Source organism: Pyricularia grisea, assembly GCF_004355905.1.
Source record: "Pyricularia grisea strain NI907 chromosome Unknown Pyricularia_grisea_NI907_Scaffold_8, whole genome shotgun sequence".
NCBI classification, from domain to species: Eukaryota; Fungi; Ascomycota; class Sordariomycetes; order Magnaporthales; family Pyriculariaceae; genus Pyricularia; species Pyricularia grisea.
Window position 1 is genome coordinate 1,405,670 of NW_022156721.1, and position 129,711 is coordinate 1,535,380.

Sequence of the window (129,711 nt, forward strand, 5' to 3'; positions counted from 1 at the left end):
TATTTGTTCGCCGTTAATAATTAGCGACGGGAACCGGAAACGTAATCCGGTTTTTAGCCAATTTATTATATTTTACAAATTTTTATCGTCGCGTAATTGGTTAATCCGGTATTTCCAATATTCCCGTTTTGCGGTCCGTACCTTTTTCGTATAAATTTTTTTTCGGTAAAGGCGTTTATTTTATTTATAACGTTCCGTTTAACCCGTTAAAATTCGGCCTAAAACCGTTAGTAATTTTCGGTTTATTAGAAAACCGAATTGCCCTTTTTTCCCGCCGGCGTATTTATAATTTACGTTATTTACTTTTATAAAATTGTAAATTTAATTATTTACGCGTTTAATACGTAATTATCGGCCGCGGATCCCGGGTCCGGTATATTTTATATATTAAAAACAAATAATTCCGCGAATTTTAATAACCGGTCGTTTTTAATTAAAACGTTAACCGTTTCCGGGCGGGGAACGCCGCGCGCCCGTAACGTAATATAAAAAAATTTATAATCGGAACTTATATAAAAACTGCTATTAATTATAATTACCGTATTGGGAAAATTGGAAAAAACTATATTTAATAAACCCCCGTCGCGGTAGGTGGGTACGCCGATATTTCCTGTAAAATATATATTTTGGATTTGCGCCCATACCGTTAGTTAATCTTTTCCGCGTGCGTTTATACGGCCTGGTTAATATATAATAGCCGTTACGTTAAAATCGCCGCCTATTACCGTAGGTCCATTTGGTACGGTATTATATATTATTTCCAACGCGGCTTTAATACCCGGAATTTTATATACGTTAATAAACAATATTCCGTTAATTTCGAACCAAAATACGTTCCGCGTATTTTGGTTTTACGGTAACCGTCGTTATACGGCCCCTAGGATTATCCCTTTTTTAACGTAAATAAATACCCGGGGCCGGAATCCAATTATAATTTCGTAAATATTCGCGTACCATTTGTCTATTGGCGTAAAAATATTATAACCCGGGTACGTTTATATAATTATTTTTAACCCGTATTATAATTTTTAAACGTTAATTAGGTCCATTTTTTTTTGGTGGTATAATTTTAACAGGTTTAAATGTATACCTATTTTTTTACCTACGTTAGCCCAAATTACGTCGAAACGTTCCCGTTATATATTACCGAACGAATATTTCGTTATATTAATCGATAGATTATTTTTAAATTTATTATATTAGCGGGGCAAAATTCGGTAGCCGTTACGTTTTTTTCCATTTCGGTTATTTAAACGATTTTGTCGTATACGCGTTTTTATTTAATTTGTAAAAAATTACGGATATCCGCCTTTACCGCCTCGTATAACCGCGTTTTTTTATTTAAAATATTCGATTGGAAATTCGAAATTTGCGAATATTGCGATAAGGTATTTAAAACCGGGATTGCAAATATTAGTTTTCGGCGGGCCGCTTTAGCCCGGTCGTTAATAATCGCGGTACGGTTAGTACGTCCAATTTTACGGATCCCTTTTAATTTACGTTATAAAGGTCGTTTAAATTTTTTTTTTACTATTAAAAGTCGGGTAAAGTAATTTTTATATCCGGATGGAAAATGGCCGTAATAGTTAACGTATTTGGGGGCTATTTTGCACGGCTTTTCCTTTATCGCATGTTTTATTTTATTATATATGCCGTAACGCGTTTACCGTACGTAGCGACGTATTTCGCAATATTTTTAGTAATTATCGTAGTAATGTGTAATTTTGCGTGATTTTTTAATTTTCCGCGCACGTTTCGATATTCTAAAAAGTTGAAAAAGCTTTACGGGTTAAAGGAAAAATATTATTTACGTACTTTTAACCGTATACGGATTATATTTATATTTGGAAATATACCAATTAATTGGCTATTGGTTTATTATTACGGTAATTTTTTTTTGGATTATATTATATACGTTCTTTTTTCCGTTCAAACAATTAAACGTTCGGGATATTTTAAAAACGGCGTATATATATTAAATTGTCGGGATAGTAATTTTTCGCGCGTCCAATACGTTTATAATGGCTTTAACCGCGTTGGGGTTAAAGAATTTTTACCGTATTTCCTTAAAAACTACCGTAATATCCCAATCCGTAAAAATACGTTTGGCGTTTGGAATTTTATTATATAATACCGAAACCAATTCGGCCAATTTAATAATTACCGCGTATAATTTTTTCGTTATTATCCGTAATTTATTATTTACGCGGATTAAAATACGGTTAGACGGTTATTTTATCAAACGTTTTAAGGTTTGAAAACGGTTCCGGCCCGATTGGAAAAAAATTGCGGAATTATTAAATATATTACCGGATATTGTACGTATCGGGTACGAACGCGTAACCGGAATTAATATTCGCGTTAGGGCCGCCGTTGGTAACGTGGCGGCTCGTTCGGCCTATATAACCAATTTATTAATAGGCGTACCTTTATTTTTAAAAACCGACGACATTATACCCGTTTTTATAATTAAAATATTACGCCTTTCGTTAAAATTAGTCGGCGAACGCGACGGGAAATGCGAACGTTTTTTTTTAAGGAAAGTACAATTAAAAAACCAACCGTTAATTATATCGTTAAATTCGAAAATAATTTTCTTAAACGCGACGTTTTCCGGGGCCTGTAAATTTTCGAATTTAGCTGTAAAAACCTTTTCGAACCAATTACCGATTTTTTCCACGTTTTCCAATTTTTATTACAATATTTTAATAATTAAAACCGAAAAATTGGAATACCTTCCGCGGCCGGCCGGTTTAGGCGTATTAACGGTACGCGTATCGAAAAATACGTAATCCAATTCGGCCTGGCCCGGCGGTAAAACCTGCGGCGTATTTTGCGGGCGCGCGCGGCGGTTTAAAACCTTTGGTAAGGCTATGATAACCGGCGTCCGGAAGGCGAAAATTCTTCAATTATTAAATTTATTGGTATATTTGGGTATAAATTGCTAATAAAGGTGGGTTTAACTTATAAATGGTGGAGGATGCTTGGTATATTCATATATGGTTATTTAATCGGGTACGATTAATATGGTATAAATATATTTGCGTATACGGGGTCGTAAATTTCCAGGGAATTATAATTATATCTTATTAACCGAATTATTTTTGGAATAATCTTTTCGTTAGCTCCCCATTATTACAGCCTACGTAAAAAATATTATCGCGATCGTTACCGGGTAATTACAATACGTTATTCGAATGGTTTTACCCGAAAATAAATTTCGTAATAATATGTTTGCCATTTGTTTCTAATAGATGGAAAACGCCGGTAATAACGTTTTAATAGAGTTTAATAAATTGAAAAAAAACGAATAGCGCCAGCCGACTACGTATAACTATTATTATATTAATAACATTTAAAAATCCCGTTATGGCTTTTTACGTAAGGCCGTAAAAAATGCTATTAAAAAGATAATAAATTCGGATTATTATAGAAAATTTTATATTAGTAATATCCTTATGGATATTAAAAAATTTTTTAAGGCAATAAAACGTAAAATTAACGTTAATAAAACGATTAGGTATATATTAAAGCCATAGTAAGGTTGGAAATTTATTATAAGGTATATTTTATACGACGTTATTATAAAATGCAAATATTAAAATTTTTTAATAATAAGTAACTATAAAAATTTTCGTGGATAATATTTGTCGGCAGGTCGTCGAACGTTATATTATTGCGCCTTTTTCCGAAATTTTTAGTCCAGTAATTGTTTCCCGATTTACGGACGACGAGTTTTTTCAAATCGGATCCGAATCGGAAAAATAAAACCGCAAACGGGAAAAACTTAGGGCTAGGGTAAAAAAACTAAGGAACAGCCTTAAAAATTTCCAACGACGTTAACGGGTATCTTTTTTCGGGATTATAAGGAGCCATTTTTCGTTATTTTTCTTAATTAAATCTTTATTTAATTATATGTTGGTTTTAAACGCGGATTTTTACGGATTTAGCGATATTTTAATTTTAGTCGATATATTGGAAAAATTAACAAATGGTGGGGCATAAAAGGTTATACGCTTTTTTAATTTGATTAAATTTAAAAATATAATAATAAAAATCCGGTAGGTAAAAAATGGGTATATTTTGTAGATTCGTTACAAATCTCGGCCCCAAAAAGGCAGGTTATATATTAGTAATCCACAAAATATATGTTAATTTCGGTGTAAAAACTGTATTTTTATTAAATATATTGGGTTGGGCCTAAGTGTTTTGCATTTGGTTTAAATTAGAGCAGAGTGTTGAATAAAACGGGTATTTTGCCCATTTATATATCCATTATATGTGCCTAAGCAGTTATTTTAATATATAAATTAAACGATATACCGCGTCGATTATAATAAGCTCCGGCATAAAGTACCCGCCGTTCCAATACCCGGTTGGCATATATATCGGGACCTTTTTTTTTTTTTTTTTTTTTTTTTTTTTTTTTTGGGAATTAAAATATATATAGTATTAATCTATAGCCTTTACAAATATCCAACTATAATTTATGTAACGACCTTTTTAACGCTTATTATTCGATTAATATTGGGCATAGTTTCAATATTTGGAAGTTTTTGGGCTGGTATACACCCCTGTTTTAACAATTTTACAATATATTACGGTATATAGCATTTGTAATTTAATATATAATATGCGAAGTTTAAATATATACGGAATTTTTTAAAAAAGAATTTTATAGCAAACGGGATATTTTAAACCAATCGTTAATTTAATCTGCTTTATAGGGTATTATAATATCTATATATATTTTTAAATTATATTTTCCAATTTCTATTAATGTAAATTTAAGTAAAGGCCTCAAAACGGGCTTTTACCATTGCGTTAAACTTTACCTATTATACCGGTATTTAAAATGTTTTTTCCGAAAAGGCGCAGGCCCTATTTTCGCAAATTACTAATATTAGTTTATTTATATTATATTTATATTATATAATATAATATTTTTAAACAAATTATTGTTTTTCGCATTTAAATTTCGGATTGGTGCTAATATTTAGATTCCTGGAACGATAAAAAAAAAATAATGTTAATATTATTTTTTGGCCCAGGTTTGGAATTTTTATTGCATATTTTATATTTATAATCGTAACGTACCCGCCCGTTTACGATATTAAATAAAGTATGGCGTTAGCCGCGTTTAAAAGGGAGAATTAAATAATTTCGGTATTGTAATACGTTTCGATTTTAATATTTTTAAAACGCCAATTACGTTTTAGGAAAGTTTAATCGCGTTCCCGTTTTCGGCTAGCCTAAAAATTATATCGGCGATATAAAAGTTCGTTTTAATTTTCGGTAACGAAAGGCGTAAAGTAAATTCGGCGATTATTTTTTAAAATTATATTTAAGGCGAAACTTTTACGGAACCGTTTATAAATAACGCGTTATATAACGTCGATAATATAATTAATATTTTGGAATTTGCCGACTTTTTGGGTATTTTAGGCAACGTTACGTCGGCGTTACGTAGCGATACGCTAGCCAAATTTACTAATAAATTGAAATTATTATAGGGTAATTACAATGCCTAACGGACGTTAATATTTTAAAAAAATAGCGATATTATAATTTACGCCGTTAAAATTTACCTAAATATGGTAAAAAAATTGGAGGCAGACCCGTTATTCGGTTTTACAACGCAATACGTATTTTAAAGTTTATCGGCGGAATAGTTTAAATAAGCCGTAATAAGCGGCGGTAACGTATTCAGATTCGAAAATCGTAACGAAAACTTTATTTTATTTTTCGGTATAATTATATATAAAAACGCAAAATTTATAAAATTAATTAACGTTAAAATAATTATTTGGGTAAATAATATTAAAAAGTTTTCGGTCGAAAATGGAACCGACGACGAATATTTTTTTTTTAATTACGCCAACTTTTGGGCAATTATAAAAAAAAAATTTTGCGTTTATGGAGAAGGTTGCGGGTAAATATAACCCGAACGGAATATTTTAATAAAACGTGCCCGGTAAATTTAAATTATTAAATGTTCGAATAATTATATATTTAAAAGTGGACGGACGATAATATGGTTTATTTTTTTTATTTTTTTCTATTATAAATAATACCGAACGGCTGGTAGCGTAATAATAAAAATTATATATATTATTATATTTTAAACCTATATAATATTTTACTTTCCAATTAAAATATTATATACTATTAGCAAAAAGGATAGGCTATTTTACCTATATAAATTTGTTTAAATCGAGTCGATTACGGCGTTTTTTTTCTGTTAAGTTTTAAGGGATTGCAAATATGTAAACGAATATAGGTAATATTTTATTTTAAAGCCGACGCTTTATTAGTATGTTTTTTAATATGTATTATAAAATTTTCCAAATTAGGTTATAATTTTATAGGTTTTATCCGAAAATATAAATGTTACGACCAAATAATTGGGCCAGTATTAGTAAGGTTAGGCGGGGTTACACCCCTTTTAACGATATTCGATTAAAAAAAATACCGACCGGTAGGATTAAAATTACGTAAAAAACCAAATACGTAATATTACGTAATCGTTAAGGAAGTAATTTTAATAATCCCGAAAAGATTACGATAAATTAAAAAAGTGATTTTTGCGATTTGTTGGAAATTAGGAAAAATTATATTAAAAGCCCAGGATATATAAAATACGTTTATTATTATATAGATAAATTCGATTTTAGGATTATTTAGCAGTAATTAAATTTTAATTAATTTTAATATTTATTTAAAAACGATTATAATTTTACCCCCAGTTATTAAAAACCCCAATTGCCTAATTAAACGTTTAATTGCTTTAACCCACTATATTTTACTATAAAAATAGGTTACCCCGATAATTTAATTGTAATAATAAAATCGAAATACATTTTACAACTAAAAACAATAAAATCTTTATCGTGGATCCTGCGAAAAATTAATTAATATTCGTTTTTATATTTTTTTTTTTTATGTTTAGGTATTTATTTATTTTTCGTAACGTTTTATATATTCCGGCCTGGTATTTATATATTTACAGCTTGGAAAATTGCAAATATTTATTTGCGAAAATTTTTATATTCCTATTAATTACGTTTTAAATTTCTAACCTGTATACCGTTTAACGTAGCTTTTTTTTTTATCGATTGTAACCGAAAACCTTGGGCGAAATTATCGGTAAAATTAAAACGTAGGTAACCATATAAACGGGAAAAGGATAAAATCTTTCGAAAAAAGGAATAACGCTATTTTAAAATTTAGCGGATATTATTAATGGTAATTATATAATTTAATTATAATATTTATGGTTTGCCGATATAAAAGGGGTAAATATCGAAATATCCGGTAAATGGAAAAAAAAATGTACCGGATTTGGATAATTTTTTCCGTAATATTAACCGCTAAAACATCCTCCGTTATTATGGGAGGGGCTATATACGTATTACTAAGTAATACCCGAAAATATATAGTAAAGGGTAATGGGCTAAAGCATATAAAAACAGTATTAAATAATGGGTGGAGGTTGTGGTAATATATTTATAAGTATACCGTGGATATTATAGTAAATAAAGGATAAGGATAATAATAACGGTAATAAATATGGTTTAAATGTGGCCGAAATACGAAATAATGCTGGAATTTTTAAAAAGTTTACGATATTTAAATAACGGCTATTTATATTATTTCCGTGCTTATATTTTATATTTGGGAAATAAAAATCCATATTTATAATGGTAATTGCTTTTTTCCGTTAAAAAAATTAAAGTAAAAAAAAATAAATTATATGGAAAACCAAATATAAAAATAATGTGTTTATTACCGGGAAACGATTAAGATGATAATAAAAGATAAAGAGGTTGGAATCCGAATAAAAGGAAAAAAAACGAATATATTTATATTCGATATAAATGTTAGGGGTAACGGCGGGTTAAAAAATAGGAAAAAAGGTTAACATTAGCGGACAATTTATTTAATCGTTTAACATACCCCGAATTTAATATAACCTTATTTCTATACGCGTTAAATTTATATAGGATTATTTAACAAGTGAAAATACCCCTAAAAAACTGCGTAATATCTTTTTATTAAGCTAAAAAATTAAATGGATATAAAAAAGGGGAAAATTCCGGTTATTACCGAAAAATAGTATTTTCCTACTGGCCCTTTTGCCGAATTATAACGCCTGTTTCGAATTTGAAATATAAAGCTGCTCCGTTTATTTAATAACCGAAGGGAAATATAATTAGTAATTTAAAGTTATATAAAAATAGGCGGGATAATATTATTTTTAAACAAACGCCGTATATATTACGCCGTTTTTATTTGGGTATATTATTAATATTAAAGCAATTCCCTAAACCCCAAATACGATTTTACCAATAACGCAAATAAAAATAATTTAATATTTGGTAAATTTATTTCGTATTTTAAAAAATAATTTTTTACATTTGTAAAATTATTGGTGGTATATTATACCACCCTAGTTATAAAGGGATAACTTTGAAAAAAATATATTAATTCCTTATTTTTGGTTGTATATTCCGTTTTATTTATCGCTGCAAATTCTTAATTCGGGGACGCCGAAAATTAGCAGTAGATATATATTTTATAAATAAAATCCTTATTAATAAAGGGAACGAAGCAAATAAATTCGCAGCCTATTCGGCCGATTGGGTAATATAAAATAAGGAAATAGATTTAAAAAATGCAAAACCATTTTAAATTAAATCCCAAATATATATTATAAAAATCGCCCCTAAAAAAATAATAATAATTTCTATTAAATTTAAAAATATATTTATTATTGGGTATATTAGCGGAAAAAAAACCTTTTTAACGTAATAATACGATTAAAACTAACCTTTTTATATTCCTATTTTTTAAAATACGGACCCGTATTAAAGCAAATCCAGCCATTTGCGTTACAACGTTCCAAATATTTAATTAATTTACAATAGTAATATTTCGGGTTTAATAATTTAATAAAGCCCCGGTTTTAGGAAATACGATTGTAAAAATATTATCGTTTTATTATACCTTTTATAATATATAACGAAAATGCAATCGGAATATTTTTTATATAGTAACGTAATCCGTTTTAAATAGCATTTTATAATAAACCCCCATTTGGAACTTTTAATTTTAGTAAATAACGTAGTTCGATTAATGGCGAAATTCCGATTGTATCCGACCCGCTGGCCTTAACGTTATATTGGGAAAAAACCCCGGATTTCTTACCGCTATTTTTAAAATATAAAAATAAATGGGTATTTATTATAAGTGGTATGGCCCAAATTTGGGAATAAATTAAAATATTAGGTTTCGGAAAGGTTTTAATATTTTCGGAATTAAAAAAAAATTGGCAAACTTTTACGTTTAGCAAATATTAACGAATATTTATAACGCCGTTAGTATACTAAGGTTTTTTACCGAATAATTATATCCTATTACGGCAATTTTCGTCTTTAACGCGCCTAAAAATTGGGTTTTCGATTTGTATATTTTTTTGGCTTTATTTTCCCCAGGGGATAGTAAATTAGGCTTTAATATAACCATTTGTAGCAATATTTAAAATTTTAGCTATCGGTATAACGGTAATCCCAAATTATATTGTAAAAATAACCCCGAATTTAAACGTCCAGCGCCAAATAGTACCATTTTGGTAAAAGGGGCATTTTTATATGTATTTAAAGCTGTTTGGAAAAATAAAATAATCCGAATGGGTTTTAACCTGGGGTAAAATTAAATAATATATAAAACCGGAATAGGCCGGTAAAAGTAATTTAATTTGTTTAAAATATATTACAATTCCAAATTTTATTATTTGTTTACATTTGAATTGGTGTTAAATTTATAATATATTGGTACGTAAATTTTAAAAGGATAAATTGGGGTATTATTCCGGTATTTAACTGGGTTAAAATCTTTTCCAAAAAATATAATTATTTTAGGGTATTTAACTGTATAATTCGCCCGACAAATATTTCATATAAAAAATTTAATAAATTTTTATTAACCAAATTCGGGCCAGCGAGGTTTAATTATAAAGTAAATTGGGGTTTTACGATATAGGTAGCCTATATAAAAGGAAAAAGTTTTTGGTCGTTATATTACGCTTTTCTGGTTTTTAAAGGTATTAAAACGCAAGGTATTTACGCGTAATGTTTTGGGTTAAAAAAGTATGGCCGCCGTCGCTAATTAAATACGCCATAAAATTGCAAATATTAATAATAGCCATATTCCGGGCCCTGGGTATCCGGAAAATCGCCAGGAGTTAATATACGCAATTTAAAAAAAACGTTAATACGGGACGCAGTTTGAACATACCTAACGAAAAGCTATAATTTTTAACTGTTTTAGCGAAATAGGGTATGCTATTTTCGTAAATTCCAGAAATTGCAATCCTTTAAACGGAATTTTTATATCCAATATTTTAGCCAGGTTTTATTTTAGTATAGGATAAATTGGGCTATTTTAATACGTAATTAATTGTTTTTTAGCAGGGCTCGTACCCAATAATTTTGCACAGTTTAAATATAGTATTCGTATAACCGTTAGCGTTAAAATATATTTTTAAATTTTTATTTATTATATTTTATATATAAAATTTATTATAAGGGTGTATGTAATAATTGCGTATATATTATATATATTTGAAAAGTAAAAATATAGTAAAGTTCGATTAATGTAATTTAATAATTACCCAATTTTTTACTAGAAACCAAATTTAGCGCAAATTTTTGTAATTTTTTGATAAATAGCAAAACGTATTAAACTGTCGGTATAATTTATTCGCGGTTAAAACCAATACCGGATAATATTTTATAAATAATAGTAATTAGTTCGCCATTGGTTTTTAAACTTTTAAACCTAAATACAATTTATAAAATTATACGGTTCCAAATAATTGGATTGTATAGTTTCCCTTTTTTTATAATTTTTTGGTAGGAACCAATTAATAATAGTTTTTTTTTTTTCGAACCGGCTTTTATTTGGGCGATATTTTAATAGCGACCGGAAATATTCCGTTGGAAGTAAAATGTTTGCCTGGAAAAATACGAGGTAATTTAATATTATTGGCTGCAAATTTTAATGCGTTTAAATTGTTTCGGGCGTGGTACGATTACGGTAGTTTTAGGTAAAATATAGCCGGATATATATTTTTTAAATACCGCGTCGGTATTTATAACCGGACGTTTAGGGCGATTTGGCTACGTTTTATAATATATTGGATTTTTTGGTTTTTTTAACCTACGAAACGGGAAAAACGGGCTCGTTACCGCCTTTAAAGTTATAATATATTGTTTTTTTATTTATTTTTTTTGTATTCCAAATTATTTATTACGTACGCCTAAAGGAAATTTAATCCGATTTTATCCACCCGATTATTTCGTTATTTCGTTAAAATATCCGTTTTAATTGTTTTATAATTATTTTTTCAATCGCCCGGCGCCAAATTAATATTTATAATTTACCCAATTCCGATTTGTTTTTTAAATATAAGTACCGCCTTTTTTAAAATATTTATATTATACGTTATTTTATGGAAACCGAAATTCTTGGGTAGCCCTTTATCGATTATATTAATACGAGGTAAATTTGCCATACCGATATATATTATTTTATCGCATTAATCGTAGCAAATTAATTACGGGTATTACCTTTTTTTTTCGACCAGGCGTCGTCCAAAATTTAGCCCGTAAAAATACCGCCAATTTATAAAATAATATAGTTAAATATTTAAAAAGTTGGGTGGATTTTTTAAAAAGTAATTGTTTTTATAGACGTTGCGTTCGGTTATATAAATAATGCGATATTTAGCAGGTAATTAACGCGTTACGTTAATTATCGCGTCCTATCCCTTTAATTACGCGATCGGTTACGATACTTTTAATTGTTAAATCGGTTATTTTTGCGGTCGTTATTTCGGCGATTTTTGGACCGAGATTTGGAGCGTTTACGGTAATTTAAAATAACCTTTAGCTTATTATTTCCGTTATCCGTTTTAGCGTTGGATTTATAACGATTTTTATAATCGCGAATTCTAGGTCGAGGAAAAGTATTAAAATGTTGGCTTTATTCGGATTTCGGTTTGTTATTTTTCGTTGGTAATATTTAATATATTAAAATTCCTTTATAAATTTATAACCGTGCCAATTTTAATAAATTTGTTTGGGAATTTTTATTTTTTAGATTGTTTTTGATTGGTAATCCTAAACGAAGTTTACCCTAACCTTTTTTTACCTTTATATAATATACGGTATACCGTATATTTAAACATTGGGCCGATTTAAAAATTAAATTTACCAACCCAGGATTTAAATGGTTTGCGCTACTAATTTAATTTAAATTATGGTTAAAATGGTATTTTGTAACCAGGTCCGTAATTTAATTTGCGTTTCCGTAATAATGTTTACGTAGGCAAATTTAGGGCCCGATATAGGTTACCTATATAACGAATTTCGTTCGATTTATTACAAATACCCGTTTATTTAATTTTATTTATTGCAAATATCCGTTATTAATAACCGATATGGATAAAAGATTCGGGAAATTCCGTAAATAGTTCGAAAAAACCAAACGCCGAACCGAAAACGCCGAAAAACGCGTCCGAAAAAAGCAGCGCCGACGCGAAAGGGCGGAAAAAACCGCTAGGATATTGTAACCGCTAATAATTAAACCTTATTTTAACGTATATTATTCGTTTAATTTTATTATACAAATTTTAACCGACCGTTTTTTAATTGTTTAAAACGATACGACTAATTTTACCGCCCATATTTACCCATTACGAATTTTTAAATAGGATAAATTTGCAATAAAATAAAAGGAAATATAGAATTTGTTTTCCGATCCTTTTTTTACCTCCCGTTTTATATTTCCATTTCGATATTAAATAAATTACGTTCGTTTTTTAATAAACCCGATTAATAACGAATATGGATTACGGTATTTTAAACGTAATACCGTTAAAAATATAATCCAAAAATTGGTCGATGTAATGTCCGAAAACGAATTATTATAATAACGTTTCGGCTTATATAAAACCGTAACGTTCGAAAATTATACGAATTTCGGCGCGGCGGACGAAAACCTATCCGAATTCTTCGATTAAATGGCCGTTTTTAGGCCTAATATCGTAGGTACGACACCTGTAACGGCCAAAATCCGGAAACCGCGTCGTACCGCGAAAAATAAAAGAAAAGGTAATCGAACGGACCAATTTTATATATATAAAATAACGAATGGAACGAATGTTCCGATAATAGTAATCGAATATAAAACGCCGTACAAATTAAATTAAAACGAAATAATTACAGGTTTAATATCCGCAATTAAACCGAAACGAAACGTAATTGGCCAAAATTGCGAAAATTTCGTGTTCGCGTTAAAAATGTTTACCGCCGCCGTAATTACGCAATTTTCTTCCTATATAATTGGTAAAGGTATAAAATACGGGTACGTTTATATAAAATAAATTTTCGTTTTTTTCCATATTCCGGATAATCCCGCGACGGTTTTTTACTATATTTACGTCCCGAATTCGGATATTTTCGACGATAACGAAAATAAATTTTACCGTATAACCGTCGCGTAAATATTTGTTTTCGTCCTATAAATTATTCGTATTACGCCGCCTTTATAATTATAATACGACGCGGCGGTTTCGTTTAAAATATAAATTGTCGAATACGAAAATATATTGGCTAAAATACCGTTTTTTATCCGTAAGGATAAAAAACGGGCTTTTTTTTATATACCCCGCCGTTAGTAAGGCTTTAAACGTTCGCCGATCCGTATTCGCGCGTTTTACCGGTAATTAGCTATTTAGCCTTTATTTAACGAAAATAAAAAGGATAATTTTATATATTTCCCAATTCCGAAACGATTTTCCAATTTTTATAGGAATGGTACGCCAGGCTTTGGTAAACGTAACGAAAATGGTAGGGAATTACGGGCGGGTAAATTATAAAAAATACAAAATAGGTTTTATTATAGCTATAAATATCTTTTTAGGTTAAAATATAGTAAACCTATTAATAAAACTTATCCGAACGCCAATAGCTACAAGTAAAAATATATTAATAAGGCAAAATTTTTAAATTTATTTTGAATATAGTTAATTAAAAACCGTGGGTTTAAGGTAAATTGTACGTTTTTATATTTATTAGGGTTTGTTAGTTTACTATTTAAAATCCGGTTATCGTTATATGGCTATATATTTATAACCAAAGGTGTGGAAATGTCGAATTTTAAATTTCTACAATATAAAAAAAAAATTTATAACCGTTTGAGCGAAATTTAAGGGAAGTACGTTCCGGTATATTCCGGATTAATATCTTTGGTTTTCCCGTAATATTGCGACGGCGGCGTATATAAATATTTTTTATTTTTTAATTAGGTTGGTAAATTTTTATCGAATAATAATGGCTTTATCGATAAATTTGTCGGTATTATTTCGATTTCCAAAATAATTACCGTAATATACCGTTTTGGCGTTTTTTACGGCGATGCTAAGGCGCGTAATATTTTAATAAATGGTTAACGCCTTATAATTATTAATTTTAAAAAAGCGATTATTTTGGACCGTGCGCCGCTGGGTTCGATTTTTACCAACGCCAAATTTAAAAGGAAATATGGGCCATTTTAAAAAAAGGGAAACGACGCGTTCGCAAAAAAGTTTACCGTTATACAAAATATTTTCCGAAAGCGTTAATAATAAATATTAATAATATATATATTGGGCAAATAAATTAAAAAGTCCGAAATATTAAAAAATTAATTAACGTTGGCGATTAAATACAAATTAGTAAAATAAACCAAATATTCGTCCAAATTATGGCCAAATTCGAATCCGTCGTATTAATACAAACATTATATTTAAACATTTTAATAAATACGAATCGCCAATTTTCGAATTTATTATCCCGCGCGATTAAGGCGTTTAAAATATATTTTTGTTTTTAATACTAATATATTAGGCCAATATAAAAATTTGCAAATATATTTATTATTTTAATTATTTGGTTACGTAAAAATGTATTTGGTATCGTTTATTCCGGTTAGGGTTGTAAATTCCATTTTGGTAATGTTTTTTAAAAATTTAATTACGTTATATATCCATTTATTAGGACGAATGTATATATTAAATGATGCAAAAATAATATTATATAAAGATATTAATATTTAAATTTTCGTTATAAAAGAGTCGGGAATTAAGGATGGGGTTAAAATCGCATATTATTTCCGAAAAAGCAGCCTATTTTAATGTTGGCGTTTGACCGGGATTTGTAAATCGTAAATTGCTTTAACCTGAAAAAGCAAATAAGGTATTATAATTCGATAAAACGTAAAAAATGTTTAATAATATATAGCCGTCCGGGAAAATTTACGGATAAATAAATAATATCGTCCATTAATATATATAACCCTTTTATTGGTTAAATATAATTGAAAAACGGTTGGGCCTTATTATTTGGTTTGTTTTATAACGAATAAAAATGTTAAATCCTTTTTACCGTATTTACGTAACCGTTATATGGCGATCTTTTTTTAATAATCCAAATTTGGGCCTGGCCAAAAGTTTATATATAATCGAATATAGGTTTACGTTTCGTAGGATTTTATTTTTTTACTATCGAAAAATTATTTAATAAAACCATAAATAATAATTCGTTACGATAATACGAACGGACCAGTACGTTATTAAATTGGATTAGTTAATTAAAATATTTAGGGGTTATCGGCTAGGGCAAATATATATACAATTAAAAACTAGTATCGATTGGCATTTTATGGGGTAAATACGGAAAATCGATATATGTTAACCAACGATTTACCTTTTATCCGCGTCGCGTAAAATATAGCAATTTGGTTTGTTTTCTTTCCTTTTTTCGGAATAAAATCTTCGTCGATAAATACCAATAAACTAGTTTTTTTACTATATTAACCTTGGCCGTAATATTTACATATTTATACGTAATTTAGTAAAAAACCTTTTATTTTTTAGCCAATTCCGTTTCCGATACGTTTTGTATTTAATTTAAAATACGTATTAATATATATATTTTTACATTTTATCGCGGTACCGTATATATATACCGCCGTATATTAATTTTAATTATTCGTTTTTGCGGTTTATTGGCGCCATTTCCACGCAGTTTGGTACGTATAAAATTCCAAAATTAATTTACCAAAAAACCGTAATTAATTATTTAATTTATTTTAACGTTTGTTAATTATTTATAAATTTTTTACTTTTATTTTGTATTCCCGAACCCGTACGCTATTTAACGTTTTGGCCTTTTCCTATAACCTTTCGCATTTTGGTCGACCCTTCCATTTTACCAAATATTTAACGTTTCCAGCCCATTTTTTTTTATCAAATAATCGTATTCCTATATGGTTTTTTTCAAAATTCGATTCGAAGTTTTTAATAAGATTTTCGCTAATATTATTTCGTAATTCTTACGTATTATTTTTATGTGGAAACCCCTTCCATTTAATAAAGTAATAAGGTTTTTTTTTTAAACCCTATTTCGCGAAAAGTTTTTCGGCTTTCCATATATTATTATTTGTATTAAACGCAGCTGGTTTACCTTCCAATAAATTCGGAAAATATTTAATATTGACCAATATATTTTGTAACGCAGATTCTGTTAAATTGGCATTATTTTTATTCGGGGGGCTACCGTCCTTTAAAAAATTACATTTTAATATTACGTGGGGTAATTTAATAAACGTAAAGTTTATTAATTTTATAAATTTATTTTTAAAATTTGGAATATAAGATGGGTTAAATTATAATACCCCGGGAAAATTTAAATCCAGGAATAAAATATGTCGCAATAAATTATCGGGATTTTTGGTAATGTAAAAATTTTTTAGGGAATTGGGATCCGTCGATAAGGTCGAATATTGTTCGTTTTGGCTGGACGAAATCGATTTACCGGTATTAGCGGTAAACGACGAAATAAACGTAAATAGCGCCCTATTAAATTATATTAAAATTAAAACGTTTAAAATTGTAAATATATAGGTTAATAAATATAGTAACAGTTATTTATTCGGATATTAACGTCGTAATAATTGTCGGATTGGGATTTAATATTGTTTTTTATTTTTTGGTAAAGCGGATCGATCCAAATCGGTTATGGTTGTTTTTTTTGGAATTTAAAATACGTTTTTTTGGTAACGTATTTTCGACGTTGTAAATATTTTGGAAATAATACCAAAAGTTTTCCTTTAAATCCATTGGAGTAAAATAGTTTGGATATGGGTATTTAAAATTGTTAAAATAAAGCCCAATTATTATATAATTAATAACGTATTTCGAAATATATAATCGCCAAATTTTTAAATTTATATATATTTTTATCCGTTCGTTCGTAAAAAAATCTGTCCGGCCTAAATAAACCGGATAATATCCAATATACGTATAAGCGTGACGGAGAATAACGGGATTATATCGAAATGGTCTATCCCCGTTATTAATATATTTTTGGTAATAGTATTCCCATTTTTGTTTATTTGTAACCTAATAGTTATATAGGAAATAAAATTTGGCGAATTTATTATCGGTTTTAAAACGTTTTTTAAAATATCGATATATATATAGTTATTTTTACGAAACGTAAAGGTTAAAAACCAATATAGGATATTAATAACGTATTTTATAGTAATTAACGTATATTATTGGAATATTATATTTTACAATTACCTTTTAATTATTTTATTGCAAAATTCTACGGGGTATATGCCGTTTTTAGGTTTTAGTTAAGATTAGTATGCGACCTGCCAATCCCTTGTGCGAAAAGTAATAAGATCTTTTAGCGTTAAAATACCTGTTAAATTTCGAAACGTTTTTTTTTAAGCCAAAATACGGAATAGCCGGTGGCGTTTAAATATTATATATATTATACGAAAAAGGTAGTCCCGGTACCAATTATTTTACTAATTAATTGTATATTGCCGGTATTTTTAAAGTTTTTATTTTACGAATTTTCGACGATTTTCGTACGCCTTTTTGCGAACGGCTATATATTATTCGTATTCCTTTTTTTTAAAAAAAACCGCCGTCGATAAAAGTGTTAAACGTAAAAATATATTTTTTTAATCGAATATATTCTTTATTTTATTTTAATTGGTCGATTTCCCGTACCGGAAATTATAAAACCAGGTTATTATCCCATTTTATCGTTGCCGATCGGAAATCTTTAGTAAAATCACGCCTAATATCCATTTCCAAATAGTTTACCACGTTATTTACTATATTTATTATACCCAAATAATGTTTTTAAAAAACTAATAAATTTTTATAATCCGTAAAAAATTGGAATTATTCGACCGATTGACTATTATCCCTTATAGTAAAATTAATATATTGTGGAAATAATAAAACGTTATTTTTTTACCGTTGGTTTTAATAAAGGTTTTTTTTCGTACGTTATAAAGGCCGTTAATACCATTTACGAATTTTGCGCGTTTTACCCAATTTAAAATATATTATAATACGCTATTTGAATTTTTCGTATTATATTTAAAACCAATTTTCGTTTATATGGGAAAAATTGGATGGTTTTTCAAATTATCCGCGAAAAATAGAATTCGGTAATTTCGGCCCTTTTAAGGTATAATTTGCAAAATTTTTTGCAATAAAGGATTTTCTTTTATAATTTTAGAAAAAATAATATTTGTTAGCTAAAAAAGTATTAGTTGTAAATATAAAGGCGGCGGGCCGGAATTTAACGATATTCTTTCGGGCATAATATATTTTGGTTTAAGTAAAAATAAGTAATTGTATTACGGGTATTTAATAACGGATCGATTTATTACCTATCGTTTTTTTTTTTACAAATTGCCTTTCGTACCTTTAATTTAAATTTAGCCTTTCCGTTTTTCCAGCCAATTAATAAAACGAAATCCTATTTTAAAGTTAGTTTTAATTAAATAATATGGGATTAAAAAAATATTTTACCTTGTATTTTGCTTTATATAATTTTATTACCCTAGTAGAATTAAAGTAATGTGTGTTTAATAAATTGGCGTCGTTTACCCGATACCCCTTATATACGTAGTTATGGAAGTTTTCGAATTATAAAAATTATTACAATTTTACAAAATTTTTTATCGTAAGGAACGTTTGTTTTTTACGTAGGTTTTTTAAACCAAATTCGTTTATTAGTTTATTTTAAATATACTGTTTACAAATATTAGCATTTTATTTATATTAGCAAATCTTTTTTTAATATTTTGAAAAAGGAACGATATATTTGATAAAAGATTAAAAAAATATTTATATATGCCATTAAATGTTTTATTTTTGGTGGTATACGTATTTTATAATATCGTTTCCACATATTGTAAAAATGGCGCGTAAAATATTTTAAACTATTAATTGTTGGTAGCCTATAAATTTTGTCAAATTTACCCTTTTTCCCCAAGGCCAATATTTTGACGAAATGCTTTATAATTCGCATATTTTTGGGGTTCGAAGGTCCTTTTAATTGTATATAATTAAAATAAAAATTTTATTTAGTTTTAGGTATTTTGGTATAATTAAATGGTTTATTTATTAAAATTATATAATAAACGCGTCGTTATAATATTTTTTAATTTTATTACGAAATTTTCTGCGTAATTAATTGGTATTGATTTGCGAAAGATTAGTTGGAAGCCCGTTTGTTAAAATACGTTTTATTACGACCTTCCCGTATATTTTCTGTTTTTTAGTGCCTATAATAATAAATTGCTATAATTTTAATTTTTAAAAAAGGGTGGATAATTTTGCTACTATTTGTGGAAAACAACGTTAAAAAATATAATGGTAATAATAAAAATAATTGGTAAAACGAAAAAGATTTTGGTAAAATTACCAAAAAATTGGAAAATTAAGGTACGAAGGCTCGCAATATTTAAAAATTTCGTATTAAAACCATTAATAAAAAAAAAAATCTGACAAATATAAAAAGGTAAGTAAGCGGTTATATATAATTTATAAACCAGGGGAAATTATACCTGGTTACTTTGTGGGTTAATATTGTAAAAAAAACATCCTTTAAAATATTTTGGGTCTATATTTGCTAAGGATAATGGGTATTTGGCTATATGTATAATCGTAAATTTTACGCTATAGGAACGAGGATTGTATTGTTTTTAAATATTTTTATTATTTTTACGTAGCAAAATATCGGGTATTTTTAACAATCCAATATATATCCGTTAAAAAACTTAACAAAATTAAAAATATAATATATTACCAATTAATTATACCTATATTTTTTTTTTTGTATTGTGGTTTGTGACCGGAAATGGCCTATTTTACTAGTTTTATCCTGTTTCGGATCGGGCTTGGATATTGGTTAAAATTACCTCGGTTTGGTATGGTATATCCGTTTCGGTTTTTAGGTAAATTTACGTAAAGAAATTTATTGTAACCAGGCAATATATAAAGCGTTTTAAAATAAATTTTAACCATACGTAGCATTTTGTTAGCTATTTTTTGCGTTATTTTCCGTTAAAATATTGGATTCTTTAACCAAGAATTTATTTTTAACCAAAAGAATTTCCGAAAAAATTTTATCAAAAAAAAAAAAAATGTTAATAGACCAGAAATAAAATATTTTAATTTTGGATTTGTTTTGGAATATTTTACTATTTTTAAAAACTATTATTAATCGATATTTTTTTAAAAAATTAGTTTGGAAATATAATAAAAACAAATATTCGTCCTAATTTTGGAAGGTTAAAATTAGGGATTAACGTACTGCTTAATTATAAAAGCTGCTAAATTATTAAAAAAGGAATATTAATTGAATTACAATTAAATGAAAGTAAATAACGCCTAAGCAGCCTGAATAGCGATTAAGCAACGATTAAATATATTAAATAACGCCTAAATAGCCTAAACAGCGATTAAATAGCGATTAAATAGCGATTAAATATATTAAATAACGTTTAAATAGCCTAAACAGCCCCTGAATAAGGCGAGCCACAATTAAGTAAGGATAAATATAGCCTGAACGCGGGTAAATTTTGCCTAAACAGCCTGAATAAAAGCGGGGCAAATCACGTGGTAGATGCCAGGGTTGCAATGGTCCAAATTCGGCGCAAATAACAAATAATATTTATAAAGCGCTTTTTCTGGTAAATTAACTGTTTTAAGTATTTCCACCCTCGCTTTTATTTATGCGCATTGGACCTGCCGGATAGTTACAAAGCTTCGTTTGGATCGGGAAACCTGCCTTTTGGTGGGCCGTAACGGAGGCCATGCGTGCGCGTAAGTAAGGCTATTCCAACATTGGCAACTTTTCTTTTTGGGTACGCGAATAGCTGACCTTAATATGTCGATAGTGCAAAGCTAATGTTATTTAATAAAAGTCTGAGGAGGTTGAGGTAGCTTTTAGGTTTTAGAGTTAAAGATCACTTGTAGGACTAAATTAAACCGTAGAATGGCAGATAACCGTCTGCTAGCGGATAGTAGAAATTTTATTAATTATACATTCGATTCGTTAATTTTGTAATTGTTGTTATAATTGTATATTTAATCCTAAAATTGGTATACGTGTTTAATTTTGTAATTGTGCATCTTCGATCCCGATTACCGGAAATGCGCGGTAAAACCACGTAATTAATTTTGGCCACGCAGGGCTGGATGGAACCGTTTATTTGGATCACTTATTGCACGTATAAAAAAATACGACAATAGCGGGAATCGAATTTATATATTTTGTGCGTATATGTATTTTATTTATTTATTTGTTTATTTATCTATTTATTTTATTCGTAATATATAATAAACCAAATAAAATCGGTTCCAATTAATATATTGTTACGATTAAAATATTGGGTAATCTGTTTTTATGGTAAAATATAATGGGTTAAAGCAATTAAGCGTTTGGATTGGGTAATTGGGATTTTTAATAACTGGGGTGAAATTATAATCGATTTTTGGGTAGGTAGTAAATTGATTGCTGCTAAATAATCTTAAACTAAATTTTATTTATATGGTAATAAACGTGCCTTATATAGTTAATGTTTTAAACGTGATTTTTTTTAATTTGTTTGATTTGTAATTTTTAATCGAGGTTTTACAAATTACCCTAAATTATATTTTGGTAATTACGTAATGTTACGTAATTAGGTCCTTATATAATCCTATTTCCTGCCGGTCGCTGTTTTTTTAATTTATTATCGTTAAAAGGGGTGTAACCCCGCCTGGCCTCCCTGGTACCGGCCCAACTATTTGGTCGTAATATATACCCCCGTAATTTATTTTTATTTATTTTATAAAACGAATTAGCTCGTATATACGTTATTATGTATTTATTTATTTATTTATTTATTTAGCGGTTCAGGTATTAATTTTGTTAAAAAATTAGCTATATTTAATTTTGTGGGTATATATTTTAATTCCATTTGCTTATTATTTACCGCTTTACGGTTAAAATGGTATATAATATCGATATATTTGGACCTTTTACAAAATTCCAGGTTTTCGGCTAATTTTATAGTCGACGTATTATTTACCAATATAATGGGTATTTATATATTAAACCCTAAATTTATATTATTATTTATATAAGTGGGCATATTATTTAAATAAATAGTTTTTTTTACGGCGTCCCGCAAAGCTATATATTTAGTTTTAATCGACGATAACGCCATTATTTTTTGTAGTTAAAATGCCCAGTTTATAATATTATTATTATTTATATTTGTTAATAGGCTTTTCGTTATATTAATTAATTAATGAAACGTTATTATACGAATATAAAAATAAAAATTGTATGTCTTTTATAAAACTGTTTGAAGGTAAGCTTTTAAATGTCCGTCCGTTTTATACCCGCAATTAGGCGGGTGAGTTAAATGTAGTTGGCCTGTGCGGTATTATACGTAAACTATTAATCGATTGTTAAATTAATTGCGATTCCTTTTATTACAATACCGGCAATCTTTTTTTTACGCGGTTAATAATTTCCAATTTAATTGTTATAATAATTTTTAAAACGCAAAACAACGGAAACAACCATGCAATTTACAATAAATTTTTTAAAAACGGTTTTGGTATTAATTCGTTGGGCCTTTATTTTCCGAAACCGGTTATGGATTTTTATTATCGTGGCTATTAATTTAAAAGGCTTTTTTTTTAAAAATAGTAGCTTTAAATAATTTCGTTTAACGTTTATATTGTTTATTTAATTTATTATTTGGTTATAGCGACTATAAATTTATATGTATATAACGCTTTATATAAAGGTTATATAAAATAAATTAGGATATATTTATATATTTTGCGTTTAATATTAATATTAACTTATTAATAATAAATATTTAACACGTATAATTAATATATATATATATATATAAATATAATGCGTATAATTAATATAAAAATAAATATAATGCGTATAAATAATTTACGAATAAGTAAAGTAATAACGTGTTAAAAATAAATATATTTACAATATATAAAAGGCGACGCAATCCGCCGAAGTAAAGAAAAAAAGTTATTACAATTTTTTATAACAAAAAAAATGTATTATTGTATAACCACGTTTATTACGTTATTTATTATCCTGTTAACAAATTTTACTTTTAAAATTCCTTCTTTTTAATATTATAACTTTTGTAGGTTATAAACCCGGTTGAGCCTGTTAAATTTTAAAAGGAAATAAAATTTATATTTTTTACCACTTTTGGTTTTATATATTATGTTACGTTATTATAAACAATTAACCTTTTATAACGGAATTAAATAAACGATTTTCGACTTTTTTAATTCGCAAGTTAAAAATTTTAAACATTACGCAATTTCAATTGTTTTACAACTACGATTATTTTACAATAAAAATTTTTACAATTATAACGAATTATTTAAAAAATTTCGGAAAATAACGATACCAAATTATATATCCAGTACTTTAATGGAGTAAAAAATTATATTATGCGGATTATACGCATTAAAGCCGAATTAGTCGAAAAAGGTTATTTCAAAACTATAAAAAATAATTTTATATTTAATTTTAATCCAAAATTAAATGAAAAAGCCTTTTCGTTTATATAATTATATTATAAAAACGGACTATTTTTATATATCCGTTATTGTAAAACGGCCAAAAAAACGTGGACCAAATTAAAAAACATTTATAACCCGACGGGGTTTATAAATAATTCTTTAATAGCCCAAAATTCTTTTAATATTTACGTTAAAAATTATATTTTTGTAGAAGAATTTTTAAATAAAATAAAAGAATTAATCGATATATTATAAGCCCAAAAATGGCTATATTTAATAAATTAGCTATGGCGTTTATATTAAACGTATTGGGAACGGATTACAAATTCGTTATACAAAATATTATATAATCGTTACGAAATAACAAAAATTTTTATATATTTAAAACGCTTATGGCTAGTTTAATAAACTATGCCCGGGGAAAAAAAGGTTGAAAAACTAAATAAAATCTTATATACGGATAAAAAACTGTTAAAACGGTGTATAAATTGCATAAAAACTGGTTATATGGAAAATAATTATTATTGTAGATACCCAGAAAAAGCACCAGAAAATTGGAGTAAAAAAAGTCCTTTAAATAAGGATAAAATTATAAAATCCAATAAAAATAATAACGGTTTAAATAAAAATTTAAAATTAATTGTAATGATTCGTTGATAATTAAAAAAAAACTATTAGGCTTTTTTGAAAATAATACCTTTAAAAAACAAATTACTATAACAACTAATGTAAAGGTAAATAAAACAACCCCTAATATTATTTTAATAACAAATGCTAATAAGATAAAAAATAACGTTTTAACGTTTCCACTAAATTTTGTACTAAATAGTAAAGCTATTAAATATATAACGTTTAATAAAAATATATTAATAAATATTGTTAAAATAAATAAATACGCAAATTAGGGAAATGCAAATAAAATAAAAATCGAATTAAAAGGGGATATTTATTGCACAATCGAAGAAAATAATAAACGCACGTTAATTTAAAAACGTACATCATATACCTAGTTTGGGTGTTAACTTATTATCTGTTAAATTATTAAATTTAACAATTATATATGAATAAACCTCCGTAATTTTAACAAATAAAAATAACCAGTTCATAATTGAATGTCATATTAAAAATAATTTATATACGGTAAAATTAAACGTATATAATTATATTAATATTTTATTAACGGATATAAATATTAATAATAACCCGTTATATATATGGCACTGAAAGTTGGGCCACATAAGTTTTATACCGTTATATAAATTATTATAAACGGAAAAAGTATTAATCGTAAAAAACAAAAAGAACAATTTTAAAATTATATTTGTAAGATTTGTTTAAAAGCCAAAAATAATCGAAAAATAAACAAACAAATAATAAATTTCACTAATTTCGATATATTCGAAAGAATTTATAATAACATTGGTAGATTAACTATATTTATTGTTTATAATAGTAATAATAAATATTATATTATTTTTTTGGATAAAAGATTCAAATATTTACAAATAAGTCTGATAAAAACAAAAAGCAAAGTTCTACAAGCTTTTATTAATTATTAAAATATAATCGAAAGCCAAACCGGTAATAAAATTAAAAGAGTTTTTACCGATAATAGTGGAAATTTTATTAATAATAAATTTGAAATATTGTTAAATGAATATGGGGTAATATACGATACCGTGTCCTTTTATACAAGAAAGCCAAACGGCTTAATCGAAAGGATTAATTTTAAATTATTAAATAAAATAAGGTTATTACTATATAACGTAAATATATTTTATTATTTATGGGTAAAAGCGTTATTAGCGGTTGTTTTTATATATAATCGAATACCGCATTTAGGGCTAAATTTTAAAGCCCGTACGAAATTTCTATAAAACAAATACTGTTAATAACCTATATTAAAATATGGGGATTAAAAGTTTATTATAATAAAAACCAATACAAAACCAAATTATAAAACCGTTCCGATTTAGGTATATTAATTGGATATACGGATTATCCCAACATATATAAAATTTGGGATTTTAATTAAAAAAAAGCGTTTTTAACAAAAGACGTTAAAGTTTTAGAAAATAATTTTATAAATATTATATAAAACGAACATCCTAACAATTACGGAGAATTCGTATTTAAAAATAATAATGTTAATAACAATAATAACGATAATAATAATAGGAATATAATTATTAATATTCCCATATATATACCAAAAAATGTAAAAAAATATAAAAATTATACGGAGAATTCCGTTATTTTTACAATAAAAAACCCATCTTTTATTAATATATATAATTTTAACCAAAATCTGGATAATAATAATATAATATTATTTACAAATAATAATAATATGCCGGATACGTTTTACCAAACGTTATAAATATCGGAAGCCGAATAATAGTTATACGTTTGTAAAAATAAAAATTACAGTTTTATAAACCAAAACGTTTTTCAAATAACGGATGTACCGGAAAGTAAAACAACTATTAAAAGACGTTGGGTATTTAATAAATAATAATTTTATTGATAGGTTTATTACCGATAATAATAATAAATATCGATATAAAGCCCGTTGGGTAGTCCAAGGTTTCCGCCATATTTTTGGCGTAAATTATTTGGAAATATCTTTTTCCATTTATCGAACAAAAATATATAGGTTTATATTAATAATAGCCTTATTTAAAGGCTATATAATAACCTAATTAAACGTTAAAATAGCATTTTTATACGCTAATATCGACGCCGATATATATATATAAAATTATTATTCGGGTTATATACGGATAAATAATATTAAAACAAAGTGGGAAAATTAAATAAAGCCCTCGTTTATAATATAAGTTTTTAACAAATATAATAAATAAACTGGGATTTACCCCTTTACCCTACGATAAGGGTATATTTGTAAATAAACAAATAAAAAAGTAATTATTTTGAAATAATTATTATATGCCACGTTGACAATACGTTAATAATAATAAAAAACAAAATAATTGCAAATTCGTTAATAAACGAATTATTAAAAGAAATTAAAACTAAACTTTGAGGTGAAATTTCCACCTTTTTAAACCACGAAACGAATATTAATAATAATAATAATAACGAAATATATATAACCCAAAAGGATTTTATAAAGGAAATCCTTACAAAATATAATATAAAAAATATAATAAAACCTTATAATATACCCGGAATTCCCGGTATTAAAATAAAAAAATATAACGAGATATTATTATAAAATAATATAACGTTTTACCAATAGCAAATTAAATCGTTATTATATTTAGTATTAAAAACAAGGCCGGATATAACGTATAACGTGTATTTTTATTTACGTTTTATGGCAAATCCTGGCACAAACCATTTTAATACCTTTAATAAAATATAGGGCTATTTGTTAAATAAACTTAATAAAGGTTTAAAATATAAAATAAACCCTTTAAATAATAATTTTATAATAAAGTAATATTGCGATTCCGGTTGGGTTAGCGATTTATAAAATCAAAAATCCATTTCGGTTTATATATTTTCGTTAAACCAAATTAATAACAATAAAAATAATAATATGAAAAACGATTTATTATATAATAATATTATAAATTGGAATTTATAATTATAAAAAATAATCGTTTTAAACCCCTGCGAAATTAAATATATAGCTTTAAAAAAGACCGTAAAAAAGGCTATTTATTTAAATAGCTTTTTTAACTATTTAAAAAATAATTTAATTATAAAATTAGCGAATAAATTAAAACTTTACAAAAAATTAAACATATTAATATAGCCTACCATTTTATTAGAAAATGTGAGGATTAGGCCCCTAAACTTACCCTTAGAATTACGATTCGGCTTTACGCCGAGCCAAGGATCGGATAAAAGGTCCACTAACCCCGGATTTAAACGCGTTTTTCTAACGCGCCGTTAATTGTAATTTTTTTTTTCTTTTTAGTTTAAAATTTTCGTCGATAACGCTTAATATATTAAGGTTTTCCAATATATATTTGGCCGTAATACGTCTTTCCGTTTTATACCTTTAATCGAACGGGTAAATTACGTATAATTGGCCTATACGGTATTATACGTAAATTATTATTCGATTAATAAATTAACCGCAATTTTTTTTATTTTAATATTTGGTTTATTGCCTTTTTTTTTTTCCAAATAATATTTTCGTTAATAGGTATTAATAAATTAATTTCCGTATTATAATAACCCGGGCCGTAATATTTACCTTTTTTTTTAACGTTTTACGTCCATCCGTGTAATTATTCCTAATTTGCTAATTTTATTAAAAAAAATCGTTTTTATTTATAAAATATAATATAGTTAATCGGCGTATAATAATTACGAATAATAAATGGATTTTATTTCCCAATTTTAACATTTTTTATTTTTTTTTCGCTAAATTTTTCTATGGTTTTTTAATATGGTTTATATATATAATTGGGTATATATTTTGGATAATAATAAAGTATATATTTACCAACGTTTTTATCCGTATGGCAAAATATATAATATTTAGTACATTTATTTGAAATATTTGTTTTATAATTTATATAATATTCGAAATATTTGCCTAAAAAATGTTTTTTGCAATTTTTATATCGTTTTAAACCAAATAAACCGCGTGTTTTAAGATAATTCGGTTTATTAACCTTTGTAGGATTCGGTAATTTTAAAATTAAAAGGCGATACCCGTTTTTCGGAAAAACTTTGGCCTGAAACGAACCTATTACCGCATTAATTCCGGTATATTTTTAAAAAATATCCGTATTTTTGGACATTCGTTAAAAAAGTCCCAAATAGGAAAACGCAGGGTAATACGTAGGGTATTCGATAGTTTTGGAAAATTTTTAACGGCCAACGTATTAGGTATACTGGGGTTGTTTAAATTAGCTTTAATTACAATATTAGCGGTAATTTGAAAATTAATTTTAACGCTTTTAATACCGGTATTATCGGTTATATCGCTTGTAAAGGGGGAAATCAGTATAGCGACCGCGGAGGGAATACTAAGGGTTATTAAAATAAACGTTTTAAAAAGATTCGAAAACCGTATTTTGGAAATATTTAAATTATAAGGTAAATAGTAAAAAAAAGTTTTAAACGTGCCAATAACAAAGTTTGAAAATAATATTTTGCAAATTTCGAACCTTTTATAAACGTATAATTTTATTTTAAAAGCTTTAAAATAAAATAAAGGAAATAGTATTGGAAGTTTTAATTAAAAATTATTTACCAAAACTTTTTTCCTAAATATTATAAATTACATTTAAATTTTGGATATAATTAATAAAAACTATTTAATCCCGTTAAATAAAGTAAAACCGAATTTGGTATATAATTTATACCCTGAATTATTTTTAATTCGGGTTATTATAAATAATTCGTTAATGTTCGAAATTTACGTTTTTTTAGCGTATGGTGCGAAAATAATCCTAAAAAGACGAGGCGATAATATAGGGCCAATTATATTTGAAAATTTAAAGTTAAATGTAAAAGAAAAAAGGCCCGTAATATTAACCGCGTCGGTATGTTTAAACGAATAAACGATACGAATATAACGCCTTATTATATAAAGGTTCGATACGGTTAATAGTCGTTTAGGTATTCCAATTCGTAATAAGATTTGGCTGTATTTTTCCGTATATAATATAGCCTATTATATATTTTACAAATCGGCCATCCCGAAATTAAATTATATTATTTTTTTCGAGTTATTTTTAGTTGGTAACGTTATATATTTATTTGTTTTAAATATAATGCATTAATTTATTACCGTTTATATTATATTCCCATTTTATTTATTGTTTTTTTTTCTATAAATTAAAGCTAAAATATTATTATTAATTATAAATCGTTTTAGCGATAATATTTTGTAGGGAAGCGAGTCGTAATTGTTAAAATTATTATTGGGTAAAATGTTTTTATTATAAATAACCTAACATTTATTTATTATATTTTTTTATTATATAAACAAATATAAAAAACTGTTAAATAGTAGTAATAATAATAATAGTAATAATATTAGTTAACGCCGGGTTCGGCCCGGTTTACTAGCCGGCCGTTAATAATTTCCGAAAGGTATTTCGGCGCGCGTTTTATTTTTTTTATTTATATAAAAGACGATAAAAAAGGCAAAGGCGGATTATATTTAACCGGGTTCGGGCCCGGTCCTACTTAGGGGGTTAATTTATTCACGCGATCCCGTATTTAAAATATACGGAAAGTTCGTTTAACGGTTTATACCGTAAAAAATAAATAAAAAGGTAATAAATTTATTCCTCGTTTAAATTCGAATTATTTACGATCGGTATTTTTAAACGTAAAATACGTTTATGGCGCGCGGGGCGTTAGCGGGCCGTTTTGGGGTATACGTTAAAATAATTGGTAATTATCGAAAACGTTTAAAAGTTTTTTAATTGCCCGAAATTTATTTGGAAAAATTTCCGGTTTTAAACGGGATTGGGCGGCCCGACCGGCCGGTTATAATAATAATAATAATAATAATATTATTTAACGCCGGGTTCGGCCCGGTTTATTAACCGGCCGTTAATAACCTTTCGAAAAATATTTTGGCGCGCGTTTTATTTTTTTTATTTATATAAAAGAAAAATAAAAAAGGTAAAAATAAATTATACCTAACCGGGTTCAGGCCCGGTTTTATTTAAGGGGGTTAATTTATTAACGCGACCCCGTATTTAAAATACGCGGAAGGTTCGTTTATCGGTTTATACCGTAAAATATAGGTAAAAAAATAATAAATTTATTTTTCGTTTAAATTTAAATCGTTTACGATCGGTATTTTTAGGCGTAAAATACGTTCGTAGCGCGCGGAACGTTAGCGGGCCGTTCTGGGGCGGGCGTTAAAATAATTGGTAATTATCGAAAACGTTTTAAAATTTTTCGGTTACCCGAAATTTATTTAAAAAAATTTGCGGCGTTAACCGCGGTTTGGCGGCCCGACCGGCCGGTTATTATTAAATTACGGCCAATTTTTCTATACCGCCCGCGAAAAACGGTAATATACCGGGTATTTAAAGGAAATCCGTTTCCAATACCAGGTATACGAAATATTTATATTCTAATAATTAAAACGGTTATAATAAATTTTAAAATTGCCGTAACCGGTTTTTATAACCAAATAATAGCCCAATAGGGGTTTTAGCAAACGTAATTTTTCGGGCTCCTTTTTCGGTATATATTAAAATTTTTATTTCCTATATACGGGGGACCGTTTATAAAGTTTTTTACGTTATTAATTTTTTTTATATTCGAAAAAATGGTTTTAAAAACCGTACCGGTACCGTTATACGTAATTTATTAAACCTTCGGGTTTAGGTCCGGCGGTCCGGCGAAACCGGTTTTAGCCAATTCGTTAGCCCGGTCGTTTCCCGGAATTCTTTAATACCTAAAATATTAACGGACCCGAATTTCGGTATTTTATTTTCGAAATAAATCGATAAAATTATAAAATTTTAAAAAGATTTATTGGGATAAACGCGGCGTATCGCCTTTAAAACCCCAAATAACCGAAATATTATCCATATTAATCCAAATTTAGGCGTTTGGTTGGATTTTAACTACCGCCTATAGCCTTTTTAAGGCGCCAATCGCTTCGGCGTCGAAAACGTGGTTTTCCGGCGTAATAAATGCGGAATTTGCGGTAAATTCCAAACCCGCCCTAAAAACGGCCTATCCGTACTTTATTTGGACGCAATTATTTTCGTATTTTTCCAAATTATCCGTATCTATTATAATATCGTTAAATAATATTATATCCAACCATTTAATAAAACGGCGGGCCGTTTTTTTTTTAAAATTTTTCCGGTAGGGTTAATACAAGAATCCGGGGCATTGTAAACTACGCGTAATTTTAATTTCCGGATCCGCGGGAAAAATTATACGGCCGTTTATAAAATCGTAGCCGAATAACCCGAATTGCGGGTACGAGGTATTTTACGTAAACGGCTAATAAGGGGGTACCTTTTATCCGCGAATTTTAATCGGACGCCGTATTTTAGGCGGGTATAGGTTAACGCGATACGGGCCGAAAATAATTTTACGTTTTTAAAAATAATGGACGAAAAGGTGGTTTTATACGCCGGGAAAATTACCCGTGCCGTTAAAATTAGCGGTTTATTTAATATTTTAAAAAATCCTTTTTATTTATATATTGGGTTATATTATATTTTGGTTACGTAAATAACCGATAAATTTACGTATGCTACCGTTATTTTGCAAAATATAACCGTAAACGGTCCGTATTTTATTATCCCAAAGTTTTTAAAGTAAATAACGACCGTTATTATTTTGGTAATTTTTTCGGTTACGTAGCGGCGTTCGTTTAGCCGTCGGTTAAATTAAAAACCAAATTAACGTATATTCGGGTAACGTTTGGTCCCGGAAACGTTTTATCCGCGTTAACCGCCCGGTAATTGGACCGGGGTAACCGTTTTACTATTAATCCGGATTTCCGGATTGCGACCGTATTTTTTTTTAATAATATAAATTATTTTTATTTTTTCCGTTGTAAAATGGATTTTCTTTTCCGCCGTAATTTTGTATATATTCCGGAATTTATTTTCCAATTAACGTACGTTTTTTTCTAACGAAGGTAACGATTTTTATATAAGTACGTCGTTTACGTATATTAACCGCCATTTCGTACCGTTTTTAACGAAATACGCCAAATATAATATATATAAAATCGGGGAAAGGGGAAACCCTTGCGGGGTGCCGTATTTAAACCGTTTAAAACCCGTGGTCGTACCTTCCAACCGGATTTGGGCCTGGCGGCCGTTTAAAAAATTAATTACGAACCTAAAAAGCATTTTATTAAATCCGAAATTCCGTATTTTCCGTATTAATCGTTTATAAAAAAGGGCGTTAAAAACGCTTTGGATATTATATGTAATAAGGGTAATTTCCTCCCCGCGAATTAAAATCTGTTCGATATTATAAACGAAGGTATAAACCAAATCCGTCGCCGATCGTTTGGGTAAAATACCGCCGTAAATATAATTAAAAAGCCCGTTATTATATATGGCCTAAGCTATCCGGCGTATAACGAGTTTTTCGAAGCTTTTTCCGATAAAAAAAAAAGGGTTATAGGCCGTTAAGATCTAACGTTATTCCGGTTTTTTTTCCCCGTTTTCGGTAATATTGCGATTTCGGCCTTTTTTTAAAACGTTGGGAAATATCCAAATTTTAGGTAACGTTGGTAAAGCCTACGTACCGGTTCGGCCAATAAAACTTATCCGGTTTTAAATAGCCGGACGGTTATTCCGTCGATACCCGGGGATATATTCGTAACCTTAATATAGGAGCGTTCCGTTTTTTCCATATTAATTTGGATGTTTTAAAGGATTTTAACCTCGTCCGCCGACCAAATTTTTAAAGGGTTTTTTTACAGGTTATTTTCCGCCGAAAATCGGCCAAATATTTTCCGTTATAATATTTCCGTTTTTATTAAAAATTCGTTTATTTATTCGCCGTTAATAATTAACGGCGGGGACCGGAAACGTGGTCCGGTTTTTAACCAATTTATTATATTTTACAAATTTTTATCGTCGCGTAATTGGTTAATCCGGTATTTTTAATATTTCCATTTTACGGCCCGTATTTTTTTCGTATAAATTTTTTCCTCGGTAAAAACGTTTATTTTATTTATAACGTTCCGTTTAACCCGTTAAAATTTGGCCTAAAGCCGTTAATAGTTTTCGGTTTATTAAAAAACCGAATTGCCCTTTTTTCCCGCCGGCGTATTTACAATTTACGTTATTTGTTTTTATAAAATTGTAAATTTAATTATTTACGCGTTTAATACGTAATTATCGGCCGCGGATCCCGGGTCCGGTATATTTTATATACCAAAAACAAATAATTCCGCGAATTTTGGTAACCGGTTATTTTTAATTAAAACGTTAACCGTTTCCGGGCGGGGGACGCCGCGCGTCCGTAACGTAATATAAAGAAATTCGTGGTCGAAACCTATATAAAAACTGCTATTAATTACAATTACCGTATTAGGAAAATTGGAAAAAACTATATTTAGTAAATCCCCGTCACGGTAGGTGGGTACGCCGATATTTTTTGTAAAATATATGCCCTGGGTTTGCGTTTATACCGTTAATTAATCCCTTCCGCGTACGGTTATACGGCCTAGTTAATATATAATAGCTATTACGTTAAAATTACCGTTTATTACCGTAGGTTTATTTGGTATAATATTATATACCATTTCCAACGCGGTTTTAATACCCGGAATTTTATATACGTTAATAAATAATATTCCGTTAATTTCGAACCAAAATATATCCCGTATATTTTGGCCCTGCGGTAACCGTCGTTATACGGCCTTTAAAATTGCCCTTTTTTTAACGTAAATAAATACCCGGGACCGGAACCCAATTATAATTTCGTAAATATTCGCGTACCATTCGTCTATTAATGTAAAAATATTATAACCCGGGTACGTTTATATAGTCGTTTTTAACCCGTATTATGGCTTTTGGACGTTAACCAGGTCCATTTTTTTTTGATGGTATAATTTTAACAGGCTTAAATATATACCCATTTTTTTGCCTACGTTAGTTTAAATTACGTCGAAACGTTTCCGTTATATATTACCGAACGAATATTTCGTTATATTAATCGATAGGTTATTTCCAAATTTATTATATTAGCGGGGTAAGGTTCGGCAGCCGTTACGTTTTCCTCCATTTTAATTGTTTAAACGATTTTATCGTATACGCGTTCTTATTTAGCCTATAGGAAATTACGGATATCCGCCCCTGCCGCTTCGTATAACCGCGTTTTTTTATTTAAAATATTCGATCGAAAATTCGAGGTTTATAAATATTACGATAAGGTATTTAAAACCGGGATTGCAGGTATTAGTTTTCGGCGGACCGCCTTAGCCCGGTCGTTAATAATTACGGTACGGTTAATACGTCCGATTTTACGAATTCCTTTTAATTTACGCTGTAAAGGTCGTTTAAATTTCCTATTTATTACCAAAAATCGGGTAAGGTAATTTTTATATCCGGATAAGAAATAGCCATGGTAATTAACGTATTTGGGGGCTATTTTGTACGGTTTTTTTTTTATCGTATATTTTATTTTACTATATATACCGTAACGCGTTTGCCGTACGTAACGACGTATTTTGCAATATTTTTAACAATTATCGTAATAATATGTAATTTTACGTAATTTTTTAATTTTCCGCGTACGTTTCGATATTCCAAAAAGCTAAAGAAATTTTACGGGTTAAAAAAAAAATACTATTTACGTACCTTTAACCGTATACGGGTTATATTTATATTTGGAAATATACCAATTAATTGGCTATTGGCCTATTATTACGGTAATTTCCTTTTAAATTATATTATATACGTCCTTTTTTCCGTCCAAATAATTAAACGTTCGGGGCATTTTAAAAACGGCGTATATATACCAAATTGTCGGAATAATAACTTTTCGCGCGTCCAATATATTTATAATAACCTTAACCGCGTTAGGGTTAAAAAATTTTTACCGTATTTCTTTAAAGGTTACCGTAATACCCCAACCCGTAGGGGTATATTTGGCGTTTGGAATTTTATTATATAATACCGAAACCAATTTGGCCAATTTGGTGGTTACCGCGTATAATTTTTTCGTTATTATCCGTAATTTATTATTTACGCGAATTAAAATACGGTTGGACGGTTATTTTATTAAACGTTTTAAAGTTTGGGAACGGTTCCGGCCCGATTGGAAAAAAATTGCGGAATTATTAAATATATTACCGGACGTCGTACGTATCGGGTATAAACGCGTAACCGGAATTGATATTCGCGTTAGGGCCGCCGTTAGTAGCGTAACGGTTCGTTCGGCCCATATAACCGATTTGTTAATAGGCGTATTTTTATTTTTAAAAGCCGATAACGCCGTACCCGTTTTTATAATTAAAATATTGCGTTTTTCGTTAAAATTGGTCGGTAAACGCGACGGGGAACGCGAACGTTTTTTTTTAAGGAAGGTACGATTAAGGAACCAGCCGTTAATTATATTATTAAATTCGAAAATAATTTTCCTAAACGCGGTATTTTCCGGGGCCTGTAAATTTTCGAATTTAATTATAAAAACCTTTTCGAACCAATTACCGATTATTTCCACGTTTTTCAATTTTTATTATAATATTTTAATAACCAGGGCCGGGAAATTGGAATATTTTCCGCGGCCGGCCGGTTTAGGCGTATTAGCGGTACGCGTATCGAAAAATACGTATTCCAATTCGGCCTGGCCCGGCGGCAAAATTTGCGGCGTATTTTGCGGGCGTACGCGGCGGTTTAAAACCTTTGGTAAGGTTATAATAACCGGCGCCCGGAAGGCGAAAATTTTTTAATTGTTAAATTTATTAGTGTATTTGGGTATAAATCGCTAATAAAGGTAGGTCTAACCTATAAATGGTAAAGGATGCTTAAACCCACGTAGAAAGTATTATCGCGATTGTTACCGGGTGGCTATAATACGCCACTCGAATAATTCTACCCGAGGATAAATTTTATAATAATATATTTACCATTTATTTTCAATGGATAAAAGACGCCGGTAATAACGTTTTAATAAAGTTTAATAAACTGAAAAAAAACGAATAGCGTTAACCGATTACGTATAATTATTATTATATTAATAACATTTAAAAATCCCGTTATGGCTTTTTACGTAAAATTATGGAAAATATTATTAAAAAGATAGCAAATTCGGATTATTATGGAAAATTTTATATTAGTAATATCCCTATAAATATTAAAAAGTTTTTTAAAATAATAAAACGTAAAATTAACGTCGATAAAATAATTAGGCATATATTAAAATTATAATAAAGTTGGAAACTTATTATAAAATATATTTTATACGACGTTATTATAAAATGCAAATATTAAAGTTTTTTGATAATAGGTAGCCATAAAAATTTTCGTGGATAATATCTATCGGCAGGTCGTCGAACGTTATATTATTACGCCTTTTCCCGAAATTTTTAATCCAATAATTATTTCCCGATTTACGGACGACGAGCTTTTTCAAATCGGATCCGAATCGGAAAAACAAAACCGCAAACGGGAAAAATTTAAGGCCAGGGTAAAAAAACTAAAAAGCAACCTTAAAAATCTCCAACGATATTAACGGATATTTTTTTTCGGGGTTATAAAAAGCTATTTTTCGCTATTTTCCTTAATTAAATTTTTATCCAATTATATATTGGTTTTAAACGCGGATTTTTACGGATTTAGCGATATTTTAATTTTAATCGATATATTGGAAAAATTAACAAATAGTAAGGTATAAAAGATTATACGTTTTTTTAATTTAATTAAATTTAAAAATATAATAATAAAAATCCGGCAGGTAAAAAATAGGTACACTTTGTGGATTCGTTGCAAATCTCGGCCCCAAAAAGGCAAATTACATATTGGTAATTTACAAAACATATATTAATTTCGGTGTAAAAACTGCATTTTTATTAAATATACTGGGTTGGGCCTAAATATTTTGCATTTGGTCCAAACTAAAATAAAATATTAAATAAAACGGGTATTTTGCCTATTTATATATCCATTATATATGTTTAAACAGCTATTTTAATATATAAATTAAACGATATGCCGCGTCGATTATAATAAGCTCCGGCACAAAGTACCCGCCGCTCCAATACCCGGTTGGCATATATATCGGGACCTTTTTTTTTTTTTTTTTTAACGGAATTAAAATATACATAATATTAATCTATAATCCCTACAAATATCCAACTTTAATCTATTTAACGACCCCTTTAACGCTTATTATTCGATTAATATTGGGTATAATCTTAATATTTGGAGGCTTTTGGGCTGGTATATACCCCTATTTTAACAGTTTTACAATATATTGCGGTATATAATATTTGTAATTTAATGTATAATATACGAAATTTAAATACATGCGAATTCCCTTAAAAAAGGATTTTATAACAAACGGGATATTTTAAACCTATCGTTAATTTAACCTGCTTTATGGGGTATTATAATATATATATATATTTTTAAATTATATTTTCCAATTTCTATTAATATAAATTTAGGTAAAGGTTTAAAAACGGGCCTTTACTATTACGCCAGGCTTTACCCATCGTACCGGTATTTAAAATATTTTTTCCGAAAAAGCGCAGGCCCTATTTTCGCAAATTACCAATATTAGTTTATTTATATTATATTTATATTATATAATATAATATTTTTAAACAAATTATTATTTTTCGTATTTAAATTTCGGATTGGTATTGACATTTAAATTCCTGGAACGATAAAAAAAAAACAAAATTAATATTATTTTTTGGCCTAAATTTGGAATTTTTATTGTATATTTTGCATTTATAATTGTAACGTACCCGCCCGTTTATAATATTAAATAAAATATAACGTTAACCGCGTTTTAAAAGGCGAATTAAATAATTTCGGTATTATAACACGTTTCGATTTTAATATTTTTAAAACGCCAACCACGTTTTGGGGAAATTTAATCGCGTTCCCGTTTTCGGTTAACCCAAAAATTATATTGGTAATGCAAAAATTCGTTTTAATTTTCGGTAATAAAAGGCGTAAAGCAAATTCGGCGATTATTTTTTAAAATTATATCCAAAACGAAATTTTTACGGAACCGTTTATAGATAACGCGTTATATAACGTCGATAATATAGTTAATATTTTGGAATTTGCCGATTTTTTGGGTATTTTAAATAACGTTACGTCGGCGTTACATACCGATACGCTAACCGAATTTATTAATAAATTGGAATTGCTATAGGGTAATTACAACGTCTGGCGGACGTTAATATTTTAAAAAAATGGCGATATTATAGCCTACGCCGTTGAAATTTACCTAAATATAATAAAAAAATTAAAAATAAACCCGTTATTCGGTTTTATAGCGTAATACGTATTTTAAAATTTATCGGCGGAGCAGTTTAAATAGGCCGTAATAAGCGGCGGTAACGTATTCGGGTTCGAAAATCGTAACGAAAACCTTATTTTATTTTTCGGCATGGTTATATATAAAAACGTAAAATTTGTAAAACTAATTAACGCTAAAATAATTATTTGGGTAAATAATACAAAAAGGTTTTCGGTCGAAAATAAAACCGACGACGAATATTTTTTTTTTAATTACGCCGACCTTTGGGCAATTATAAAAAAAAAACTTTACATTTATAAAAAAAGTTACGGGCAAATACGACCCGAACGGAATATTTTAATAAAACGTACCCGGTAAATTTAAATTATTAAATATTCGAATAATTGCATATTTAAAAATGGACGGACGATAATATGGCTTATTTCCTTTATTTTTTTTTATTATAAATAATACCGAACGGCTGGTAGCGTAATAGCAAAAATTGTATATATTATTACATTTTAAACCTATACGATACTTTACTTTCCAATTAAAATATTATATATTATTAGCAAAAAGGATAGGTTATTCCATCTGTATAAATTTGTTTAAATCGAATCGATTACGGCGTTTTTTTTTGCTGAGCCTTAAAGGATCGCAAATATACAAACGAACGTAAATAATATTTTATTTTAAAACCGACGCTTTATTAGTATATTTTTTAACATATATAATAAAATTTTCCAAATTAGGTTGTAAGTTTATAGGCTTTATCCGAAAATATAAATATTACGATTAGATAATCGGGCCAATATTAATAAGGCCAGGCGGGGTTATACCTTTCCTAACGATATTCGATTAAAAGAAATACCGACCGGTAGGATTAAAATTACGTAAAGAACCAAACACGTGATACCACGTAATCGCCAAGGAAATAATTTTAATAATCCCGAAAAAATTACGATAAATTAAAAAGGTAATTTTTGCAATTTGTTGAAAATTAGGAAAAATTATATTAAAAGCCCAGAATATATAAGATACGTCCATTATTATGTAAATAAATTCGATTTTAGGATTGTTTAGTAACAATTAAATTTTAGTTAATTTTAATATTTACTTAAAAACGATTATAATTTTACCCCCAGTTATTAAGAACCCCAATTGCCCAGTTAAACGTTTAATTGTTTTAACCCATTGTATTTTATTATAAAAATAGGTTACCCCGATAATTTAATTGTAATAATAAGATTAAGGTATATTTTGCAATTGAAAACGATAAAATTTTTATCGTAGATTTTGCGAAAAATTAATTAGTATTCGTTTTTGTGTTTTTTTTTTTTATGTTTAGGTATTTATTTATTTTTCGTAACGTTTTATATATTCCGGCCTGGTATATATATATTTATAGCCTGGAAAATTGCAAATATTTATTTACGGGAATTTTTATATCCCTATTAATTACGCTTTAAATTTTTAACCCGTATGCCGTTTAACGTAATTTTTTTCTTTTATCGATTATAACCGAAAGCTTTGGGCGAAATTGTCGGTAAAATTAAAACCTAAACAGCTATATAAACGGGAAAAGGATAAAATCTTTCGAAAAAAGGAATAACGTTATTTTAAAATTTAACGGATATTATTAATAATAGTTATATAATTCGATTATAATATTTATAATTTGCCGATATAAAAGGGGTAAATATCGAAATATCCGGTAAATAAAAAGAAAAATATACCGGACCTGGATAATTTTTTCCGTAATATTAACCGTTAAAATATCCCCCGTTATTATGGGAAAAGCTATATACGTATTACTAAATAATACCCGAAAATATATGGCAAAGGGTAATGGGCTAGGGTATATAAAAATAATATTAAATAATGGGTCGAAATTATAATAATATATTTATAAATATGCCGTAAATATTGCAATAAATAAAAAATAAAGATAATAATAACGGTAATAAATATAGTTTAAATATGGCCGAAATACGAAATAATGTTGGAATTTTTAAAAGGTTTACGATATTTAAATAACGGCTATTTATATTATTTCCGTATTTATATTTTATATTTAGAAGGTAAAAATCCATATTTATAATAATAATTGTTTTTTTCCGTTAAAAACATTAAAATAAAAAAAAACAAGTTATGTAAAAAACCAAATATAAAAATAATGTATTTATTGCCGGGAAACGATTAAAATAATAATAAAAAATAAAGAAATTAGAATCCGAATAAAGGGAGGAAAAACGAGTATATTTATATTCGATATAAATATTAGGGGTAACGGCGGGCTGAAAAACAGGAGAAAAAGTTAACATTAGCGGACAATTTATTTAATCGTTTAACATACCCCGAATTTAATATAGCCTTATTTTTATACGCGTTAAATCCATATAGGATTATTTAATAAATGGAAATACCTTTAAAAGATTACGTGGCTTCCCTTTGTTAAATTAAAGGATTAAATGGATATAAAAAAGGGGAAAATTCCGGTTATTACCGAAAGGTAGTGTTTTTTTACTGGCCTTTTTGCCGAATTATAATGCCTATTTCGAATTTCAAATATAAAGTTGTTCCGTTTATTTAATAACCGAAGGGAAATATAATCAGTAATTTAAAATTATATAAAAATAAACGGGATAATATTATTTTTAGGCAAACGCCGTATGTATTACGCCGTTTTTATTTGGGTATATTATTAATATTACAGTAATTTTTTAAGCTCCAAATGCGATTTTACCAATAACGCAAATAAAAATAATTTAATATTTGGTAAATTTGTTTCGTATTTTAAAAAATAATTTTTTACATTTGTAAAACTATTGGTAGCATGTTATACCACCCTAATTATAAAGGGATAGTTTCGAAAAAAATATATTAATTCCTTATTTTTGGTTATATATTCCGTTTTATTTATCGTTGTAAGTTTTTAGTTCGGGGACGCCGAAAATTAGCAGTAAATATATATCCTATAAACAAAATTTTTGCTAATAAAAGGAGCGAAACAATTAAATTCGCAGCCTATTCGGCCAATTGGGTAATATAAAATAAGGAAATAAATTTAAAAAATGCAAAACCATTTTAGGTTAAATTCCAAATATATATTACAAAAATCGCCCTTAAAAAAGTAATAATAATTTCCATTAAATTTAAAAATATATTTATTATTGGGTATATTAGCGGAAAAAAAACCTTTTTAACGTAATAATACGATTAAAACTAACCTTTTTATATTCCTATTTTTTAAAATACGGACCCGTATTAAAGCAAATCCAGCCATTTGCGTTACAACGTTCCAAATATTTAATTAATTTACAATAGTAATATTTCGGGTTTAATAATTTAATAAAGCCCCGGTTTTAGGAAATACGATTGTAAAAATATTATCGTTTTATTATACCTTTTATAATATATAACGAAAATGCAATCGGAATATTTTTTATATAGTAACGTAATCCGTTTTAAATAGCATTTTATAATAAACCCCCATTTGGAACTTTTAATTTTAGTAAATAACGTAGTTCGATTAATGGCGAAATTCCGATTGTATCCGACCCGCTGGCCTTAACGTTATATTGGGAAAAAACCCCGGATTTCTTACCGCTATTTTTAAAATATAAAAATAAATGGGTATTTATTATAAGTGGTATGGCCCAAATTTGGGAATAAATTAAAATATTAGGTTTCGGAAAGGTTTTAATATTTTCGGAATTAAAAAAAAATTGGCAAACTTTTACGTTTAGCAAATATTAACGAATATTTATAACGCCGTTAGTATACTAAGGTTTTTTACCGAATAATTATATCCTATTACGGCAATTTTCGTCTTTAACGCGCCTAAAAATTGGGTTTTCGATTTGTATATTTTTTTGGCTTTATTTTCCCCAGGGGATAGTAAATTAGGCTTTAATATAACCATTTGTAGCAATATTTAAAATTTTAGCTATCGGTATAACGGTAATCCCAAACTATATTGTAAAAGCAACCCCGAATTTAAACGTTTAACGTTAAATAATATTATTCTGGCAAAAGGGGCATTTTTATATGCATTTAAAATTATTTGGAAAGATAAAATAATCCGAATGGGTTTTAACCTGGGGTAAAATTAAATAATATACAAAACCGGAATAGGCCGGTAAAGGTAATTTAATTTGTTTAAAATATATTACAATTCCAAATTTTATTATTTATTTACATTTAAATTAGTACTAAATTTATAATATATTGGTATGTAAATTTTAAAAGGATAAATTGGGGTATTATTCCGGTATTTAATTGGGTTGGAATCCTTTTTAAAAAGTGTAATTATTTTGGGGTATCCAGCTATATAATTCGCCCGATAGATATTCTATACAAAAGGTTTAATAAACTTTTATTAACCAAATTCGGACCAGCGAGGCTTAATTGTAAAATAAATTGGGGCTTTACGATATAAATAACCTATACAAAGGGAAAAAATCCCTGGTCGTTATATTACGTTTTTTTAATTTTTAAGGGCATTAAAACGCAAAATATTTACGCGTAACCTTTTGGGTTAAAAAAATATAGCCGCCGTCGCTAATTAAATACGCTATAAGGCTGCAAATATTAATAATAACCATATTCCGGGCCCTGGGTATCCGGAAAATCGCCAGAAATTAATATACGTAATTTAAAAAAAACGTTAATACGGGACGCAATTTGGACATACCTAACGAAAAACTATAATTTTTAACTATTTTAGCGAAATAGGATATATTATTTTCGTAAGTTCCAGGAGTTGTAGTCACTTAAACGGAATTTTTATATCCAATGTTTTAACCAGGCTTTATTTTGGTATAAAATAAATTGGGCCATTTTAATACGTAATTAATTATTTTTCAACAGGGTTTATGCCCAATAATTTTGTATAATTTAAATACAGTATTCGTATAACCGTTAACGTTAAAATATATTTTTAAATTTTTATTTATTGTGTTTTGTATATAGAATTTATTGTAAAGGTGTATATAATAATTGCGTATATATTATATATATTTAAAAAATAAAAATGTAACAAAATTCGATTAATATAATTTAATAATTACCCAATTTTTTATTAAAAACCAAATTTAACGCAAATTTTTGCAATTTTTTAATAAATAGCAAAACGTATTAAACTGTCGGTATAGTTTATTTGCGGTTAAAACCAATACCGGATAGCATTTTACAAATAATAATAATTAATTCGCCATTGGTTTTTAAACTTCCAGGCCTAAACGCAATTTATAAAATTATACGGTCCCAAATAATTGGATTGTATAATTTCCCTTTTTTTATAATTTTTTGGTAGAAGCCAATTAATAATAGTTTTTTTTTTCGAACCGGCTTTTATTTGGGCGATATTTTAACAGCGACCGGAAATATTCCGTTGGAAATAAAATATTTGCCTGGAAACATACGAAGTAATTTAATATTATTAGCTATAAATTTTAATACGCCTAAATTGCCCCGCGCGTAATGCGATTACGGTAGTTTTAGGTAAGGTATAACCGGGTATATACCTTTTAAATACCGCGTCGGTATTTGTAACCGGACGTTTAAAGCGATTTAACTACGTCTTATAATATATTAAATTTTTTAGTTTTTCCAATTTACGAGACGGGAAAACCGGGCTCGTTACCGCTTTTAAAATTATAATATATTGTTTTTTTATTTATTTTTTTCGTATTTTAAATTATTTATTACGTACGTTTAAAGGAAATTTAATCCGACCTTATCCACCCGATTATTCCGTTATTTCGTTAAAATATTTATTTTAATTGTTTTATGGTTATTTTTTTAATTGCCCGGCGCCAAATTAATATTTATAATTTACCTAATTCCGATTCGTCCTTTAAATATAAATACCGCTTTTTTTAAAATATTCGTATTATACGTTATTTTATAAAAACCGAAATTTTTAGATAACCTTTTATCGATTGTACCAATACGAAATAAATTTGCTATACCAATATATATTATTTTATCGTACTAACCGTAGCAAATTAATTACGGGTATTATTTTCCTTTTTCGATTAAACGTCGTCCAAAATTTAGCCCGCAAAAATACCGCCAATTTATAAAATAATACAATTAAATATTTAAAAAATTGGGTAAATCCCCTAAAAAATAATCGTTTTTATAAACGTTACGTTCGGTTATATAAATAATACGATGCCTAATAGGTAATTAACGCGTTACGTTGGTTATCGCGTCTTATCCTTTTAATTACGCGATCGGTTACGATATTTTTAATTATTAAGTCGGTTATTTTTGCGGTCGTTATTTCGGCGATTTTTGGACCGAAATTTGGAACGTCTACGGCAATTTAAAATAACCTTTAATTTATTATTTCCGTTATCCGTTTTGGCGTTGGATTTACGGCGATTTTTACAATCGCGAATTCTGGATCGAAAAAAAATACTAAAATTTTGGCTTTATTCGGATTTTAGTTTGTTATTTTTCGTTAATAATATTTAATATATTAAAATTCCTTTATAAATTTATAATTGTACCAATTTTAATAAGTTTATTTGGGAATTTTTGTTTTTTGGATTGTTTTTAATTGGTAATCCTAAACGAAGTTTACCCTAACCCTTTTTTACCTTTATATAATATACGGTATACCGTATATTTAAATATTGGGCCAATTTAAAAATTAAATTTACCAACCCAGGATTTAAATAATTTACGCCACCAGTTTAATCTAAATTATGGTTAAAATAATATTTTGTAACCAGGTCCGCAATTTAATTTACGTTTCCGTAATATTATTTACGTAAATAAATTTAGGGCCCGATATAAATTGCTTATATAATAAATTTCGTTCGATTTACTATAAATACCCGTTTATTTAATTTTATTTATTACAAATATCCGCTATTAATAACCGATATAAATAAAAAATTCGGGAAATTCCGTAAATAGTTCGATAAAACCAAACGCCGAACCGAAAACGCCGAAAAACGCGTCCGAAAAAAGCAGCGCCGACGCGAAAGGGCGGAAAAAGCCGCCAGGGTATCGTAACCGTTAATAATTAAATTTTATTTTAACGTATGCCATTTGTTTAATTTTATTATCCAAATTTTAACCGACCGCTTTTTAATTACCCAAAGCGATACGATTAGTTTTACCGGCCGTATTTACCCATTACAAATTTTTAAATGGGACGAATTTGTAATAAAATAAAAGGAAATATAAAATTTATTTTCCGATTTTTTTTTTATTTCCCGTTTTATATTTCCATTTCGATATTAGGTAAATTACGTTCGTTTTTTAATAAACCCGATTAATAACGAATATAGATTACGGTATTTTAAACGTAATACCGTTAAAAATGCAATTTAAAAATTAATCGATATAATGTCCGAAAACAAATTGCTGCGATAACGCTTCGGTTTATATAAAACCGTAACGTTTAAAAACTATACGAATTTCGGCGCGGCGGACGAAAATTTATCCGAATTTTTCGATTAAATGGCCGTTTTTGGGCCTAATATCGCAAATATAATACCTATAACGGCCAAAATCCGGAAACCGCGTCGTACCGCGAAAAACAAAAAAAAAAATAATCGAACGGACCAATTTTGTATATATAAAATAACGAACGGAACAAATATCCCGATAATAGTAATCGAATATAAAACGCCGTACAAATTAAATTAAAACGAAATAATTACCGGCCTGGTATCCGTAATTAAACCGAAACAAAACGTAATTGGCCAAAATTGCGAAAGTTTCGTATTTGCGTTAAAAACGTTTACCGCCGCCGTAATTACGTAATTTTTTTTTTATATAATTGGTAAAAATATAAAATACGGGTACGTTTATACAAAATAAATTTTCGTTTTTTTCCATATTCCGGATAATTCCGCGACGGTTTTTTACTATATTTACGTTCCGAATTCGGACGTTTTCGACAATAACGAAAATAAATTCCACCGTATAACCGTCGCGTAAACATTCGCTTTCGTTTTATAGGTTATTCGTATTACGCCGTCCCTATAATCGTAATACGACGCGGCGGTTTCGTTTAAAATATAGGTTATTAAATACGAAAATATATTGGCCAAAATACCGTCTTTTGTCCGTAAAAATAAAAAACGGAATTTTCCTTATATACCCCGCCGTTAATAGGGTTTTAAACGTTCGCCAATTTGCACCCGCGCGTTTTACCGGTAATTACCCATTTAACCCTTATTTAACGAAAATAAAAACGATAATTTTATATATTTCCCAATTTTAAAACGATTTTCCAATTTTTATAGGAATGGTACGCCAGGTTTTGGTGGACGTAACGAAAATAATGGGGGATTGCGGGCGGGTAAATTATAAAGAATATAAAATAAATTTTATTGCAGCTATAAATATTTTTTTAGGCTAAAATGTGGTAAACCTATTAATAAAACCTGTCCGAACGCTAATAATTATAGGTAAAAATATATTAATAGGGCAAAATTTTTGAATTTGTTTTAAATATAATTAATTAAAAACCGTAAGCCTGAAATAAATTATTCGTTTTTATACCTATTAGGGTTTATTAGTTTACTATTTAAAATCCGGCTATCGTTATATGGTTATATATTTGTGGCCAAAAGTATAAAAACGTCGAATTTTAAATTTTTATAATATAAGGAAAAAGTTTATAACCGCCTTAACGAAATTTAGGGGAGGTACGTTCCGGTATATTTCGGATTAATATTTTTGGTTTTCCCGTAATATTACGACGGCGGCGTATATAAATATTTTTTATTTTTTAATTGGGCTGGTAAATTTTTATCGAATAATAACGGCCTTATTAATAAATTTATCGGTATTATTTTAATTTCCAAAACAATTACCGCAATATACCGTTTTAGCGTTTTTTACGGTAATGTTAAAACGCGTAATATTTTAGTAAATAATTAACGTTTTATAATTGTTAATTTTAAAAAAACGACTATTTTGGACCGTACGCCGTTAGGCTCGATTTTTACCAACGCTAAACTTAAAAAAAAATATGGGCTATTTTAAAAAAAGGGGAACGACGCGTTCGCAAAAAAGTTTACCGTTATATAAAATATTTTCCGAAAACGTTAATAATAAATATTAATAGCATATATATTAGGCAAATAAATTAGGAAATCCGAAATGTTAAAAAATTAATTAACGTTGGCGATTAAATGTAAATTAGTAAAATAAACCAAATATTCGTCCAAATTATAGCCAAATTCGAATCCGTCGTATTAATATAAACATTACATTTAAATATTTTAATAAATACGAATCGCCAATTTTCGAATTTGCTATTCCGCGCGATTAAAACGTTTAAAATATATTTTTATTTTTAATACTAATATATTGGGCCAATGTAAAAATTTGCAAATATATTTATTGTTTTAATTATTTGGTTACGTAAAAATGTATTTGGTATCGTTTATTCCGGTTAAGATTGTAAATTCTATTTTGGTAATGTTTTTTAAAAATTTAACCACGTTATATATCCACCTATTAGGACGAATATGCATATTAAACGATGTAAAAATAATATTATATAAAGATATTAATATTTAAACTTTCGTTATAAAAAAGTCGGGAATCGAAAATAGGGTTAAAATCGTATATTATTTCCGAAAAAATAATTTATTTTAATACTGGCGTTTAACCGGAATTTGCAAATCGCAAATTGCTTTAACCCAAAAAAACAAATAAAATATTATAATTCGATAAAACGTAAAAAATATTTAATAATATATAACCGCCCGGGAAAATTTACGGATAAATAAATAATATCGTTTATCGATATATATAGCCCTTTTATTGGTTAAATATAATTGAAAAACGGTTGGGCTTTACCATTTAGCTTATTTCGTAACGAATAAAAATATTAAATCTTTTTTACCGTATTTACGTAACCGTTATATGGCGATTTCTTTTAATAACCCAAATTTGGGCCTGGCCAAAAGCCCATATATAATCGAACATAAGTTTGCATTTCGTAGGATTTTATTTTTTTACTATCGAAAAACCATTTAACAAAATTACAAATAGTGATTTGCTGCGATAATGCGAACGGATTAGTACGTTATTAAATTGGATTGGTTAATTAAAATATTTAAAAATTATCGGTTAGGGTAAATATATATATAATTAAAAACCAATATCGATTGGTATTTTATGGGGTAAATACGGAAAATCGATATATATTAACCAACAATTTACCTTTTATCCGCGTCGCGTAAAATATAGCAATTTGGTTTGTTTTTTTTCCTTTTTTCGGAGCAAAATCTTCGTCGATAGGTATTAATAAATTAGTTTTTTTGCTATATTAACCTTGGCCGTAATATTTACACATTTATACGTAATTTAGTAAAAAACCTTTTATTTTTTAGCCAATTCCGTTTCCAATACGTTTTGCACCCAATTTAAAATACGTATTAATATATATATTTTTATACTTTATCGCGGTACCGTATATATATACCGCCGTATATTAGTTTTAATTATTCGTTTTTGCGGTTTATTGGTATTATTTCCACGCAATTTGGTACGTATAAAATTCCAGGATTAATTTACCAAAAAACCGTAATTGGCTATTTAATTTATTTTAACGTTTGTTAATTATTTATAAATCTTTTACCTTTATTTCGTATTTCCAAACCCGTACGCTATTTAACGTTTTGGCCTTTTCCCATAACTTTTCGTATTTTGGTCGACCTTTTTATTTTACTAAATATTTAACGTTTCCAGCCTATTTTTTTTATTAAATAATCGCATCTTTATATAATTTCCTTTAAAATTCGATTCGAAACTTTTAATAAAATTTTCGTTAATATTACCTCGTAATTCCTACGTATTATTTTTATATAAAAATCCCTTTTATTTAATAAAATAATAAAAAAAATTTTTTAAACCCCATTTCGCGAAAAATTTTTCGGCCTCCTATATATTATTATTTGTATTAAACGTAATTGGTTTATTTTCCAGCAAATTCGGAAAATATTTAATATTAACCAATATATTTTGTAACGCAAACCTTATTAAATTGGCATTATCTTTATTCGGGGGGCTACCGTCCCCTAAAAAATCATATTTTAATATTACGACGGGTAATTTAATAAACGTAAAATTTATTAATTTTATAAATCTGCCTTTAAAATTTGGAATATAAAATAAATTAAATTATAATGCCCCGGGAAAATCTAAATCCAGGAATAAAATATGTCGCAATAAATTATCGGGATTTTTAATAATGTAAAAATTCTTTAGGAAATTAGAATCCGTCGATAAGGTCGAATATTATTCGTTTTAATTGGACGAAATCGATTTACCGGTATTAGCGGTAAGCGATAAAATAAACGTAAATAGCGCTTTATTAAATTATATTAAAATTAAAACGTTTAGGATTGCAAATGTACAAATTAATAAATATAATAGCAATTATTTATTCGGATATTAACGTCGCATTAATTGTCGGATTGGGATTTAATATTGTTTTTTGTTTTTTAATAAAACGAATCGATCCAAATCGGTTATAATTGCTTTTTTCGGAATTTAAAATACGTTTTTTTAGTAACGTATTTTCGACGTTATAAATGTTTTGGAAATAATACCAAAAGTTTTCCCCTAAATTTATTAAAATAAAATAGTTTGGATATGGGTATTTAAAATTATTAAAATAAAGCCCAATTATTATATAATTAATAACGTATTTCGGAATATATAATCGCCAAACTTTTAAATTTATATATATTTTTATCCGTTCGTTCGTAAGGAAATTTATCCGGCCTAAATAAACCGAATAATATCCAATATACGTATAAACGTAATAGAAAATAACGGAATTATATTAAAATGGTATATTCCCGTCGTTAATATATTTTTAATAATGGTATTCCCATTTTTGTTTATTTATAATCCAATGGCTATATAAGAAATAAAATTTGGCGAATTTATTGTCGGTTTTAAAACGTTTTTTAAAATATCGATATATATATAGCTATTTTTGCGAAATGTAAAAGTTAAAAACCAATATAGGATATTAACAATATATTTTATAATAATTAACGTATATTGTTAGAATATTATATTTTACAATTATTTTTTAATTATTTTATTGCAAAATTCCACGGGGTATATGCCGTTTTTAGGCTTTAGTTAAAATTGGTATGCGACCTGCCAATCCCCTGTACGAAAAGCAATAAAATCTTCCAGCGTTAAAATGGTTATTAGATTTCGAAACGTTTTTTTCTAAACCAAAATACGGAATAACCGGTAACGTTTAGGTATTATATAAATTATACGAAAAAAATAATCCCGGTACCAATCGTTTTATTAATTAGTTATATATTGCCGGTATTTTTGAAATTTTTGTTTTACGAATTTTCGACGATTTTCGTACGCCTTTTTACGAACGGTTATATATTATTCGTATTTTTTTTTTTTAAAAAGGCCGCCGTCGATGAAAATATTAAACGTAAAAATATATTTTTTTAATCGAATATATTTTTTATTTTATTTTAATTGGTCGATTTTCCGTACCGAAAATTGTAAAACCAAATCGTTATCCCATTTTATCGTTACCGATCGGAAATCTTCAGTAAAATCACGCCTAATATCCATTCCTAAATAATTTACCACGCTATTTATTATATTTATTATACCCAAATAATATTTTTAAAAAACTAATAAATTTTTATAATCCGCAAAAAATTGGAATTGCTCGACCGATTGACCATTATCCCCTATAATAAAATTAATATATTGTAAAAATAATAAAACGCTATTTTTTTACCGTTAATTTTAATAAAAGCTTTTTTCGTACGTTATAAAAACCGCCAATACCATTTACAAATTTTACGCGTTTTACCCAATTTAAAATATATTATAATACGCTATTTAAACTTTTCGTATTATATTTAAAACCAATTTTCGTTTATATGGGAAAAATTGGATAATTTTTTAAATCATCCGCGAAAAATAGAATTCGGTAATTTCGGCCCTTTTAAAATATAATTTGCAAAATTTCTTACAATAAAAAATTCCTTTTTATAATTTTAGAAAAAATAATATTTGCCAGTTAAAAAAATATTGGTTATAAATATAAAGGCGGCGGGCCGGAATTTGACTATATTCTTTCGGGTATAATATGCTTTGGTTTAAGTAAAAATAAACAATTATATTACGGGTATTTAATAGCGGATTAATTTATTACCTATCGTTTTTTCTTTTACAAATTGCCTTTTGTACCTTTAATTTAAATTTAACCTTTCCGTTTTTTTAACCAATTAATAAAACGAAATTCTATTTTAAAATTAGCTTTAATTAAATAATATAGGATTAAAAAAATATTTTATTTTATATTTTGTTTTATATAATTTTATTACCTTAATAAAATTAAAATAATATGTGTTTAATAAATTGGCGTCGTTTACCCAATACCCCTTATATACGTAATTATAAAAATTAATGTAATTTTACAAAATTCTCTATCGTAAGGAACGTTTATTTTTTGCGTAGGTTTTTTAAATTAAATTCGTTTGCTAATTTATTTTAAATATATTGTTTACAAATATTAACATTTTATTAATATTAACAAATCTTTTTTTAATATTTTAAAAAAAAACGACATATTTAATAAAGGATTAAAAAAGTATTTATATATGCCATTAAATATTTTATTTTTGGTGGTATACGTATTTTATAATATCGTTCCTACGTATTGTAAAAATGGCGCGTAAAATATCTTAAATTATTAACTATTGGTAGCCTATAAACTTTGTTAAATTTACCCTTTTTCCCCAAAGCCAATATTTTAACGAAATATTTTATAATTTGTATATTTTTGGGATCCGAAAATCCTTTTAACTATATATAATTAAAACAAAAATTTTATTTAATTTTAGGCATTTTGGTATAATTAAATGGTTTATTTACCAAAACCATATAACAAACGCGTCGTTATAATATTTTTTAATTTTATTACGAAATCTTTTGCGTAATTAATTAGTATTAATTTGCGAAAAATTAGTTGGAAACCCGTTTACTAAAGCACGTTTTATTACAATTTTCCCGTATATTTTTTATTTTTTGGTGCCTATAATAATAAATTGCTATAGTTTTAATTTTTAAAAAAGGGTGGATAATTTTGCTACTATTTGTAAAAAACGACGTTAAAAAATATAATGGTAATAATAAAAATAATTGGTAAAACGAAAAAAATTTTGGTAAAATTACCAGAAAATTGGAAAATTAAAGTACAAAAGCTCGTAATATTTGAAAATTTCGTATTAAAGCTATTAATAAAAAAAAAAATCTAATAAATATAAACAAATAAATAAACGGTTATATATAATTTACAAACCAGGGAAAATTATACCTGGCTATTTTATAGGTCGATATTGTAAAAAAAATATCCTTTAAAATATTTTGGGTTTATGTTTGTTAAAAATAATAGGTATTTGGTTATATGTATAATTGTAAATTTTACGTTATAGGAACGAGGATTATACTATTTTTAAATATTTTTATTATTTTTACGTAACAAAATGTCGGGTATTTTTAACAATCCAATATATATCCGTTAAAAAACCTAATAAAATTGAAAATATAATATATTACCAATTAATTATACCTATATTTTTTTTTTATATTATGGCTTATAACCGGAAATGGCCTATTTTACTAATTTTATCCTGTTTCGGATCGGGTTTGGATATCGGTTAAAACTGCTTCGGTTTAATATGGCATATCCGCCTCGGTTTTTAAATAAGTTTGCGTAAGGAAGTTTATTGTAACCAAATAATATATAAAACGTTTTAAAATAAATTTTAACTATACGTAGCATTTTGCTAGCTATTTTTTGCGTTATTTTCCGTCAAAATGTTGGATTTTTCAACCAAAAATTTATTTTTAACCAAAAGAATTTCCGAAAAAATTTTATTAAAAAAAAAAAAAATGTTAATAAACCAAAAATAAAATATTTTAATTTTGGATTTGTTTTGGAATATTTTACCATTTTTAAAAATTATTATTAATCGACATTTTTTTAAAAAACTAGTTTGGGAATACAATGGAAATAAATATTCGTCCTAATTTTGGAAGGTTAAAATTAGGGATTAACGTATTATTTAATTGTAAAAACTGCTAAATTACCAAAAAAAAATGTTAATTAAATTACAATTAAATAAAAATAAACAACGTTTAAATAACCTAAATAGCGATTAAATAACGATTAAATATATTAAATAACGCCTAAATAGCCTAAGCAGCGATTAAATAACGATTAAATAACGATTAAACATATTAAATAACGTTTAAATAGCCTAAATAGCCCCTAAATAAAGCGAATTACAATTGAGTGAGGATGAATATAGCCTAAGCGCGGGTAAATTTTGCCTAAACAGCCTAAACAAAAGCGGGGCAAATTACGTGGTAGATGCCAGGGTTGCAGTGGTCCAAATTCGGCGCAAATAACAGCGAATAAAGCCCTTTATCGTAATATAGAACATTTATTGGGTTATGGGCAAATAGACGAGTTGACGAGTCATGTGTAAAGCAACATGATCACAGTACGCGGAGCAGAGGTTGTAACAAATATATACGATTTTGTAAATATCACAACCCGACAGGGCCACCCACCTTGGTGGTTGCAATAAAATTGCACACCTACTGTAGTAACAATTAGCTAGTTATATTATAATCCACGAAAACATAACAATCTTTTTGTTATGTAGTTTTACCATTCGCACCGATTTATAATTCTGATTAACAAAACTCTCTAATCTTTCTGTGTGGTTCTGGTGCCCTTGCATGTGATCCACCTGGTTTATAAACTGTTCCATTAAACCGGGCGTTAAATAATGTCCGGGAATCCGCCAAATCTTTCGGCTCGATTGCCCCTCACTTTAAAGGTTACAAAATATAATGCGCCATTAATCACTGCATTGAACGGGGAGTTGATATGTCCGGGAATCCGCCAAATTTTCGGGTCTTCGGCTTCGGGCACCGGGAAAGACGCAAGGCCGATAATCTATTTTTTGGAGTTTCGTGTCTTGGGCCAAAAGGTATGATAAGGCGTCGCAATACGCATCGCGGTAACTAAGACTGCTAAACAAATTGTCTCACGGTGCACAAAACAGATCGGCTCGCTGCCCAAAATGTCAGGAACACGCCATTCGTCCGCGCCCGCGCTTTGCCACGATAAAGACGACACTCTGAAAGTTATCCCCAACATCCCAGTCCCAGAGCTTGTGGAGGGCGAAGTCGTGGTGATAGTCATGTATTCAGGAGTTAACCCCGCTGACATCGTACACGGTCGGTTCCTGGGAGTGCTTCCCGTCATTATGGGCTACGACTTTTTCAGACTTTAAGGTCGGCGATATGATGGCCGGCTACACGCCTACGGGTATCGGCAGGCCCTCCAAGTACGGCACCCATCAAGAGTACCTCAGCTGTCCAGAACGCCTTATGTTTAAGGTGCCCGAGAACCTCCCTCCAACACATGCCGCCTGTATAACTGCGGTCACCGCAACGGCTGCCGACGGGCTGTATAACGTCTTTGGGTTCCCACTCCCAGGCCAAGAGCCGGCCAGCAGCTTTAGGCGCGGCCCTTGGCTAATTTGGGGCGGGTCGGGGAGCGTTGGGATCTGCATGCTGCAGCTTGCCCGGGCTAGCTGCGCGTCCCCAATCTTCGTCACGGCGTCGCCTCGTAGGCACGAACTACTTAAGAGGCTCGGGACAACCCGGTGCTTTGACTACCGGGACCCCGACGTGATCTCACAAATCAGGACGGCGGCGGGAGAGTCCGGAGCCGGACCAATCGCGTACGCGGCCGACTGCACCGGGACTGGGGGAATACGGGAGGCGGGAAGGGAAACGCTCATCTCGGCTGAGCAGGCAGAGGCGTGCGGCGATGGTAACACGCTTGTTTTATCGGTCGTGTCCCACGAGACTAAGCAATATAAGCTAATGATGGCGTCGGCAAATAGGGCGTTCCAATTCCGACAGCCCAATGGAATTGTGCTCTCGTTCCCGGAACGGCCTGAGGACTGCGAGAGAATACGCGAGACATTAAAGTGGGCTGTTGATAAATACGGCACTGAGTTTGAGATGTCCAAGGTGGAAGTATTCGAGGGTTCTGCCGAGAATGCGTTAATAAGGGTGCAGAACGTGATGGACCGGGGTGAGTTCGGAAAACTTGTTTTGGTCCAGCCGCCGTTATAACGTCCGACCCCTAAATTCCGATCCCTAAAATATCTACTCAGCCACATCAACCCTTTGTTTATCCAATTATCCCGACGAGCCTTTTACTTTACAACTTGGTCTTTGAAAATTCTTGTCACGATCACGATGTAGGGAGAGCCTCTGGGCAGCAATCGACTGCACGAAAAGACTTAAGATTGCTAACCGAGTAGGAAAGAGAAAAGAAGAAGAGAAAAGAAAAGCCAACGTAGTTCGGCTGTGTCATGTCCCATCAAACTTGGGTATAATTGGCGGACGCAATGAAGGTTTGCTCCCGGGCGTACCAGACCGTCATAATTCTCGCTCCAAAACTTACTATTAGAGAGTACATCAAAAATCAGCTTCGTGCTGCCATTTCTGATTATGATCGCAAATCAATTCCACAAAACCCAGGAAAGGATGCTGGAGACTCTAAGCGCTGCTACTATAGCAAAGAAGCCGTCGTCAAAAATAGCCTTTTTATATGGCATGGCGATTCGCTTCAAATTTGAAGCACCAGCTGCGTCCAGAGTCGACCCGGCAAAGCAGAAATGGCGGTTGACGGGAATGTACATTTGTTACGACCAGCCAGGAGGTCTGGCCAGCAACAGGGAGACCTGGCGGGTCAGCCACTTTTGGTGACATTCAATTAAGAAGGAATGCTGCTGGCACAACCCGCTTCATATGTCTTCCCTGATGATTGGCATGATTTCAGCTGAGGAGTACAAATTACACGGATCAAAAGAGATCACATCTGGGACAGTCTTGACATAAAGATAAGCTCAGTACCGTGTGAATAAACGTACTTTTGGGATTGGTTAGCAGCAATCAATGTCGAATCAAACTGAACGCCTACTGACCTTACCTACAGGAATATGCTATCCCGGTGCCTTGATCATCATGACACTCGCAACTGGAACTAGAATGTATAAGGGTGGCTGCGATTATCCTATTTCTCTATTCTTCATATTTGAACTTCCTAACTGATAGACATTGGATGGTATGGTGTGAAAAAACTTTTCAAATAATTATTTGTGAATGCCGAAAAGTACCATGGGAAAATTGTTAAACTATAAAGACCTGCGCCCTGCCAAATATTGATATCTCTTTCCTCCCTGTTCGCGAAAAATTCCTTGGTAACAGCGAGAGGCAGTGACCCCATTCCGATTTCCAGGACAAGTAGCATTCATGATGCGAAAGCTGTGGGGAATATTGACCACGTGGAATTGGCAGAGAACCGCATACTGATCATAGCCCCTAATAGCCGATACTACGTCGCCTGACTTTAAACATAGTGGGCCAATTTCGCAACATCGTATAAAACTGTCATCATGTAATAGTATAAAACCCATAGCCGCGAATATCATTTTTTTCGTAGGCTTTGCAGTGAATCATTTAGCGCACTGTTGAAAGCGTTATTCGTAACGTCCGTCATTTGATTGATGCAAATAGCGTCGATCCACAATGGGATGGGGTTCTCGTCAATGTCAGTGTTTGTGGGGTCATGTGCTCCTTCCGCATCCACTGCTGGCGTGTCACCAAGGTCGACGAGCCTATGGATTTGTAATAGGTTCTCGAGGGCAAGGAACAGCGATTTGAAAACTGGGAAGTTTATGCCTTCAACCAAAATCGTTTCGGTATCGCCCAGCTTTTCCAAGGGTATGACAAGGCGAAGTATTTGGCCGTGTCCCCGCCTCGACGGGCGCGTTTAAAAACTGGGCTTCTATGGGCTGAGCCGAGCCCGTGTCGTTCCGGTTCAGGGTGACGAGTCGTATTTCTGAGCCTTCTAGCGGCCTGTAGATACTTTCTGGACCATTGAATAGTTCCATGTTGGCGATGAAGTGGAGGCAGAATAAAAACCGGGATCGGATATATTGTACCGGGGCTCGTGTAAGATCGGCGAAGTAAGTAGGATGAACGTGGAACAGAAGACGGTGAAACTTGTCCAAAGAAACCGACCCAGGTAGGTACCGTCCTAAGGTTAGTACTCCATTTCACTCGAATTTGACAATGCGGGGAAATTTTAGGCAGCAGATAAGGTGAGTTTGCCCAAATGTGTGGTGGAAGATGTCTGGGCATTGTGTGCCAGCAGCTGCGAGGATAATATTGAGGCTTAGGAAGCAGGAATTTCAAACTACACCTATCTCTGGTGCCCGTCAGCGAACCAAAGTCGCGGGGTCAAGAACTTGAGCTTAACATTGCTACCTAATAAATCTTGGCATTCTGGATTGGGGGCCACAGAGGGCAACGGAAGCGTGTGACAACAGACGTGATGACGACGTCCGGGATAGGGACCCCTTCTGTGTTTGGTGATAAGCAATCAGTAAAAGGGGGTAGTGAGGAGGTTTATTTGGTCTGTGTACAGTTTCCATTCACTTTTTTTTTCTTTCCTGAACAACAATCATGGCAGACTGCTGAAGAATCTTACGGGCGAGTCGAGCGTGTTTTAATTTATATCATCATCTTCCAAATAATATTTGGCTCTTTATAGCAGCCTGTCGAGTTTGGAAGGCTTTTACCCGCACACAAGATCTCTGCTAAGATAACTAACTACGATATGACAAAAACCATTGCCGCTGTGCTTTCTTCAGGTCTGCCCTCACACTGGGCTTCGTCCAGGTTGATATTCGTTCATATTATTTTCCTCCAAGCCCAGAGCCGTATGAAGGTGTGGCCGCCGCGGTTCCAGTGGCATCCTGATAAGGGTGTCAGGCCAGGTGGTATGGATCAATCTGAATGCAAACAATCCACGAGCTGAGTGGTGTTGAGAAGCTTGTGTCAATGTATATCGGAAAGGGAGCACATTGTTGATTTCAGGCTAGGACCGTTCAAAACAACAACATAATGCTCTCAGAAAACCTACATTCGATAACATGAGAACCTGCCCAAGTTCACATTTTCATGCTGACTAATTTGTGCGAGCTCCATGGAATACCAGCGCCAAAAGTCAATAAAACGATACCTACTGGCCAGTGCCAATTATTATCATATTTATATATGCTTCACTATCTTTCACCATCAAGACATACACTGTCTCTCTCGGTCAAATCACGCCATCCCCAAATATCCCACAATCACCGCGGCACCAACCACCAAGCCGGCAGAAACAGCATTCCTCCCCGTGGCACCAGTATTGACAGGAGCCACGGCGCTTGAGCTTATCGTACCCGTACCTGAAGAGGTCACATTTGTGGGCCTCGTGGCTGCTGTGCTGGCGGCGCTCCGGCAGGATCTGATTTTGCTTACGGCGGTCTCGGCCGGTTGCTGTAAAATACTCGACCACGCTTCGGTGCACTGCGGCGGTGCTTCTGTGTTCCAGTTGTTGTTGATTGCAAAGCTTACGAGGCTCGATTGGTATTCATCCTCCATCGAAGAGATCGCCGGCGGCAAGGTAGTGGTGGCCAGGACGCAGAAAACGTCCGTCGTGGCCGTGCGCCGCAGTTCGTCATAATAGTCATCCAGGGCGGACGGGTAGGGCGGCACACCCGACGCTGTAAAAATACCATTGGTGATGGAGGCCCAGGAGCTGGCGCAGGCAGAGGGAGAATCCTGCGTCACGCTGGCTCCGGCCGCGCTTGTGGTGGTGGTGGTGGTGGTGGCTAGCTGGCGCGCGGCCAGATTAGCCATGACTGCGGCTGCTGGAGCTGGCGCCTGCGTCGCTACTGCAAGAGCTGGGAAGGCGATGATGACTGCGTCAGACTTCATGGTTGAGGGTTTTTATTAGTGGTAGGCACTCTGCAGTCTGTGGTGATTTGCTTGTTTTGTTGCGATGCGAAAATAAGACCTAATCTGAAGCAGTTCTCATGGGTGACGACAGTTCTTCCTGAGTTTATGACTGAGATTTGCGTTCTTAATGCGAGTTTTTTTTATAAGGACTACAAAAACCCAATCGAAAGTTTTTCTACTTTGTTGTGTTGTGCGGTTCGAGAAAGTGAACATTGCGCGTTCACGACAAGGGGTGTAAGCAGCCAACCCTGCCAACCGAGCGAAGCTTAACCGGATTTAACATTGATTGATGACACCTCCCAAGACGTCAGCGTCACATTTTGTATGGAGAGTATTTACTTGCCTAATCTGGCGAAGTAACTAACCCTCAAGAAACATATCTGGGCCCTTTATCGTTTTGAACTGAGTGTGGCAGTGCGTCGCTAAATTACATAGCCACAATATCATGCAGCAGCACCCTCAAGGGGCAAACGGCCGATAATTACAAATGTGGGCTCAAATTCCCCAATGTGGCATACTAGAACTAAAATCTAGCAGCCTAGAGGAATACGAGACTGTGCAGCAAAACGTGGGCCAAAACAACAAAGCAATCGGTGCCGGCTTCCGCAGCTCCGGTCATTTCCAACACGGGACCAGAAACTTTTTCGTTGACCCTCTAGGATCCAACCTCCACCAAAAAGTAAGAAAAAGAAAAGTAAAATTACAGGTATCGCATCCTCCCAGCCTTTCTTCCACGACGTTATCCGATCGTCAATAGCCTTATGTGCATAGATGGCCATCGAAATCCTGGCCCTCTGGACAGCACAAAAATCCAACCTCTCTGTTGCCTGCGATGTCGTGGCCGCCCCCGCAGCAAGCGAAGCCTGTGTCCTTGGGGCCCTTGAGAGATTGCTCCATGCTACAGCATGCTGCGTACTTGTTGTCGGCGCTCATCACGAGGTAATACCCGTTATCAGGATCGCAGGTAAAATGCAGGCGTCCTGGCTTGCCGTCCTCTTTCCAGGACACCGAGTTGCCATTGTCGAGTATTTTCGTGCAATGACCGAGCTCTTTGACTTCAACATGCTGACACGATATGTTTAAAGGGGTGCTGAATATAATACATGTTATGTAGAGGAATCTATGAGATCGCATAGTTGCAGTAATTAGTTTGATGACTTTGGAGTTAGGATTAGAGATAGGGTTGGAGGTTGGGAAATGTTTCAAAGTCCGCGAATGTGGAGGAACTGGCCTGTACGAAGAACTATGATGAATCCTGTATGCCCAATCCAGTCAAGTGGTCATACAAATATAAGGAAAGGGCAACTGCTCGGGGCTACCTCCGACGGTCGTTGATTTAGGTTCAGGGCTACCTAGAAGCAAAGTCATTATAGGACCAATGATCTTAACGGCTTGGGTGCGATTCCGATTGCCAAGAAAGCCACGCGTAATGCAGAATGAACTAACTTTTGGACCGCCTCGTGTCTTGAATGCCATGTCAGTTATCATTTACGGAAGATTGATATTTTAGCCCCATTTGCGCTGCGCCTGTATCGGCCCGTCCCTGGCAGATACTTGCTTCTTATGTGTGTCTTGCCTTGCTTATGCATCGCCATCGTGTCAAGTCGGCATGTCCCGCTTTCATTGTGAGATCCAAATACACTGTGTTTGTTAAGTCACCCACCTACTATGCATGTCGACATCTTGACTGGCTGCATCAACCTGTATAGCCATATAGGCCTGTATTTTTCACTTGGGACACCCTCATCACGCGGCAGGTTTGCCTTTTTACTTCTGCTGATCCGAACAAAATTTCATGACACTATGACATATGGGCTTGCATGTTCCAAAGGTTCTATCGGGGTTGGTATGCCTTGGCAAACTGCTGTTCTTGTTGTTGTTGTTGTTTTTGACAGGTTAAACTGGCAAGCGACACGTTCCCACCAGCCCCTTTGTACTCCAGCAGCTGTCGATATAAAAAGGTCACAAATTCCATTGTAAAATCCGTTATTTCAATTGCAAATCATCCACACTCTTCCCATCCAAGCCAAACAGTCCTCATACCAAAACTCCCTTATTCCTCCACTCTCCATTAGCATCCCAGCCCCAATACCTTCATCATGAAGAGCATCACCGCCATCCAACTCATCTCCATCCTGCTTGCTGCACCCTTGGCCACCAATGCTTACAAGATTGATGCTTTGAAAGTGGAGTCCGTCCAGCAGAAGGACGCAAACACCATCAGCTACAAACGGCCGGGACAGCCCGGCCGTATCACCTGGGGATGCGACCCTGAGGACGGTGAGCACCTTGCACTCTCCGCCGACAAGGGCTACGCTACCTGCTGCAACGAGCCCAACGCCGTCGTAGTTGGGTCCGACGACACCGAGCTCCACTGCTGCAGCACCGGAGAGGCTCTTGCCACCAACGGCGAGGGTGCCTATGACTGCTGTCCCGCCGCTCAGGTCGTTAATGGCAAGTGCAAGGAGCTCTGCAAGAATGGAAAGGAGTTCGACGCCAATGGCAACTGCGTCTGCCCCAAGGGCCAAGAGGTGCAGGCGGATGGCAACTGTGGCACGAACCCCCCGCCTGCCTGCAAGTCTGGTCTGGAGACCGGTGAGTAAAAGAGCCATCCCGTGATCCAACACAAGTCTGTCGCTGCGAACCTGTCAGCTAACCTATCACTTTGTCCAATCAGGCAAATGCTACCAGTTCAAGGGCAAGGAGAGCGGCAAGCTTCTCTCATACGTCAACAACCAATACTCCGAGTCCGCTCGTGGCAAGAACATCTTCCCCGGCAAGTTCCAATTCTGCCTGGACGAGGCTTGCGCCGCCGGCGTCCCCGTGAACCCCAGCAACCAGGTCTACATCAAGGACATGCACGGCGCCAGCCAGGCCCAGACCGGACAGTGGCTGAACGGAGCCCTGAACGGAGCCCACATCTCCAAAACCCCCAACTTCGCCCAGGCTGGGTCCTTCTCCATCTCGAGGTGGACGGAGGGCGCCTACTGCCTCACGGGCTTCATCACCGGTCTCGACATCGCCTGCCCGACCACGGACCCGTCCATCAGCTTCTACACTAACGGTGGCTCCGAGGCCTGCGTGCCATTCGATCTCATCGAGGTCCCCTGCGACATCAGGGACGATGCCAACAACTGCATGTGGGGCGACAAGAAGTGATGGAGAAGTTACTTCTGAGACATCAGCTCTGCTTTCGGAAAGGGGGCTGAAATCTTTTTTCCTTGCTTTGGACAAATCAGAGTTTTCTATGATGGTTGTTAAGCTCGGAAAAGATTGGACATGATTATTTTTTTTATCTTCAAAAGTAAAACATTGATATGAAGGGACCTTTCCCAAGGTTGTGGTTTTTAGGCCAATGCTTTCATTTACATCCACTTTGCAATTTACAAAGCCCCGCAACCTTTTACCGCAAGGGACCAACAACAGTGCACATACGGGAAATCTGGATCCCTATGGGATTGAGATTTAAGTTATATGCACAGGTATTGGGGCAGAAAAAAAGTTAGCTTGCATTTGGCTTTTCGACGAGATACGTATTTACCTAATTAGGTAGTCAGTCAGACACTCCCTGATTGAAGATTCAATCTTCCACAAATCTAAACGTTAAAACAGGTAACGAGCTACCTAGGTAGTTAGCCACCAACGCTGTTTCGTGCTCAGTGCTCGCATCCTATTTTGCGATTACTTTTAACTGAATGTAAATTGTAATTTTTTGCCATGGGTGTCAAGCGGGTATATTCGTCGTGTTCCTTGCTCAGACATGGCTGCTAAGCCACTGACGTAAATCGTCGGTTCTCTTCTTTTCGTATTACATGATCACTTGCAACACACCAGCTGAGGCGCAGAATCTTTATATATGTGTTCTTTCATCATTATATGCAAATACATGGAACTATAATATGCTGAGTATCAAACACTCAGGCCTTATATTTTGCCTGGTAATCCCCGCTGGGGAAATTAGGGCGTTTTGGAGCGACCAATTATCACCATGGACGGAATCCCGAAGGTGGCTGACCTACTGCACGGTAAAATGGTGGCCCGGCGGTGAACTGACGCAAGCTGACGCAGCCTTGCAACGCCACCATGGAAGAAACTTGATTCCATAGGCTCCAATAGCGAGCTCTGCGTTTGCAAAACGCCAGATCCCTTCATTGTAACAGAGACCATTGGTAGAAAATTCCCCTCTTTTCGAATGGCTCACCAAGCCACGCGAGCGATGGGCCCCTTGGGAAACAACCGCACCAGCAGCTTCCTCCCCTCGTCGGCCAGCAAGATGGCCAGCGCCAACGGGATGGGTATGAACCAAAACTCGATCGGCACGGTGGCCGTCTGGAACAGGTTCTGTATGCCGGGCGTCTGCGTCACAAACACGGCGATGGCCAAGCTCAACGCCATGCTCAGCGGCAACCACGGGTTCCTGCGCTCCCTGGTGAAGGGGTCCGCCTGGACGATGGACATGCGGCGGTTGCGCACGGCCAGGATGTTGCCCCACTGCAGCATGACGAGCGTGACAAAGTAGACGCTCTGGCCCGTCGCCACGAAGCTGTTTAGCTGGTCCTGCGTGTATCCCCTGTAGCCATCGCCGAACCCTTCGTACAGGAAGAAGAGCTCGTGCACGGGCATGCCGGCGTACCGCCACATATAGAGGAAGAACATGGAGTGCGCGATGGTAGTCTCCATGGTTCCGGTGAAGAGGTAGGCCTGGCCGTAGATCCGAGCGTTGATGAGGTGGTCGCGACGGTGGTCCCGCGGAGGTATGGCCAGCAGATCGAACTCTGCTTTTTCCATGATGAGGGACAGGCAGAGGAACAGGTCTGTAAAGACGCAGATTATAATCATGAGAAAGGCGGAGAGCGGCAGCGGAGTACCAAAGAAGACGTTGAGGATGACGGGCGCAATTTCGGAATATGAGCCGGCAGGGAGGAGATAAGAAATAACCTTCTGGAGGTTCTGGAACACCAGTCGCCCCAGTCGGATGGCATCGATGATGGAGTCGAACTTGTCCATGAGGACCAAATCAGCCGCCTCGATGGCCACGTCGCTGCCCGATATAACGGCGACACCGACGTCGGCCTTGCGCATAGCCGGCGCGTCGTTGACTCCGTCACCAGTCACAGCCACGACGTTGTGGCGGGCCTGCAGCTCGGTGACGATGCGGAGCTTCTGCTCGGGCGTGGTTCGCGCAAACACGACGTCCTGGTACTCGCATACGACGTCCCAGTCGTTGGTGGACAGCGTCGCGATCTCGGGACCCTCCACCAGCAGGCTGCGGACCTCGCCGTTACCGCCCTCGTCCTGCTTTCGCATCTGCCGCATCTGTTCCGCCGTCGGTGTGGCCCCTGATTGCACCGCTCTGACCGTGTCGGGCTCGCTGCTGCCTCGGAAGATCCCAATGTTTCTCGCGATGGCGGCGGCCGTCAGCCCATAGTCTCCCGTGACCATGAAGAACCGGATGCCGGCGCGGCGGCATTCAGAGATGGTGTGTGCCGTCTCGGGCCGCGGCGGGTCGATGATTCCCAGCAAGGCGATGACGGTGAGGCCTGTCTTGATGGCCTCTGATGCCACCTCGTCGCTGAAGGCGTTGGTTCCGGGGATGTTCTTGGGGGTAAAAGTGGTCTCACATAGGAGGATGACGCGCTCGGCTCGGCGCGACATCTTGTCTTGGAAACCTTTGAGCGCGGCGCGCGCTTCGATGTCTAGAGCACGCACCTCGCAGCCCTGGGTTGACCAGTAGTTTGTGCAGTGGGGGAGCAGGACATCGGGTGCTCCCTTGACGAACACTTGATATTGTTGACCTGGAGTCGATTTACCGTCGCCGAACATGGTGAGCATCCACTTGTTCTTTGAGTTGAACGGCACCTTGAAGTCGGGTTTCCTTGGCCGCACCTGGCTGGTGTGCTCGCCCTGGGCGGCGAATCGCAGGACAGCAGCATCGGTAGCGTTGCCGCGGACTGCGCGCTCGTCAATTGGTAGGTGAGTAGTGGTGGGCTCGAAAGTTGCATCGTTGCAGAGTACGGCCGCCTCGTGAAGCTTGAGGGCGTGGGCCATTGGGTTTCTCTCTTCACTTGCTTCGAAGATTTCGTCTGGATCAGATTCACTGTCGACAAAGGCAACCGATGAGACAGTCATTTTGTTTTGCGTGAGTGTGCCTGTCTTGTCGGAGCAGACGACATTCACACATCCCAGGGTCTCGACCGTAGACAGCCCCTTGGGTAGGATGTTGCTGGCCTTCATCCTCCTGGCGACGATCATAAGGGTTAGACTGACGGCGATGGGCATTCCCTCAGGGATGAAGGCAACCACGCAGCCCATGACATTGTTGAGCATTGCAACCACAGACATGAAACCCGGATGATCCTTGCGCAGCCACGCGCCCCAAGCGATGGCGATTATTGAAGCCAGCGCAACAGTGAAGCAGACGATGATCTTGACAAACCGGACAATCTCTCTTTGGATGAGCGTTCCTTCTCCGAAACGTTAGACATGGCCTGCGCGATGCGACCCATAACGGATCGAGTGCCGGTCAGCACAACTACACCGGTGCCGCTCCCGTTGACCACCAGCGTTCCCATGAGCGCGATGTTGCGCGTCTCGAGGAAGTTCTCGTCCGTCGCGTCCACAGCGCCCTCCACCTCGTCCGACTCACCCGTCAGCATGGCCCGATCGAAGCGGATGTCTCCCGAGGTGCTGACGAGTCGCATGTCGGCGGGGACCTTGTTACCCATCGAGATGCGGACCACGTCACCGGCCACGAGCTCGCTTGCGGGCAAGCGCATCTCCTGTCCGTCGCGGATCACTAAAGTTTCCGAGGGAAGGAGGTTCTGGATGCTCTTCATAGTGTTGGAGGTGGACCAATCTTGAAACGCAGAGAAGCCAGCCTGGAGGAAGATGACGATGAGAATCAGGATTGCCAGAGCGAGGTTCGTGGGGCTGGGCGGATCGCTGAGCGGCTGCCAGCAAATGAAAAACACGATGACGCCAACCCATAGCACGGAGCAGAAGCCGCCGAAAAGATACAACATGATCTTTTTGAAGTAGTTTGTTTTTGGGTGCGGCATGACGTTGGGTCCATCGCGTTCAATCCGCGTCTTTGCCGCCGTCGACGACAGTCCAGCATCTTGAGAAACATTGAGCTGTTGGCAGATGATGTCGGTGCTGAGTTGGTGATAATTCAAGGCGGCAAAGTAGTCCTGGTCCTGCTTGCTAATTTCCTTTTCTGATTTGTCTCCAACATCTGCAGCTACTGTTTCGACGCGACGTGACTCGGACTAAGACCAGTCGGACGAATGTTGTCAGTTTGTTGGTCTTCCATGACCACCACTTGAACACAAGAGAGATTTGAAAAGAAAAACGAAAAGAAAAAAAAAAGACATACCTCATGAATGGAGAGTGTGCGATACTGGATGGGAATACCAGCATACGGCGAAGTCTGGGGCAAGCGACGGCGCGAGCTGCGACTTGATGCGCGACTCGTTGAGCGCCCAATTCCCGGCCCACGTCTCTGGCGTTCATCGTCAACATCAACCCCATGGAATGTAATGTGCAAGTCGGCGTCGGCGCCTGGCTTTGACAGTTCGTCGGCCGCTTTCTCCTCGTCTGGCATTGTCGGGGTTTTGATTAAAGCAAAAAAAGACACAAATATCGACTGATGCCAAGTGAAAGAAAGCGGGCGCCCGAGAAAGCTTGTGTCTCTTAAGCAAACTAGCGTGTGGATATCTAACTAAACAGAATCACGCCTGGAGAGAAGGATGCGACCCTTGACCTTGGCGCGCCGATTGGATGTGGTGATGGTTCATCCAATGGGCTCGGGGACTTTGGACAGGGTAACCGGGAGGCAGCCGACGGGATTGCTGCGTACCCTTTGGCTAGTGTTTAAAATCGCTCATAATCAACCTTGGTTTCCATTACGGGCAAAGCGCTCACAATTGTGAGAGTTTGTGGCGGTGAACTTGATTTTCCTACGACATTGCCCACTCGGGTGGTATTGATTACGCTGCAACTTGACGAGACCCGTGCGTTGTATCCAATTGAAATCCTCCTGCTCATGATGACTTACGAGAGAGGGACATTGTATGATGGTCATTTTACTTACTGATTGTGGTTAAACGACTGGAAGCCGCCCACTCACGAAAGAAAAAAATAAATAAACTAAATTAGGTTACAGTCGGCGCGGTTACTGATGGGTGAGCGATTTTTTTTTCTTTCTACTTCAAGAATGCTGCTAATCTATTGCTGACAAGTGAAGCCCCTGCATGCCAAAATTATGGGATTGTTTGGGAAAAAAACAAAAACGTGTCGCGTCCCATGAAGGGGCTAGATGCGAGATGACGATGTTGCAACAGGACCAAAATGTATGGATTTTAGGACAAAAAGCAAAACCCAATTCGGTGAGTGCCGCGGTTAGACAATGACCAGTGCACGTGGTATGATGACATGCTTAAACAAACAAGTTTACATCCTCAAAAATGCTACTGACCGTAAAGGTTCTAGCTTGGGTTCTGCCGTGACTGCTGCCGCGCATGACGCGCCGACTCGCGGTACGGGCGCTCCAAACTAAGATATGGTACCCGAACCCGAAGCTCATTAATGATCAGTCCCTAATCTTTAAAAGCAGCTTCTATTCCTGAAAGGATCGAACTCAAAATTCCCATTCCGTAGCGCCTTTGACTTGACCCGATTTGGAAATTTGTCTTTAATTTCCCGCCTACCTAAGCTAGTCTTTTCCAACGTAAAAGCCCCGAGCAACAATAACCTCTTCGTCCACGTCATACGCACTGTTTTCAAGACTAGCTTACTTGACTTACAGTAGAGCTCTCAGGACTATGATTCAAAGGTGATGTACGGCATATCGATCGAACCAGAGATCGTAACGACGAATGAACAATAGCACTCGCCAAAAGTATATCAACGGTTGGGCCCTGTTCTGTGTCAAGTTTATCTGATAGATTGCCCGGGAATACAGATGTTTGTTTTGCAGCGTCTGTTGTCCGCCATACCTCGTGTCTGCCCAATACCTAACTGTGGTTGGGAAAGGTCGCTGGGAAAATTCCTTCATAAGCTGTCCTCGGCTTGTCCTGCGATTATGCAAGGAATGCTTGTCATGTTACTCGTCAAAACAAGAGACGGTAAAAAACTTCATCCGCCAGCGGCTAATTTCAAATCCCCAAAGGTTCTGGATCTTTGCTTAGTGCATTTTGCATTACACTTCGCTTTTAAAAGTAATGGCTAAGGCGCTTTGCGGCCTATTTGTTGCCATGTCCTCGTATTGCGACTTTATTCTGACCAAGATTGAAAATTTAACGAATAATGTCCGTTTTCACATAATACTAATACTCTTTTTTGCATTATAAGCTTTTTCCCGTTTTTCTTTTGATCAACTTCGTTGATCCATTTATAGCTCGTGGCATTTACTATTCTATTTATTCAACATCTTTTCAAATTACTCGTTACTCTGTTGTCCCTCCATTACTCATCATCGTCTTGGCAGCTCACTTGCTACCTCAAGTCCCGTCCAGTTTGGTTGTTATGTATTTCCTTCGCCTGCGCTCAGCTCACTCTGCAATCTAACGACTAGTCGTGTGAAGCAGTGCTTTTTGGTGTTTGTCTCTTCTCTCCATATTTCTGCTGACATCCTCCCAAGCGCAAAAATGTTCTCTACGACGTTTTAATTACTCAGTTACTTGTGTGAATATATGAGTATTGGGTGCACCCATGACTCCTTAAATAGATCAGAGATAATGTAAACAAGGCAAAACCTAGTTGAGCTCTCTAGCATGACTAGAACTTCAACTGAATCATACATGTCCTCATACTATTTTTTACTTCCACCAAGAAACTAGAGCCTTGACAATGAACGTTGGCTTAATATTTATAATGGGTTTATGAGACTTCTTCTGTAAACAATGAAAATACGATGCATTCCCCAAGACATCCCGTTTTCAATCTTGATGAAATTCTATTAAAAAGGCTATACGCTGTAATTGAACTCTCTTCTTCTGCTCTATTGAGTTACATCCAGAGCTTAATTAATTGATTTGCAGCTCCTTATAACTACAAGCACCCCAAGTACAACAATGCATCTTACCAACATTATAAAGTCGTCTCGATCATAACCTCTACGGGCGCTTTAGCTATATCTGGGAAGCATTTTGCAGCCATGGCCGGAGAAGATTTGACCCCTTACGTGCAACGGCCGCCGAAAACCCACTCCGACCAATCAGCGGAATGTAAAAAAATCAGCGAGGATTGTAAAAACTGCCAAATTGCGGCCCAAACCTTTCCCAACCTCAACTGCGCACATTGGCATGATGACTGCGCAAAGTGCAGTACCTCTGTTTTCGACTGTTCTTGCTGAAGGGAAGAAGAGACTGAGAATTGGGTTTATGTGGGACACCTTTTATCTGAGAAGCCAGCAGTTGAAACAGGAGATGAAGAAAGAGGAACTATGGGATACCTTCTTTAAGTTTGTTTACTTTTGTGGGTATTTGTGTTAATTGTGTTGCATCTTATGTCCGAGAAAAAAAAAATACGGATAGAAGCACTTAAGGCTGCGTTGTGGACTCAGTGGGCACTCTGCGAAGCAAATGTATGGACGTGACAATAACTCAACAACCTAGAGTTAGTCAGTGGAAAGAGCTTTCGTGGCCTAACCGCCATAACCTAGGTACCAGCGTACTAGTACAGAAGTATTCAAGTCCCTTGTTCCTCACTTACGCTTGCTTCGCGTTGTAGCATGGTCATCAACAGTATGGCGCAATGAAAGTATTGTTATACAACCTCTTTCACCAATCTTCATTACTCTTACTCATGTGGCGATAATTAATACCTTTATCACCAGTCTCAGCAATCATGCAGCCCAAGACATAGAGCGCATCTCACCTTTCCTATGATAATTTGGCATGAATACTGCGTTCAAACCTCCTCCCCCTCTGTGCAGGCAGCTTCTTCGAACTCCGGTCATTGATGGAGACTACGAGGACTGTTTAGCCGGCAGAAGAAAAGTCGTTTGCCCCAAGTTGATTGCAACATCCTCACTACTTGGAAGCGTTGAAGTTACTAACACCCATGATGCAAGTAAAGGCCATGGTGTATCTCTAACTTTAAGACCAGTCAAACTTTTGTATCGAACTATACGTTTCTATCCAGGGTGATAATTTCGTTTGATACAAAAAGCATGTCACCGTTCAGTTGAAATTGCTGCTTGGCACAGTGCAGCACCTACCGACAGAGCCTGCCAAATGATCATTTCGGTCGTCAACTTCAATGCATTAAGTGCTAAAACGTTCGCGGATCATGCTAATCTACCCAGACGTCCTAGTCTAGTGCCCAGGAGCACCCGTATACTATTTATTTGTGAGTTTCGTTACTTCATTACTGCATTCCCCACACATATGAGCCACACATTACCGGGTATACCTCAGACCATCACCAAACCTGAAGACGGGGTTCTCAGTGTCATACGGCACATCCTCCATGGACGCCTCGACCGCCTTCTGCGAACGAGGCAGGTCAAAGGGCAGCTTGCCCTCGGGCGAGGCGACGCCAAAGACGACGTCCAAGAATGCCTCGCTACCGCTGCCAAAGCTGCCGAGCACGGCGGCGGCGCCCTCAAAGATCTCGGGGATTGCGGCGGGCCTGTCGAGCATGACGTCGACGACGGTGGGGACGGCCGAGTATATGGCGGCCTGGCGCGCCTTCTCGGTCGCGTTGAACTCGAGCGAGCCCGCGTGGTACATGGCCTCGAAGCCGCCGGGGCGGGGCTCGTACGGCGCCTGCAGACGCAGCAGCGCCACGTCGGCCTCCTGCGGCGTCTCGACGACGGTGAACTCGCGCGCCTCGAGGAGCGTGGCGTTGAAGCCCTCGACGTAGAACCTGGTCGCCGCGTTGGTGTTCTTGAGCGGGAGGATCTCGTTCTTGTTGGTGAGGAGAGTGTAGGCCCTGCGCTGTGCGTCCTTGCCGAGACGGAGGTACTCTTCCGTACCGACCAGGCTGGGTGCGGCCTCGGCGTCGACAAAGGGGTTGTCGAACAGGCCGAGGAGGAACTTCTCGCGCATGAGGCGCCTGACTGACACGTCGATGCGCTCCTCGCTGATGGTGCCCTCCTTGACCAGCTGCACGATCAACTCGGGCCGCTGCTCGCCGCCGAAGTGGTCGACGCCGGCGTTGAGGATCATGGCGGCGCGCTCGAGCTCCGAGAGGTGCTCGACACCCCACGCGCGGGCAGGCATATCCTGTCCGAGAATAACGGTGTCGGTGATAAGGCCCCAGTCCGAAACCACGATACCCTCGAAGCCCAGCTCCTCCCTCAGCAGGTCCGTGACGATCTGCTTGTTGAAAGAAAAGCCGATGGGGTCGTATTTGGTGCCGATGGGGCGGGAGTAGTAAGGCATCATCTGCCTCGCGCCGGCAGCTATAGCGGCCTTGAATGGGATGAGGTGATAGTCAAAGTTGTCGCCCGGGTAGGTCTGATTCTTGCCGTAGACAAAGTGCGAGTCCTCGCCGTTCTCCATCGGACCACCGCCGGGGAAGTGCTTGGTGACGGTGCTTACGCTGCGGGGTCCGATATTGTCGCCCTGGAACCCCTTGATATACTCGACTAGGAGCTCCGAGGTGAGAGTCGCGTTCTCGCCCCACGTATTGCCAAGCCGTGCCCACCTCGGCTCGGTGGCCAGGTCAACCTGCGGGTGCAGGGCGGCGCGGATGCCAACGGCGAGGTACTCCTCGCGGGCGACCTCGGCGAACTTGCGGACCAGGGTGGGATCGCGTATGGCGGCGAGGCCCAGCGACTCTGGCCACTCGGAGAAGGCGCCGGCGCGGAAGCCCGTGCCGAGGTTCTCGGTGAAGCTGTGGCGGGGGTCCGACGAGATGGTGACGGGGATGCCGAGCCGGGTCTGGAGGGCGCGCTGCTGGACCTCGTTGACAAACTCGGCCGTCTCCTTGGCGTCGACGAGGTCGCCTGCCAGGTTGAAGTGGGTCATGAACATCTTGCCAACCATGTTGTCGGTGGTGTTGCCCCGGGTCGACTCGTTGAGCGGGCCCTGGTTGATCGCGAACTGGAAGAGCTGACCAGCCTTCTCTTCAACGGTCATGCGCTTGACGAGGTCCTCCACGCGCTCGTCGACCGAGAATGAAGAGTTTTTGTATGGGGGCAAAACTTCGGCCCTGCCGTTGACCGCATTGTATGAAGCAGAGCTGATGAGAGCGAGGTAGTTGCAGCTTACTCCCAGAGGGAGCAGGGCCGCGGCCAAGGCTGTCAGGTCGGTTCTCATGCTGGGCCAATATCCGGTAGGCAGACTTGAAGGACGGATGTTGGGTGAGTAGCCACGGTGGTGTACATTTTGGACTTTTTTTTTTTTTGCAGAGATCCCCCAGCTATATATGAATATACTTTGCCGATGCCATCGCCGTCGACGGCTCACATGTGGTACCCAAGGTCTTGGCGAGGTGGCTTTCTCGGAGCCTTGGCGAACAATAAAAACCAGAAAAGCGGGGATATGATGCAACTGGAAAGAACTTGTTCTCATCAGTTACCTAAGTTACCAAGATTATTTCCCCGGTAGGTATTTAATACACAGATGGAGCCCGGCTAAACGTCGGGTTGCCCGGAGAAAACGCCCAGCTGGGGCATGTCCATCCACATACGAAGTACCTTGGTTAATGAAAACTACCACAGGGTCTGTCTAGTGAAGAGAAATGGGCAGATGAAAGACGCAGGGTTTAATATGTACTGAGTTTGTTTGTCGAGTTTTGAACTTGGGCTCGGGAGAAGGTTGATCTTGTTTATTCTTGAAAGGAGCTCAAGATTAATCTAAACACTTCCTAATTCCATAGCACGTTGAACCTTAGTCTTGCACTGGGGTTTTCTGGAAGGAAAAGGTAGTATCGAATGACAGGGAAAAAACCCCCCGAGTTCGCCTAGGATAAACTATACCGTACTCATGGCATCAATGCGGAGACCCCAAGATTTCCCCAAAATAAAGCGGGGGATGGCATGCCCAATTTCCCTCAATGGGTCGGCACTTGATCACCTGCCCTGGTTTTGTTTTCGAGAACTAACCGATGTCGCGGATTTGGCAACGAGCATCATCACTGACCGCCGCCCAAAGCTGGGTCTTTCTTTCGGGACAAAAGCCAACCTCGCCAACCTCCACATTTGATCCCCGCAATGAAGCTGGAGATGGACTTCTTGGCAAAGTGGAGGAGGAAAATTTTCTTAACCGGCTGCAGGAAATAACAGCGAAAAAAAACTTGCATTGACAAAAAGTAATTCACGATATTAGAAACAAAATCCTCCTAGTGAATCATTACTAGAGTGTTTCCTCCACATGCTATGTTTGTTCCTTCTACTCCACTTGCCGACTTATACGCGACTAGTCGGAGAAAAGCTCCTTCGAAATAGGACCAAAAGCTTGTTCTATTAGGTGTGACCGTTGGTGGTACAGGTAATAGTATACAAAAGAAGAAAAATCAGGAGCTAGTCAGAGCCGCAAACGCCACCCCTCTTCATACAATACAGTGAAGGCCACCGCTTTTGTTTCCAACTTTACACGTCGACGAGCGAGCATTGCTGATTGACGTCTCAATCTTCCTCTACTATGTTGTTCAAAAAAACCCAGTCGGTGCTTCTGACGCCAAGTTCATCATCGCTGTTCGGAACAAGATCCAGCCGAACACTGTCATCGGGGATCGACCTCACATCGTAGCCATCTAAGCACCACTCTAGTTCGTCTCGGTCGGGTGAGGTGAGATGAGCAGCAGGTGCGCCAGCGAGGGAGTTGTCGTTTTGCAGCTGCTGTGAACCACCGACAGTTTTCCGACCAAAGCTATTGGATTTCTGCCCGGCTGCGCGGCGAAAGTAGACGGTGTACTGCGGCTTCTCCTGGGCGCTGCGCGTTAGGACGTCGAACCCGAACCCGGAGCCGCGGATGTGCTCATCGTCGTAAAGCAGACCCAGGTCGTAAAGGTCCGCGATCTCCTCTGCTGCTGCTGCCGCAGCCGCGTCCGCATCGCTAATGTCGCTTTCCTGCTGGAAACAATCGTCGGCCGAAAGCCGGCGACGCGGAGTACTGGTGCTAGGGTCGCGAAAAGCGTCTTGGCGCTCCAGGGATGGCGGGCGGCGGGCTTGGCGACGCGAAGCAGGTGGTGGGAGCCCGTCTGACGATCCCGCAGGTTGCAGATCTACTCCTTCGTTGACGAATGACGCCCAGGCGATGCGGCTCCTGGGTCGTTGTCGGGGTATGGTGATTGGGATGTCGCTCCTCTGGGCGGCATTGAATGGAGATGAACAAAATGAGCGGCCGTGGTGGCGGTTACCGGGCAGAGGTCGCGCGTGCAGCCAGTGCGCATCCTTGAGGGCGTTATGCTCCCGGATGGGGATCTTGGCGTAGCCGCCATAGCCACAGTCGCATTTCTTGTAGCGCACCTTGGGAGGGTGTCTCGGAGGACGCGGGGGACGGGTTCGGGACTCGTGACGTTCCTCGCGTAACGCCTCAGTCATTCCCACCAACGGATCTGATCTGTCGTATAATGCCAGACCCATTATTGTCGGAAGGGGAGTGTCGGTCTGTGGGGTTGATAGAGGCAAAGTGCAAGAGGAGAGCGGAAGATATCGATTCAGATTGGAATTGTGAGCGTGGGATGCGCTTTCTGCTTGGAGTGTGAAAAATTCGAGGCGGTCACAAAGCGCAGCGCAATATTCTTATAAAGTAGAGAGGTGAGTATCTTTGGGTCGTTTGGGTGTTCTGATATGGCAAAAGCCGAATGAAGTGAGGCGAAGAGGCGTCACTTTGGCGCGACCGGGACCTTTTAGGCTGGCGCCAGGGTTCGTTGAAGAATTTGGGACGTTGGTTGTCGCGGAAAGCATCGGAACTTTTTAGTGATTTGCCATTTTGGGAAATAAGTTGGATCTGAGTCACTGTGAGTTCAGGTGGACTGGAAAGTCTGGCCGGGCAAGTTAGGCACACTGAGCTGGCTGTGGCGAAGCGCCATCTTGGCCCAACGCAGGTCTTGGGTAGTGGTGGGGTGGGTCCTATTCTGCCTAACAGATAACCAATAGAGTGCAACTAGCAGTGATCATTTGTCCCTTCGAATCTCGCAGTCGTCAAGATGGATTCAACAGCCATAGCAAATAAATTGTGTTTATCGGGTTTTGCAACAAAAATTATGGAAAAGAAAAAAATTCACGCTAAGTCCCTATCTGCCACATCATTTATGGTTTTCGTGAACCTATAATTTTGGTAGTTTTAGCTGTTTTGAGCCGAGACATGCCGATTGAAAGTCAACCTGGAAACCAATTAATCCAACGATTCGTTCGGAACGAATCGCTTCTTTGCTATCTTCTAGTCGTCGCTCGATTTACATAGAGCATAGGACTGCTTTCGGGTAACAATTCCTTGCACTCCTCAGGTGAGTCAATGATGGCAAAAGAAAATATGCCGACAACGGGGAATTTACTGCCATTATTCCTCCGTTGGGCTACAGATCTAGTCACATTGGTCATCGGGCGCTTATATGCAAACGCTAGTGGTAAAGCAGTTTGCCAACGAATGTGGTTCTTGTTTTGTCGACAAAGACGTGGCAGACATTGCCAGGGCACATGTCGCTGTCGGTCGCGTCCCAGACCAGCACTGCGACATGCCGCCGAAACCGAAATTAGTTCTACGCCTGGGGCAAATGAGGAACTTGACACTTGTAGTCATAAATGATTCACGTGATTTTGGACCACACTTAGAAGACAATCGCGTTGGGCTTTTGTTCTCTTTTCTTATAATCGCACTAGAGGCTTTAGCGCCCAAGGTGCGGAAGTCGATCGGAGTGAGCCCCAAATCATATAAACTAAAGCAATTTGCCACCGGATATGCACCCCATGCAGACTGCAGCGGTGACATGCCGGATCCCGAAATCCTGGGTCCATGGGTTGCGGATCGCACCAGCCTACTAGCTTCAAACATATAAAAGGACTAAAAGTGTATTTGTAATTGTGTATTTACCATTATCATATGGATAAGTGCTCGGCTAGAACAAAGTAAATCTTAGAAAAAGTAGTTACGAGTTAAGGTATCATAATCTCCTTGTCCGCGAGTTAGTGGCAACAACTCACTTGGGATCCGTTACTAGGAACAACCACAGTGCCTATCGTCGTAGGAGAATTTAAAAACGGTCGATTTGGTAGCAGTCAAAACACCTAAATCTAGCCATCTCACGCCCAAGTCGGTGGATGCTACAGATCCATGAAGCAACGTTATCTCGAGCAAAGTAGACCATTGCGAGATTGAAAATGGAGTTGACATCAGGCTCGGCGGCAGTGCTGATGTTAGATCCTATAAGGTCAGAGGTACATCAGACCCTAATTAGTCATTTGACGTGTGGTACTGCTTGTGGCAATGTCCAGTTCGTAGCTCGTCAGTGTTTAGCATTTAGCTTATGCGCCCATTGGGACTCGGGGCAGAAGAGGCGATTACCTCGAGATCGTGCCCACGCCTGAGGTATGCATACCGGGGCAGAAGTAAGTGCGCCTGCTTCTGACTGGGAAGAGGTGAGATTACTATGCTGCACTGGGCAGAAGGACACGAAGAGTACACATACGGATAGTACAAGATGATATGGGAGCAGTTGCAGGAATTACCAGATAGCTGAAATCCTGACAGGTTACACTATTGTGCATACCGATATGAAAAGCTATTCGGTGGGAATACATATCTGTCGTTGCCAGCCTGAGCTGATCCGACTGGCGTCACAGTCGTAGAACCCGGTGCCGGAAGTACTGAATGGACCTCGGGCGGGGCATCCTGGCCCACCAAAACGGCATGCTGTAGCGGGGTCCCATCTGTCATCCCATCAGTTGCTCGTAGCCGTTCCACATCACCTTATCGTACTTAGAATCCCCAATCTCTGGTAATGGCGTAATATAGCAAAATCCGGTCCCAATGTGTACCACTAGACTCGGATGGCGTGCTCCACGGACCCTCAGGGACGGACCGCCGGAGATCCACTTAAGCTCCGTCTTCAAAAAGGCTGCACCACCAGCAAAGTCAACCCAACACGCACACGCACCCAGAAGCGCCATTGACACCACTTGCAATCATTCTAACCTACCATCTCATTTCAGTCTGAGCTCAAAACAAAACCCCATTTAAAACTTAACCTTGATCCAAAAAGTACGATCCATACATCCCCCCAATCTCGCGCCAAATGGCAAACCCAACGACCACGACCCCGCACCAGCCGGACCCAGCGCTCCCGCTCCTGGACCACATAGTCATCCTCATACCGCCCCGGGTGCTGCGCGACCTCCCCGCCTGGCTGATGGACAGCTTCACCGTCATCACGGGTGGCGTGCACGCCGGCGGCGCGACCGAGAACAAGCTCATCCTGCTCGCCGACGGCGTCTACCTCGAGCTGATCGCCTTCACCGAGGGCGTCGACCCGGCCAAGCGCGCCGAGCACCGCTGGGGCGCCCGGCCCGAGGGCCGCATCGTCGACTGGGCCCTGACGCTCCCCGGGACCGGGGAGGAGTTCCACAAGGTGCAGGATCGAGTCCGATCCCGCGACGCCGGCGTAGTGTACCGGGATCCCGTGCCCGGCGGCAGGACTACGCCCTCGGGGACGGAGCTAAAGTGGGCCGTGGCTGATCCCCGTCTGGCGCAGGATGGGGATGGGAGCGGTGCTCCCGTGGTGCTGCCTATCGAGGCGGGAGAAGCGCCGTTTTGGTGCTTCGATCGCACGCCGCGCCGCCTGCGCGTGCCGCACGACGTCCCGGCCAATGTTGAACACCCCAGCGGGGCGGTGGGTTTGGCGGGCGTGACGGTTTTTGTAGCGGATGCGGCGGCGCTCGGGGCGTTCAAGAAGGTCTACGATGGGATTTACGGTGAAGAAGGCTCGCCGGTGGGGGAGGATGAGCATGGTGGGGCTGGCTACAGCTGGTCTGTTGGCGTGCCCGTTGCGGATGGCGGGAGGAAACACACTGTCTCGCTACGTTCGACCACTGCGGGGACTTTAATCCGGCTGTCATTGTACTCAACTTCCAAAGCTGGGAAGATCGGTGGCGTATTGCACGGCGGATGGACGGTTGATTTTGATCTCGTCAAGGCCTGAACGGGGTTTGATTGGGACTGCAATAAAATGGACTGTAGACTACCATGCATCGGAAGTTTCCCAAGTCTGGGCTCACGCTAAACCCTTTTCCCGCGCTAGCCTGGTGGTGATGGAAGTTTACAGTCGCATCAGCGTGCCGGGTGGAAACGGACAACACGACCGTCATACCAAGTTGGCCAATGAAGAGAAGGAAGACTGGTAAAGTCACTCGTAAAGTAGGACTAACTTCATCTTCCAGCTATACCGTATATCTCACGGAACTTTGTTTTGGACGATTGGGTGACTGCATCGTCCAAGTCCCACATTGTAAGCCCTCTTTGCTGTGAACCGCTTCAAAACATGCAGGTAATAATTCGTTTAAATGTACCCTACAAGTACGATACCCCGATTTAAAATCCAAACGCAAAAAGGAACACTCATCTGCCGGCTTGTTGTATCCTGTTATAGTGGTTTTGGAAACAACAATAAACAGAGTTTTCTATTTTGGACGAAAACAACTGTAAAAAGAATACATTTCGTGGCTATTCGGCCGAACTTTGATTCGAAGTAACCCATCCTTACCATCAGGTTTCACCAACGACATCGACCCCGAATTCAGGATCGCATGAATACTAACCTTGGTCCTTCTTCTTAGTAACTTTCAAGCCAATAAAAACACAATCAAGAATCTAAATATATTCCTAAAATGTCACCTCATCACGTTGATGTTAGCCAAGAGCAGCAACCTGCTGCCTCCTCCAGCGCCACAGGCAATGATTCCGAGCAGCGGCCCGTCATCGTCATCATCCCGGGTGCTTGGCACCACCCTGTCCACTACAAGCAGCTCGCCAAAGGTCTCCGACAGCTTGGTTTTGTGGTCGAGGTTATAGAGCTCGTCACGATGGGCGAGCCGGACGCCATCTTGAACAGGACGCACCACGACGACGTAAAAGTCGTCCGGGCCACTATTCAGCCCCACCTGGATGCCGGGCGGGAGGTGGTCCTCGTGGGCCACAGCTACGGCGGGTTTGTGGCCACGGATGTCGCTGCGGGCTACACCGTCGAGGATAGACGTAAGAGTGCGGTCAGCGGTGACGGGCTGGAGGGGGCTGGTCAGAACGGCAGCGGGGGTGTCAAGGCCGTGGTGTATATTGCTTCGCCGGCTGCGGTTGAGAAGGGCGTGGGAGTTCTAGCTTCGGTGGAGCAGATAAAGGGGGATGCCGAAGTTAGCATCGATGGCTTGGTAATTGTTAGTCTGCGCATCAACTGCTCCTCCTATCCTTTCTGTCTTCCAATTTCATTTCATAGAAAACCCAAGCCATGATGGGAGGCATTTTTAGCCCCACATCTTTGCTTACCTCTTTTTGCTAACCCTTTCCCAGATCGAGAACGGCGTCATGAGAAGGACCGAAGAGTCTCGGAACTCCCTTTACCGCGGCGTAGACGAGAAGCTGGCCAAGGAGGCATTTGCCGCGACGAGTCCGTACCACAGCTGTGCTAGCTACATGTCCGAGGCCGCCGCCTGTGCGTGCCACCTCCGTGCCCCTTTGACGTACGTAATCACCGGCGATGAAAGGTTTATCATGTCGCCTCCGGTGCAGCACAAGATAGCGGACAGCATGGGGCCACGGTGCAAGAAGCATGTGTTGCAGGGTGCGGGCCACGCGCCATGGATGCAGCCCGAGCTGCTGCCGAGACTTTTGGATATCATCAAAGGGGCGGCGCAGGGTTGAGCATGGGTGTTTAAGCTTTCTTTTTTTTTTTTTTTTTTTTTTTTTGAGTGGAGGCTTATGCGATCCTGGTTGAAAGTTACCATACAAGTCTGTCAAAGTCTTTGTCTTCCAGCCAATGACGCCAAAAAATGCAAACTATTTTTGATTTTGCATCGCTCTTCCTATGCAAGGTTGTGGTTATTTACCTTTAGTAGTAAACTGACTCGAGAGATTCTCATTTTTTTTAGGCCACCGGCTTCCAGTCCTTGCAAGCCCTAGATCCCTTCCCAGTTACGTTAAAGCTTACCCTTCAATGCAGCCCTGGGGGATAAGAACTGATGGGACCTTACGAAATGTTGGCGCGTAGCTGCGTAAAAGGAGGTTTAATAGGGTATGCCCACCAGCCACTGCATAGCATCAAGTTAGATGAAGATATCCCTGATTAGGCTTTTATCCATCGGTCGGCAGTTTGAGAGGTTTAGGGCATTGAGGCATCGCCGGGAGAAAATAAATACAGCCGCATGAAGTTACATAGTAACTCGTCGGAAAACCCGTTCTGCTATTCGTGTTGGGCCCGTGCGTCTCCTGGAATCGTAACTTGCCGGCTCTATCCTGTCCGAATTGCTGCTTTTGTCAGTCAAGCTTTCAATTTTTGTTCTATATCTGACATACAACTAACTCACCACTGACATGGGTCTCCAAGCAACCCACCGCTAAAAATATCTACGGGCCACAGACAAGTCTTGAAAAAACAAGATTGACCTTTTGTTTAATACAAAAGTCCTTTGCCATCGTAACGTTGATGACTGCGAACTTACTACAATGTTTCTTTGTTACTCGTCTTCTTTTCGAATCTCTTAATCTGTCGAAAACTTAGTCTTTGCACAGGCCATAAAGTACAAGAAAATGTTACCCCAGGGAATAAGCTACAGGATCACAGTCGTGTATATCACAATCTGTGCTCTATTGGGCCATGCCACCTCCTCAGAGAATGTGGCCGGATCCTCTTTAAGCCTTGGGACGGAGGCCGAAGCAGCTTCCCTTCCGCTGGTTAAACGGGCCAAAATTCACGACAGCTGCATCGGAGAGGATCGTCAAGTGGTTATTAAAGCTATAGAAAAGTAAAAGAAGAAGCTTCTAATAAAGTTGGCCAAGATACGGTTACACTAATATGAATCAACCCTTTATTCCAGTTGCCGCATTCTCGCTCAGTCCGGAAAATGGGCTGCGGAAAGGGACGTCGAACTAGTGAAAAAGTTCTTCCAAACGGCTGAGACCAAAGATATCAAAAGAATTACCAAAGTTTTTGAAAGAGCTAAGGAGGCATGCAGTCCTGAATCAACCATGGCCACTATAAGCTGCCCAGGCCCTATATATGAATGCACAAAGGACACTTTGGCTTTGACATACCCTGGGCATAACAAAATAGTCTTATGTCCATCGTTTTTTAATCTCCAAGCAACTGGCCTGGAAAGCGAAATTTACCAGGACTTGACTCTGATAAGTGTCGTCACCCATTTGAAGGATGGTAAGTCATTACAAGTGGCAAGCCGCAAAATTGTATCAAGAATAAGGTGCAACATCTGATCACTCACTAACTTGGGGTATAAAACTATTGAAGTGGGAAACACGGTGGACTACGGGATATATGGGTTAGATGGCATTTTCACGTAAGTGCAAGAATTTGTTTGAACGTCTAGGTCTCTGCTAAAATGCCCCCTAGACTCCCCTCGGCTGAGTATGCCCTTTACCACGCCGGTACATTCGCCCATTTTGCCCAAAAGGGCAAGATAAAAGCGTCGAATCAGATGTACCAGCAGTACCTCGACGGCCAAGCGGCTCAAGCCAATACTCAAGGTAGAGAGAATCAAAATTAAAGGTGCGGGGAATTGGCTATATGTGACAGGGTTGCGGGTTATTTCAGGATCACTTTGCGCTTTGATAGCTATTACAAAGGCGCCACAGGCTTTAGAAGTGCTTACGCATTGACAATGGAGTAGAGCTCATGTTGAAAGCTCAGGATTTTAGATACGTACTGGAGATAAACAAGAAGACGTTTCATGCGTGAGACAACCAGTTTTTTGCGGCACCGCATGTTGGACTATGTTTGATTGCGACTAAACAACATGCAATGGTGGTAAAGGTTTGTTCAGTAATTCCTTCTTGGCATAAAGCGGCCAACATGCCAGAGACCCCGATATTACTTCAACACAAGATGGAAGAAGGCTATACTACACATTTGAACTATCAACACGACCTCTCGGCATTTCTCCAAGTTCACAATCGTACACGTCAGCGCCGCGATCATCCAAGGTATCGATGCTGCCCAGCCGCGTGACTGGGGCCTTTGGCGATATCGGCGACAGCTGCGATTGCTGCCTCGATGATTGGGAATTCCTCAACGACGGTTCCAGCGGTTTGCCCCAGGATGGCGATCCCTGCGACGACGACTTGGTCTGTCTCGATGACCGCGCCGAGCTCCCGGTCAATTTCATCTTGCCCAGGTAGGGTCGGAGTGATGGTAAGCAGGCAACCATCAGGAAAACGTAGTTGTCAATTCCGTAGTATAGGTCTGGTTGTAAGAGACGTAGCACAAGAGGAGCATATTGTTAGCATCCGAAACGAAAGATGCGATGAAAGATACAAGGAGAAAATAGCTGGTCGTTGCTAACCTAGATTTGAAATGCGCAGGTTGTCAGCGCCGGGTCGGAACCAGACGAAGCGCATCAAGCTGCTGACCAAAAGGTCGATTCCGCCGAGGCCAAATGTGAAGTAGAGTCCAATCTTTACTGGTCCCTTCAGCTGCATACCTCGCAGGATCAAGAATGGAAGCGCATAAACTGCGGCATAGTAAGTGTCGTGGTCAATCTGGACTGGGCTCAGGAGATAGAACTTACTCATGACAGATGATCCGATTTGAATCGCCCAAAGAGCGTCAGATATTTCTATCTGGATGGGGCATGTGTCGGCTGGGTCGAGTGACCTAACAGGAATGTTAATGTCTAGCAAGTGAAACTGGGTACGTAGGTATAGGAGCAAGGCTATGGTGTGACTTACCAGTTGCGCTCTACCGGTATGCAGGTAAGAATGAGAATCAAGATGGAAGCCATGAAAGCACCGACATTGCATCCTATGGTAGCGTACAGTGCATATCTTAGGCCCTTCATATGCCGAGGGAATAGTTCCAGGTACACGGCGAGGATGGAGAATTTGCACGTATAATAACCAACGTAAAAGACAAAGACAGCACCGAAAAGATACTAGAGCCGATGTGTCAATGTACGGTGCAACCTCGTCTAATAAACTTCTGATGGGGTTGCAGCTTCAATTTCCGTACCTTGAGAATAAACACAAAAGTTTCAGGACGGTCGGGTTCATAATTGGCAAAACTCGCCAGAGTGTCGAAAGGCAGGTCGACACTCAACATAGCAATGTCTGCAGAAGAAGATCCAACAGCACATAGCCATGCGAGAAAGATCAAATAGTCGGTTGTTTCGAGCGATTTCCGCTGGATGCCGAGCCTAAGATAAAATCTTGCACCGATAAGCGCTAGAACCAGAGAGGCAAGCAGCATCTGGACGGCCTAGCAAAAGCGAAGAAGAAAACAGTGTTACAGGAAGTTCCAATCAATACACTGGGGAAAGGGACATCGTTAGAGAGGGTGGGGCGGCTACGCACAACTGATGCGGAAAATGTTATCTCGAGCATGTTGCGAGACCAGTAGCTTGGTGGGCTAAACAGCTCCAGTAGCGGTGTTTGTTTCAGGCCCAATGGGAAACTCGTGATCGAAGGTGGCTGTCTAACTTGTTGCAGTATTGTCAAAAGCCCATGTTTGTCCTGAAAGAATCTGGTTTCTCCGAACGGCTGGAACGGCCGATTTGTACTTGGCATTTCTTGCAGCCACCAGATACTCGAGCCAGCCATGTTGAGCCCCTCAATGAGTTAAGAGATTGCTCTCCGAGAATTATGCCTCTTGCATACCCAAGTATTCAAGATCAAGATATAGACCATGGTGTTAAACTCGGCGCGATGGCTGCCGCCTCGCTAGGCCATGGCGCCACATAAAGTTGGCGAGGCGCGCTAACAGCCCAATTCGCGGTTATTCACACGTCGCGGGCTGGTCTACGGCCTTTTAGAGTCAAGGGTAGGTATTTGATCAACGTGGGATCAATATATACTGCAAGGGCATAAAAAATGGGTGGGGGGGATAACCGCCGCTGTGTCCCGCTAGCACGTCGCCAGTAGCGACGGTGTGTCAAGACGCGGCAAACCAGAGGCTTGTTATGGCTGCCAACGGTCCGTCTATCCTCATTGCACCAGATGGCCAAGAAAAACATGCCAAAAAACCCAAGATCCATCATTGCCGATATTAAAAGTCCTTTGATGTTACAATTTATTGTTTTTTTCTTCCTTCTTTTTGGCCCACATTGTCCAACTTATGCGGGCAGAGGTTCATCATCATTATAGATATTCTAAGTAGCTCGAATCCCGAAGGACTTATGCCATCTTGGGTGAATTTCTCTCAGTGGAGGTAGGACGTCCGTCCCATGGCGCCCGTTGGGGTCTTCCAACTTGCCAAGTCAGCTCTGTTGTTGGTGGCGCCTTACAACGTCTGCCCCTGCTCTAGCCTCACTTAGCAGAAAACCAAATTTTGACACCCTGGGCCCTTTAACAACTGCAGCTAGCTACCTTAAGTAAGCAACCAAAATAGCTTCTAGAGGAGGAGACCGCGTGGCGAATGGTTAGTTGTGCTCCTCGATTGACTCCTGCCGATCGATTGGCCATCTGTCTTACTATTGACTGGTGCCGAAACGCACTTAAGCTGCCTTGGCAGCAAGACATGTATACGGTAGATCGGGCAATCTATAGCCGCCCTACCCTTAGCTTTGAGACACCAACTCTACTGGCAGTTTTGTAAACAACACTTAGCATTGCCCAGCCCTATCGACCACATAATCATCCAGTATATTATTTATATTTCAATGAAATCCCGAAGCTCTCACCTCCTTGATGAAGATACTCTATTCAGGAGCCATGGTAGCATGATTTCAAAGTTTCAGCATCGGCTAGTTGAAAAAGTGTAGGAGGAAACGCATAATGCGGAGGCTGCCAAGACACAGATGCCCCCTGTGAGCTCTCAAAGGCTGTCACTTTAGGCTATAGTGCCATGTTTTTTCATGCTAATTGACTGTACAACCACCCCTCTGTACTTTTGGACCTTCGTTTGAGTGACCACATTCACCATCAATCGTTGGCACAAATGTGCATTAAATCGTTGCAGATCATCACACATGCGTGCTGACCAAAACTCTGCAGCACTCTCTATGATTTGGCAAGATGCGCAATCCAAAATTCCCGGATATCTGTGGGAAGTTTACTAGAGCTCGTTGGTCCGTGAGGAGAAACATAACGGCCAACTTTCGGGGAACTTGAACCCTGTAGATCGGAAGCAACATTTAATCCCTTTCATATCCCATAGGATCAAAGACTAGTCTAGGCTAGTTCGGAAGAAGGGACCGAAAACCCCACACATTTCGCTAGACTAAAGACCAAGACGAGGCTAAACTGCGCCTAAATAATCTTAGAGAAAGTGACTCGGGAATTCTATCAATAGCTCAAAAATGTGAACATCAAGGCCCAAAATTTCCATTGGATCAGATAGGAGTACCTCTGTACATACATTAAAGCTGAAGCAAAACGAATGATAGCTCAACTGGGCGCAGGTGGAGTAGATCAGCTTCATACCTACTGGGAAACGTAAGCATTATGTTGCTACGAGCTGTGAAAAGTACGCCTGCAAAAAACAGGGAGAATATAGCTCGATCAATTAACGTGGAAAAAATCACCCTGTGTTGCTTTGTGCTACTGTTAAAGGGAGCAAAACTTCAGAAGATACTGGACCAATAAGAAGAGCTAGTTACCGTGCAATCCTTCAACTGCCGATTGCCCCAGCGGGACAGCGGCTCACCTTCCAGGGCGAGAATGAGCACATCCGAGCCGGGGTTCATGGAAGAAAGTTCCAGGAGGGTGTCCGAGCTTTTCCACAGTGCGATTGAGATGCCATGGGTATTTGTGTTCCGGTAACCACGGAAAATCGCTCAGGAAGGGTGTTCAAACCATGGTTCAACTGCTCAACACCCAGCCAGAGCCCCTGCAATGGATTGCTGCGTTTTCCAAGTTATTGGTGGAAGAACGGACCACATCAAAGACAAGGCAGAAACAAACAAAAAAACAATAGCAGCATCCATGTATTGTACCAAAAGAACAATTGATTTTCGGGAGACTCCCATCCGCCGTGTTCCTGTTTTGGCAGACGTTGCCCTCATTTTCATGCAGGCCAAGACGCCAAGCCTATGTTCAAATTCGGAGAAGTCAAGAGGCGCAAAAAAGATGCCTTGGTTGTGGGGAAGCACAGCAGGATGCAAACGGGAGAATTTTGTCCAACATTTGCCGACATGCTGACGTTGGACTCTTGTTAATCCGGGGTAAACAAGGGGTTCTTGCTTTTGCGGCTCTTGGCATTGCTTTTTCTTATTTTGGACGTCTGTCACATCATGTGTCGTTTAATTTCCGACCCTCCGGAGCGCGTCACAATGATGCTCCACTGCGAAGAAGGGAAGCAACCAAAGAGCAAGCGAGAAGATACGCGGTCCTGATAGGTGCTTCCTCTGCGGAGTCGGAACGGATGCCTCCATGTCAAGCCGGAGAATACGAAAAAGAAGAAAAGATGAAAGGCCTTTGAGGTTCGTATAAGAGGAACCGCCCAAATTTCATGTCGTCGTGCCTCATACTTGTGGCTATTTTCCCCATCTCAAGCCGTCTTCTTTCCTCTATCATTTGCATCAGACACAGACAGGCCCAAGATGCTCTCCTTCCTAGCCACAGGTCTCGCCCTGTTGGGCGCTGTGCAGACCTGTCTCGCAGCACCCACGGCGGGCTGTGGAAATTCGGCCCCCTCTTCCGGTACCAAGTCAATCACGGTCAACGGACGCCAACGGCAGTACATCCTGCAGCTGCCGTCCAGCTACAACACGCAGACGGCCCACAGGCTCGTGTTTGGCTTCCACTGGCGCGATGGGTCCATGAACGACGTGTCCAGCGGGCAGTTCTACGGCCTGAGGCCCCTGGCAGGCAACACGGCCATCTTTGTGGCCCCCAATGGGCTCAACAACGGCTGGGCCAACAGCGGCGGCGAGGACATTGCCTTTGTTGATGCCATCCTTAACAGCGTCAAGAACGACTTGTGCATCAACGACGCCGAGATATTCGCGACCGGCTGGAGTTATGGTGGTGCAATGAGCCACAGTGTTGCTTGCTCGCGGCCGAGTATGTTTTTCTTGTTTCTTTTTTCTCCTCTTTTCTTTTCTCTCACAATAACCTGCTTCTCCCGACTACCGACCACCTTCCCCGAAGAAGAATTTGAACTAACCCAGACTTCAGACGTCTTCAAGGCCGTCTCCGTCATCTCCGGTGCCCTCCTCTCCGGCTGCTCCGGCGGCAACACCCCCGTCGCCTACCTCGGAATCCACGGCGCGGCCGATAACGTCCTAGGCATCGCGTCCGGCCGCCAGCTGCGCGACAAGTGGCTGACCACCAATGGGTGCCAGTCCAAGTCGGCTCCCGACCCCGGATCAGGAGCCCAGCAACACATCAAGACCACCTACACCTGCTCCCGCGCCGCCGTCACCTGGATCGGCCACGGCGGCGGTCACGTGCCCGACCCGAGCGGCTCCAATGGTCAGAAGTTTGCACCTAGTGAGACTTGGAGCTTCTTCAATGCTGCTGTTGGTGGTGGTGGTGGTGGTGGAGATGGAGGTGGCGGCGGTGGAGATGGAGGTGGCGGCGGTGATGGTGGCGGTGGTGGAGGCGGTGATGGCGGCGGAGGCGGCGGGGGTACTCCAAACCCAAGCTGCTCTCCACGATGGGGACAATGTGGCGGTCAGGAATGGACGGGAGCAAAATGCTGCTCGGAAGGAACTTGCACAGTATCAAACCAATGGTACTCGCAATGTATCTAAGCCATAATTCTGTAGTTTTGGGACGAGGGGGGTGGTCGTCGTGTCTAAATGAACCAAGTAGTCAATTGAACATTTCTCGGAACATTCTCGCCATCCAAAGGCACTAACTATCGTTGGATTCATCGCCACGTTTGCGTCTGACCTTGTGATCAACAGGAACTGCTCAATCCTCTATGCAGAAATAGATTCGCTTGTGTTGTTTGAACAGACCGTTATGAATTTGTTGTCATTAATGGGCAAGAGAAGGAGGTATCATGTATTAACCCAATCCATTTTCCAGTCGTTTGATCGATGCAACGACTGGGGCTTGCCTACTCTCGAGACAGATACCCGATGCAGTGGACCTGTAAAACTCCATTGCAAAAGATAAACAAACTCAGATCTAAGTCACAGCGTAAATTTAGAACTATATATACCCTTAAAAGGTAATCCATAGCGGTAAAAGACTAAAAGTTATCTCCTGCCAGACACGTTCCGTAGGTTTCATAAAAAACGGGTACAACAATTATGCGTACATCATCAATACGACAAAAAGGTGCCACCCATTATTAGGGGATGGGCAGTATTTGGGATAAACCCCCTCCCGAACAGGAAGATCCCTGGGGACTCCCGGGGGCTGCCTTCGGAGAGTTTCCTGATCACCACTCCACTTCCCCCACGAACCGACAACGACAAGATTCGAACTTGTGCGGCCGAAGCCATCAGATAATCTCTGGGAATAACTAGACGCTAATCCCCTTCGAGTCTGACCCATTAACCACTCTGGCACGTTGCCTTGTGCTTTTTCTTGTGTAGTACAGTTGTTGTCGTGCAAAGTGCAAAGAGTTTGCCAAGGGGAATAGCGACTTTCTCGGATACCCAGTCCAGGCTAGAATACCTACCTATATATGGCCAACTAAAGGCCTCCATAGTTTTCAATCGTTATTGATCCATGGGTAGAAACGTGCATGTGGGTAGATCACGCAGCAGCAATTTCGAGAGGCCTTTGGATGTTAATCGGCACCCAGGTATTTGCATGCAGCTAGACGGCATGCATAAGAAAAAACTTTTTGTTCTGACACATGATTTTATAGAGCGCAGCGATGTTTCCTACCAACAGGCGTTCTATTTTTGGGTGCTATAGCTGTGGCGCTAACTGTTGGCTCCCTACCATAGTACCACTTGCTACGGTACAAAAGGTTGTATCCCAGCATAATTGACAAAATTGCATGACAACTGCTTGCTGCGGTCCTGGTTGCTTCAGTGAGCGTCCTACCTACCACCTAGGTGAATCGCATGATTTCCCCCGGGATAGTGGGGACTTGGTTTGAAACGTTTGTTTGGTTTGGCTTGGCAGCCCTGGTTATTCAATATGTACCTAATAGGGTACATTTACAGAATATAGCCTTTTTAAGCAGAACTCCACTACAATGTCTCACCACAAAAGACTTCTAATTATATTCACTTTGGTCAATGTGCTCTGGACACAGACCGACAGAACCGGCTATATAAACGGGTCTCAGTCGTCTCTAGTTCAACCACAATCTCTACATTCCATATCATCATCTCTCAAACACACATTCTCATCTCCTCTTTTTTTTCTTTCAATCTATTTCTTTTCAATTCAGTAGGCTGTGCCTCATTTTTTCGCCTTTTTTCTCAACAACCAAACAACCCCAAACCCACCCATCAAAATGCGCTTCTCCATCCTCATCGGCTCTATCTTCGCCGCCCTGGCCGTCGCCATCCCTACTCCCACCAAAGCTACCGAAGAGAAGCCCACCAACTCAGTTGAGGCTAGAGCTGCCGAAAAGCGCTGTGTATGTTTTTACTTTGGCCCATCACACTGTCAATCTATTCACGTCGGTGATACTAACAAACATGGTCTCCCCTATCTGATTAGACCGAATACACTTGCTACGACGTGAGCAACCCACCGAAGGGACATCCCTAAGCGGCCAAAAATAGGATTGCGCGATGCATTTAGGATGGGTCTGTTATAGCTGAAAGCCAGTCTACGAACAAGCCTGTTATTGTCTCGATTTTGCACTTCCTCTTTGTGACCTTCAGGCGCTGTGTCTCATGTGGCTTCTTGATCTTTTGTGTGCAACATGCTGATACCTCTATTTGGAGGTATTTGTTCCTTTGTTGAGATGAATGATGGTAGTGCCTCCCTTGGATTCAGTCTGCACGCATCTTCTTGTTTGATTGCTCGATTTGACTTCACAAAGAAGCGCGACTGTACCGTTGACCCAGGAAATGTGGACTGTTGGATATTCCTAGTAATGACGGCTGGTACCACCTTGCAAGCGGTCGATACAAATCTGCCCCTCCCGAGTACACCAACATTGTTCGAGGTCCCATTCCCGGTCGTTCAAATTTATCCTTGACGGCTACGAAAATGTCATCGCTTGGAAATGATTGTCAAAGAACCCATCCTGTTTGATTTCGGCCGTGACACCAAGTCTCACCCGCACTCGTATTTTGCGGTTGCACAAGTAAACTAGCGCTTGAGAAACCTCTTGATCTTGGTCTTGTATGTGGTAATCCCTGTCTATATCCACAGACTGGCTTCAAGAGACCCTGGCTTCAAGAGACCCTGGCTTCAAGAGACCTTGGCCGAGTTGCAGCTACGCTACGCAGTTACGGCGGCAAGCTGAATCAAGTTTGGTCGCGGCCCCTTTCCTGCACATATCTGGCATGCCATCGAGTGCTACTTCGTAGTACGGCTGCAAGGGTGAACAAGATCAACGTGCCATTCGCGGTAACATCCGGGTTTGAGGGACCAGGATAAATGATATTTCAATACTTTAGTAATCACTGCAATCTTTGCCTAACCCTGGCGGCACGATGATTCAAAACCTTAAACTTTGGGGGTGTTAAATACCCCGTAAATACGGCCGTGTACGGATGTCCAAGCTGTAATATGTAAGGGCAATAAGATCGCTGCGCCTTAACGATCCCCACCGCAAGGTTCCATGCTTTACATAGTAATTCTACATACTTTGGTATACCTGGGGTAAAAACAACTTTGAAAGTTCAACGGGAAACCTGCGATTGGAGGTTTCGGCGTTTAAATGGGGTAAACAACGGCATAATATCTCGGGAAGTTTTTGCCGCATCCCGTTGAATTTGAACAATCGCCGTATCGTAAAATCCCCGACTAGTGGGATCCATCCATCGGACTCCGTATTTCCCTTTACAGCTGTAGTGATTTGCCTCTAAACTTGCGACCAGCGACTGCGAACATCACCGCATCGCCCGTCAAAAAACGAAGTCATTCAGCCCCTATTAATGCGAACGCACTTTCGTTGGATATGCCCTCCAAACTTATCTTCAGCAACGAGCTGGGCCTACAGCAGTGGTCAGAAGAGTTAGCAGACGTCACAGTCATATGTGGCAGCGAAACTTTCAAGTTGCACAGGGTAGTGTTGTGCGCCCATTCGGAGCTTTTCAGAAAGGCACTGTGCGGCAACTTTGCAGTACGCTGTACTCATGCGACAATCAACCCCCCGTGCCACACCGATCCTGACAGTTTTCTTCAGGAGGCAAAGACCGGCCACGTAAAGCTGCCCGAGACCGACCCAGAGACTTTCACGCCGCTGGTCCAGTTTTGCTATTATGGCACTTACGACGACGACGTTCCGGGCTCGGAGGAAGCGCAAGTGAACAATGGGCTCGATTTCTTTTATTTGTCACCAGCAGACAGTTATGAAAAGTACCTGCCCATGGCAGAGTGTCTAGGGGCAGCCGGCATTCACTCCTCAAAAGGCCACTTCCATACCAATCCAATCACATTATAACACCACAGTGCAAGCTGAAATGATTGCCTACCCACCTACTCAAACTACGAGCAAAAAGAGCAGAAACCTGCAAACCTCGCACTACTGCCAATGTCTCTTCCAGGAATCAGTCTGTTACGACTTGAAATCGAGCTCCAGCTCTAACGTCTGAGAGAATTATCCATTAGGCTACAATCGCGGTGGAGGATTATGTCATGACCGAGATGCTCCTTCTACCGGGGCTCAAGGTATTGGTGGTGGAGAGACTTCGCGCTAACTTGGATTTTATCCTTTCCCCTAATGCTGACTACTATACGCCAACAGTCGAGTTAGCTAATCTGATTCGACAGGTATACACAGTGTTGCCAGAGACTGATTCTGCGATCAAGGACACGATATGTTAAGTTATATAATTGCAAGGAAAAGGCTTGACTCAGAGTATTGGGATCTGATGAGCCCCGTCATGCGGAGGGAGGAGCTTTTGCCGCTGGTGTTCTTCATTACTCAACCTCATTGTGCCTTCAGATACGATGGCGGATTGATCCAGTTTATGCTGCAAGGGGAGATGCGGTCAGGAGGGCAACCCGGGGCACTATGAACAAATAATCACGATGATTTGGTAGTTTGCCAGTATAGCCCTACTCTAGTAATTATGCGCTTCAGAATTCTAAAGAAATCTCGTTCCTGGCCAGTCAGGCATCCTGATTCGTCTCCATTTTCCCTGACATTCGGGGTATCGTCGTCGGGGCTGTTGTACACCGCCCCGCCACAATCGTTTGGCACGTTCCCGGCGGCCAGCGCAGTGGTGGCAGCAAGGCAGGAGGGTCGCCTTGCGATGTGTTTACCACTTACTTTGAGAGTCCAAGTATAGGCGGCACTTTTCATTCGATTCCACAAATTTCTGGGTGTAGGACCTCAAAGAGAAATCATTTCGGCAAGGTGCTGCTCGTCGTTCAAGTGACCAGCTTTCACAGCTCGAAACAGACGACCACCTTCGAAAATGTCCCATATCTAAGCGATTCTGGTTCAAATTCGGCTTATTACCATTGCATGATTGCGATGAGCAACTCACCATAACGCCAATAGACTACCTAGATGTCTATCTTCGAGTTCCATTCGCCACCCAAAATGGCCTCGGGTGCTCTGTAGACGCCAGGCATTACGTCTCCAGTAAACGACTAATCAGGCTCTCCGAGGCGCGCAGTATCAAAATCCAAAACCACCAAGCCATCAAACGTTAGCGGCATGGTGCAGTTAATCCCGGGCCTTTGCTATTATATAAGTACCTGAAATCAAGATGCTCTTCGACATCCCTCAGGAAAATTCCCTCAAACCCAATTATTTCTCCTGCTGGTTGCACCTGCACGCGAGCATTGGCGAAAGGGAAGTTGCCATCATTGTTGCCGCTGCTACCTGACCCCACCTCCAACGTGCATACTTGTACTAACACCCTCGCCATCCACGAGGCTGCATCCCGTCTAATGCTGGCGCACACGCCAAAGCATCTGGGGGAAAAGTCGCAAATGGAAGGTGGGGACAGTCAGATTTACCTCCCAAGACCAGGGGCCAGTGTGAAAAAAAACAGATATCAGGATAAGCACCTGGAAAGCTTCTTGGATAGCCACCTGAATGCTTACTTCGCAAGTGATGCGTATCGCGCTTGTTGGCACAGCTGTCGGCCCTGCTTTTGTGACTCTTAGTCTCAGCTGCACCATCTGGCATAGTCGTCAATTTCTCGGCGCAAAGGTGTCATGCGCTTTAGTCTGACCTCCCTCCTCTTCCTTCAATGGCAAGTTATACGACTGGGGCTGCTCGATTTCATGGTAGGAATGCAAGAATCAGAAAATCAAAAAATAAATACCGTTATAAAACCCGAAGTTAAGATTGTTCGGTCGATGTTTCTTACATAGAAGGACCACTGGGTGAGCGTTGCATCAGCAACCAGGCCCACTCCATCAGGTAGCCAAAAGAAAAAGAGAGGGACGAAAAAATAGAAGCAAGATCAGACCTGGGGACTTGAAATCCTCACAACATTGCAAAGGAAACAGACAAGTTGAAAAAGGCGGTATGCGCCATGAATATGATGGCAGCTAATATTAAGCAGGGCACGGGGAATTGCTATATTTAGGGTACGGAGTAAGGCGCACCACTCTGCTCCGTAAGAACCCAAAGGGGAAAAAAAGGAAAAGGAAAAAAAAAAAGAAAAAAAAACACAAATTGCTTTTGGGCCCGATTAGAAGAATATGGAGGAGGCGAAAAAAGTACCTAGGGGTTCAGGCAATAAACGGTGTCGATAAGGTGAGTGTGTCGCACTCGATTATTCGGGATGGGGAATGTGCTGGCGTTAAGTTGAGTTGCGACGACTAGGTGAGGTCCGAGACGAGGGTGACCACGAAGTAAGTAATGTTACCTACTACTCAATGAGGCAAAATAGGAGTCGGGCCGGGGGTCTGTTCCCATATATTTATATTAATAAAAAAATAACAAATAATAATTTATAAAAGCTTTTTATACGTGGATATAAATAAAAATATATTAATTATTTTATAAAAATAATCTGGCGTGCGAGCGGGCGGCATTGAGGTTGGACACACCTGCGTTTTTTTGCATTTATTTGCTCGCTCTTTTCTTTTTTTTCGTTCTTGCCTAGAGATCCATTTCAAAAGGAGGAATCCAACCAATTATGGTTTAGGACTGGTTTTCAACTAACGACATCAAGAGCAACGTTGGCGTGAGAGTAATTATATTGACGGTGAAGCTGAACTAAGAAACAAATCAACTTAAACAGACTCCTTTCCTTTTGTAAGAAATCCGAACGCAGCAAATAGTCGAACAAAAGCTTCTTGCCTATTTTTATAAAAAATTGTATCCTCGCTTTTATAGCCAGAGTCCCGGACTGCGTAAATTTGCAACAGCCCTGGTTCTTTTAACATGAGCAGCCGGATCCAATGCCGCCGCAGGCAACGCAGCCGGCGTGGTAAGCACCGCAACCGCCGGGACGGAGGCTGCCATTAGCCAGACAGTGTTGGCAAGCAATGCGAATCGCCTGACAAGCTGGGCTCTCTCGGGCTTGAAGCTTATGGCCGGCGGCCTCGGCAGCCAATGCTGGGGCAGCAATAAAGGCCATGGCGGTAAGATACTTGATGATGATGGTGAACTGCATTTTGATAAACTGGTGTCTCGGTAGCGGTGGCAAGTATTCGAGAAAGATTATATGGGTTAGCTGGATCAATACCCGAAATGAGAAGCGAAGTAAAAGATGGTTTAAGGACCGGTGAGAAAAGGCTGTGAAGGTTGCAAGGTAGTTTTGAATCTGTAATGTGAAACCTGATATTCGAACGAGGAAGTCGAAAATGCAGTAACAGTTCCAGTCGGTCGCATCGTTTATATACCCATTTTTTGAATAGTTTCACCATGGAGATTTGGTATTAATTCCATAATCTGAGCAAACAGGTTTTCACTCATAAAGATTATAATAATCCCTATGCGAAATATCAATTATTCTTATATGCTATTGCATTTTATAAATTACTCTGACTCGAAATATCTCCGGTTTATGCCAGGAGGAAATACCCTGCCCTGCAAGCAAGACGAACCCGGGGCCGGCGCTGTTCATGGCCGGAAAAAAGCCTCCAGCTGTAAAACTTGGAGCTAAAGCCGCCTTTGCGTATTAAGCTTAGGATTTTAATTAGCCCTTCATTTTTTTGCTAAGCTATTTTGCTACCACGGTGGCAGGCGAATTGAAACTTCAAATAATTACGTCGCGTCAAGCTCAAAACTGTGTTTGTTTCCTTTCTTCTCCTCATAGTAGATTTTCGTCGATAGGTGCCAATAAACTGGCTTCCGTGCTATGCTTACCCTGGCCGTGACACATTCCATTTACCAGCCACGTTAAAACCAGGGTATGCATGTAATTTAATCGCGTCTTTTGAACGCGTCGTTAATTATAGTTTCTTTTGAACTTGAAGTTTCATTAACAGCTCCTAATATACTAGGGTTCATCAATATATGCCTGGCCGTAATAAAAGTTAAGGATAATAAATTTAGAAAAATGAAATTGCATAATGTCAATTTTGTTCAAATATTAATAAGGTAATAAAAAGGTACAATATATAATGTAATTATATTTGGGTCTTTAAAAGGGGCTTGTTTAACGTTATAATATATATATTATAGTAATAGTGCTAATTTTGTGCAAATATTTTTAGAATAATAAAAAGCGTCAATATAAAGTGTAATTATATTTGGATATTTAACAGGGAGTTACTTAATATTATATTATATTATATTATGTAAAAGGCCTAAATGGCAAAAATCAAGTTTTATAATTTTTATTGGAATAAATGCCTTATACCACGGGTGCAGGCAAAAAAAAACACCCCTTGCCACCGTATATGTATACGTGGGCCTTTACCTACCTAACTTTCGGCGAAAAGCTTCGGGTACCCACCGCATAGTAAACTTACTTTTTTTGCAAAAAACTATTCCCCAAATCGGGAATACCGACAAGGTTTACAACGCTGTGCTAATTGTTCAGGGATGGGGAATTTTACCCCTACCACCATAGTATATATAGGAATTTTTGTATATTTTTAATCCAACCTGCTTATTATATAAAAGTCCACAATGTTATTAAATATCTCGATTTCGGCGTGTATTTCTTCCTTTGACACCAATGACAGTTTAACTTTATCAATTTCCTAGCTGTTATACGTATATATTCAGTCAATTACTACTAAAACATTTGTACTTCAACGACTTGACTTTATCCTCAAGCCAACCAATCAATCCTCAGTTCTATTAAAATGCGTTTCTCCGTTCCCGCAGCAATCTTTTGTGCCCTTTGTTCGACCGTCACCGCTACCCCTGGCCCTGGAACCACCCACGCCAATCTTCAAGCCCGTCAACCCATTTCCAAAGACGGCAAATCAAGCGCCAAAGGCAAACTAAACAGAGCTGCACCTTGCGCTCAAGAAGGAGAGTATTGCAGGGTGGCCGCTGATTGTTGTGGCGCTCTGTTGTGTGGCGAAAATGGGTGCTTCAAGCTGAAATCTATGAACCCCCGGGGATTAATGGATTAATCTTATCGGTCCGAGCCATCGATTACTTTTTGTACAGTCAAATCATCTGCGCTCCTTGTCGGTGGAAAACGAAAATTCTACTTCCAGAGCCAAAAGATTAAGCGTCATGATTGGTTGTCGGAATAATCACCAAATATAAAAATTCAGCAAAGGACTTTCAACCTTTCAAACTTGCAGTTCACCTATGATTTTAAACTTGCGGGAAATTAAAATGTGGTCGCTCAACCAGCAAAACTACTAATCACAGGGCTCATCCCTTAATCGAAGCTCCACCAATTAAGCCGCGTGGCTCAATTCGTGACTTTGCTTGTACCTGTGGGTCCAAACAAAAATTACTTTGGTTTAAATCTGAGGATAATTTGTCGATTTTCGACTTAAATGGAGGTAATTTCGCCAATTCAGCGATCGACACTCCGTTATAATTAATTAAATAAAAATCGTGAAAATATACGGTTTATACGTTGGATGTAATAATTAATAAAATAATTAATAACGATTTATTTTATATTTTTAATTATTATATTGGTTAAATTGGTATGTGGGTGGCCTTAATTTGCAAATGGAGGTTGGGTTTTTAAAAAGTTTGGATTTTTTTAATTTTTTTTAATTATGTTTTTATTTTTAAATATAATTTAAAGGTTTTTGCTCGTAAATAATGGTATAAATATATTTATTATATATATATTTTGGTTGAAATATTACGAAATATAAGGTGTTTAATATTAAAATAGGTAAAATAATAAATATTTTTAATAAAATTTGCGATTAAAACGGGTTTATATTTTTACCAATTTTAACAATATTAAAATTAAAATTTTAACGGTTAAATAACCGGTATAACCAAGCGTCCACGTAATGAAAATTCTTTAATATTATAAAAATTGCGTATTTTATATATAAATTTAATAAAATTTACATATTTTTTAGTTTTATTTTATATTTATTTTAAATTAAATAAAAAAATAAACGTTATTTTATTATAATATATGCTTAATATAAAGGTCTAATATATATAAACTGTTTTTACAAAACCTTTTATTAATAAATATATTAATTATTAAACAATTCTATAAAATATTAAATTTAACGTATATTTATATATATAAAAAATTAACGAATAATAATTTGGGAAAAGAATTTATACGTCAATATTAATAAAACTATATTTATTATTTTATAAAAATTAAAAATTTAAATATATTATTATTTATATATAAATTTTTAAATAAACAGTTAAAAATAATATTATTATTACTTATTTTTATTTTAATTTTTATCTCAAATTAATAAATATAAGGTTTTAACTATTAAAAAGCCCTAAACTTAAATTTTATACCGATATTTTTATTATACTTCTACCGTTTTATTCAATTAAACATTTGTAAATAAATAATACGCAATATTTTAACTGTATCGCCGTTACACATATATTATATACACAATACGTATATTGTACAACTTCCTAATCTCAGGGCTTATCCCTAAACGCGAGCTCTATTAATTGAGCCTTGGCTCAATTCGTGGCTTTGTTTATACCTATGGGTCTAACCAAAAATTACTTTGGTTCAGGTTTAAGGACAATTTGTTCATTTTCGTCGCAAATGGAGGTGATTTCGCCAATTTGGCGACCGACACTCCGTTATAATTAATTAAATAAAAATCGTAAAAATAAACGGTTTATATTTTGGATATAGCAATTAACGAAATAACTAATAATAATTTAATTTATATTTTTAATCGTTATATTGGTTTAATTGGAATATGGGTGGCCTTAATTCGCAAATGGAGGTTGGGTTTTTAAAAAAAAATGGAATTTTTTGATTTTTTTTAATTATATTTTTATTTTTAAATATAATTGCAAAAATTTTTGTACGTGGGGGTGGTATATACGTATATATTATATATATAGATTTTAATTATTATATTACGTAGTATAAGGTGTTAAATATTCGAATAGGTAAAATACTAAATATTTTTAATAAATTTTGTAATCGAAACGGGCTTATATTTTTACCAATTTTAACGATATTAAAACCAAAATTTTAACGATTATATAACCGGTAAAAACAAACGTCCACGTGAGTTTTTTTTTTAAATATTATTAAAATTACGTATTTTATATATAAATTTAATAAAATTTACATATTTTTAAATTTTATTTTATATTTTTTTTAAATTAAATAAAAAAATAAACGTTATTTTATTATTAAATATAATTAATATAAAAGTTTATTTTATCGAAATTTTTTATTATAAAACCTTTTATTAATAAATATATTAACTATTAAATATTTATTTAAATAAAAAAATAACGAACGATAATTTGGAAATAAAAATTATACGTGGATATTATTATAACTATACTAATTATTATATAAAAATAAAAAATTTATATATATTATTATTTGTATATAAATTTTTAAATAGGGCGTTAAAAATAATTATATTATTATTTATTTTTATTTTCATTTGTTTATAATATATATAAATATAAGGTTTTACCCACTAAAAAGCCCTAATTCCAGGCTTTATACCAATAATTTTACTATATTTATACCATTTTTATTTAATTAAATATTCGTAAATAAAAAATACACAGTTAAAAAACTATATTGCCGTTGCGCATATAATACATGTACAGTGTATGCACAGTGCGTATATTGTACGATTCTGTCGCTTGCGACGAAAATCGACAAGATGTCCTCAGACTAGAACGGGCGCGATCTTTTCGGCCAATTTAATTGGTCGAAAAGCCGTGTGGCTGAAAGGTACATGGAGCGCCCGGTCCACCCTGCAACGCAGGGGGGTCTAGTCTGAGCACTGAGACTAGGGTAGAACCACATGACCGGTTCTGGCCACGCAGGGCTGGCTGGAACCGTTTGCCTGGATTACTTATTGCACTTATCACACTTATAAGAAAATGCGACAATACCGGGAACCGAACTTATGCACTTTATATTATTGTTATATTTATTATTATATGAATTATACCACTAAGCTATATTACTTATTTGTCTTATTTGCTTTATTGTAAAAAAGACGTAATATTTAAAGCTTTGTGCGTGCATGCGTTTTATTTATTTATTTTGTTTATTTATTTAATTTGGGTACAGGGTAGCCTTATAAAATCGGCTCCTGTTAACACTTATTAACCAATATAATTAAAAAGAATTTAAAATTTTAATAAACGGAATAAATACAATAAGCCTTTAAATAATAACGAAATGTAATAATACGAAAACCAATTTTTAAAATACCAAATTTAACGAAATTTTTCGAAATCGAAATCGACGTATTCGATTACGTGATCGGAAGGCAATTTAACCAGTAATATAAAAAAGAAATTACACCTTTGCGCCTTTTTTTTTACAAAAATTATATAAATTAAAATTTAATTATTAAATATACGATAAAAATTAATGGTTATTATTTAAATATTCGAAAAATAAAAACCCCAATTATCCGAAATTAAATACGAAGTGTTAATTTATACGGATTATAAAAATCTACCTTATTTTACCACTAATAAAATATTAAATAAACGATAAATTAAATGGTTAGAATTTTTAGTAAAATTTTATTTTAGGATTATTTACCGGAAAAAAACGGAAAATAGTAGGGTCGACGCTTTTAACCGAAAATTAAACCACGAAAATATTATACCAAAAAAAATACGCGTTATTTTTACAATAAACGAAAACGGAAATTTTTTACCAATATAACGGAATTTTATAATAATAAATATAATAATTATATTAAAAAAAAATACAGAAAATCCACGAAAATAAAACCCACGGATATTAAAAAATTTCCAAAATATAAAAACGGTTAAAATAATATTATAATTTTAAAAAAAATACGATAAAAAATACGAAAAACCATTAAAAATTGCAAATTTTACGTTAAAAACAAATCCGTAAAATATAAATTTTATAAATTATTATAACCATTACCAATCTTTAATAAGGTTTGGTAAACCATTATTATGGATTTTATCGTTAAATTACCATTTTTAAAAAAACCATTTATACGAACCAAATATAATAATATATTAATTGTAATAAATAAATTTACCAAATATATTTATTCTTTATTATATAAAAAAAATAATAATACCGAAAAAATCACCTATATATTTTTACAAATAATTATTAATTATTACGGATTATTAAAAAATATCGTTACCGATAAAAACAAAATTTTTATATTAAAATTTTGGAAATTATTAATAATATTTTACCCCCAAATGAACGGATAAATAAAACGAGCCAACAAAATATTTAAATAATATTTAAAATATTACGTAAATTATAAGTAAAATAATTGGGTACGATTATTATCCACAATAAAATTCGTTTATAGTAATTTAAAAAATGAAAATACCAAAATAACCCCGTTTTACGCCAATTACGGATTTAATTTTATAATATATAGAAAATTTAAAACGATTATTATAATATTACGGGCCGATAAATAAGCAAATAAATTACAATAATTATATAAAAAGTTCCAGTAAAAATTAAAATTCATACGAAAAAAATAATAAAATACGCTAATTAATATCGGATAAAAGGATTATTTTTTAAGAAGGGAGGTAATATTTATTTTATTTAACGTAATATTAAAATACAGCGACCAAATAACAAATTAAATTTTAAAAAATTTGGATTTTTTAAAATTAATAAAGAAATTAATAATATTAATTACCGATTATTATTACCAAATATTATAAAAGTTTATCCAGTATCTTATATATTATTATTGGAATTAGCATTATACGGCACCAATATATAAAGAATTATCGAAATTAACGTATAAAAAATTTACAAAATAAAACGAATATTCGATTATAAACGTAACCACGGTAAAATAAAATATTTTATTAAATGAGAAAATTATAAATACGAAAAGAATATTTAAAAAAAATTTAACTATTTTTAAAATTGCCAAAAACAGTTCCGTTAATATTACCGAAAATTGGAATTATAAATAAATTAACCAAAAAAAGGACGATTAAAAAAATATTAGTTATCATTTTTAATGATTAAATTTGCAAATATTTAATTTTGCGGATTAATATTTAATACCGAAAACCAATTAATAATATTAATATAATCCAGAAAACGTAATTCCGGGATAAAATTAAATTTAGAAGGATTATTAAAGGCAATTCATTAATTTTTAAACGATTTTTTTCCGTAGTATTTTTTACCGATAATTTAACATTTAAACGAATAATTTTAACCTCGTTACAAAATTAAAAAAAACGTTTTTATTTACGCAAATATAATAACCGATTAAATCTTTCGGACAATTTTCGCTACAAACGTATAATATTTTATTATATACGGAAAATATTATTTTTAATTTTAAATTTTTACAATTCCAATTTTTTTTTATTTAATTAATTTATTGGGGAAATAAATTAAATTAAAATCCTATACGCGATAAAAAGATTATTTACAATTGGTAATAAAAACGGAAATAACGTTATATTTTTGATTATGACGGATATATTTATTATATCGAAAATTCGATAAAATTATATAATACGAATAACCGCGGATTTTATAAAAAAAATACGGTATAATTTTAAAACCTTCGAAAATAATAATTATAATTAAACGTTCGCGGCGAATAAAAAACGTGGAAATTAAACGGGTAAATTACGACCGTTTTTTTTAGTTTAAAACGATATTACGGTTAACGGAAAAAAACGAGAGAAATTTTGGGAAAAAATAATAGGAAAATAACCTATTTATACGGCCACGGGATTTGGTTTTGGGAAAAAAAACCTAATATTACGACCAAAATTAGGACCGATATAATTAAATAAAAACGGAGAAAATATCGGAAATTCAAATTAAAATTATTAAAAATTACGGACCAAAAATAAAAAAGGAAAAATACGAAAATTACGTAACGATAAAATAAAAAACCCTAATCCGATTACCAAAATAAAAATAACCACGATTATTGCCAAAAAAATAATTAAACCAGCGGTAATTACCCTGGGGTAATTATAATTATTTATATAAAAATAATTATATTTTGAATATAATTTATATAAAATACGTTTATTATTATATAAATAAATTCGATTTTAGGATTGTTTAATAGTAAATAAAGTTTAATTAATTTTAATATTTATTTAAAACCAATTATAATTTTACCCCAATTACAAAAAATACCCAATTCGCAATTAAACGTTTAATTGCTTCAACCCATTATATTTTACCATAAGAATAGGTTACCCCGATACCTTAATCGTAACATTGGTATTAAAATTATTATCGTGGAAAACGAATATTTAAATCCGGAAAACGAAAAAATTAAACACGATAGGTTTACGGAATTCTTCGGTTTTATTTATAATTTGGATAAATTAAATAATAATTTTAATTTTAATAAAAATAATATTATCGAAATAGCCGTTAATAATACCCTCATTCGGGCTAATATTAACCGTATGCCTGCATTATTTATTTTTATTTAAATTGGATTAAAATATAGCACAATTTTTATGGAAATTCTAACCAAAACGTTAAAACGGGTACGGAATAATATATCGTATGGGTGTAATTTAAGAAATTTTTAAATATAAAATATTGTTAAATAAATTGTTTTTTTTCGTATTTTATATTCGGTTAATAAAAAAAAAAAAAAATTAATAATAATAATAATAATAATAATAATAATAATAATAATAATAATAATAATAATAATAATAATAATAATAATAATAATAATAATAATGGAAAATCTATTATTTTATATTACGTTTATTTTGGTATAATTTCCTTCGGAATTTTACAAATGTTAATTTTAAAATATTTACGTATTCACGGGCTTTTCCCACGGGGGCCCGCGGGCTGCCAAAAAAAACCCGCGTTCAAACTTGGGCCGGGTTGGGCCCCCCCATAAATATCACAGTCTACCCGCGGGCCCCCCGACCCACCTATTTGGGCCGGCGCGGGCCCCCATGGGCGGGTTTTGGCAGGCCTTAACTGTGGTATAGACATTGTCCTGGAATCGCGAAATTCGCCCAAGTCGCCTTTCTAATGCAGCGTAAACCGGACCACTTGGGGATTATGTCGAGTTTGGGAACGCTGTGAATGGCAACCCGCAAAAACATCAGCCCATATTGAGCCTGATCGCCTGTTTTCTTCCCAGGTAGAAGCAGATGGTGGGAGGCAGTTGCAGTTGAAAGGGCGGCTGGAGAGGGTGACACGGATCTTCTCGACTCGGCGGAGGCCTTGACAAGGGCTGGACTTATGCGTTCGAGCTTGTTGGCTCTATAAATATTGATATGGAGGTAGCCTAGGTCGTTTTGGTTTCTCGCTGTCAAAGCCCTTCTCTCCCCCGACGAGAAATTGATCTCACGGCATCACATCTTCATCGCCGCGCAGCTTGATCCTCTGCAGCGACAGTCGCTGCCTCCACCGCAGCTCCCGGCCCTGACGGCACTGCGCTCCTGCCACTATTCTTCTCATCCTCATCCGTCCTGGTGCTGACGCTTTCCACCTCGTCCGCTTGCTGCTGCCCCTGCTGCTCCTGCTCCGGGTCCGGCTGTCTCGTCTTCCAGCGCACCATGTACCATGACCCAAACATTAGTCCGCTCCACATGAGGAACTGGAAGACGGTAGATGCCGGATATCCCTTTTTCCATTCGGGTGCTTCCACTGTGGGAAACTGAGGGTTGAAAAAAGGTTATTAGTACATCCGAGTGCTTCCTGGTGGTATAGGGCACACCGGGAGTATGCTCGAAACTTACAATCAAGAGTGGCACCCATATACTGGTCGAGAAACCCATTGTCATCATGGATGATATAATAAGACCGCGCTCGCCATAATTCTCCTTGAGGGTGAAGTTGACCCATGTGTACTGAGTTGAGTAGGGCAAAAAGACGGTTAGCAGTCTTTCAGTCGGCATTTGGTAGGCAGGTTGTCAGGGTGCAATGGAATACGAACCAAAATAGGTGATGCCATGCCTGAGAAACCACCAAAGTAAAACGCGACAAACTTGAGAGCATCGGGAATGTTCCAGATGGAGAGCATCAGACATGCAAAGAACATTGCGGACTGTGCTCGTGAACTTGGTTAGCAAAGCAATATTTTGCGCGATACCCAAAAGGGAAAAAAAAGGCAAACCCTTACAAACTGAAACGTCCACAGTCCCCGCAGACTCAGGGTCCCCGCCAAGGTTGTGCCCAGCCAGGAGCTGAAGGCTCGAATCAGGTCGATAAACGTCGGCAGCACATTCACCATCTCGATGGGGTAGTTGCTTGCACGGAGCCACAGCGCCATGTACGTGGTCCAGTAATTGGACAGGACCAGGCAGATGTACGTCGGCACGCAGATCCACCACATGGGCCGGCTGAGCGTGTACTTGAACGTCTTCCAAGTTATGCCCTCCTTTTCGACAACGGGGATGCGCTTGACGGCCAGGGCGTGCTCCTCCTCCGTCATCCACCAGCGGCGTTTTGAGATGGGCAGTCCGGGCCAGACGGCGTATCCTAGGAAGGAGATGGGCAGAGTGATGATTCCGTCTTGGAGTAGGCTTGCCGATTAGAATAATGCCCCATCTACTAGGTAGTTGGGGCTGCACTCACGAATGATGAACAGCCAGCGCCAGCCAGCGCGACCCATAACGCCGTTGAGGTTTTTGTAGGCGGCCGCTTGGAGGTATCCGGAGAACATGGAGCCAAGTGAATTACCCATGAACCAAACTCCAGCGCGCTTGAAGACCTCATCATTTTTGTACCAGCTTCCCACTGCGGAGGGAAACACGACATTCCGTTAGCTATGTCTGGCTAGGGGGGCTTGAGGATTTCGGAGTGTGGTGAAGATGTACATACAGATCAGATGCGTTCCACCAAAAGAAGAAGCCTCTAGAAAGCCGGTCAAGGCCCGCAGTACGTAGAGATGCCAATTTTGAGTTACTGTGGATTGACAGAAGCCGATGATGGCCCAGAATATCTGCAAAGTTGGGAGAAGCCAGATGGCTCTGCCAGGAGAAAGATTAGATAATACTGTGCATGCTACTCAATAGAGCAGTTCGTCTTCTGCATGCAACTCACAGCTTGCTCTTGGTCTGCAGTGTCATCAAGGGGATCTGCCCCAACACATAGGCCGTGTTATCTTGATTTTGGGATAATCTGGTCAGTGGGTTATAGCTAGCAGAATACAGTATGAGGAGTTGAGCTTACAGGCCATTTTGTAGTAGTTCAGCTCATTCCCAAAGGCATTGAGGTCCTCTCGCATGCCAGAGACGTAAGCATTGGTAATGTTTTGCTGTCCAAGAAACTGTATAGGTGGTTGACGAGGCCTCATTAGCACACTCCCGATTATCTTCCTTGGAAAGGTATGATGAGAATAGATCAAGTTTGGAACGTGTCGGTTTATGATTGCTTACGCGGCAAAAGACTACAGAAGGAGGGCATGTTAGATTCAGCCCTGACAATGGTAGGGATGACGATCACTCACAGCTCAATGACCCGAATATCAGAATAGCAAGATCCAGTTTCCTAAGAAGCTTCCTCTCCACTGGCGAGGAATCCGAGGCTGTGTGTCAAGACATGCCGCTGTCAGTCAGGGCTTTGCAAAGGTTGGGCTTGTAGCATGGCAAGTTACGGTTGCAGGGGGTAAAACGCACGGTACCAGTCAAAGACGGATATTATGACGGCGACCGCCTTGTTTCGCTTGATGGCTTTTCCGACACCCATCTTTTCTGGACGCTGCAGTTCAAACCGTCGAGACGAGGGTGTGCACTGCTGCTGATCTGGCTGAAGGAAGAAAATAATCCCACCAACGTCGGATGAATTTTCCTGGCTACCATGGATGGGGTGCTAAAGAAAAGGGCCGCTTAAGGAGATTGCAACCCTTTATCAGGCATCTATCCCGGTTCACTTGACCTCAATACCTCGGGAAGTTTCCATGCGCCCGAACGTCGGGGCAGTAGCAGTAGCATGGTATTGTCTGCAGCTATCTCTTGGCCGACAAAGAATACCTTCCTGGCTTATCTAGGTGTGTATAACGCAATGACAGCACTCATGGCGAACGTGTTATTGATACTGGAGCATTGTTGCTGAGGGAGGAGTGGAGAATGGAGAGATTGGGGTTGACGTGCTTTGTTATTCAGCGAACTGCGAGAGCTTCTCACCGAGAAACACTGGAGCAATCGACGGTAGATGTGGGGTATGAACCACTACCGGCCCGAGATGAACAGTGTATAATATTAGAATATCGTCGGGGTTAGACCAATCCTGGAGCGTGGGGGTTCTAATCAAAGGGCTTTGTCAGCATGCTAGCCCTAGGAGACTGAATGGTTGGAACGGGATATATCCCAAGCATGCACGTTGATGGTCTTGGCAGCGTCTGGAAAGTGGAGATTCAAGGTCGCGTTTGGATATGATGCCATCGGGGATATACATTGCGACAACGTGAAACTGTCCATCCAGACGCGACATTGATGCGGGGTAGCCACCAACGATGATGAGTTATGAGCGATACTCCATGGTGGACATGGGAGAAAATCGGAGTATTTGCCTCGGGGTAAACAGAGGAAATTATCGATCGTCAGGTAGCTTATCTGTTTGCGGGTTTTATGGTTGTATTTGCAGTTACCAAGGCAAGACACGAGCCTGACGTCCCGAAGTATTCCCGGAGTCATCCTTCCATTCTCCAGGATTTTCTGTGGTATTTGAAATGCCGTGCGGCAAGTCAAGTTTGCGTGACAGGGTCTAGGCTTGCAACTAGTTATGGGAATGGTCCCAAAGTCGACGAACTTGTGAGGGGAAGCATGAGCTTAATGCCTCGACCTGGAGATAAGACGGATTTTGCTACTCCGACGACGTCAGCTTTTCTTTCTTTTCTTGTTGCATTGTGTACTAAAGTGCCTTGCTCTATGGGGGCCGTTCCGTTATAAACAAGACCCTTGCTGGCCAACGCAGTCTCGTTCTGTTCACGTTCAATATACCCCTGGTCTTTACTCTTGACAAAATTCCATTCCACACAGAGCAGCAAAACAAACATAAAAACAAAATGCCATCAGCAGTCCCCAAATCATATCAATACACTCACGTGCCAGAGACCAAGGAGGATCTCGACTGGGCCGACCGTAAGTCCAGGACACTCCGGAACGCTGTCGAGTTTTATACTGACATATCGTCCGTTTGAACAGTTCCAACCGTGGACCTCGCCAAGTATGGCACACCTGAAGGAAATGCAGAGCTGGCCCAGACGTTGATCGAAGCCATCCGGACCAAAGGCTTCTTTTACGTCATCAACTATGGCATCTCTCAGGACGCAGTTGATCGCCAGTTCGCCCTGGGCCAAAGCTTTTACAAGTTGCCCCTGGAAGAGAAATTGAAATACGTCCCTGACCTCGAGAACGGCGTATACAACGGCTACCGTCCTGCAGGTCGTCGCATTATGGGCAACGGCCAACCTGACAAGGTTGAAGTTTGGAACATGGCGAGTAAGTGTCGCCACCCACCTTCCTGACATCTTTCCTAAACCTTTTACCCCTTTTTCCTCAGCTTCTAATACGCCCATACAGCAAACGATGGTCACATAACCCAGCCAGTGCCCCAACTAGTCCAAGACTCCCTCCCCGAGATCGAGTCCTTCGCCAAAGACCTACACGACAAGGTCCTCGACCCACTCAACCACCTGATCGCCCTGGCCCTGGAGCTACCACCCGACTTTTTCACCAAGCTGCACCAGTGGGACGTGCACGACGAGTCTCACCTCCGCTACATGAACTACGGCAAATACTCACCGGAAGAAGTCGAGCGGCTGGCAGGCGGGCACTGGGCCGACGGTCACACAGACCTGGGGACCATCACGCTGCTGTTCCGACAGCCGGTGGCGGCGTTGCAGATCAAGGACCACAGCACAGGGGAGTGGAAGTGGGCCAAGCCGCTCGACGGCAGCCTGACGGTCAACACGTGCGACGCCCTCAGCTTCCTGACCGGAGGGTACATCAAGTCGACGGTACACCGGGTCACGCTGCCACCCAAGGACCAGCGCCACGTCGACCGGCTCGGTTTGTTGTATTTTGCCAGGCCGCAGAACGATCTGGTGCTCAAGACGGTCGACTCGCCCGTCTTGAAGAGGGAAGGGTTCACGCAGAACGAGTTTGAGGCCGGTGGACATCGTGTGCCTACCATGGGAGGTGAGTAAAATCTATCATGAAGACTTGCATTCTAGGCCCGAGTACGGAAGACAGAGGCTGACATATCTATAACAATCCGCCAGAATTCACAACTCTCAAGCAAAGATGGCAGCAGAGCAAAGGATATCAACGAAAAGACGAACTCATCCTACCCGGGTTCACAGGCAAGATCATTAACTGAGATACTAAAGCCATTAGCCTTCGAATACAAAGGATGAAAGAGCTGCCAGATGCACAGATGCAAATTGTGAAAGTCCCCAACAAGCCCGTAGTTGGAATCAGATGAAAACGGACCGTTGGTGCGTCGAATTCAAAGTAAACTATGAGAATCCCATGGAGTTGGCCAATCATCATTATCTGTCAGATTGTATCAGCATTAATCTATCTCACCTACTTACTTTTCACTGTCGGTCAACTTAGTTTAAAGCTGACTGTAAAGGTTTACTGATGAAATGTAAGCTCCACGGAAAATGGCCACCAAGCAAAAGGCAGTCCGTCAGAATACACCCGGTTGCATAAGTGGGTTAAAAGCTGCTAGGGAATGTTAAGCTTATAAACGAAGATGGAAAAAAGTACGAAACCCCCAACACTAAAACGAAGCGCCACAACATTCTGGAGAGTTTGGAATACAAGATAAAGTAAACAATTCCTCAAAGGACCTGCGCAAACCAACATCCATTCAGTACGTGAACTCCCTTAAAACCGCTAAAAGCTTGTACAGTTTTGATAAAGACCTCGTATCTCCGATATTAACTTCGTACATAAACTTAAATCCTCTGCTCGATCGCAAATGTACGATAATTTTCAATTGTGCTTGATAATCAAAGTGGCCTATATTGTCCATGATACTCGAACTTTGGTTCCTGGGTTTGCGATTCGTTTTTTTCCGAAATCCAAACTTTTATCCGAGTAAACCAACCCACCGTCCATATTAATTACCAATTGCGTTCGTATTTCGTTTGCGTTGGTCGAAATTTTTGTTTTAATGGGAACGCCCATTGGCTTTAATTTTAGCGGGCCGTGGTTGTTGTGGTCAACCGAAACGTGCCTGGACTTCCGGACAACTTTCGCAATAAAAGCCTCAAATGGATTTTTTCTTTTTTTTCTTTTTTTTTTGCTGTTTCGTTCATTCAACAATGACGAGGTTGACTTGCTTGCCCCTCTTGACGATGTTACACTTTATCGTAACGGTTGTGACAGATGAAGATGCTGCCGATGAGATTTCCCCGCTGCCCAACATATCTGGAATCCAATCAGTGGTCACTCGCGTTGTTGGCACAAGCAGACTTCCGACGACAGGCTTATGTTTCTGTCGCGAGCCTGAGCAATAATAGTTGTACTTTAACCTACCCACCTACCAACCTACCTACCACCACCATTCTCACTACTTATATTACCAGACATACTATCGAGCATATAAAACTTTAGGCAAATTGTGGTGTAAATACCTCGTGAAAATAGTCGTGTAGATGGCGGTCCCTAGGATAGACACTCCTGTACAGGCTAAAAGGTGTATTATTTTGAAGGTACTATCAGAATTGCAGAGGGTCTTGAAGGCGTCCCTGAAAAAAATGATTGCTTGGTTTAAGTTTTGGCGCCCGGGGCAAAGTGCCGCCTGAATCGGCGACCAGCATCAGCCGAAACGACGGCAGTTCTCCATGTACCTTACACTTCATCTGTAAAGTCATATCACCGCAAAGAATCTATTGCATCGCATAACTTCCTTTCAAAGATAGTAACTACCACAGCTCCCACTTCTGTCCTCCCATGGCGCACAGCCTGTTGAACAGCTCATCCCTCTTGGGAACCGCCGTCAGCACCTTCGACTCTCCCGACCTGTCAATGATTTCGAGACCGTCGTTGATATCTCGCTCAAGAGCCCAACCGATGGCCAGCTTGCTCTTGACCCCGAATCCAGCATGCTTTTTGAGCTCCTTGATTTGTCCCACGGGAACCACCCAAGCAGGGTTCAGCTGCATCAAATTCGCGTCGTTAGAACCAGGTCCATCTGGATTCTCTCCCGCAGCCCGCCGCGCCGCAGTCGCCGTCTTAATGTCAGAAAACGACACCACCGGCTCTCCGTCCTGCCACGCCACGCACACGAACCCCTCCTTCCCCTCCCAGCGGCCAGAGAACCTCACTGGGCCTCCTTCAGCGTGTTCGTTGCTGATGTCTTCCTTGTCTGGCACAGCTCCTAGCCTGTTCTTGGCCGACTGCTTGTTCGTCCCAACCTTTGACCTTGCCTTGTTGACCGCCAGCCCGGCCTTGACTCCTACCTTGGTCCCTCCCCTGAGCAAACCGAGCAGCTTGCTAGCCTTGCCGCTGTGCTTGTTCTGCGTCGACGTGAGTTCTGGATCCTCGCCCCCGGCACGGTCCAACTTTTCATCGTCGCGCTCGGCAGCGTCGTCGAGGTCGTGATCTGATGCGGCCAGGGGCCGGTCTCCGCCCGGCGCAGCCTCGATTACGTTCGGGTCGCCCAGGTCTATCGGGTTCTTAGGGGGTGGTCCGGTGATCTGTGGAGGTGGCGGCAAGGGGCAGCGGTTCGCCTCGGCATGGCGGAGGAGGGTGATTGCGACTTGTGCGTTGGTAGGGACGCCTTTGAGGAGCGTGCTGTTAAAAGTGTTCAAAAGTCGTGTCAGCTTCTTTGCTGTGGCTTGAATGGGTCTAAAGGCATATGCTTTGCTTAAGCAGACTTACTTGTTAATGTGTAATACCTTTCTCCAGTTGGGGTACGCCCAGTCAAGCCAGTTCGTCACGGAACTGATGACAGGGTCACCAAAGAAGACAAAGCCGAATACAAGTGAGATAATTCTATTCACTGTGTGTGCCGACATAAAAAGCGATGCAAGGAACAATGGTGCGACCGTTGACGCAAGACGTAGCTTGTGCAGGTACGGATGAAAAGGGGGTGATGGAGACAACGCGCTGGTTCGATTTGATTAGTTTCACTTTGTGTATAATATAGAGTAAGGCACATTGGATATTGGACGTCAACCAGCAGATGAAACCTTACTTTGCAAATCGCTCGTATGTGTCCGACGTCAATGTCATCATGTGGAGCAGCGGTCTCATTTTCGACCACATAAGCGTCTCCATAGGCTGCTTTGTCTTGTCCTGTGATGGCTTCGGCACGCCAGCCGCCTTGTCCTTTGCCGATGCGATAGCAGTGGCCGCCTCGTCTGGGTCCGGCATGTCATCGGTCATGTGCTTCTCTCCTTCCTCGTTATCAGGCTGACTCTTGGGATCCTGAGCGGTCAGCGTGTTGACGGCGATGCCCGCGACGCCCGTCACAAAGTTGCTGGCCTCGTTCTCGACTGTTTCGCCTTTGCTGTGCTCGGGGGCGCCGGTCGCGGAGTCGACGGAGCCGAGCACGCCGGACTCGGGCTTTGTAGGTCCGCCCGTGTGCCTGTCGACGAGGGATACGGGAGCGGGTGGGAAGGCTAGGTTGCGAGCGCGCTCGGAGATGATAAGCGCGATGACGGAGGCGAAAAGGAGTGGGAATAGCAAGTCAATTGCCCATGCAGTGAGGTATGCCTGATTAATTTCATCGATGCCGGGAAAGTCAGTCTGAGGGACTATTTTGGGTGGATGTCATAACAGGAAGAACTTCCTCCTCGGGGTTTCTTACGGCGCAAAAGATTCCTGTTCTTCTGGGCTCACGCCACGATCTTAGCCGGGCGACATGTTTGGCTGATGCAATAAGTCCCAGGATCTAAAGATTCAGCGCCGCATATTAATACAACCGAATATCTAGGTTGGAAATTTGCAACCGCTAGTGTGGTATACGTACCATGCCCATGTATAACCTCTCAAATTGACTGCGGAGCTTGTTGGCAGAGAACTCGGCCCCGTCGGCCAGGTAGAAATCCAGTTCACCAACCGGAACATCAGACGTCTCCTTGAGGAAGAAGACTTGCTAGATTTTCCCTTGATATCAGTACATATAGTCACTGCAACCAAAATCTTATTCCAGACGCACCTTGTCAAACCTCCGTATAAATGTCCAGAGGTCCTCGTTGTCGATTCCGGCAATTAGATTGTCTGGCATCTCTTTCGGGTCCCTCTGCCATCCCAAGTCGACGAGCTGTTCTTGATCGTGGTCAATCTGTGCTGCGCCCTTATTCTCGCCTGGGTCGGAGAAAGCCAGAGCATGGGAATCACTTGGCATCTCGCGTATGCTCGAGGCTTGGTGTTGGTCGGCGTCCGGGTGGATGGTTGCCGGCTCCGGGACCAGGTCCCGGAGATGAACACCCGTATTGATGGACATGTCTTTTCACAATTGCTGTGATTTGAAACTGTTCTTCGTGTTGGTTCGTATGTGATTGCAGGGTGAGGCTTGGGTCAAAAGAAGTCGAAAACCTGTCTTTTAGAACCAGGATTTGTGGCACACCGAGCAAAAGGAAAAGCACCTTGGAGTAGAAGTCCATGACAATAAAGAAATTGAATGGTAAAAAAAACCTTGCATGGGTAAAGTGAAGGGGCGACGCAAAAATGTTGCAAATTGTGTCGTGATGATGACGCTTCGAATTCCCAATTGGGATAACGTTGCGTACCCCCTGTTCGGCACCCCCCCTGTTCGGCACCCAAAAATAACAACACTTTTATTTTTATCCTCCAACTTCTATTATAAATATCTCGATGAATCTTTCACTTTTGGATTTACTTTTTTCTAATCTTGATTCTCCATTTTCCAATGAAGCAATATACTGAAAAACAGCTTATATCTGCAATTAACGACGTCAATAATGGCAATCCAATTGCAAAAACCTCCCGAAAATGGGGAATACCTAGGTCTACACTTCAAAGTCGACTTAAAGGTTCTCAAGCTTATAAAAAAGCACAAAGCCCTTTTCAAAGGCTTTCTACGGAACAGGAAAAGCATTTGGCTGATTGGGTACTTACCCAAACAGCTTTAGGGCTTCCGCCAACGCATCAAGAATTACGCTTTTTTGCCGAACGAATTCTTCAAGCCGCCGGAGAGACAAAAGGCCTTGGAAAACGTTGGATAACTCGTTTTTTGGCTCGTTATCCAATCCTTAAGACCCAAAGGCCCCGTCGAATAGATAACGCCCGGGTTAATGGCGCTACTACGGAGGTAATTAAATCTTGGTGGCTTTATATTACGAACCCGGTTATTAACGCTATTAAACCGGAAAACCGTTGGAATATGGACGAAACCGGTATAATGGAAGGTAAAGGATCTAACGGCCTGGTATTAGGGCTTAACGGGATCCGGCCGTTGCAACGGAAAGAGCCCGGAACGCGGGGTTGGACGACTATAATCGAATGTATATCGGCTACGGGCGTTGCCCTCCCTCCCCTTGTTATATTTAAGGGAAAAAACGTACAACAACAATGGTTTCCGACGGATTTAAGCCTTTTCGATAATTGGAAATTTCACGCAACCGAAAACGGGTGGACAAATAACGAAACGGCTATCGAATGGTTAAAAAAAGTGTTTATTCCGTATACCCAACCTTTAACCCCTGAAAAGCGGTTATTAGTTTTGGATGGCCATGGATCACATATAACGGACGAATTTATGCTTCTTTGCTTGCAAAACAATATTCAACTCCTATATTTACCCCCTCATTCGTCACACGTTCTCCAACCATTGGATCTATCGGTTTTTGGGCCGTTAAAAGAAGCTTATCGACGTCAACTTGGATTTGTTAGCCAATTTTGCTGTTCAACAATTATTGGAAAACGAAATTTCCTACTTTGTTATCGAAAAGCCAGATTAAAAGCATTTATAGCAAAAACCATTCAATCTGGTTGGCGTACAACGGGGTTATGGCCGGTAAACTTGGTTAAACCACTTTTAAGCCCTTTTTTGTTAGAAAATAGCAATGCCAACGTTATAAAAGATAAAAACAACGGTTTGCAAAGGGATAAAACACCGGAAAGCCCAGCCCAAAAAATTAACGACCCGTCTTTACTTATTTGGAAAACCCCTAAAACGACCCGAGATGTCCGATTTCAACTGCAAAAACTTTCCCAATCCAACAAAACCAACGCTACTTCACGTCTTTTATTTGCAAAAGTCCAAAAAAGCTTCGAAGCTAAAGATACCCTTTTGGCTAGCGCCCAGCAAAAAATCAGCTTATTGGAAGCACAACTGGAGGCAATACGGCCGGTTAAAAGGAGGAGGGTGGTTCCGGATCCAAACGAGCTTTTGGTTAACAAACAGAACATTATTGGATTGCAGGAAAAGGATATAGAAAATTTGGAACCTTTAGCTGATGAAGAAGAGGTTAATGAACCGGAGAAGCGTGAAAACGATTGTATTTTTGTCCGTTGATAATTTTATATTTAAATCAGCTTATAAAAGTAGGCATTTCGTTGTTAGATTTTCAGGGTGCCGAACAGGGGGGGTGCCGAACAGGGGGTACGCAACGTTATGATTGGGCTTGGCTGGGTGACACTGTGACACAATCCAGCACCACCGCCAGAAGGAGGTAAGGATACGACCAAAATAGACGTCAACTTGGCGAAAATTCCAGGGAAGAAGCGGGATTTCTTTTTTCATGTCACAACACTTCACTGATTTGCAACAAACAACTTTTTTAAACTGCTCGATAGCCGTTTCGTCATTTGTCCACCCGTTTTCGGTTGCACAAAAATTGCCAATTGTCGAAAAGGTCTAAACTGGTTAAAATCCATTGCTGTTGTACGCTTTCCCCTTAAACATAACGAGGGGAGGGAGGGCGACACCCGTAGACGAAATGCATTCGATTATATTTGTCCAACTCCGCGTTACTGGCTTTTTTCGCTGTGACGGCCGGATCCTGTTAAAGCCTAATACCAGGCCACTGAAACATTTGGGCCGTTTCTATTATACCTGTTTTATACATATTCCAACGATTTTCGGATCTGATAGCGTTAATAACGGGATTGGTAATATAAAGCTAACAAGATTTAATAACCTCCGTAATAGCGCCACTAACCCGGGCATTTTCTATCGACGGGGCCTTTGGTTTTTGAAGATTGGATAACGAATTAGAAAAACTGGTTATTCAGAGCACAAAATCGTCCCGGGTTTTACTTGAAAAATGCGCGCTTGGAATGGACGGGGCGATTCCAGGCGAAGGCCTAAAAATGGTCCTTCACCGCTCCTAGTTCTCATTTGTAACGGCATTCCATCTTCGAGTACAAACATATCAGAAGTGCTTCTCCCTCAGTAAAACCGCACTCAACCGCTTCCCCATATGTGTTTTATCAATACCTTTACAGTTTGTTACAGGGATCCTTGAAGGGCCCGGGCTCGCAGCCGTAATCTCCTGCCCCCAACGGGTCATTGTCGCGAGGCATCTGATCCATCTGCGTATGTGATCAAACATAAAGTTGTGTGCGACTTGCTGGTCCATGACGAAGGATTGGGGGTGCATTTTGTGAAGGGCTCGTTCCTATTGGCCGTTACCTCCACGGAGCCTTAAGGATGACTTCCGACACTCAACTGGGGTATTTTTGTGTGGATCTGCACCTTACGAGATTCCTCTCGCTAGCCGCTTCTCAAGTATGTATAAGTTGACAGGAGGAAAGCATGCAGTCTCTCACGGGTATTGCCACGTATTACTTTTGGACACTGTTTGGATCAAATGAGAGACAATCCAACGATAACTATGAAATTATCCTTGCATAAATACATGAGCTTGGTATTGATGGAGTGATCTGGAACAACAACCATTCCAAGGCTTGGCAATGACGCGACTACAAATTCACTGTAAATTGGAGGGAACACTAGACTAAGAGCGCCCATCATGCCATGACTGATGGAGCCCTCTCCTTTGCGGCCCATTGGATAAAGGCACATAGGGATGCATTTTGACCCGCGGAATAATGGGGCTGGTGTAGCGCACATACTAGATTTACTGGTCTAGAGCGTCCTGCGGCTTGCTTGAAGCTGAGGTCCTTTTGTATAAACAAAACTCCCATCATAGGCGTTGATAGCAGCAACGCTGAGGTAACAGCTTGTTGCCAAGCAGCCAGGCTTTAACTTGAGTCTGTAGGAACGAGACCCTTGGGTTCTGAACAGAAGAGGTGTTGGAACTGGATAGACCTCTGTTCGAGATTTTGGCTTTGGAATAGTATACCCTGCAAAATTCGGGTACCTGGCTTTAGTGCAGACTTTGGCAAGACGTGGCATCGTCCAATTGCCGGCGCCATCTAACTAGATAGTTTATTGAATAATACGAGTAGCCGGGGCGCCTTGGTATTGACGTCTCAAAGCTTTGAAGCAATATTATTATCCCATATCAGATTTCTGCTCTATTGGTAAACGATTTAGATAACATGGAGAGATAAAGATTTCAGCCATGTTCGCGCAGTCATCTGATGTTGTATTTGCTTTTCCCGGGAGCACCATCAATGTCTACGCTCTTTTTACTACACACCTTGTGTCACTCGTTCATCTTTATCTTTGAAAATGCATTATCCCTGCATTTGCTTGATATTTCATGCTATGTTTGTCGGCACCTGTCTGGCTCAGAAAGACATTACTCAGTGCCCAACTGCCGAGATGAACCATCCAAGACAGCCAGAGTAGTAGACCCTGGGCCGCCTGCCCCAAAACAGCGATTATAATGGTTACTCGATACAGATCCTTCCCAATGTGAAGACGGACCAGACTTGCCAGCGAATGTGCGCCTCGAATGGTGCATGTTCCATGGCAGTCTTTGACAAGATCTAAGTCAACCCACCCCTTCACGGAAACACGGATACCCAACAATCCACATAAAGGTTTCGCAACAGTAAATTTACAGCACTTTTATGAATATAAACTGACTACTGGGATATACAATCAAATATATCTTCGTAATGTTCTCCCTCTGAAGTTTCTGAATCTTAGTCTCAACCGCCCCAACTATAAACTGTGCATCAAAAACACCCTTTATAAACGTAAACGTAGAGTTTGGGTCTGGGTGCACCTTTTTTTCTGTTACGAGGTCGTAGCTACTCAATTCTGGCCTCCAAAATTCGATTTGACGTGATTTATAGGCTATTTCAACGTTTTTTTCTAACCATGCCTTTTTCAACGCTACGGAATAACGTTCTGCACGTAAAATTTGTACCTTCCGATTGGGTATATCGGTTAAACGTTTGCCTTAAATTTGCAAAACCCTAACGGGGCTTTTCATACCGCTGTTAAAGTAATTCGATCAATTAAAGCTTTAATAAGGGCTTCGCCTTGGTTTTTCGATGCCTTTATGTCTTAATTGAGGTATACTTTTTGACGTTAATCAACGTTTTCGAGTAATAGGGGGCCAAATAAAGGTTTGCCCGTATTAATAGGCAAATACCACTCGCTGTGAAACCAATCGTATAATATGGTATGTTAAAGCTTTATTTCGTACTTTGATCATTTACAAGTGTTTAATCCATAGGCTTAGCTCGTTGTAATTGTAGTGTATGGTTCCTGGCCAAAAATCAATTAATCGGTTTTCTTTTTTTCAACGGGTAAAATATCTCAAGCAAATATGATCCGGATCGCGATTTTCTTATGAAGTCTTTTCATGTTGGGGGTTATCCCAATGTCTTTCAACAGGAACACCACTCGGACAATATTAAGTTTCGGGTTTTATCGAACTTTGGGCGTGGAACATTATTTTGGGAACGGGATTGGCGGCCTTGAAATCATTTCCGAAATGTAATGGTTAGAACTTTTTTTTTGACGGCCGTTGCATATGGCTCCGTCGAGGACGGTCTAAACGTCTTGGAGTAGATTTAACTCCTAAAACTGCTTCATGTTGTAAATAGCTTTGAAATGAGCCTAATAATAACGTTGTAGGATCAAAACTGACGAAAACCTTTGGCAACATGTTCGTAATGTTGAAACGAGGGTGTGGGTCGACAGGGTATCCGTTATGGTTTGAGCGTCGGTAGTCTAGGTGTAATTAGATGTAGTCATTGGGGATATTCCCGTCTGTACCTGAAAGACAGCCCGTGCGTACAACTTCGTGGTATGGTTAAAAGACACAAAAGCCACGACATCGAAAAGGTATTTGGGTAAAGAGTTAAACCAAGCGATTTCTCAAATCACATTGGGCAAAAGCACCCGAGAATACAATTGTCATCTCAACGCCAATTTGAATAACCCCCAAGCGATCGGCACCACAAAACCTCTCGCAATTGTGGATACCGCTCAGGGTCATAGTTCCCATTTGTAGCAAACGGGGTTTCAACTCTGAAGAAATAGCTAGGCACCTACACAGTTCGTGTCTCCCTTCGCCCGATAAGTTGATATACGGTTTCAGCAGTCGCTAAAAACGCATTCCTCCGAACCTCTCCACGCGAACCATCGATAACGTATTTAATAATAATATCTCACTTTGTCAAGGAGAGACGGCGGTTAATACCTCGACGCAACGTAGGTGTGGCTTATCCTACAACCCCTTTTTAGTTTGGGTGTTTTGTATCGTTGGAAACGACTCTTAGCGCGCATGTTTTTCTAAAAAAAAAAGCATCCCGCGACGAATATAAACTTTATCAACATGCAGAAGTCCCAAAAAAGCCGGCAGGCGACGCGCTGATTAACTATATATCATCATAACCACATCCGCGGATCATTTCCACAAATTTGCTCCCAACACCTTCTTTTATCTGTTACCGTACATCGGAGTTCAAAAGTAGTATTGGACTGGTCCAATTATACGATTCTCTACTCCTAGAACATGCTTATTTCCCCTTCCACAAGATTATATCCCACAATGCAATTCTTCACACTCGCAACCCTCCTCCTGGCCGCCACGGGCGCCAATGCTGCCAGCGGCTTGGTTGGGACCTGTAATAAACTTAAACTCTCTGGCGACACTTTGTCTGCCGCGTGCGTGGCTGCCAATCAAATGGATAAAGTAACTACCAGCCTCGAGCTCAAAGATTGCTACTATGTCCTTGGCGATGGCATCGCAAAGTGCGGGAGGGGAGGGTAAGTGTCTTTTCTTTTTTCCCTCCCTTTTTTTACTTCTTTTAGCTATTGACAGCAAATTATCTTTACAGCGTTGGCGGGTGCTCCTTCGGAAGCCTTATTGATCCGGAGGGGTTCGCCAAGGTACAGATCACCTGCCCTGACAGCAATAGCAAACAGGTTGCAACCACGGTTAACCTTAGTGAGTTGAACGCCACCCTCACCTGCATTTAGGTAGCCAGGTTCAACTTTGAGAAAAAATTCGATTAACCGTTTCCCACCCCGGCTCCAGATGATTGCATTGGCAACAACAATACCCAGCTTAATTGCAATCCGTAAAAGGACTCGCACTGATCGCGAGAGGACAGATGATTGGAGTTGGATTTCAACGGATCTTTCGTATGGAATAATGGCTTGGCTTAGTGTTCTGTCGGCTGCAATTTTGGAAGTAGGGGCCCTGCGGGCATTGCAATATACCCTGTCGTTTTAAAAATAATGTCCCAGATGGAACATATGACATGCAGAGCACCAGTCTTAGTCTTATCTGAGCCGGGAATAGGCCTCGCACGGCGCCACGCAGGATCGTATGCTAGCCTCCATCTGCCCCGATGGAGGGGCCTTCGTCGGGCTAGTAAAACTCATCGTCTCCGCACTGGATGTAGACTGCTGGCTGTATGCTGATGGAAAGATGAGCCTGGGTGGGCGCTTTGTCGGTAAATTCATCTTGTTCCCTAAGTACACATCCCCACCAGACCCCAAATCATCTCAACCATCCTCTGTGGATCAAACACATTAAAATGCCTAAATACCTTAGTTGAGCACAAGCTCTGGCAGCAGTGAGCGACTGCTGGGGCCGACGCCGTGGTGCGCAGCCACTCTCTGTATATCTGTACAAATAATTGGTTAGCAAATCCTCTTGGTAGGCACGAAATGGCGGAACGGGGGCCTCACCCTTCCAAGCACCGCCCTCAGTTTACCCTGGACAAGCACCGGCTCTTGAAGCAGTCGAGACATGCATAATCATATCTGGTCTGGAACTTACGAATTCGGGACAGGGACATGCAAGCTCCACTACGCCGACAGGGCCAACTGTCTAAAATCTTCGTAACAGCAGTGCATACTAGTATGTCAGCAGGACGGCCACATAGTCAACTCATCCTCCCAAAGCCACCTTTTTCAAACTAAAAACAGATTAAAGCCTCAATTGGTCAAGCATCTTGATTGTCCTGCTCTATTTATCGTAATGTACTTTCTGCTGGTATGAACAGATCATCAATGCCGGCACGTCACGCTGGCGGGGGTCGAACGGGTTATGGCTGTTCGTATCGACGCTAAGGCCTGCCAAAACCCGCCCATGGGGGCCCGCGCCGGCCCAAATAGGTGGGTCGGGGGGCCCGCGGGTAGACTGTAATATTTATGGGGGGGCCCAACCCGGCCCAAATTTAAACGCGGGTTTTCTTGGCAGCCCGCGGGCCCCCGTGGGTAAAACCCGTAAATACGTAAATATTTTAAAATTAATATTTGTAAAATTCCGAAGGAAATTATACCAAAATAAACGTAATATAAAATAATATATTTTCCAATATAATTATTATTATTATTATTATTATTATTATTATTATTATTATTATTATTATTATTATTATTATTATTATTATTATTATTATTATTATTATTATTATTATTATTATTATTATTATTATTATTATTATTATTATTATTATTATTATTATTATTATTATTATTATTATTATTATTATTATTATTATTTTTTATTTTTTTTCGTATATAATAAATTAAACTATAGTAAAAATAAAAATAACAAATATTAATTGTAATGTTTTTTTTATTAACCGAATATAAAATACGAAAAAAAACAATTTATTTAATAATATTTTATATTTAAAATTTTTTTAAATTACGCCCATACGATATATTATTCCGTACCCGTTTTAACGCCCTGGTTAGAATTTCCATAAAAATTTTATTATATTTTAATCCAATTTAAATAAAAATAAATAATACAAATATACGGTTAATATTAACCCGGATTAGGGTATTATTAACGGCCATTTCGATAATATTATTTTTATCGGAATTAAAATTATTATTTAATTTACCCAAATTATGGATAAAACCGACGAATTCCGTAAATTTATCGTATTTAGCTTTTTCGTTTTCCGGGTTTAAATATTCGTTTTTTACGATAATAGTTTTAATACCGATTAAAAAAATAAAATTTTTTTTAATTAAAATATAAATAACAATATAATCGCGAATGGCAAATAAATTTAAAAAATATTAATTAAAACCGATAAAATTACCTAATTATAATTATAAACGTTCGATAAAAATTAAAATAATAGGTATAATTAAAATATCGCGGGTAATTTGGGCGAATTTTGGAAATTTTATTTTATATATAGCCTACCAATTAAAAATATTATTATCGTTTTTTATAATTAAATATAAATAAAAATTAATATATGTAATTATCCGTATAATTATCCGTATAACCATTTATATTTTGGATTATAATAAAATTAATATATTACGTACTTTATATTAAAAACATTTTAATTTTTAACCGGATATTTTTTTCGACGGATCGATTAATAGGGTATAAAAATTTTATCGGGTTTAAATTTTAATTGTTTATATATTTGGATTTTTTCGGATTCGGTTTACGCTATAAAATAAATAAAACCGAATTAATACCCGGTTAAATTAACTTTTTTTTCGGGTGGAAATTCGGATTTCGTTTTTTCGAATATAATTTGGTTAAACGTTTAATTTTTTTGGCGATTAAATTTTTTACGCGTTAATTAATATATTTTATATAATACCGCAAACGGTTTTTTCGAAAATCCGTACGTGTCGGGGGAATTAAAACAACGGCCAAAAAATATAATTTTTAACGTAATAACGTTAAATTAAATTAATATACTTATCCAATTTTGCTCGTACCGTTAAAATTGCGGTTTTTAAATTGGTATACCATCCCGTTTATAAATATTTTCGAATTTTTAATTAAAATTTACATTCGAAATTGGTAAAAATTATACCGATAATTTCTAATCCAAATAACACGTATATAATTATTTTTATTTTATTTACTTTAAAAACGTTAGTAAAAACCGCTATAATTTTAATTATCGTTAATAAATATTCCAAAATAATCCAATTTTCGTTAAAAATTCGAAATTTAATTAAAATAATATTAACCGGATCGTTTTAATTATTTAACAAAATAGAATATTGTTAAATAAATATTTTTATAATTTAACGAAATTAAAAAGTACGCGCAATAATTAAAATGGTCGAATTTTATTTAATTTGGATATTTTTAATTAATAACTAAAGGCCTTTAAATCCATATTTACCGGTAAATTATTGCAAATTGCAAAAAAGTTTTATCCGTTTAGGGCTTTAATAAAATAAAATTACCAAATATTTTAATTAATATAAAATATTAGGTTAAATAATATTTAAATTATTTAATATATTAATATTATTTATTTAAACGATAATATATTTTGGAAAAATATTTTATATTTTATTTTCGTCCGTGCTATTAATAATTAAATTTTCGTCGTTATAAAAATTAATTAAAAAAACGCGGAAATTTGCTTTGGTAATATAAAAATTTTAATATATAACCCTTTTTACAAATTATAAAACGTAAACTATATAAAATAATTGGGAAATTTTTAATTGTATTTATAATTGGGGATTATAAACCCGAAATTCCGCCGCCACGTTATTGGCGCGAAAATTGGATATATTATCGGCCGTAATAACCAATATTTTGCTTTTTAATTTATATTTTACAATGGTTTGGACCGTAAATTTTACCAATCGTTTTTTCGTTTTATTAGCGTTAATTATAATAAAATCCAAAATAATATAACGGCGTATTTAATTATTATTTACGTAAACGGTTATAATATTCCAAAAAACGTATTTTAAATTTAAATTAATTCACCCGTCAATAATTAAAAATACTTTCCCCTTTCGGGGAATATTAATTAATATTTGGATAATAATATTTTTAACCATTATTTTGTATTTTTTGGTAAATATTTGTAGCGAAAAAACCTTTTATCGGTCGTTTCGGGTTTGTACGAACAATTTAAATTCCAAATCGTATATAATATTAAATTTTTTCCGTAACGAAATATAAAATCGGACGTAAAATTTTTCGATTTTATTTTTCGAATATTATTATACGTTTTTGGCCTATACGAATATATAATATTTTATTAACGTTACGTAAATAAAAAAACAATATACAAAATAAATAAATTTAAATTATAATGGATAATTATATAAATAATTATATAAATGGTTACACTTTTTCAAAAAAAAATAATTTACCAACCGAAAATCGACGTTAATTAATATAATATTACCGAACGTCGTTTAAATTTCCAATCCCTTTCGGGTATAAACGATAATATTACGATACCGTATAAGGATATTTATTCCGTTATATTATTATTAGTTTTTTTTACTAAATTAGGGGTATTTTAATATTTGTACATATTATTTGCAAATAACGTATAATTCGCCGTTATTTCGGAAAAACTTTTATTGGTAAAACTTCCAAATTTCTGCCAATTTGGATTTTTGGAACGTTTTTAAAATTAAATCGACTTTATTTTTTTTGGAATTTAACGGCGAAACTAAAAATTAATAACGAATAAATTAAAAAAATTATTCCATAATTTAAGGGTATATAAATAATAAACGTTACTTTTTCCGCCGTTTACTATAAATTTATTATAATCCGTAAATTTGTAATTTATAAATAACGTAACGATAAATTCCGTTTCGGTATTTTGGTTAAAATTTAAAAGGAAATTATTTTCGTTCGAATTTACGTTAAATCGACGTTATACGGGCGTTTTTATATTCGAAATTTTATTATAAAATTCGTTAATAAATTTAACATTTAAGGAAAATAATTTTTCGATTAATTCCCCTAAAAGATTTATTAATTTATTTATTATAATTATATAATTAAAAATTGAAAAAAAAAAAAAATAATAATCGGTTTATAATATAAAACGTTTGAAAATTTTTTATCGATTTAATTCGTTCGTTTAAAATTTAATATGGAATTTTAAATAATCGATATCGGATTTATTTCGGCTAACCTTTTTTTTTAAAACAAAAAAAAAAAAAAAAATTTGAAAAATNAAATAAAAATAAATAATACAAATATACGGTTAATATTAACCCGGATTAGGGTATTATTAACGGCCATTTCGATAATATTATTTTTATCGGAATTAAAATTATTATTTAATTTACCCAAATTATGGATAAAACCGACGAATTCCGTAAATTTATCGTATTTAGCTTTTTCGTTTTCCGGGTTTAAATATTCGTTTTTTACGATAATAGTTTTAATACCGATTAAAAAAATAAAATTTTTTTTAATTAAAATATAAATAACAATATAATCGCGAATGGCAAATAAATTTAAAAAATATTAATTAAAACCGATAAAATTACCTAATTATAATTATAAACGTTCGATAAAAATTAAAATAATAGGTATAATTAAAATATCGCGGGTAATTTGGGCGAATTTTGGAAATTTTATTTTATATATAGCCTACCAATTAAAAATATTATTATCGTTTTTTATAATTAAATATAAATAAAAATTAATATATGTAATTATCCGTATAATTATCCGTATAACCATTTATATTTTGGATTATAATAAAATTAATATATTACGTACTTTATATTAAAAACATTTTAATTTTTAACCGGATATTTTTTTCGACGGATCGATTAATAGGGTATAAAAATTTTATCGGGTTTAAATTTTAATTGTTTATATATTTGGATTTTTTCGGATTCGGTTTACGCTATAAAATAAATAAAACCGAATTAATACCCGGTTAAATTAACTTTTTTTTCGGGTGGAAATTCGGATTTCGTTTTTTCGAATATAATTTGGTTAAACGTTTAATTTTTTTGGCGATTAAATTTTTTACGCGTTAATTAATATATTTTATATAATACCGCAAACGGTTTTTTCGAAAATCCGTACGTGTCGGGGGAATTAAAACAACGGCCAAAAAATATAATTTTTAACGTAATAACGTTAAATTAAATTAATATACTTATCCAATTTTGCTCGTACCGTTAAAATTGCGGTTTTTAAATTGGTATACCATCCCGTTTATAAATATTTTCGAATTTTTAATTAAAATTTACATTCGAAATTGGTAAAAATTATACCGATAATTTCTAATCCAAATAACACGTATATAATTATTTTTATTTTATTTACTTTAAAAACGTTAGTAAAAACCGCTATAATTTTAATTATCGTTAATAAATATTCCAAAATAATCCAATTTTCGTTAAAAATTCGAAATTTAATTAAAATAATATTAACCGGATCGTTTTAATTATTTAACAAAATAGAATATTGTTAAATAAATATTTTTATAATTTAACGAAATTAAAAAGTACGCGCAATAATTAAAATGGTCGAATTTTATTTAATTTGGATATTTTTAATTAATAACTAAAGGCCTTTAAATCCATATTTACCGGTAAATTATTGCAAATTGCAAAAAAGTTTTATCCGTTTAGGGCTTTAATAAAATAAAATTACCAAATATTTTAATTAATATAAAATATTAGGTTAAATAATATTTAAATTATTTAATATATTAATATTATTTATTTAAACGATAATATATTTTGGAAAAATATTTTATATTTTATTTTCGTCCGTGCTATTAATAATTAAATTTTCGTCGTTATAAAAATTAATTAAAAAAACGCGGAAATTTGCTTTGGTAATATAAAAATTTTAATATATAACCCTTTTTACAAATTATAAAACGTAAACTATATAAAATAATTGGGAAATTTTTAATTGTATTTATAATTGGGGATTATAAACCCGAAATTCCGCCGCCACGTTATTGGCGCGAAAATTGGATATATTATCGGCCGTAATAACCAATATTTTGCTTTTTAATTTATATTTTACAATGGTTTGGACCGTAAATTTTACCAATCGTTTTTTCGTTTTATTAGCGTTAATTATAATAAAATCCAAAATAATATAACGGCGTATTTAATTATTATTTACGTAAACGGTTATAATATTCCAAAAAACGTATTTTAAATTTAAATTAATTCACCCGTCAATAATTAAAAATACTTTCCCCTTTCGGGGAATATTAATTAATATTTGGATAATAATATTTTTAACCATTATTTTGTATTTTTTGGTAAATATTTGTAGCGAAAAAACCTTTTATCGGTCGTTTCGGGTTTGTACGAACAATTTAAATTCCAAATCGTATATAATATTAAATTTTTTCCGTAACGAAATATAAAATCGGACGTAAAATTTTTCGATTTTATTTTTCGAATATTATTATACGTTTTTGGCCTATACGAATATATAATATTTTATTAACGTTACGTAAATAAAAAAACAATATACAAAATAAATAAATTTAAATTATAATGGATAATTATATAAATAATTATATAAATGGTTACACTTTTTCAAAAAAAAATAATTTACCAACCGAAAATCGACGTTAATTAATATAATATTACCGAACGTCGTTTAAATTTCCAATCCCTTTCGGGTATAAACGATAATATTACGATACCGTATAAGGATATTTATTCCGTTATATTATTATTAGTTTTTTTTACTAAATTAGGGGTATTTTAATATTTGTACATATTATTTGCAAATAACGTATAATTCGCCGTTATTTCGGAAAAACTTTTATTGGTAAAACTTCCAAATTTCTGCCAATTTGGATTTTTGGAACGTTTTTAAAATTAAATCGACTTTATTTTTTTTGGAATTTAACGGCGAAACTAAAAATTAATAACGAATAAATTAAAAAAATTATTCCATAATTTAAGGGTATATAAATAATAAACGTTACTTTTTCCGCCGTTTACTATAAATTTATTATAATCCGTAAATTTGTAATTTATAAATAACGTAACGATAAATTCCGTTTCGGTATTTTGGTTAAAATTTAAAAGGAAATTATTTTCGTTCGAATTTACGTTAAATCGACGTTATACGGGCGTTTTTATATTCGAAATTTTATTATAAAATTCGTTAATAAATTTAACATTTAAGGAAAATAATTTTTCGATTAATTCCCCTAAAAGATTTATTAATTTATTTATTATAATTATATAATTAAAAATTGAAAAAAAAAAAAAATAATAATCGGTTTATAATATAAAACGTTTGAAAATTTTTTATCGATTTAATTCGTTCGTTTAAAATTTAATATGGAATTTTAAATAATCGATATCGGATTTATTTCGGCTAACCTTTTTTTTTAAAACAAAAAAAAAAAAAAAAATTTGGAAAATTAACGAATTTTTTTTTTTCCCAAATTATCGTTATTATTTGTATGATAAATTATAATACGAATAAAATAAAAATATCGCGGGTAATTACCGGTTTTTAAATCAAAATTTCCAAATATTAAATAAATTTTTACCTATTTAATTTTTATTTTATATTGGTTAATCGAAATTAAATTTCCTATTTTTATTAATCGTATTTAATTTGCACCGTTAAACCCGATCGAATAATTAAATTTTCAATTACCCGTTCGATTACGAAAAATATTAAAAATACCACCCCCGGATATAACTTTATTCCAAAATCCAATTGTAAAACGAAATCGAACGAAAAAAATTGCGAAAAAAACGACGGAAAATAAACCACCAATTCGAAAAAATAACCGTATTAATAACCGAATAATAAAAAAGGGATAACGGACGAAAAATTGTACAAAACGATTTAAACCTGGAAATAAATATAAATTATAATGGTTATATTGGATAATTATATATTAATATACTGTTTTAATTATTGTATTAAAAAATATTTGCCGTTTACAATTTAGTAGGGATTTATTAATATTTAAAATCGTTTTCCAACGTATAATAAAGGATTTAATAAATACGGTTACGCCTTACGTTCGTTTATATATCCAAATTAAAATTTTAATGGTTTTATAAAAAACCGGGGAAATATTTTTAATATAATTATTTACGGCTTCGAATTTGGTTATTATCTACGCCAAACGGGTTACGGTATTTACTAAAAATATATTTT

General features: G+C 37.0%; 19 protein-coding genes across 19 annotated transcripts; 10 read left to right on the top strand and 9 right to left on the bottom strand.

The window, feature by feature from the left end:
* Positions 1–36,937: 36,937 nt before the first annotated feature.
* On the top strand, positions 36,938–37,162 carry PgNI_12103 (uncharacterized protein; the record flags this gene model as incomplete). The annotated part of the gene is made up of 1 exon (XM_031132058.1): positions 36,938–37,162. A coding segment is annotated over one exon (225 nt), but the record flags the coding sequence as incomplete, so codon positions are not given.
* Positions 37,163–55,047: 17,885 nt separating this feature from the next.
* On the top strand, positions 55,048–56,113 carry PgNI_12104 (uncharacterized protein; the record flags this gene model as incomplete). Its single annotated transcript, XM_031132059.1, has 2 exons — positions 55,048–55,204; positions 55,254–56,113. 2 exons carry the CDS (start codon positions 55,048–55,050, stop codon positions 56,111–56,113), a joined length of 1,017 nt encoding a protein of 338 aa, XP_030977239.1.
* Positions 56,114–59,158: 3,045 nt separating this feature from the next.
* PgNI_12105 (uncharacterized protein) lies at positions 59,159–59,815 on the bottom strand (the record flags this gene model as incomplete). The annotated part of the gene is made up of 1 exon (XM_031132060.1): positions 59,159–59,815. One exon carries the CDS (start codon positions 59,813–59,815, stop codon positions 59,159–59,161), a length of 657 nt encoding a protein of 218 aa, XP_030977238.1.
* Positions 59,816–60,595: 780 nt separating this feature from the next.
* Positions 60,596–60,769, bottom strand: PgNI_12106 (uncharacterized protein; the record flags this gene model as incomplete). Its single annotated transcript, XM_031132061.1, has 1 exon — positions 60,596–60,769. One exon carries the CDS (start codon positions 60,767–60,769, stop codon positions 60,596–60,598), a length of 174 nt encoding a protein of 57 aa, XP_030977231.1.
* Positions 60,770–61,935: 1,166 nt separating this feature from the next.
* PgNI_12107 (uncharacterized protein) lies at positions 61,936–62,995 on the top strand (the record flags this gene model as incomplete). Its single annotated transcript, XM_031132062.1, has 2 exons — positions 61,936–62,431; positions 62,514–62,995. 2 exons carry the CDS (start codon positions 61,936–61,938, stop codon positions 62,993–62,995), a joined length of 978 nt encoding a protein of 325 aa, XP_030977240.1.
* A 1,038-nt stretch (positions 62,996–64,033) lies between these two features.
* On the bottom strand, positions 64,034–67,439 carry PgNI_12108 (uncharacterized protein; the record flags this gene model as incomplete). The annotated part of the gene is made up of 3 exons (XM_031132063.1): positions 64,034–66,284; positions 66,320–67,104; positions 67,212–67,439. 3 exons carry the CDS (start codon positions 67,437–67,439, stop codon positions 64,034–64,036), a joined length of 3,264 nt encoding a protein of 1,087 aa, XP_030977234.1.
* A 3,799-nt stretch (positions 67,440–71,238) lies between these two features.
* Positions 71,239–73,104, bottom strand: PgNI_12109 (uncharacterized protein; the record flags this gene model as incomplete). The annotated part of the gene is made up of 1 exon (XM_031132064.1): positions 71,239–73,104. One exon carries the CDS (start codon positions 73,102–73,104, stop codon positions 71,239–71,241), a length of 1,866 nt encoding a protein of 621 aa, XP_030977233.1.
* Positions 73,105–74,414: 1,310 nt separating this feature from the next.
* PgNI_12110 (uncharacterized protein) lies at positions 74,415–75,374 on the bottom strand (the record flags this gene model as incomplete). Its single annotated transcript, XM_031132065.1, has 1 exon — positions 74,415–75,374. One exon carries the CDS (start codon positions 75,372–75,374, stop codon positions 74,415–74,417), a length of 960 nt encoding a protein of 319 aa, XP_030977058.1.
* Positions 75,375–78,025: 2,651 nt separating this feature from the next.
* Positions 78,026–78,928, top strand: PgNI_12111 (uncharacterized protein; the record flags this gene model as incomplete). The annotated part of the gene is made up of 1 exon (XM_031132066.1): positions 78,026–78,928. The coding sequence occupies one exon, from the start codon at positions 78,026–78,028 to the stop codon at positions 78,926–78,928; it is 903 nt and encodes a 300-aa protein (XP_030977059.1).
* A 685-nt stretch (positions 78,929–79,613) lies between these two features.
* PgNI_12112 (uncharacterized protein) lies at positions 79,614–80,640 on the top strand (the record flags this gene model as incomplete). Its single annotated transcript, XM_031132067.1, has 2 exons — positions 79,614–80,156; positions 80,290–80,640. 2 exons carry the CDS (start codon positions 79,614–79,616, stop codon positions 80,638–80,640), a joined length of 894 nt encoding a protein of 297 aa, XP_030977176.1.
* A 2,210-nt stretch (positions 80,641–82,850) lies between these two features.
* On the bottom strand, positions 82,851–84,327 carry PgNI_12113 (uncharacterized protein; the record flags this gene model as incomplete). Its single annotated transcript, XM_031132068.1, has 5 exons — positions 82,851–83,191; positions 83,292–83,602; positions 83,677–83,879; positions 83,957–84,202; positions 84,298–84,327. 5 exons carry the CDS (start codon positions 84,325–84,327, stop codon positions 82,851–82,853), a joined length of 1,131 nt encoding a protein of 376 aa, XP_030977177.1.
* A 3,097-nt stretch (positions 84,328–87,424) lies between these two features.
* On the top strand, positions 87,425–88,637 carry PgNI_12114 (uncharacterized protein; the record flags this gene model as incomplete). Its single annotated transcript, XM_031132069.1, has 2 exons — positions 87,425–87,945; positions 88,060–88,637. The coding sequence occupies exons 1-2, from the start codon at positions 87,483–87,485 to the stop codon at positions 88,635–88,637; spliced, it is 1,041 nt and encodes a 346-aa protein (XP_030977061.1). The 5' UTR covers positions 87,425–87,482.
* Positions 88,638–91,933: 3,296 nt separating this feature from the next.
* PgNI_12115 (uncharacterized protein) lies at positions 91,934–92,419 on the top strand (the record flags this gene model as incomplete). The annotated part of the gene is made up of 2 exons (XM_031132070.1): positions 91,934–92,098; positions 92,162–92,419. The coding sequence occupies 2 exons, from the start codon at positions 91,934–91,936 to the stop codon at positions 92,417–92,419; spliced, it is 423 nt and encodes a 140-aa protein (XP_030977062.1).
* Positions 92,420–95,275: 2,856 nt separating this feature from the next.
* PgNI_12116 (uncharacterized protein) lies at positions 95,276–95,561 on the bottom strand (the record flags this gene model as incomplete). The annotated part of the gene is made up of 2 exons (XM_031132071.1): positions 95,276–95,403; positions 95,450–95,561. The coding sequence occupies 2 exons, from the start codon at positions 95,559–95,561 to the stop codon at positions 95,276–95,278; spliced, it is 240 nt and encodes a 79-aa protein (XP_030977060.1).
* A 1,642-nt stretch (positions 95,562–97,203) lies between these two features.
* On the top strand, positions 97,204–97,479 carry PgNI_12117 (uncharacterized protein; the record flags this gene model as incomplete). The annotated part of the gene is made up of 1 exon (XM_031132072.1): positions 97,204–97,479. The coding sequence occupies one exon, from the start codon at positions 97,204–97,206 to the stop codon at positions 97,477–97,479; it is 276 nt and encodes a 91-aa protein (XP_030977248.1).
* Positions 97,480–104,874: 7,395 nt separating this feature from the next.
* On the bottom strand, positions 104,875–107,204 carry PgNI_12118 (uncharacterized protein; the record flags this gene model as incomplete). The annotated part of the gene is made up of 11 exons (XM_031132073.1): positions 104,875–105,171; positions 105,254–105,364; positions 105,451–105,561; positions 105,637–106,028; positions 106,092–106,253; positions 106,338–106,486; positions 106,560–106,620; positions 106,689–106,785; positions 106,895–106,905; positions 106,966–107,043; positions 107,135–107,204. 11 exons carry the CDS (start codon positions 107,202–107,204, stop codon positions 104,875–104,877), a joined length of 1,539 nt encoding a protein of 512 aa, XP_030977241.1.
* Positions 107,205–108,522: 1,318 nt separating this feature from the next.
* PgNI_12119 (uncharacterized protein) lies at positions 108,523–109,838 on the top strand (the record flags this gene model as incomplete). Its single annotated transcript, XM_031132074.1, has 4 exons — positions 108,523–108,598; positions 108,662–108,958; positions 109,040–109,657; positions 109,741–109,838. The coding sequence occupies 4 exons, from the start codon at positions 108,523–108,525 to the stop codon at positions 109,836–109,838; spliced, it is 1,089 nt and encodes a 362-aa protein (XP_030977175.1).
* A 1,558-nt stretch (positions 109,839–111,396) lies between these two features.
* On the bottom strand, positions 111,397–113,924 carry PgNI_12120 (uncharacterized protein; the record flags this gene model as incomplete). Its single annotated transcript, XM_031132075.1, has 6 exons — positions 111,397–112,267; positions 112,355–112,582; positions 112,671–113,191; positions 113,286–113,369; positions 113,448–113,573; positions 113,637–113,924. The coding sequence occupies 6 exons, from the start codon at positions 113,922–113,924 to the stop codon at positions 111,397–111,399; spliced, it is 2,118 nt and encodes a 705-aa protein (XP_030977293.1).
* A 6,439-nt stretch (positions 113,925–120,363) lies between these two features.
* PgNI_12121 (uncharacterized protein) lies at positions 120,364–120,794 on the top strand (the record flags this gene model as incomplete). The annotated part of the gene is made up of 2 exons (XM_031132076.1): positions 120,364–120,581; positions 120,653–120,794. 2 exons carry the CDS (start codon positions 120,364–120,366, stop codon positions 120,792–120,794), a joined length of 360 nt encoding a protein of 119 aa, XP_030977244.1.
* Between the last annotated feature and the right edge of the window lie 8,917 nt (positions 120,795–129,711).